This window comes from Antechinus flavipes, chromosome 3 (assembly GCF_016432865.1).
Source record: "Antechinus flavipes isolate AdamAnt ecotype Samford, QLD, Australia chromosome 3, AdamAnt_v2, whole genome shotgun sequence".
In the NCBI taxonomy this organism is placed as follows: Eukaryota; Metazoa; Chordata; class Mammalia; order Dasyuromorphia; family Dasyuridae; genus Antechinus; species Antechinus flavipes.
The window spans coordinates 42,527,488-42,671,666 of record NC_067400.1 but is presented as its reverse complement, the minus strand read 5'-3'; the positions used below and the strand labels follow the sequence as shown (position 1 = coordinate 42,671,666).

Below are 144,179 nucleotides of genomic sequence, written 5' to 3'. Positions count from 1 at the left end.
GAAGAAGAAGAAGAAGAAGCAGAAGCAGAAGCAGAAGAAGAAGAAGAAGAAGAAGAAGAAGAAGAAGAAGAAGAAGAAGAAGAAGAAGAAGAAGAAGAAGAAGAAGAAGAAGAAGAAGAAGAAGAAGAAGAAGAAGAAGAAGAAGAAGAAGAAGAAGATTACTGGTAACCTGGAAAATGTTCAAAGAAAGACAACTGGGTTAGCAAAGAATCTTGAGTTAATATCACATGAGAACCAAAAATGGAGGAATTGGGGATTTTTGATCCCAGAAGAAAAGATCTAAATACATTTTGATAGTTATCTTCAAGATAAAAAAGAGATTAGCCTTTTTTTAGCCCAGGAAGCAGGACAAGGATAAGTGAGTGGATGGAGGTTGTGAAGAGACAAATATAGGCTTGGTATAAAGAAACAACTTTCGAATAATTTGTCATGGTTATTCAGTGATGTCCAACTCTTCATGACTCCATGGGATTTTCTTGGAAAAGATACGGGGGTGATCTGCCATTTCCTTCTCAAACTCATTTGGCAGACAAGGAAACTGAGGCAAACAGGGTTAAGTGACTTGTTCAGGGTCACATAATTATTACATGTCTGAGGCCACATTTGAACTCAGGAAGATGAGTTCCTGACTCCAGGCTGACGTTCTATGCACTATTGCTCCTCGAGCTGCCTTCCCAATTAGAGCTATCTAATGGATATATACTGGAATATACAACATGGAAAAATGGAATAAACTGCCTCAAGAGATAGTGAGTTCTCCCTTGATAGAGGCTTTAAAAAGAGAATGGATGTCCATATATCAGAATTGCTCTAGATTCTTGTTCGGGTGTGGGTTAAAACCCCTACATGGTTCCTTCTAACAATATGATTCTGAAACTTTATGCATACACAAATTCACACAATGAGTTTTTATCTTACATGAAACAGGTACACACACGTGCACAATGCACATGCACACACACACACACACACACACACACGCTCATACACACTATAGAATTCTCCAGAACTTTTATCAAATATTTTTCCTACTCCAATTCCTCATTGTAGGTTGGAAGGGTCTTATGAGATCAGGGAATAAGCTTTGGCAAATCCTATCCACTACCCAGGCTTTAGTAACAGATTAAGATTATTTCCCAAATTCTAGCCTGGATAATAATGGGCTAGCCTATCATCCATAGGCTGGCCACTTGGTGATGAATGTTCCTTTTTTGGCTATGGTGACTTTTGAAAGTCTTCTCCACCTCCACCACTACCACCCCCAGGCAATCGGGGTTAAATGACTTATTCAGGACCATCCAGCTGGTAAGTGTCTGTGGCTCAACTTGAACCCAGGTCCTTATGATCCCAGGGCTGATGTTCTATCCACTGCACCACCCAGCTGCAAATTAGATTCATAGATGAAAGTCTTAAAGAGATTTTGGTCCTACATGATCTCCTTCTTCTTTTGATAATGTTGGGAAAGGGAGCAGAGGATGCTAAGAATTACAAAATTTTCACACCATCAACAAACTTTATTAAATGAGAGATTCTTGTCCAATGATAGAGAAGTAGATGTATTGTTGGAAGAAATGAATCAGCCATGTGCTGGTAAATAATGAACAACCCACTCTCTGGGGAGAAAAAAAATATACACAACACATTTTTAAATTTAATCTGCTTATTTTCCATCACTTTCTTAAGTCCAGACAATCAATAAAACAATAAATCAAGCCTCATTTTGTAGCATTTGCTGATTTTTGAGGTCTAAGGACTCACAGAAAATTTAACAATCCGCTCCCATGAGCTGCTTTGAGCTGGTTTCCAGCACCCCCCTGAACTTAATCATTATTTTTGAAATTCTTTATAGAAATGTAAGTGAAAGAAAAAAAGGAAGTCATAATTAAAGGAAGGAAGGAAGGCTCACAGATACTATTTGAAGAAACAAAGAAAGGAGTTGACAGAATGACTTTTATTGTATGTCCAGAGACAATAAGAAACAGACTTTCATGGAATATTTAGATAACATATATTTCAGTTCTAGTGATAAATATTTCAAAAAAAGACCATCTTGAAAACAACCTCAATTTATATATCTGTACAGTTGCTGGAGATGTTATAGAACTGCTTATTTTATTCCATAAATTAAAATAAAATAATTTTAAAAGGTGTAATCATAAAGAAATTCTATGAATAATTTAACAACAGTATCCAAATCAAATCAAAATTTACTTTGATATTTGTTAAGGTAAAGATGGAGGGGGGGGAGTGTTCAACTGGTAAGAAATATATAGGAAATCTTGATTGAGGAAGAAAGAATTACAGGACAAAGATTTATGGATTACCCAGAAAACTCATACTTCTAAATCACTTTTTGTCATTCAATCAATAAAAATAAATATTTATTAAGCATCTACTATGGGTCAGACATTGTTCTGAACACTGGAGATACAAAGAATAAATAGAAAGAGTACTAGTCCTGGAATCAGAAAGATTTTTTTTTTTTTTCCCTGAGTTCAAATCTAGCCCCAGATACTACCCGTTTATTCTCTGCTGGAAACTTGAACTCAGTTTACCTCATTTTCCTTTCCAGTTAAATGAGCTGGAGAAGGAAATGGCAAATCAAACCCATATATATCTGTCAAGAAAGCATGTAATAGGTTCTCCCTTCAGAGAACTCCGTGCAAAGGCTGAATAACCATTTGTCAAGTGTGCTCTATGTACTACTATTGGAAGATTCCTTTGCATTTGGAGTTGAACTTTGTGACTGCTGAGATCTCTTCCAACTCTTGAATTCTTTGATTCTGTGGCTCAAGTTCCATCTTTTGTCACTTATTATCTTGATCAAATGACTTAATTCTAAGTGTTAATTTATCTATGTCTATATCTCAGTTTCCTTATCTATAAAATAAAGATATTAAATTTAAATAGACATCCTTGTAAGTGCTCTTAATTTTAAATTTCTAATCCAATGATCTCAAGACCCAACACATTCACAAATAGATCATGCATGTTTATAGATAGGCATAGACATTGATAAACAATTAAAAAATATAGACATAGACAGACCCTAATAGATGAATAATTGATAGAAATAGACATATGATAGATACAGATGATAGATGGATAGATAGATAGATAGATGATAGATATTCAACCTTCAGTTATTTTCCCATAAGGTATTATGGGGTCATTTTCTTTTAAAGACTATACCTTCATCATGGAGACAGAATGATGCTTATACAGATTTCCCGGAGTCTCTATGAATAATAAAATAGACATAAGTATTACTTCTAAAAATTTCTTAGGCTATAAATACTACTAAACCAAGCTTCTCTGAACACATTTGTAAAGAGTTGTTTTTAAATAAGCATTCCTGGTTATTTGTCATAAACCAGTATTATACATAAACAAACAGGGATGTGCCAGCATTTCTATTTTCAAGGATTATAGCTTGTCCACAAATATTCAGTTGAGTGCAAAATTGTGTCTGAAATATAGCCTACTCAAGAAGGAACTGCTCATTTTCCACCCCATTTAAAAAAAATAAATATATTTCATAGCTATTTTTAAATGACAACTGGGTATTATTCTTGCAGAAGATTTAATGGCCACATAAACAATTTTCTAGTAATATTAAGACAGATTTCTTTTCATTAATGTGCAGCAAATGAAAGTCAAAGAAATATTTTATGGCAAAGGAAAATGAAAAGCACCATTTTGCTCTAAAGTGCACTAAATATAAATTTTCAAACTGACATTCAGATGTACTCACAATAAGCTTAATGCATTTTAAAAATCAGCCTTCAAACATATTTTATTCTTCTTTTTTTTTTAAAGTAGATCTGCAAGATGGCTTAGTATTGACACAATAGGCTTGAAGTAGGAGGGGGTGAGTTTGAATCCCAACACTTAGTCTCTGGTTCCTCGTTTGTAAAAAGAAATAAACAACAACAACAACAACATACCAGAGTTGTTAGAAGTACTGAGTGAGATAACACAGAGTAAGTGCTTTACATATTTTAAAATACTATATGAATGTTCATTCTTATGATTAGAAATATTCATTATGATACCTGGTTTGAACCTTTGATTTTTCTTGGGGAAGGGAAGATATAAAATCAATATTTATATATTCACTTTAAGATTTTCAAAATTTTTTACATAGATCATTTCTTTTCTAGAACAGTATTTTGTTTTTCTGAATATATGCAAAGATAGTTTTCAAGATTCACCTTTGCAAAACCTTATGTTCCAAATTTTTCTCCTTCTTCCTCCTCCCCAAGACAGAAAGCAATCTGACATGGGTTAAACATGTGCAATTCTTCTAACTATATTTCCATATGCATCATGCTATGCAAGAAAAATAAGATAAAAAAATCCAAAAACATGAGAAAGAAAAAAAAAAAACAAAAACAAAACCCCAAGCAAACAACAAATGATTTGCTTTTTCTAAGTCAGTTGTTTGGAACTCTAAATCTTCTTCCTCTAGCAATAACGCAATAAGTGGTTATATTCCCAGGATATCCCATACACATTATGAATTGAAAAAATTTTATAGACTAGCTTAAGAACATAAACAATAATTACAAAAATTTTCTAATGGCAAAATGTATTCAGGATGAGAATTCAGGAATGATGATCCCTCCTTTCTCTACTACTCCTCCCCCTTTTCTAACCCCTCAACTATAATGACCCTGAGCACGTCATTAGCCAGGGTCTTGGTGAAAACCAAATGCAAAAACTCAGAAATCTCTTACTGTGTGACCATAGTTAATACTGCGTACCTTACTTTTCTAATCCGGAAAATTCATATAATTGTACTTTAGTCCTATAGTTTTGAGGCTTAAGTGAGATAATGTATAAAAAGCCAAGTTATGTCAAACGCCTGAGGTTAAATTTCCCCTATAAATCCATGGCCTACACCATCTTTGCTGAATCCCTTTTGGGTTAGTCCACCATGGCTTTCTGCCTCTTGGTGCCTTTCTTCCCATCCCTTCCCCATGCCTCATTGATGTCTTCCTACTTATCCCATCCCTTTCCCATGCCTCATGGTGTCTAACTATACACTCTCCCAAATCTGTTTCATATTTACCATTTCTGGTGTCTATCCTGGCAAAGAGAATGGTCAGTGTGAATTTGTCATGTGTGTATTTTGAACATCACCTGCTATATTCCAAGCATTATACTAAGAACTTTACAAATATCTCATTTGATCCTCACCTCATTTGAAGTGCTATTATTATCCCCAGATTTTGACAGTTGAAGAAATGGAAGCAGAGGTAAAATGACTAAATATCTGAGGCTAGATTTGAATCCAGGTCTTCTTAACTCCAAACCCAGCTCTCTAGCCACTGACAGTTTGCTCTGGCTTGGCTAAGTAGTTCCTGGTGTGCAGATGTACACCTTGGTACTGAAAATAACTAAAGCCCCTCCAACTGGATAGAATCTGCATACCCTTCAGTGACAGAATCACTGAGATTCCAGGGTCCAGGCCTAATGAGACTTTAGATGCAAACTTTTTTGGGAAAATGAACTTAAAGTATTGTCTGTTTATCAGTTTGAACATACTGGTAATCTAATTATACTACATCTTATCTATAACACTAGAAATCTATATAGATGAACACAATGCAGATAGGAATACATAGATATAGATACAGATAGATACATAGATGAACACAATGCACAAACAATTTGTGGCCTATTCTACAGTATAAGTCATGGACTAACATGTCAAAATGACCTCAGATTGAGTCAGTTTTAGCTAGAGAATGGTCAAAAGACATGGCCTGGCGTGGAATCAACACTACAAAACTCCATTCCCCAGTGGATTGATTTTTAAGATACTTTGCCAGTTTTATAGCTAAAGAATATGGGCCAAGGAGAAAAATTTGTGACTTACCTAAGGGCACTCAACAAGTCAGATGACTAAGTCTCTTGGGAACCATTGAAATCAACAACACCCTATGGGTACTCAAGGATTGTTTACCAAACTAGATTCTCTTCTACCTTCATCAAAAGGGAGATACTTGTATTAAGGGGCAAGATTGACAAAAATAACTAGATCATTGGAAATAAGTACTCAGTGTATTTTTCTTGTTCAATTTCTAGGAAAGCAGAGCTACACTGCTCCATGATATTTTTCCCCCCAAAAAAATCTGAGTATCAACATCATGTTGTAGATCCCACTTTCTTCAGTGTTCAAGATTATAGGGTTTAGAGCTGAAAGTTACCTTAAAGGTCACATGGTCTAATCCACCCATTTTACAGATGAGGAACAGAGATTCAGAGGCATTAAATAATTTGCCCAAGGTCACAGGGTTGTAAAATTGCAGAGGATTCAAACAGACATCCCATCATTCCACATACAGCATTCTCCCCTCTTCTGAATAATATTCTGTAAGGCAGACATAACTTGTCCTTTCCCCTCTGGTGATTTACCGAGGTTACTCCTTTCTACAAAAGTTTCCCTAACTCATTCATCTCTCTCCAACAAAAGTATTTCCCCCTTTTTATTTTTTTTTTACTGAGGCAATTGGGGTTAAGTGACTTGCTTAGGGTCACACAGCTAGGAAGTGTTAAGTGTCTTGAGACCAAATTTGAACTCGGGTCCTCCTGACTTCAAGGCTGGTGCTCTATCGGCTGCACCACCTAGCTATTCCCTATTTCCCCCCTTTTTAAGTATGCAGTATAAATACCGTCTATTCTATGGAAGCCCTCCTCGAGGGGATCATGCTGCTAAGATCATCCAAAGTGATCTTCTTAGGTATCTACTAACTGGGTGACCCTGAAGCTCTCAGACTCAGTTTCCTCATCTGTAAAATGAGAGTAATAATAGCATCTACCTCACAGGGTTATTGTGAAGATCAAAAGACATGAAGCATGTACAGTGCTTTGCAAACCTTGAAGCTTATAATTATCATGATCTCTCCCTTTTCAAATTCTATGACACATTTTCCCCCTCTCGAGGTACTGTCATGCATCCTTACAGTGCAGTTATTCATGCACACATACTCCTCCTGTCATGACACTGTGACATCCTTGTAACCTGATAATGAGAATAGAGTCCATTTTGACACTTAAAAAATTCTACCCATTACCTATCATGGCCTTACCACTCAGTAATTATTTGTTGAGGGGCAGAGAGGGGGTGCAGTGGATAGAGCACCAGCCCTGAAGTCTGCAGGACCCGAATTTCAAATCTGACCTCAGACACTTAACACTTCCTAGCTGTGTGACCCTGAGCAAGTCACTTAACCCCAATTGTTTCAGCAAAAGAAAAAAAAAATCACGTTGAATAACATACATGGACAAATGAACAAATCGGTATCCCTGTTAACAGAATCGGATGTAAAAAGCACGAGGAAAACTCTCCATTCCCTAGGAAATGATGGTGGGCGGTTTTGGTTTTTTTGAATCACAAAAAGAATCTTTTTGGGAGTGTGAATTATGACCGTTTGAGTGATTGCTTTTGTACTTTCACGCTTCATATGTCAAGTTTTCGTAAAGCTAGGGAAACCTGCAAAATGATGGGATTCAGGGATTATGCGTGTGCAACGAAGCTGCCCTTCCCCCCTTAGCAAAATAAAGTTCACTAATCACTTGGATTTCTAAAGCCCTTTGAAAATGTGTGTCATTGCTTATGGGTGGCCACATTCCAAAGAACTGAGTATGTTCTAAAGAGTGGGGGTGGGGAGTTGGGGGGGAGAAGAGGGTGGGCGGTGTGAAACTATAGAAAAGAACTGAGCATGTGCAAGGTTGAGGCTTATTACTAAAGGAGGGCGGGGCACATGAGTAGACTTGGAAAAAGAAGGGGAGGAAGAAGGAAAAGGGGAAGGGGGGGGGGGGGCGCTAAAAGGAGAAACAGATCTTCCTAATATACGTTACCTGGCTTTTCCTAGAGACTCCAAAATGACATTTAAGCCCGCACCTGGGAGATACACATATGCCTCCAGATCTGCCTCCCCACACTCCCAAGATTCCCAATTCTTGGGAGAACTGCCCCCACTCTTAAGTAAACCCTGGCAACTCATGCCAGACATGCCTGGCATCCCTTCGCTAGGGCAGTCCCTGCTCCAAGAAACACAAAATGTTAAATCTGGACTTTAGATACCATCCGATCCCCTCGCCCCCAAACCCTCCCATATTATACGAGGCTCAATAAATAGAAGCTATTTGTCCCGGGTCATAAAGTGAGTGGGCAGAACTGAAACTCAAATCTAGGTCTTCTGACTTGGAGCCCAGTGATCTTTTCCCTACATCAAACAGGATGGTCAGCTGAGGGTGCCACTCTGCTCACCCAGTGAATCCTGTAATACCAGTCCCGGACCAGGATGAGCCGATTCCCGGCATCCTCCTGTCTCCCCTCCTTTTGAATCATGACTTTATAACTTGATTAAAGAATAAGGCTCCCGATATTAATCACCCTCTTGATTATTATAATAAAGCTAGACCACCCATAGTACCAATTTTCAAACATGTCTGTGAAGAAACACTAAGACTTCGTGTTTAGGACTTAAAAAAAAAAAAAATAACCGTAGTAGTTTTATTTCTGAAGTGGATATTTTATACGGTGGTTAACCCAGACGACTATTTCTCTTGGAAAAAAGCCACTTCTCAGCCACATCAGACCTTCAGCTGGCTCCCAGCTGACCTATCTCTTTCTTTGGTGTCTATGCTCAGCAGAGGAAGGAATCATTTAAAAAATATTTTTTTCTCCTTCATGGCAAGTCCTGTAAAAAATGAAATGACTTCACTATGAGAGGCTCCCTTTATATTCATTTTTTTTTCACCCCACACCTCAAAGATTGGCTTTGGCCCTCCTCAAGGAGAAGAGTCGACCGTTCTAACAATTAGGGATGTGAGAGAATCCGAGTCTCCCCCGGAGCTGCCTGCCGGCCTCATCTCGTGCTGTCTGAGGTTTTCAATGTCACCCCAAAAACCCCGACAAGGAGCAGAAACCACGTCAGATAAACGCAGTCTGGCTGTCGCAGAGTCCCGGGACAAGCAGTTTTTCGTTCAGACGCCGGAAAGGCCGATAGTCCGGGAAACTTTTAGGGGGCTGTCTTTTCTTCTCTGGCCAATCACCTCGTAGGTTGGTGATGTCATCTGGCAATTATGCAACATGACTTAACCGTTGGATAGGTGTCAAGAATTCCACTGACACCGAGATCACAATGAAACGGCTTAGCCGCCGGTTAGTCAGAATGTACATTACAGAGGAGTCACTTTTGAACTGGGCACGTGACTAATTGCCAAATCGCCTAATCAAATAGCGTCATTGTCTGACTGGGGAAGTGAGGGCCACATCACCTAGGGATTAAAGGATCATGTCCAGTCTTTCCTCTGCCTGAATAGAAATGAGATGGCTAGAGAACTCTGCAGACTTTGGCAAGCAACTTTTGAAAAAGAAATGAATCATTGGAAAGATCTCTCTTCCTCTCTGTCTCTCTCGTTTCTCTGTCTTTTTTTCTAACTCTGTCCTGTTTCTCCATCTCTAAGTTTGTCTCTCTGTCTCTGATTCTGTCTCTGTCTCTCTGTCTCTCTCTGTTTCTCTGTGTGCCTCTGTCTCTATCTCCACCTCTCTTTGTCTTTCTTTCTATTTCTGTCTCTGACTTTTTCTCTCTCCATCTATCTACCTCAGTCTCTGTCTCTTTCTCTGTTTTCCTCTTTGTAACTGTCTTTGTCTCCATCTCTTTGTCTCTCTGTGTGTCACTGTCTCTATTGCTGTCTCTCTGTGTCTGTCTCTTTATTTGTCCCTGTCTCTCTCCATCTATCCACTTCTGTCTGTCTTGTCTTTTTGACTGTCTCTGTTTCTGTCTCTTTGTGTGTGTGTCTCTATCTCTGTCTCTTTGTCTTTCTTTCTGTTTCTGTCTCTCTCTCCATCTATCTAGGTATGAATCAATCTATATATCTTTCTCTTTGTCACTATCTCTCTGTCTCTCCCCTCTCTGTCTCTTTCAGTCTCTGTCTTTGTCTTTGTGACTTTCTTTGCTTCATCTCTGCCTCATTTTTTGTCTCTGTGTGTCTCTGTGTCACTGCCTCTGTCTCTCTGTGTGTCTGTGTCTATCTCTGTCTCTCTCTCCCCCTTCCCAGTCTATTCACCTTTATCCCAGTCTCCATCTATCTCTGTACTGTATCTCCCTCTCCATCTACCTCTGTCTCAATCTACGTATCTTTCTCTTTGTCCCTATCTGTCTCTCTCCTCTCTGTCTCTCTCAGTCTATTTCTTTGTTTTCCTCTTTATAACTGTTTTTCTGTCTTTGCCTCCATCTCTGCCTCATTGTCCCTCTGTATGTGTCTGTGTCACTGTCTCTGTCTCTGTCTTTCTCCCTCCCAACTATTCACCTCTATCCCAGTCTCATCTCTGTCTCTGTATTTCTCTCTCCATCTATCCACTTCTCTCTCAATCTCTCTGTATCTATCTCTTTGTGACTATCTCTCTGTCTCTTTCATTCTCTTTTTCTTTCTGTCTTCCTCTTTATGACCATCTCTCTGTTTTTGTCTCCATCTATGCTTCATTGTCTCTCTGTCTCTGTTTTTCTTCTTTCTCTATCTCCTTCCCTCCCTCCATTTCCCCTATCTTTCTGAAAACTAAACTCACAAAAATTGGAGCAATAATGTTGATTTTGGAATCAAGGGTCCTGGTTCCCAGATTCTGGCTTTGCTACTTATGTTTGTGACCTTAGAAGAATCACTTAACTACCTGGGAACTCACTTTCTTCATCTGTAAGAGGAAAGACCAGACTGAGCAAACACAAATTGAATTTAAAAGTTAAAGTACTTTGTAAATGTGGTAACAAAATTAATAAAAGTGAATCACTATTATACTGTAGTATATTACAAATAATATCCATAGGCTTAACATATCACATTAAAATATGTATATTAACATGGCATTTTACCATTTTCAAGATGCTTTCTTTTCTCATTTAGGCCTCACAAAATAAGTATTGCCCCTGCCATTTTACCGATGAGAACTGAGGACCAGAAAAGTTGAAGAGGACTTCTGGATTATAATCGACAGAGGCAGGGTCTGGATTGAATTGAATCTGGGTCCATTGACTCCAAAATCTTGTGTCCTTTCCACAACATCATGCTACTACCATAATGTTACCTCTAATCCTATGGGATGGGTAGCTTTTTTATTTTCTTTTTAAGAGACTATATGTGAATCTATTTAGGGAACTGCTCCTCTACATAAGGATAATACAACCATTGGTGCAATTCATCGATAACAGAGGTTAAATGACTTTTCCAGAGTCACAAAGTCAGTTCTGGGGTCAAAAATAGGATTTGAACCTCCTACTTCTGTGTCTAAGATTAGTCTTCTATATACTATCATGTGGTCTCCCATGTAATTGTTTACTGTTATTGATAATAACAATCCTTAGATGATTGGGGTTAAAGCTACAGGTCAGTTTGTCTAACTCTTTAATTTTTACAAATAGGTAAACTGAAGCTCAGAGAGGATAAATGATTTGGTGATTGAACTGGTATTAAGACCCAAGTCCCATGACTGCAGATTCATCTGCTTTCTGCTATAATATCTTATAATATTTAAGACATAGTCTTAAATTATTGGCAATAAATTATTGGCTTAATTCAAAATCTTTAACCAAATTGGCATGCCCTCAGAGAAAGTGGATCAAATTCATGTAGAAAGAAAGGTAATGTGTTTGAAAGGCTTGAACAGAGGCTTTGGAAAGAGAAGACCCCCTCATTTGAATCATAGTTCTGTAACAAATCATGTGACCTTGGATAACTCACAATGATTTTGAACACTTCACGCCCTCATCTGTAAAATGAGAGAATAGGATTAAATGATCCCTCCGGTCCTTTATAGTTTTTGATCTTGGGGCTCCATGACATTCTTACTACAAAAGAAATCAGCAACAATCAAGAGCTTTCAGGTAAATAGAATGATAACTTCTATGTTCTTCTGAGAGACAGAAGAAAAGACTTGGCAGTGCTGGTTTCATCATATGGCCAAAGGCAACAACAAATGCCATTTCCTAGGACTCTTGGCCTTTGCTGAGCCCAGATTAAATAACAAACAAATAAAGAACTATGGTGATAATTGCAGCCAATGTCTTAATATCAGTTGCAGATGTTGAAGGTACATTTTATAAAGCCTTTTTGATAGGACTCTCTAAACAAAATCACCTTATATTTTTATAATCTGTAAGTTCAGTGCAAAAGGGGGTGAGGAGAGAAGGGGGAGAGCAGTGGGTGTGACAGAAATATGACTAAAAACCACTTTGAAAAATATGAACTGTGCTAAGGAAATGAAAGAGGAAAAAGATGTTGAAGGTATTAACTTAAAAAGATGGAATCAGAAGTCTCATACTTATACATTACAAATATGTTCTTCAGAAGATTCTGGATGAGTTGTAAACTAAATATCAAGGTCATTAAAAAAATGAGATGAACTCTAAACAGACAGGAAACTACTGATTACAGACTTATTAGTCATATCAAAATCACCTGTACTTAAAGCCAGATCATCAACTGTTTAGAGCAAAGGTCAAAATTAATATGAAATAAAAAAAAAGATGAACTACTGGCTACTATTTTAGCAATTCCTATCCAACCTGTTTAAACAAACCATGGGTTATGGGAAATGGATAGAAGGAGTGACATTGTTTCAGTCAACCTTCTCTAGAACAGTTTAATCCAGGTAACCAATACAAAAATGAGAACTTTCCAAGACCTCACAACAAAAGATGAAGAAAAAAGCTTCACAAAAAGTGGAAGGAACTTATTCAAAAATGAATCTGTCTTTGAATATTATTCTAATGGTAAAAGCTAACTAAGTGGCAAGAATTCTACAAATATTAACTCACTTGATCCTCAGAACAACCCTAGGAGGTAGATGTTATTATTGTCCCCATTTTTTAGATGAGGAAACCAAGGCAAACAGGGAGTAAGTGATTTGTCCAAACAACAGCAGACAACATTTTCTTCTCCCTGAGCTCCCTCTCCCAAGAAAATCAAAGAGAAATGAAGTTACTTGTACAAGGTCACAGAGTCAATTAGTGGCAGCTACTTACCAATTTACTTCTTGATGCTGAACCTTTATAAAATTAAGGATCAGTAACTTATTTTGAAATGACTAATGATTTCTTTTTTTATCATTTTTCCTGTATGTGAGTCAGAAGTCTGTTTTGCTATATCATCTTTATATGTTAAATTCACCAGTCTTCATTATATAACATTCCAAATACTCCAGTGGGATTTGTTTTTTTAATACTCTTTCATTTACCTATTGGCAGACCTTCAGCCTTGAAATAATTTTGTGATCATCAGTATTTTTAATATGTATTAAGTGCATCTTCCAAAAAGAAATCTTTTTACAATTTGGAAATAAGCAAAAAAAGAGAGACTAAAAAGTTCATACTCTTTGTCCCAGTGATATCACTATAGGACAGTCATACTAAAAAAATGAAAATCAGAAAGAAAAGTATTCTTTGTACTAGAATATTCGTAGCAGCAATGAATTGGAAAGAAAGTGGTACTCATTGATTAGAAAATGGCAGAAGATATTTCAAATAGGATCATAGGATTATATCTTTGAATCCAGAAGAAATCTCAGAGATCATTTAGTTCAAGTTTCTCAACAAGGCCCAAAGAGATTAAGAGATATGCCCCCCAAAACACTCAAGTGGTAAGCAGCAAAGCCAGGATTTAAATAAATTCTTCTGTATTAAGATATTTAATATTGTCACATATAAGAGGAATTCAGAAAAAAATGTGAATATATAAATGACTTATGCATTTTAAAGTCAATGGAATTAAGAGTACCATAGGCATGACTACAATGATATAAAGGAAAAAGACAATAATAGGAAACTGAGCTCTGAGTATTTCTAAGGAACAGTCTTGATCCCAGAGACTGGATAATGAATCATACCTTCCTCAGGAAGAAGGGAGGGTGTAGGATATTATTTACATTGTCCAATATCGTTCTTGGTTAGTTTTGTTAACAGTTTTTCTTTGTTATAGTGAAGAGTTCAATCCAGCGTAGAAGAATTTTTTTTCAGGAAATTACTGTGATTTACAGACCAAAGGCCAGAGGAAGGAGACTGTGAGTATAATACTGTGCCTCTACCATAGCCTTGGCTACTTGGGCTGAACTGTTTTTTATTTCCTTTTCTCTTCATTTACTTTTTTGTTATTGTTGTTACAAGAGATGTTTCACATATAAGGAATTAGGGACAGATATAGTTAGAAATGAAAGTGTTAGGAAGAAAAAGATATTTTAAAATAAATATTTTTAAATTAAAACTTTTTTAAAAAATGAATCTTCATTGGAGAGAGGTTAAAAAACACTATTGTATTTATGATTTCATATATATATATGTTATTATAAAAGGACTGGGTATAACTTTGAAAAATTAAAAAGTGATGTTCTTAATAAAATTCTATGCTATTAGAGGCAGCTAATTGGTAGAGTGCCTGGCCTGACATCAGGAAAATCTAAGTTCAAATAATAGTTCAAACATCTTTAGTAGTGTGTGACTTTGGAAAAGTCACATGACTATTTGTCTGCCTGAGTTTCCTCAACTTTAAACTAGGAGCGATAATAACAGCATCCACCTCACAGAATTATTGTGGTAATCAAATGAAATTTGCAAAGATTGAGTTAAGTCTACAGCAGATGCTTAATAATTGAAAAAATTCCAAAGCAAAATTTATTTTCTGGGTTTATCATATTTTTGTTTAACTGTGAGTGATTTTTGTTCGTTGTATAATAGGTAGCTTGCTCCATTTGCAGTCAGAAGCACACCTGAGTTCAACTCCTGTCTCAGACCCTATGTAGGTCAACACTCCTTAGCTATAAAATACAGATAATAACATCCCTCTCCCAAGTGTTCTGAGAATCAAATAAGGTAATACATGGAAAACTGCTTGTTGATTGACTCTGTGAACCCTAATAAGTACCAGGTATTATTAATATTATTCACATAAAGCCTTTGCCTCTGAATGTTTGGGGATAGTTAAGTCAATGTAAAAAGGCACGATAGAAATAGCTGGAGTGTTAATAAATCTCTTCCTAAAATGGCCCATTTCAGTTAGCCTGGCTTTTACTGTTCCTCCTACTTTCTAGTGCCTTCCTCCTTCATTATCTTATGTTATTTTGTATTTGTATACGTATACAAATATATACACACATATATTTGTATGTTATTTTGTATTTGTATATGTATACAAATACATATTTGTATGTTATTTTGTATTTGTATATGTATACAAATATATATTTGTGTGTTATTTTGTATATGTATATAAATGTATATATTTGTATGTTATTTTGTATTTGTATATGTATACAAATATATATATATATACATATATATATATAAATATACCTATCTATATTTATGTCTGTCTGTCTGTCTACCTATCTCCATCTCTGTCTTTCTTTGTCTTTATCTTTATCTCTGTCTATCTCTACCTCTGTCTCTCTCTGTCTATTTATCTTTGGCCAACTGTCTATTTATCCTGATTATTTTATTCTCTGATTGGATGTAAAGCTCTTAGACAGGAAAAGTTTATTTTCTCTCTGCATTATTAGAATATCATCCTATATATGGCACTTCGGAGGTTCTTGATAAGTACATGTTGATTGATCAGCAGTACAATAATCATTGGGATTTTTGTGCTTGAGTAGAATACTGCCTTGCATTTCATGACCCAAATGGGCCTTTTTTTCTCACTCCTTTAAAGTTCTGCCCTTTCTTCTCATTTGACTCTTACTTGGCATGAAAACCTTGTAATAAGTCTAATGACTAACTAGCTCAAAGAAAGCCCAAATTTTAAATATAATATTAACAATTCCATAAACTGAAACAACATCTATCTCACTTTTCAGACAACTTTGGTTAAAAATAAAAATAAAACCAGTCCCCCCCTCCAAGTCTCAACCAATTGAAAACAAAAACAAAATAAAACAAAACAAACTTTCCTAATATTTATAAGCCAATGCATTTCTTTCCTGTGCATGCATTCCACAGTCGATGTCCTCAGATAACATTTGATCTTTAGCAGAACTATCTTGATCAGGTATCACACAACTGATCTGCTTTTCTCTGTCTTAATTCTAAATATAATGTTGTCACTTAACATATCCTTCCATTAAGTCCTGGTCTTCTGCATTGTATTTCAAATGGCCACTTTCCCTTTACCCTTAATACATTATCTTCTATTCCTATTAGTTAGTAGCTAGTTTCTTCCTTTAGTTGCTTCCTGCTTTGCAAGGGCGCTGTTGTCCTATCAATCCCAGGATCCTCTAGAACCTCTTAAAATGAAGTTTTAGATATTACCTGTGATAATTCCAACCCATTCTTATCCTTATGACTCTTGGTTTTTTTGTTCAATTTAACCCATATTGCCTTACTTGACTTGAAGTTTATTAATCACCCAGCCTCATCTACTATCTGTCTCCTGTTTAGTTTTTTTTTTTTTTTCCCAACTTTGCTTGGCTAAGTAACTCCAATTCTATTTATTGAGATTTCTTTCAGTGTTACAGTGATTTAACTATGCCCAGTAATCATATGGAAAAGAAGGGAAGAGGAAGTCAAGAGAGGGATGATAGGACAGTGAGAAGATGTTTATATTTCTGTTGTCACATGCATTTTTTGTTTGTGATTGTTGTACAAACATGTAGACTACCAGCTCTATCCCCAGGGAAGAGCATCGGCCATGACTCATGATCCTGAGAATAGAGAAGGGAATGGAGCCAAAAGCTGAGGAGAAGGAATGGTATTCAGAAGTCACTCAGTTCTGCCATTGAATGAGAATCTAGGAGCAAGTCCATGTAAAGGAGTAGGCTGAGTATAAGGGAGTGAATCAGTGGCTCCTTATTACCTTCTGGATAAAAAAATAAAGTCCTCTGTTTTGTTTCTAAAGCCCTTGATAACTTGGTCCATCCTTCCTTCCTACTTTCCTTCCTTCCTTCTTCCTTCCTTCCTTCCTCCTTCCTTCCTCCTTCCTTCCTTCCTTCTTCCTTCCTTCCTTCCTTCCTTCCCTTCTTCCTTCTTCATGATATTCCATCTCCTAAATCCATGTCATTGTATGGGTTCTTCCCAGCTTCCCAATAGTGAGCCCATAAATGGAGTGGGCTGCTCTGGGAGGTAGTTGATTACTCTTCATTGGAGGTCTTCAAGGAAAGTCCAGATGACCTGTTAGAGTGTTAAAGAAGTCTTTGTTCTGTGAACAGGTTCTTCTGTGATCCCCTCTATCAGGGACCCCTTTATAGCAGAGGTGTGCTCCTCCCTCAAGATGTCATAACTTAGTTGAATTCTTCCAGGATCCTGGTCTTTTGCTTCTTCCATCCCTATTTGATTCTTCACACACTCCAAAGTAATATTTCTAGAGCACAGGCCTAACCATGCTATTGTCTGGCAGTTTTTTAGACTGACGTTTTTAGGCTGAAATACAAATTCCTCCTCTCAGCATTTAAAGGACTTCACCATCTAGCCTCAAGCCTGTTTTTCAGAGTTTATTGCCTATTACTCACTTTCACATACTCATGTTTCTTACATGGTCCACTTGCTGCTTAATTACAATAATTAGCATTTATATAGAACTTTAAGGTGTGCAAAGCACTTAACAAATATTATGTTGTTTTACTCTCACAACAAACCTGAGAGATAAATGCCATTATAATTCTCATTTTACAGATGGGGAAATTGAGGCAAGCAGAGGTTAATGACTTGCCCAGGATATCACAGGTAGTAAATATCTGGGGCAGGATTACAATTCAGGTCTTTCTCACTCCATGTCCAGTGTTATACTACCTAGCTAACTAACTCCAAGAAAATATTCCATCTCTCATTGTCTTTTACAGGCTATTCCCTATGCCTGTAGTACTACATCTCACCTCAGGCTCTTTGAATCCCTAATTTCCTACAAAGCTCAACTCAAGTACACTTGGCCCTTCCTGATCACCATCACCCCAAGTAGTGGTAGAATGAGGGTGAGGAGGAACAAAACTAGGAAAGAGATGATGTATATAAAAGCTAACCTATGCTTTTTGATGAGAGAAAGCATAGATTCAACAGAATATGCTGTGAGTCTATAGAGTTATAGTGTAAGGGTTGGTAGCACTCCTGGTCTTTGGCTTTTAGATACCCTTAATTTACAGATAAAAGTATTGGTGGATGGCTATACTAGTCAGCTTGTGCCATTTGGAAGCCTTCATACAGCATGTACCAGAATTAGCTAAGTATGGGCTAAGAAAAGCTATGTTTAGGCTGCTGTGCTGAATAATGCCAAATCAAGTTGCCCCTAACGTTCTACCTCTAGAAAAAGGGACTGCAAGAGGAAGTACTGGGTACACAGAACAGAAATACAATGAGTCACTAGTAGTACAGCTATCTAAAAATTCAAAGTATATAGTACAAGATGATTAAATGAGGTTAAATACTCCACACCTTTATCTAGTATTATTTCCTTTCTCACAAACTTTTATTAGTCATATCAGAAGGGGAAGTTATTTGCATGAGAAATATAGAAGGAAATCATCATGACAGAGCTCTACCTTTGACTGAGAATTACATGAAACTCACTGAAGAATATATATAGGTTACAAGTCATAAGGTATTTGGATGAGTTATTTTTATAATCCATTCTTGTTTGCACTTTGTTTTTAACTCTATTAGCTTCTTAATCTCAATACTACATCAAAACTATATATAATCTAGAATTACAAGACTCAATGTTTGAATTCTACTTAAGATATCATATTTTTTCCAACCCTCTCATTTTAAAGAGAAGGAAACAGGAACTTCGAGAAGCTAATAAAACTTGTTTGAGGTCCTATAACTAGTAAGTAGCAGAGCTGAGAATCAAACCTGTCCTGGACCTCTGACTCCATTTCTGTTTCTATACTACCTCACCCTTATGAATCTTTAGGGTAACACATACATACATACCTACACACTCAGCATATTTCTTCATAGATTATGTATTTCTGAGGTGATTAGTAAAAAATTTTACTCTCTTTTTGAAAGAGGAAAAGAAACTTTGTTTAGTAGATAGGAGATTGGCTTTCCAATCAAGAAGACCAGGCTTCCCTCTGGTTGTACAGTGATGGAGGAGGCATTTGATCTCTCAGTACTTCTTTCCCGCTCTCACCCACCCATCTTTTCCCCAGAAAATGTCATAAGACTATAAGATTTTTTTGTTTGTTTGTTTGGAGGCAAAGGAATTAAGCAACTTTCTGACCATTACTCAGCTTGTAAGTATCTGAGTCTAATTTGAATTCAAGTCCTCTTGATTTCAAAGTCAGTGCTCTATCTACTGTACCACTTAGCTGTCCCACTATAAGCTAAACAGAATAATGCAATTGGATAATCGGTATTGAGAGAGCAAGTTTCCTCACTGGAAGTACCCAACATTTACTAAAGGCATTAATAATTCCGTAATTATGCTACTTATTACTGGTTAGGATCTGCCCTGGAAGTGGAGATGAGAGAAGCAAAGCTCAGCTCAAATTGTTCTCCCTAAGATTTTTGTCCTTCCTAGTTGTACCAGGTCTAAAACTATATTATAAAGCATTTTGGTACTGCCTAAGAAATAGACTAGTTGATCAGTGGAATAGGTTAGGCTCACAGGGCAAAATAGTCAATGACTATAGCAATCTAATGTTTGACAAACCCAAAGACCCCAACTTTTGAGATAAGAATTCACTATTTGATAAAAACTGCTAGGAAAATTGGAAGCTAGTATGGCCAGAAACTAGGCTTTGACCCACACTTAATACCATATACCAATATAAGGTCAAAATGATCTAGACAAAAAAAAATGATATTGTAAATAAATTAGAAGAACATAGGATAGTTTATCTCTCAAACCTGTGGAGGAGGAAGGAATTTCTGACCAAAGAAGAACTAGAGGTCATTATTGATCACAAAATAAATAATTCTGATTATATTAAGTTAAAAAGTTTTTGTACAAACAAAACTAATGCAGACAAGATTAAAAGGGAAGCAATAAACTGGGAAAACATTTTTACAGTCAAAGGTTTTGATAAAGGCCTCATTTCCAAAATATATAGAGAATTGACTCAAATATAAAAGAAATCAAACCATTCTCCAATTGATAAGTGGTCAAAGGATATGAACAGACAATTTTGAAATTGAAACTATTTCTAGTCATATGAAAATATGCTCCAAATCACTATTAATCAGAGAAATGCAAATTAAGACAACTCTGAGATACCACTACACACCTGTCAGATTGGCTAAGATGACAGGAAAAGATAATGACAAATGTTGGAGGGGATGTGGGAAAACTGGGACACTGATATATTGTTGGTGGAGTTGTGAACAGATCCAACCATTCTGGAGAGTAATTTGGAACTATGCTCAAAAAAGTTATCAAATTGTGCATACCCTTTGATCCAGCAGTGTTTCTACTGGGCTTATATCCCAGAGAGATCTTAAAGGAGGGAAAGGGGACCCACATGTGCAAAAATATTTGTGGCAGCTCTTTTTGTAGTGGCCAGAAACTTGAAACTGAGTAGATGCCCATCAGCTTGGGAATGGATGAATGACCAGCAGGATGATTTCAGAGAGGCCTGGAGAGACTTACATGAATTGATGCTAAGTGAAATGAGCAGAACCAGGAGATCATTATACATGGCAACAACAATGATGATGATCATTATGATGAAGGTGGTTCTCTTCAACAATGAGATGATTCAAACCAGTTCCAATTGTTCAGTGATGAAGAGAGCCATCTATACCCCAAAAAAGGACTATGGACCACAATATAGCATTTTCACTCTTTCTGTTATTGTTTGCTTGCATTTTCTGTTTTCCTTCTTTTTTCTTCTTTTTAGACCCGATTTTTCTTGTGCGGTAAAATAACTGTATAAATATGTATACATAATATTGGATTTAACATATATTCTAACATATTTAACATGTATTGGACTAGCTGCCATCTAGGGGAGAGGATGGGGGGAAGGAGAGGAAAATTTGGAATAGAAGGTTTTGCAAGGGTCAGTGTTGGAAAAATTTACCCGTGCAAATGTTTTATAAATAAAAAGATATAATAAAAAAAAAAAAAGAATTTTGTTCTTGATGCCTGTCTGATAATCACAACTTCCAGTGTGATGGGTATATTGAACTCCAGTACATGGAACCTCCATGTTAGGAATTTGTAAAGGGGAAGTAAAAAGAGTTATTTCCTCTTCTTGTTTTTCCCCCACCTCAAATGCTGAAGCTAATACCTTTGGCTGCTCCTTCCTGATAATCCAAACACTGGGTCATAGAGCATTAGGGGAAAGGGAAGTGGTGATGCAATACCTATTGATGATGCTACAGAAAAAGAGAGAGAGAGAGAGAGAGAGAGAGAGAGAGAGAATGTTATTGAGGAACAAAGCATCTGGTATTGTGCTGTTGGGGACAGTTGTATTGGACCTATCTCAGGAGGGACCCAAGTTGGAATGCTCCTCCTCACTGGCTAACTGTATAGAAATTGCCTATATGAAAAGATTGCTGTATGGCTGGGTCCATAATTAACAAATTACTTCACTTCTTACAACCTCACTCTACTCAGCTGTAAAATGGCCACAATAGTACCTGTAGTACTTACCTCACAGGGTTGTGATGAGAATTAAATGAAATATTATAGAAAATATTTAGTAAACCTTAAATCTAAACTAATGTATTTTCCTTGTATTTTCTTGGCATGGGGGATTCTGAGGGGGAAATTCCATCTTCTAGCCCTTCTATCAATATCTTCTGGTCTTAGAGACTTGCCTAAAGTTTGAAGTCATGATTAAATGACTTGTTTAGGGTTATGCAACCAAGATATATCAAAGACAGAATCTGAACTCAGATTTTACAAGCTTTCAGTCCAGTGCTCTATCCACAAAACAACACAACCTCAAAAATGCAAGCAGGAAAGAATCACAGACTTAGACAAGTGGTCAGAGCATATTAGAAATCCCCATAAGCCACAAATCGGGATCATGCTTCTACATTCAGATAAGTTGAATATTTATTAGGCTGCTTCTGAATATTGATGGGGAAGTAAAGGCTGAAAGTTTGCTTGTACCAAATCTGCACATATCTCAAAATCCTTCCTATCTCTAGGAAAGACCTAAATTGGCATTCTACCTCTACATTCACCATGTGGTCAGGGGCATATCATTTAACTTCCCTAAAACTCATTCTATTCAGTTGTAAAATGGCCAAGTACTGTTAGTTGTACCAACCTATATGGGACCAGTACCTCCGGTGTGAAGGCTTGCTGAACTCTTTTCAGGACTGCTCATCCACTTTGGGTATCTACCTATTACCCAATTCTTATCTTTGGCTCTAAGAAAATATATCATACACACTGACCACATCCTGGCAAAACTGACTTAGCAGACTATCTATTTCTCAGCTTCAAGTATTTAGTGTTTCTTCCTTTTCTCCTCAAACGAGGTTAAACTAGATTGAAGATAATAGGCCTTAAATCTGTTGGTGACATTGTCCCAAACATGTGAAGACTTTTCTTGACAAAATGGGCAGATGAAAGAAATTTCTTCCAATGGCCATGAAGATGGCTGAAACAAGAATGTGGAGAACTTAGAACTTGTCACTGAAAGCACCAAAGTCACTCATTACATCCTAGGCCATCACCAATCATCCTAAGTTTTGTTCGTCTATTGGACCTCAATGACTCAGGAAGAGAAATATAAGTTGATGACTGCACAATTCTGTCTCACTTAAATCCAACTCATGAGTAAGTCAAGACATCTTGGAACACAAAGGACTTTACAGGATTGAGATAAAAATCATAATTTATAGAAAGTGCTTAGGAAATCTTAAATGCTATAGAAATGGCAATTACTGGTATTTTTTCTTTCCTCTTTTTAGCACTGTGGAATGTCACAGTTGAGTGATTACAGGGAGAGAAACTGGATGCAAACACTCTTCCTGGTTCACAGAGGCTCTGGTGGGAGAGAAAGAGAAGAAAAGGGTTTCTGCTAAAGCCTAAAGATATACCATGATTAGGAAGGAGAGTGGGAGAAAGTATATGGACACAGGCTCAGTTAGAAGGAAATTTGAAGGAGGAAAGAAAAGGAAGAAATGGAGGAATTGTGACAGAAATCTTGATGCTAAAAGATTTTGAGATGGCTCAAGGGAAAAAAAAGAAAGTAGGAAAGAATGGAAGGAATCCCAGCATGAAAATCATTTTCAACATTATCTAAAATCCATAAATGCATTAATTTCTTGGTCCCAAAAACTGTGGATTTTTGCAATTCTTCTGTGCTGAGCTGTGATACTTTTTTTTTTCTCCCACAAGAGATTAAGTAGCATCTATATAATATATGAAATCTCATACTTGGAGTCATGTGAGATCTGGATTCAAATCCTACCACTAGTTCTGTGATCATGAGCAAATTTCTTAATCTTTATGAACCTCAATTTCCTCATCTACAAGATGTAGTACACAATGGCATAGGATTGTTTGGGGAACAAAAGATTTACAAATTAACCTATACAAGGTGTTCTAAAAATCTTAGTGCAGTTTAAATCTTAATATTGTTATTTAATAGATTTAATATTAAGTGGGATTATAATATTACAACTTTAAAGTTAAAAGATCAATAGCTAGAGGCAGTTAGGTGGCAATGGATAGAGCATCAGCCCTGAAATTAGGAGAACCTGAGTTCAAATCTGACCTCAGACACTTAACACTTCCTAGCTTGTGACTCTGGGCAAGTCACTTAATCCCAATTGCCTGGGGGGGGAGAGGGGAAAGAGGGGGAAGAGAGGAGTTCAATAGCTAAATAGCTAAAATGCACTGACTTTAGAGACACTATATTTTAATGTGTTTATTTGAATCTATTTATTTTATGTTTAATTTGATATTTATTATTTAATTTAAAGTTTAGTTTATTATATATACATCACTTATTAAATATTTATATAATAATTCAGTATATAATATTTATATTATGGGTACATAATTAATATTATATATTATTATTATTATTCTATAAAATGTAGGTACAAGGAACCTTAGAGATATTTGTCAGCTCTCTTATTGTACAAATGAGGAAGCTAAGGTCCAGAGATTAAATAACCTACCACTAGCTTACGGGAAAATTTTTAAATTTTGAAAGTGGGACTGAGTAACACTACCTTTCATATTTTATCTCAAAGCATAAACATTTACTATATATGGTGAAGGACTCAAGGTTCATTATTTAGCTTATCATAGGAAAGGCTAATAATTATAGAAGATGATTTTTTTTAATTGAAAAATTTCAGTGAGAAGTCAAAGAAAAAAAAAAAAAAAGGACTCCAGAGAGGCAGAGGGGAATCCTGACAAGAAGTACAACAAAAGAAAGGGAGGGGAATATTACACAAAGGAGAAAAGAAAGAAAGAAACACTAAATACTTGAAGCTAAGAAACAGGTAAAAGGATCTCCCTAGAGGAGGGATGGGTCTATTCTAAAGAGGACTTGGCTCCTATGCCTTTAAAGAAAAAAAAAAAATTGTGACTGCACAGGTATAGTCAGATGAATGATCATCCACTAAAGGTCAGAGGGCCAAGAGAGATATAGTTGATGTCTCCCAGTTGAGAGTGTTGGTACTAAATGTTGCTGCAACGTATCATAACAACAATAGAAAGATCATGAACAGCAGTCCATGATAAATGAGGAAATATGTATAGAAGAATTGCACATGTTTAATATAGACTGAATTGCTTGCCGTTAGGGGAAGAAGAAAAACTTGGAACACAGAGTTTTGCAAGGGTAAATAATGAAAACTATCTTTTCATGTATTTGGAAAATAAGAAGTTATTATTTAATTAAAAAAATAAATTTGCCAGGGAAACAAAAAGGTCTGTTGCTTTCCTTAAGTTTTCCAGTAGTCTTCAAGATCATTTTGTCCCATTGTCCCTTTGCTCTGATTAGTCAGTTCCTCCCAGAAACTCTATTTTAAAAAAAAGTTCCTAAACTAGCCATCTTCACTTCCTTCATTCCTTACTGGGTTCCACTCCTGACCTTTTTCCACCAAGTCTCAACCTTTACTTTCTTTCCCCATCACCCTTCCTTTTCAGCTTCCTTTTATGTGTTGTCATCTCCCAAGGGAATGTAAGCTACTTGAGGGCAGAGATATGCATTCAGTAGATACTGGAGTGGATTTTGCAAAGCTTATCAAGCTCGAAGATGATTGATAGAGGGAACTTAAAAAACATTGTTAAAGTCTTGAAGGAGAAACTGAAGCCGGGGATGTTTGTGCTGTTTTCATTAAGGCTGCTCACTGAAGTGCAATTTCTGAAGATAAAGGCAGATTTGGAAAATAAACAGCTGGCCAAGAGTATAGTGAGAGAAAAGTTCTCAAAATGATATGGGGATATTAGAACATTGCAAACTTAACATATAACAGTGTAATATGGAAACCAAGAACACAAATGGTATATTATCTATTACATTATATCATATCATATTATATGTATATAATATATATTATATTACATTATGTTGTTATTTTATGTCATATATAATGTGTTATCTTGTGTTGTGTGGTACTATATTATACTAATTATATTACATCAAGAGACTATTCATAGTGTTCATTATGTAGAGAGATAATCTAATCCCATATATTCTGCCATGGTCAGAACACTTCTGAAATTGGTTTTCCTCTTCTGTTCCTCAGGGTTTAAGAAGCACATCAATAAACTAGAGAGTACCTACCAATTGAAAGCATCTAGGACAGAGGAGGATCTTTAATTTGTGCCATAGAAGATTGGTTTTAAATTTTTCAAATGCTTATCCCAGGGAAGTGATTGAGAGAGGGAGGATGACATTAGAGGTGTCTTCAAATATTTGAAGGATTATCACATAAAGAAGACTTAGATTGGTTCTATTTGGCCCTAGGAGGCAGCTCCAGAAGAAATGGGTAGATATTACAAAGAGGCAAATTTAAGTTGCTGAAAGAAATAAACCACCCAACAGAGCTGTCCCAAGTGGTATGGGCTTCCTTGGGAGATGGTGGGTCACCTTCACTGGAGGTCTTCAACAGGAACTGAGTAACCATTTGTCAGGAATATCACAAAGGAAATTCCAGTACAGGCCGGACTACATTGGCCCTGAGATACCTTCCAACTCAGGTGCCTTGATTCTGTGACATCTGGAGTCTTAGGAATTTTAATAAAAGCTTTGTTAAGGGAGGGTAATTACAGGTAAAATAATATCTGCAAACCTTAGAATAGTCCAATCTCCTGTACCAGAGATAACTGTCATTCATGGAGGTAAAGGCTCACAGTGAGAGTCAAAAATACCAAATGATTTTGGGATTCTGGAACTCAGAACAGTGCTAACAAACATCATCAGGGACTACTATTCCATCTTTGAGAGTTTTCAGTAGCAGTGGAGTCATTGAGAATATGAAGGGTTTGAGGCACATCCTAATACATTATTCTTTATTGGAACTAGAAATATATTCTCTGATCAAGTCATTGCCCTGGATAGATCCGGATGGGAGAGCAATGAATAGAGCATCTGATAGCCCGGTGTCTCTTTGAAACAGTAAACAGATGTTCAGAAAACTGCCTGTGTACGTGAAGTTTTTGACTCTCACTTGGAAAACATATCAACCCCCAAGCCTACTAAGGAAATGTGTTTTTCACTTCCTAATAAAAAAAAAAAGGCAGGTGGGGGAGGGGAGTGAAACTTTAAAGTAAAATCACTTTTATGGTATGAATGATTGTTAAGTTCTCTGAGGAAAGCCTGAGTTTTCTTTCCCTTTTCATATAAGCAGCTTACCAGTTCCCTGTCTTCCATTTCTTCTGATGTTGTAACAGATAATATTTCCATTCATCCTGAAGACTAATTCCATTAGGCTACAACAAAATAACTCTCCAGAGAATATTTTACCCTGTGATCATGGCTATGATTCCGTGAGTCAAAATCATAAACTATGGTTCTTGAAATTTTTTTTCTTTTTTAAAATCAGAATGGTGATGTGTCCATAAGGGAAACCAACAGATACACTCACCCCTGACCTTTAAAAAAAAATGAAGAAAGAAAAAAAAACTTTCTATCTCTGAGGAACTGACTTCATCAAATTATCCTTGGGGGAGGGGAAGGAAAATGGGGAAATGAATTTAAAAATATGAACTATGGACAGCTGGGAAGGCAAACTCCCTACAATGAATGACACGCCAAATCCTGCAGGGAAATGTGTACTACAATGCAGTTTCCTGTGGTTTCCTGCATGAGGAACTCAGAAAAGCAGAAAAAAAAAATCCTCTTCCACAAATGATTTCCTCAGATGTTGTGGTGAAGATCTTAGTGTAGTTATTCTATTGCAATACTATGAATCTGTGTCAAATCCAGACACATAGGCAAAAGGATTTATGTCTTTAATTAGCTACACAGAGAAAGTGTCACTTGCATTCTTTACATTTAGATTCAGTGAAATGACTTGGATTTTATTTGATCATCATTTCTAAACTATTGAAAATACTAGTGGAAACATCAGAGATTTCATTTAAATATTAAGATAGAAATTCATTCAATTAAGTGGGAAGTCTATAAAATTACAGATATCTAATGTTAGGAAGTAGTTAAATAAGCAAACAGTGGTGGATAAATATTGTAGATGAATAAAATATTATTTTGTCATGAAAGACAAGGAAATATGAAAAGAAATAGTTATGAAAGAAGAAGAAATAAGAATTAAAATATATATCCAGACTACACCTTTGTAAATGATAATGATCATAATTTTTTTTTTAATACCATTCCTGTTATTTCACATTGGTTTAGGGAAACTCCCTTTACCACATCTTCAGAGAGTTAGTTGCTTCAGGAGTTGAGGTTAAGGGATTGACCCATATTCACAGAGAGAGGTAGAAGTGAATATCAGATCTTGAATTTTTTTTTTACCATTTTATAATATTACTTATCTTGTCATTTTTGCTCTTTAATTAAAAAGCTATAATAATAGCAATGAAATTCAGAAAAATACAAGAAGAAAAAGAGTTTGTAAAGAGATGTGTAAACAGACATCAACTACCATTTTGTCAAAATGAATACATCCATTCTAAAAAGCATAAATGATGGAAATTGATATTTGTATATTTTAACGTGGCAAACAGTAAATTCAACAAACATTAAGTTCACAGTATATACAATGAGCATGCTGCTTGCTGAAAAGACAAAGCTAAAAAATGCAGCCAGTGCCTACCTTCAAGGACGTTAGTCTATTGAATGTATACTTTCACTGATGGTTGTCTCAAGCCATATTCTTTACACTCTATCATTTACCAGTTTTATATATTTTATAGTTAATGTAAAAATTCTTGGTCTTCTGAACTAATCCAAATGGGAACAAACTAGACATAGAGAGTTTCTTTTATGGTGATTAAGAAAATTTAAAAGAGGCTTGTTCCACAAATAACCTTAAAAATAAATTCTGGGAAGTCAAGTGCAGATCTCATGATGCTACTGCATACCTATGGTAGGTGATGTTGTAAGTCAAAGAGGTTATGTGACATATTTAGAGAGGTAGTGGAACGTGGTGAATAAGAGATTTGAGATTGAGTCATCCAGGCCAGCTGAATATAAATCAATCACATTTTCATTTATATTCAATTACCAAAAATTCTTTTTTAATGTTTCACAGAATGCTTTAGATTTCTTTTTTATTTCTCTTTCTCTTCTTTAGTGCCTTATATTTTCAAAATGATTTGCAATCTTTGGTCCTATCTTATTATTTCCTCTCCCTAAAAGGCAATTCAGCATTATTGTTCATATTTAAAGATAAGAAAGTGGGGCTTTAGTGAAGATCATTGGTCTAAGACCATAAAACAAGTCCAAGTAAGAACTCAGAGCTCTTTCATCCTCCATTCATGGTAGCAAGGCTCACAGTTAATCTCTGGATTACCAAGTAGAGGGCTGTAGTGACTCATGGGACATGGTGACCTTTGCTCTTGAGTCTTAGAATTACAAGCTGTTAGAGATGAAAGGGATATTAGATACCATCTACCCTAGCCTTCTTGTTTTACAGATAAAGGAACTGAGGCAAGAGGTTTCTTTTCTTAAAATCCTAGGCTTCTTTTCATAGCAGTGACATTCCTAACCTCTTTTAGCAAGAGAATCCTTTTTTCCCCCTTTCCCCTTTAAAAGAAAATACAGATGATCACTATAGTAAATAACAAAGTGGGAGTATAGGTTTAGGCTTGGAATCGTTAGCATCTTCTCCATCTCTTCATCATCTACTCTGCTTATTCTACTCCCATTCTCACAGATAAAGAAACTAAGGTCCATAGAAATTAAATAACTTGACTAAGGTCATATATAGGTAGTAAGTGGGAGGGTTCATACTTAAACCCTGGACCTTTATTGCAAATTTAGTGCTTTTCACTATACCAAAAATACGCAGATACATTCTCCATGTTTAAAAAGTCCATGTCTTTGTACCCAGAGAATTCCAAGGATATCAATAATTTAAAAGTACTACATAAAGCATTTTTTATGATAACAAAAAAAACTAGAAATAAAGAAAGTGTTCATGGATTGGCTGAACAAATATGGTACATAAAAATAGGGAATATTATTGTGTAGTAAGAGAGTATAATATGAAAAAAGAAAGCATGGGAAGATATATAATTTGACTCAAAGAAAAATAAGCAGAAACAGGAAAGCAATATACACAATGACTATAGCAATGTAAGTGGGAAAAAAAAAACTAAAACAAAAAACCTACCCCAAATTGAAATGCAGTGTGATTAAAATTACCAAGGTTATTCTGATAATACATTCTCTCTCTCTTTTTTTTAGAGGTCAAAGTCTACAGGAATGGAACATTTTGTCATTGTGTTGATCAGTTTGCCCAAGGAGGTTTTTATTTTTAAATTTGTCAAAAGGATCTCTGGAAAGTATGGAGAGGATTATATTGAGAAATGATGAGATATGAAAACAAAATTGATCAATAAAAATTAAAATGAGAAAAAGATATATGCTTCAATTCTTTGATGGCTCTATGATTTCATCATAGATGAAATGTTGTGATTATTCCTTTCACAAATGCAGATGGTGAACCAATTATGCTAGCCCAAGCTGTGGTCTTCTTATAGATGTCTTCCCATAAGTCAGTGGGAAGAAATTTACCCCGTCTGTTGGGGTCTTCATGTTCTTTTGAAGTAGTATAAAACTAATGGAGCAAGTAGGCTAACCATGTCATCCTTCTCCTAGCTCAATCAGTTCCAGTGGCTCCCTCCAAAATCAAATATAAAGTCTCCTGCTGGATATTTAAAGTCCCTTACTATTTGTAAGTTGTCTCTCCTAATAGAAAATGTAGAATATACAGGGCAGAAACTGGATTTTTGCTTTTTTTTATATGTGTAGTACTTAACACAGTGCTTGATACATAGTAAGCACTTAATAAATTCTCCTTAATCAAATAGCTGTCTGTTGTTTATCCCTTAATTTTTCTATACAGCTATTTTTGGTCTTAATTTTTCTGTATTTCTTTATGCTACTTCTCCTATATAATAAAACAATTCAGAATGCATTTATTAGGCACCTTTTTGTGCCAAGCATCATGGAGGGGTTAAAAAAACAGTTCCTACCCTCATGGAGCTTATATTCTATTGTTTCTCTCTCTCTCTCTCTCTCTCTCTCTCTCTCTCTCTCTCTCTCTCTCCATATAAAGTACAAAGAAATTACAAAGTAACATCAAAACAGTACAATATTAGTCACTAAGGAGATGAGGAAAGGTCCTATCTAATAGGTGGCATTTGAACTATGCTTAGAAGAAAGCAAAGGATTCTATAAAGCAGAGAGGGAAGGAAGAAAGGCACTGCAGAGATGGGCTACTATGTAGGCAAGAGGTAGGAGATGTTGTCTGTAATGTGTTGTAACCTGCCAGCACCCCTATCTGCCTTCTCATTGCTCTTTCGGTAATCCTTGATCTCAGCTCTTTGGAGACTATGATTTTCCATGAACTATAGTCATACAACATCAATGAATGAATATTGGCATTTTTAAAAGATCCCCCTTTGTTTCAAGAAGAAACTTGGGGCTATCAAAAGAATTTCACTATTTTCCAAAAATAATCCAGGCCATTGTCTTCTTCCTATTCAGTTTTGGATCTAAGTCTTTATTCATTTGTGTCATCTTTTCAAGATATCTTTGATGATAGTTTCTATGGGTCATAGACATCTTTCTATGTGTCAAGAATAATCTACATATGTCCCACTAGAACTCAGAAGGGTTGGTGAGTAAACCTAGAACGAGCTATCGCTGCATATTGCTTCTTCAGTTGAAAACTAGTACAGGAAAAGTGTTACAATCAAGGCTCTTTTAGAGTGACAGAACCCTTTATTCAGTGATTCTCACGAGAAGCAGGTATACTTACAGGGGAGACACATAACAAATACTGAAGTGGGAGCAAGTTTATATTGTTAGTTGAGTTCTTCACCTTTCCTTTCAAGGTTTGGATTAGTCAGATTTACAATTCAAGAACAGGTCGGATTTACAATCCAAGTTACAATTCTCCTTATGCACCCATTCCATATGTCAGAAAATGATGGCTTCCTCTTTTCCTGAGGTGTGTCGGTTAATATGTATGAGGTATTTTCAAAAAGCTTGTGCCCTGTCCTTGACCTTAGCCAGTTTGGGCCAGTTTAGGCTTGGGCCCCTTTATCAGGAACTTTGTTGTTTAGCCGGTTTCTTGACTCAAGTGATTGGTTGGAGATATCTTAACAAGATATTCCACCTCTCCCTTCATCTGTTTTGACAATATCTGTGGAAATCTAATTTTTCATACTCCTCACAAATAGAAACATGAATAGGGGAAAAAAAACATAAACCTAACTCCCATTTTAGCAGTGATAAAAGAAAATATATGCTACAGGTGATCAAATTGACAATAGGGAAAAAACACAGCAATCACTTTCTAGCTGTCTTCTACGGAAAAACAGGGTTCCATGAAACAAGTTTAGTGTGTGGATGTGGTGGACAAGTTTGTCTACTCTGTCACGTCTGAACCAGCCCTGGTTGTCTTTCTAGAAAAAGAAAACAGTACAGGTTTCAAGACCTCTGAAAATTTGGATGTCTTTGATTACAACACTGAAAAAGTCTTTACTTTATGCTAGGTCACATGGGAGACATCAACATAATAGATACCAGAATAACTCTTCAGTTTGGTCAGCTTGATATGTGGTAGAGAGTTGACCAAAATCTATCATCAACCTGAGTCAGTTGGTCCATAAATATTGCTTAATTAATTAATTAAATATGATTATTGGTTACCTGCTATATACTAGACACAATGCTAAATGCTAATAAAAAAAAGGCAAAACACAGTGCCTTTCCTCAAGGAACATATCATCCACTAAAGAAAGAGACAATTAGCAATCAAGTATGAACAAACAGTCTATATAAAGGATAAGTAAGAAAAAATTAATATAGGGAAGACACTAGAACTAAAAGGAGTTGAGAAAGTCCTCTTGTAGAAAGTGGGATTTTACTTGGATTTTAGCCAGACTTAGGTAGAGAAGAGGAAGAAGAGCTTTCTGGGCATGGGAGACAATCAGAGACAATGTCTGGAGCCTAGAGATGGAATAGTTGCAGAAAGTCTGGAAACCAATGTCCAGTGGAAAGTCAGGTGTAAGAAGAGAGGAAAGGTAGGTTACGCCAAACAGAACACTTTATAATTGACCTGAAGAGAAAGCCATGGGAGTCTGTTGAATATGTTGGGGGGTAGGGAGAAGGATCGGAGCTTAGGACATTCAATTTGGTTAGTTTTATGGAGGATAAGTTGAACTGGGAAGGATGGGCAGACCCACTGGCCGGCTATTGCAATAATCCAAACATGAAGTGATGAGGGCTTGCACTAGAGAGGTCATAGGGACTTAGAAGAAAAACATGTCTTGCGTTCTTTATGGGAAAGATGTTGCAAAGGTGACATCAACAGGTCTTGGCAAGCGATTAAATAGATATATGGAGGCGGGAATGTGAGAGAGAATGAAGAGACCAGAAAGACACCTAAATTGAGAACCTGAGGAACTAGGACAATGGTGTTGCCCTATATAGAAATAGGGAAGGTGTATGTGGGGGGGAGGGTTTAGGAGGCACAATAAAGATGTGTTAAGTTTATGATGTCTGAGAATCATCTAATTAGGGATAATAATTAAATTCATAGGAGCTGATGAGATCACTGAGTGAAGTCATAGAGAAAGACAATACTCAGGACCCAGGACAGAATCCAGTGGGATACTTGCGATTAGTAGGTATGACTTGGATGGGGATCCAGCAAAAAAGACTGAGAAAGAATGATTGGATAGATGAGAGTAGTGCTCCAGAGACCTAGAGTATCAAGAAGATGGAGATCAACAGTGTCAAAGAGAGATCAAGGAGAATGAGGACTGAGAAAAGGTCATTGAATTTTGCAATTAAGAGATCGTTGGTATATTCGAACCCATAGAATGATGAGGTCAAGATTGTAAGGGATAAAGAGGAGAGTGAGAGAAAAGTAAGTGGAGGTCCCTATCTTCCTACTCTCTCGCCTCATAAAATCCTTTTGATGAGATTATTGGGCTTTTATCTTTCTCAGAAGGAGCAAGTCCCAAGGGAATCTAGAATCTCTCATCTAGTAGCATTGAAGATCTATCAATTAGTTAGTCAATAGACATTTGCTGCATTCAATCTTTGTCAATTGTACTGACTCTTCGTGACCCCCTTTGGGGTTTTCTTGATAAAAGATACCAGAATGGTTTGCCATTTCCTTCTTCTTCCAGAGGAAGAAAATAAGGCAAACAGTGTTACCTGAGTCACCCAGGGTTACATAGCTAGTAAATGACTAAAACAAGGATTGTACTCAGGAAGATAAGTCTTCCTGACTCCCAAATCCAGCATTCTATCCATTGTAGCACCTAGCAGCTCTTAAATTAGTATTTAGTCAGTGCCTAGGATGTGCTAGACACTGTGCTAACCCTTAGAGTACAAAGAAAGCATATGATAGTCCCAGGCCTTGAGAAGGTCCTATGCCTAATGGGGGAAATGTTTGGAGACTCTCAAGATAAACACCTCCATTAACAGGTAAAAAAAATAACCTTTTAATCTTTGTCTATTCGTTTAAGAGGGAAAGGGAGAACCAGTAGAATTACTTATACAGCACTATGTAAAAGAAAAAAAAACACAATGATTAACTGAATTTACATTCACTTAATTGTTAAGCTATAAAACTTAAAGATAGGGACTGGTCTAATCAAAACTATTTTATCTTCCCCAAAACTTCAAACTGTGCTCAGTTTATGCAAGATACTCTCTGCTTAACTCCTCAAGATAAGCCAGTAGACAACCCTATTACTTTCACTAAGACTTCAAAAGCTCATTCTGCCAAATTTGCCTATTTCAAACATTACCTATCTCAGATTTGTTTGATTACTTTTTTTCCTGCTGATGTATGTCCCTGGTTTCTACTGATTAATGTTAATCTGTCAAGGTCATCATGTATTTCCTTATATTTTTTATAGTACTAGTAACTCTGGCTCTAAAATATTAACTCAAAACTAAAAATCATCCAAATTACTGATGAGTCTATTTTTAAAAACTAGAATTTTTATACCCAATGAAAAATGAAATATCTTTTGAGTTTGATCTATGTTTGCTTCCTTATTATTGCTCTTATTTTTAAGTTATATAAATTGAATTTTTCATGCTATATATATCCTAAGATCCTTACATGTACTACAGCTTTAGAATCTGTAATACTTGTAAAGGAGACTAGAAAGTATCTTCAATATGGAGAAAAAGTGTAGTGTATCCTTAATCCAGCAAATTCTTAATATTTGTTTCCCTCCTTAACCCCTGAAATGAATACAAGAACAATCCATTTCATCCTTGGTCAAGACAGACAGTAGTATACTAGTATATTACCTATTTTTCAAGTTAATGGTCTTCCTTTTTCAAATGTGAAACAGTTTTTGTTAAAAAGGATATACAAATGCAAACTTTTGGTGTTCTCTTCCTCCTCTAATTAAATTATATTCATCCAAATGTATCCTCTATACTGTAACCTATTCAACATGTAAAGGATTGCTTGCCATCTGGGGGAGGGGGTGGAGGGAGGGAGGGGAAAAATCGGAACAGAAGTGAATGCAAGGGATAATGCTGTAAAAAATTACCCTGGCATAAGTTCTATCAATAAAAAGTTATTAAAAATGAAAAAATCAAAATAAAATAAAATAAAATGGACACCTAATAATACAAAAAACCAAAAAAAAAACAAATGTTGTATCCTCCCAAGAGAAAGTAGGCTCCTTGAGGACAGGAACTGTTTTTCTTTCTCTCTCTTTTTAAAAAATTCTTTTCAGATCTTCAGCATTTCACACTGTATCTGGAACATTTGTTTTTTAAAACCAGCCTTGTGAAGATAGGTAGAAAAGTGAGGTCTTCCAGAAGGAATAAGTTTCTAAGATTGCAAGAAGTTCAGTTGTGTCCAACTCTCTGTATTCCCATTTAGTGTTTTCTTGGCAAAGATACTAAGTTCTATGATCTAATGATCCTAAAGACATACCTGAATAGTCACAAAATCTGATTGCTACTTATTTTTTTACTAAGCTTATCCACTGACTCAACACCTCTGCTTTATGTAGTGATGAAGATAGAAAGTTATAATGACTTCATTTTTCCACTTAAGATGGATTCAGAATCAATGGAACCCTCTGTTTAATTGATTCATAAAATGTGATTTTTCAGATCCACTCAACATCCATTATTAGGCCTGCTATGTAGCCAGGCACTATGTTGGACTCTGGGGATATAAAGAAAAAAATGACCCAATCAGAGGTGGGGGATTCACTTAGAGTGGGGAAAAGTGTGTCAGGAGAGAGCCAGGAAAAACATTTAAAAACAAACCCAAACAAAAGACAAAATATTTCAGAGAAATCAAAGAAGCAGGAGAATTTGATAATGCTCAAGTGGGATACAAACAGAATTGACATTTAAGGTTTGCTATCAGGTTTATCTTTGTTTTAAATTTTAGCTCTGTTTTGCATATTATACTTGATAGTTATAAAATTTCACATAATATATGAATAAGCTTCTGAGTCAATGAAATCTGGTGTGTTAATTAGCATACTCCTTTTAAAAAATGCTTTCTCTTCAGATTTGGAATATTTACAGATACTTTATTACAAAAACACCTGAATATGTACCAAAGAAATCAAATTATTTTTCCATCTTCTTAATTTTAAAATGAGACTTTAACATTTTAATTACCTCTTAAATGAATTTAATCTTTTAAGAGCAGCTTAAACAAAGATGCACTGAAATAATTTATAATGAAAATATTAACACAAGTTTCCTCATAATCTATCTGAGAAGGCCTGCATTGAGGCTAATATATTCCTCTCAAATTTTTGGAACAGCCAAATTTACATACCAACCAAAGAGACAATTTGACACAGGTCAGCTTACTCTGAAAAACAGTCAAGGATTTGCTGGATAAAGGGCAAACCGCCCCAACATGCTGAAGTCTCCTTATAGTATTCTAGGAATTTGCTCATTTTGTGGAGGTAGTCATACCTTATAGACCATAATCCCAAATCAGGAGAGCTGAATACTAATTTCTTCAATTGATTAAGTGGATCATGTCTTTATTTTATAGAAAAACATCAATGAAACAAAAATCTTTTTTAAAAGTAAATTTCTTTCCATTATGCTTGTAAATGTCCATATTAAAAATGAATCAAATGAAAATTAATATCAAAGAATCAAACTATCATCAGAACCAAGAGTGAAAGGTTCCCAAATAGTCCATCAGTATCAACTGTTGAATCATGTATGTTTTCAAAGAAAGGCCATTACTGTTAATACTCCTTCCTCATAATCTGATTGGATTTAGAATGAGACTTAGAGATATAGACGCCAACTCATTCATTTCACAAAAGAAGAAATGGTGGCAGCAAGTGCAAGGGACAAGGAAGCTCAGTCAGCTTGAAGGTTAGCAGAGCCAAAATGTTAACCAAGGTCTTCTGCATCTAAATCTTACCCAGAGTTTCTTTCATTGTCCTTCATTGGGCAGCCTTGTCTACAGAGAGATTTATTTTGGGGAATCTCATCTCTCTCTATCTTCTTCACCACTTCCCAACAACGTCAACTCCTTCAAAAATTAGTTCTTACCCCCCAACTTGGAGGAATATTTATTTTGTTTGTATGGCAACCTTTACTTGGCTCAGTAGTTCCAACTAATGTACTTTCCATTAACCATAATAAACACGGGCTCTATTAAAGAAATGCCACTTTGGTCCATTAAAAAAATGCAATAATAACTAAGTTCCTTTGCTATTGTCTATGATGTTTAATAAATATAATTAGCAAAGTCTTCTTAATGCAAAATAAAGGAGAGAATAAGGAGAAAAAACTAGGTGAATGGATTTTGATTGCCTGACTCTTTTCCCCTCCCATTTTCATTAAAGAACAACAAAGAATCTATCTAGACGCTAAAGAATAACAGTTTCTTCAAATGAAGTCCTATTTCAAAATTCCTGATATCAGTTTACAGAATTTCACAGAGATATTAGAAGCATAGAAAAACGAGGATACTAAAGCTTTAACAGCCGAACAGCTTAATGGGAACTACCCAAAGTATCCTGCACCAAGTCTGAAAATCTTTCATTTGTTTGCAGAGATTATGCCCATTCCCCTTTGAGTTTCTTTTAAAATATATCACATAGTAAAAACAGGCAATTGTTCTGGGAGAAAATGGAGTGGACTTTCCAAGAAAAATGACTTGACTATTGTTTGCCTCTTTTAGTAGAAATGTTTACCATTGATTGATGAAATCACATGATTTTGCATATTAATTCAGATCTGTGAAATAGTCACTGAGAATGAATACTAGAGTATAAGTTATAGAAAGTCATATAGCATGACTTAGCAGGAATGTCCTTCCTTTAACAATGGGTTTAACAAAGAACCCAGTGCTTTCTATCTAAACCCTGAAAATTCAACTTGCCACTCTAGTGAGTTTTGGCTCCACGCTTGGGACAAATGCCATTCTCAACTAAGATATAAGTCACTTTATCATCCTAAGTTTCAGTTTCTCAAGCAATGTTAATAATAGTAACATTCTTCTAAATAGTCCATAATGCTTCAGATCTACTGTGTTATTAATTCCTGCAAGATGTCTGTAGAATTAGTAGGGGGAATATATTATTAATGCCATCTTTACAAATTGAGACACATAGTCACAGAGATACTACCCGTAGAATGAAAACCCAGATCTCATCTTTTTAGATGCAATGTTGTGCAGTGGTGAGAGCCTTCAATAGAACTGAAGTAAAAGACCTTGTTTTTGAATCTAAAAGCTGCAGCTTATTATTTGACTTTAGTCAAATCTTTTGAGGGCCTCAATTTTCTCATCATTTTTAAAATGAAGGAAATCCTTTGTAGCTCCATATCTATAATATGAGTCAATAATTTAAATACATTTTTCATATAATTTATAATTCAACATATCTGCATGCTGTTTTGCCTTTGAGATCTGACAAGGATAGTGATAACACCCACCATCAAATTGTATTCTGGAGTGATTCTTTTGAACAAAAGTGAAATTCTGGGGGAAATGATTTGAGTGACTTATGATTTTTTTTGGTGTCTGAATTTCAAAATATATGCCATCCTCTCTAATATCCTTTCTTTAAAACAAAGTTTTGGGTTTTTTTTTTCAAGTGGGGTAGGGACAATCCAACAATGCAAATGAACTCTACTTCTGTCTAGTAACATTGTCAACTATTTGCTGAGTCCAAGATTAGTTGTTATAATCATGCAATGTTTCACTTCAGGTTTTTTTGTTGGCTTGTTCTTTCCACTTTCACTATTGTAATCACTGTGTATATTTTTGTTGTTTTTATTCTAGTTCTGCTTCACTTTATATCACTTCATTTCATTCACATTCATATCTTTCTTCTATAGCTTTTTTTTTTTTAAGAGTGGAGATGTTAAGTATAGATTTCCTGGCAAATTTCAACATAGGGAGTGACCCCTAATATTTCTAAATCCTCCAGCTACTACATTTTCTTCTTGGTTCCAAAATGGTTGTGAAATCTCAGCTCTGCATCATAAACATTTGGTGCCAATTGCCATATTCACTCTTTAGGAATATTTGTAAACCTCCTACATATTCCTTTAACTCAGAGACTTTTAATGAGCTACTTCTAAAGGGCTTTGAGATCTTCAGATGAAAGGTGTTTAAGAAGTTCCAAGTATTATTATGATGGTGAAAATTATCATCCAGTTAGAAACATTAGGTGTTTCCTTCCATAAAGGCAGTGTTTAAACAATGATTCATTTTGGGTCTCTAACTATATGCTTTATTATTCTAAGACCTCATTAATGTGGGGTTGGCCCTAAGGTTGAAATATGTTTTCAAATTTGACTTCTTTAATTTGAAGTTTTCTCTCATGTGCCAAATACTACTACTCTTGCCTTGAAAACCATAAAGCTGCAAGATACAATGGAAAATCAGTATCACATGGGCAGACATTTATTCACATTTCAGAGCCAAGGTTAGATCTAAATTCACACCCCAATGAGGACAAGTATGTAAATGAAAGCAGCAAACTAAACAGATATAAAGCACATAGACACACACGAACACATCCAGAGCTCACACAAACCTTAGGGAACTTAGAAAGCATGTGTGTATGTATATTTGTATATATGTGTATATATGTACTCACCTATACATATACACACAAATTTCATATATATGAAAACAATCCGTTAATTTGTACATTAAGCTGTGCACTTCAGGTCATGGGTTTTTTTTTCATACAACAATTTGATTTATTTTAGAGTTTCTTGTTGGCTTGCTATAAATACTGAATGTGACACTTTGCCCATGCCCAGCACTAATTATGAAATTTTCATGTTTTCTGGTTTATTTTTACTAACTGTATTATATAGTAAATGTTTAAAATATATAAATATTTTTGAGATCATTAATCTTTCAAAAGTAATATATATGTTTGGCCCTACCATCACAAAGGACCTCATGTCCTATCTAGACATTGTTAATCATTGACTAGAAGATGAGTCATGAAATATGTTAGATTTTCAAAGATGATTATAGGAAGTCCAACCTATCTGTGACAAAAGTAGGATGTAACAGAAAGAACAGAGAGCTTTTGGAGTCAGCAGATCTGAGTTCATGTCCCAGCTCTGGCTTTGTATTAGTTATATGAACTTGAACTCTTTAAGCCTCAGTTTTTTGTGAAATTGGGGATAAGAATGCTTGCAGTTAATATTTCACAGGATTATTCTAAGTAAAGTGCTTTGAAATCTGTAATCTATTAGAATGTGAGCAGTTATGCAGAAAGTGCCTAGTTCTCATTTGCTTTTTGAAAGAAGATGACAAAAAGTCAGACTGGAAAAAAGAAGAAGAAAATGTAAGGTATCTTATAGCAAAAACATCTGATGTGGAAAGTAGATTCAGGAGAAAAACAGAATAATCATTGGATTACTTGAAACTCATGTCCAAAACGAGAGTCTAGACATCATATTTCAAGAAATCTTAAAAGAAATTTACCTAGATCTCTTAAAATCAGACAGCAAAATGAAAATAGAAATAGTCCATTAGTCACCTACTGAAAGAAATCTTCAAATGAGATTCCAGGAAGATTATAGCCAAAACATCAAACTTCCAGGTCAAAGAAAAATATCTTGCAAGACATTTGATGGGATACTCTTATGCTATAAAAATGTGGAAAAGGATGACTTCAGGAGAACCTGGGAAGCCTTATATGAATTGATGCAGATTGAAGTGACCAGAACTTGAACAACATATACAATAACAACAGTATTATAAAAACAACTTGGGAAGTCTTTGAAAGTCTTATCAATACAATGATCAAACATGATTCTAGAGAACTCATGATGAAACTTCTCACTTCCTGATTGATAGAGAATGAATGACACAATGTGGAATGAGGTTTTTTTGTTGTTGTTATATCGACAGGAAATTTTTTTTATTTGACTACCTGTGTTTACATAATTATTTTCTTATTCTTTCTCAATGGGAGGGGGAGGGAAGAAGATAAATTTTGTTGTTGTTCATTTAAAAAGTCAATGTTAATATCAAAAGAAAGAGGAATGAAGGAACTATAAGTCAATACTATTGTTACAGGCAGGTTTTGAACCCTCATCTTCCTTGCTTTAAAGCTCTCTACCCACAATGTCATATTGCCTCTTGGGAGAGGGGTGAATCTCAAAGAGATTAAGTGACTTGTGTAAAATCACACAGGTGTGATGGTAGTATTAATGTAACAGTGTATGTGTGAAATGTGTGCATGTGTACATCATGTGCAAGTACATACACATACAACATGTGTGCATGTGGCATCTGTATACATATACACTAGAATTTGAACAATGAACCACGGCCCTTTCAGAATAGATCCCTTAGAATCTATCAACACTGTTGAAGTTATTTTCAGAGTCTCACTTTTAGAACTATATTAAGAGCGTGAGTCCCACTTTTTTAGTATCCTCTGTGACATTGAATAGCAATATGGAAAACCCAGGTTTGGAATCAGAAGCAATGGATTCAAACTCCATCTCTGCCATTTTACTTCTTGTATAAATTCATACAAGTCGCTTACTCTGTCTGGACCTCTGTTCTCTCATCTGTATAATGAGGTGATTGGATAAATAACCTTGAAATGAAATTGAAATAACCTCTTTTCCAACTTCCATTTTTAAAATCTTTGATCCTCATCCTCTGATGCTGGTTTTAATTTTTTTTTTTTTGAAACATCTGCAAGTCATTGAAAACCAAATATAATGAATTAGGTGGGTGATCAAATTAAGCAATCCCATATTTTTTCTTTGCCAAAAACCAAAATATGACTATAAAGTAATGCAGTGCATTTGTTGTTGTGACTCAGACTGACTAAGTCAATTGATAAATCAATCAACAAATGTTTAGTAAGTGGTTGCTATGTGCCAATCACTGCACTAAGCCATAGAGGTACAAAGAAAAAGGCAAACCCTGTCTCTACCTTCAGGGGAGTTGTAATCTAATGAGGAAGCTAAAACATGAATCTATACATATATTCAAGACACATGCAAGAGTGAAAAGGTAACCTTTGAGGAAAAAGCACTCCATGTTGGAGGGACTAGGAAAGGTCTATAAGAAGATGAAACCTGAGCTAAGTCTTAAAGGGAGCAAGGAATTGTCAGAGGTAGAAATGAGAAGGGAAAGTGCTCTATCACCGTCAGGGCAAAGGCACAGTGATGGGAATGACACATGTGAGATATTCACATATCATATGTGAGAATATCACATGTGAGAAATATTGAGTAGGATGGACAGTTTATGCAGCTAGCATGTTGATTCCATCAAGACATTGCCGAGCCTCAAGGAAAAGATCTATAATCTTTAAAATAACTTTGATCTGTCCATTAATCCAGGAAATATCAAATGGATAAAGAGTAAATACAGCCAAGATTTCAACAGGCACTTGAACAGACACCCTCTAGAGCTTAACCAAAAGTGTCTGTTGGTTGGACAAGAGCTGGGTCTGAAATTTTTAAAGAGAAGAGTTTTGGGAAACTATAAAAGACTTTTGCTAATAGCAAAGGCTCATCTTTTCTGGACAAACATTTTACCCTAGCTGCAGTATGGCAGTAAGATATGCTCCTAAAGAACTAAAGATAAGCATTAAAGAAAGGGCAATGGAAAAGCGCACCTAAGCATGGACAGGGATTTTCTCAACAAGGAATTTCAAAGAATAGAAGGAAAGGAGTTATCGAGAATTGTATGACATAAAAGAGGGGAAAGAACCCACATGTGCAGAACTGTTTGTAGCAGCTCTATTTGTGATACCAAAGAATTGGAAAATGAGTGGATGCCCATCGAGTGGGGAATGGCTGAATAAGTTATGGTATATGAAAATAATGGAATGTTATTGTTCTGTAAGAAAGGATGAACAGGATGATTTTAGAAAAGCTTGGAGAGACTTACACGAACTGATTCTAAGTGAAGTGAGTAGAACCAAGAGAATAGTGGACACAGCAACAAGAAGATTATATGATGATCAATTCTGATGGACGTGGCTCTTTTAAACAACAAGGTGATTCAGGCCAGTTATGATGGAGAGAGCCATCTGCACCCAGAGAGAGGACTGTGGTGACCAAGCGTGGATCACAACATAGTGATCCACTTTTGTTTGTTTGTTTTGGTTTGGTTTTTTACTTTTTTTTTTTTTACTTGTATCTTGTTTTATCAGTTTTTTCCTTTTTGATCTGATTTTTCTTATGCATATGGTAATTGTGAAAATATGTATAGAAGAACTGCACATGTTTAACATATTGGATTATTTGCCATCTAGGAGAGGAGGAAGGAGGAAGAGAAGGAAAAAAAATTGGAACAAAAGGTTTTTCAAGGGTGGATATTGAAAATTACCTATGCATGTTTTGAAAATAAATAGCTTTAATTTTAAAAAATTAAAAAAAGACTCCTTTTTGAGTTTTCATGGAGCATAATAATACTATCAACAGAAAAAGGAAAGTTGAGAGAGGCACGTTTGATAGGGCAGTCATTGTTCAATTATGGAAGTTTCCAATATGACATGTTCATAGGGCATACAGAAACAGATAGCTAACAAAAAATTGGCAGTGGAGTTATTGTTCAGTCATTTCAGTCATGTCCAACTCTTTATGACTCCATTTGGTGTTTTCTTTTTTTATGTATACTCTATTTTATTTTTTTACATATTTGCATATGACTCATTTTAGGAGAGAAAAATTAGAACAAAGGGGGAAAATCACAAGAAAGAAAAAAAAAAAACAAAAGGAAAAAAAAAGTGAAAACACTATGCTTCAATCTGCAGCTAGTCTCCATAGTTCTCTCTCTGGATACAGATGGCATTTTCTATCCAAAGTTTATTGGAATTGCCTTGGATCACTGAATTGCTGAGAAGAGCCAAGTCTATCAGAATTAATCATCACACAATCTTGTTATTGCTGTGTACAATGTTTTCCTGATTCTGTTTGTTTCACTCAGGATCAATTCATATAAATCTTTCCAGGCTTTTCTAAAATCATCCTGTTCATCATTTCTTATAGAATAATAATATTGCATTATTTTCATATATCATAACTTATTCAACCATTTCCCCATTGACAGGCATCTATTCATTTTCTAATTCTTTGCCACCACAAAAAGAGCTGCTACATTTTTGCATATGTGGGTCCTTTTCCCTCTTTTTATGATTTCTTTGGGATAGAGATCCAATAGTGACACTGCAGGATCAGAGAATATGCACAGTTTTATAGCCATTGGAGCATAGTTCCAAATTGCTCTCTGAAATGGTTGGATCAGTCCACAACTCTACCAACAATGCATTAGTGTCCCAGTTTTCCCCCATCCCCTCCAAGATTTATCATTATCTTTTCATGTCATCTTAGCCAATCTGATAGATGAGTTGGCTTAGAGTTGTTTTAATTTCATTTTTTATTTTCTTGGCAAAGATATTAGAGTGATTTGCCATTTCCTTCTCCAATTCATTTTACAGATGGGGAAACTAAGGCAAACAGGATTAAGTGACTTGCCTAAGACCACATAGTCACTAAGGTTTGAAGCTGGATTTGAACTTTTTTTTTTCTAAGTCCAGGCCCAGCACTCTATCCATTGTTCTACCAGATTGTCTTGATTATGAGCATTGAAATTCATAAGATTTATTCTCGATATGGGATTTCAGTACTCACCTATATTGAAATAATAATAGAAAATGGGGAGTAGATGGACTTACCAAGGGAGAAAATATAGTGAAGAGAAGACCAAGGGTAGATCTTTCAAAAATACTTCTACTTAGGGGTCAGGAAGAAAAGAGATAGTAAATGAAAGACATGAAAGAATAGTAGACAGGCAAGAGGAAAATCAGGAAGGAACAATGAAATAGAAACTGATATATAATTCTTTTTGGAATGATGATGTTCGTAATTTGCAATCATGTAACATCATTAGGGGAATATTGGTATTAAGAGACTGGATTTTTACTTCAAGGAGTAGCTTTGGGATCATCAAAAGTACCGGACCATGCCTTCAATGTAATTTTTATTACTTAATATTGGGCCCAGCTCATTGTGTATTTGCAGGTCTATCCAAGATATACTTACGGATAAGCTAGTGGAATGGGTTGGCCATCCAGTTTCATTTCATTGTCTAACCAATAAGTGTTTATTATGTTCATTGTTTTTCCTATATGGGTGGTTAGACCTGAGTTTAAGGATACTAAGAAATTTTTTGAAGGGGGTTTTATGGGAGTTTGAGGGCTCAATACTATTAGTGCAAAGAGGAGAATATGGAAAATCTTGTTTATACTCTTCAAAGTACATCTTCAATGACATCCAAACCCCCTATTTTGTATCTCTTATCAAGTCAGTATCAGTGAATCATGGAGCAAAATTATTTTAACAATTATATTTATTTTAGTCCTTTTTAACATGCCACGGTTAATGTTGGAGAGCTGCATTTTGTCCTATCAAGTTAATTACTATAAAGGTCAAAAAACAACAGACACAATAGGATCTTCTCTATACCACTCAGATAATTCGTTTAGAGATAACAGATGTAGTGTCCTTTCAAATGTTACTTATGAAGACCTGTCCTCTTCTATTTTTATCAAGGATATTTTTCAATGTATGTATAAGACCAACATAATATATTATAAATTAGTGATGAAGATCTGAGCTTGAGTTCTGGATCAGATACTTACTATCTGGGTAAACATGCACAAATCATTTAATATCTCCGAGCCTCAATTTCCATCTATAAAATGAAGATCCCAATATTTTCACTACCTTCCAGAGTTATTAGGAGAAAAGGTTCTTTTTAAATCACAAGATGAACATAGGTTTTACAGAGACAAGAATATAATCATATGGATTGGTAATTGCTGATTATTTTGTTGTCTTTTTTATTTAAGCACCATCTGTGATCTTCATTCTTTTGAAATTTTTCCATATTTGAGATATCTGGAAAATTGATCCCTGCTTATCTTCAAAATTGTATTTTCTCTACTACTGATTTCTTCCATCCCAAATTCATCATTTTAAGTATCACTGCAATTTTCTCAAATTGTAAATCTAGTAGTGAGGTGTTAGTATCCAAAAGTTTATCTTAGATGATTACTAATACTGGTGTATCTATTCCATTTGTATCTCTGTGTTGTTCTCCTTCCAATTTCATCTACAAGTACTCTTGGAGGATTTGGCTTAGGTAGATCTCATGCTAAATTCTGCAAGCTGTTTTCTCCTTAACTGTTCTTCAATGTTTTGTGAGGGAATGTTACTTATAGTCTTGTATCTTCATTCTCCATAATGTACTATAAATGACTATATTCTAAAAAGTTCTCCTCTTGGCAAAAAGATTAAGGATTTATTGGCTGAAATTGTTTCTAGGCTTTTTTCAGCTTCCTTCTGGTAGTAACTATTTTGCTTCAGATAAGTTTCTATAAGAAAATAGATGTCTTCATTATTTTGCTGATTTTCCATATTTTAGAGTTGGTCTAGTTGGCTTGAAACTTCTGAAGTCACATACAAGCTATGTTTTCTCATCTGATAACCTGCAAAATGAGAGAAAGGCAAATGTTAACCCAATTTTCAAAAAGAGGAAGAGGATGAATTTTTTTTAAACTACAGAACAATCGACTTGATTTCAGTTCCTGGAAAAACCTAGAACTCTATTGGTAAAAAGATGATTTCAGAGTATTTAGAAAGGGAAGTAGTATTCACTAAAAGCCAATGAGTTCTTCAGTAATAGATCATGACAAATTAACCTTTTTGACAGAGTTAGTAGCATCAGAGTTTCATAAATCAAGGGAATTAATGTTACTGACGCCAAATAATTGGATTTCAGAAGGAGAATGGACAAAATATCATGTGGTATCCATAACATGTGGGTTAAATAAAAATGCAGTTAGATGAATTCAGAACTGGTTAAAGTCTACACATAAGGAATAATAATGAAAGGACCAATATTAATCTGCAGAAAAATCCTTGTTCCGTTCCACATTTTATTTGTGAGTTGGATGAATGTATAGTTTCCTCATCAAATTTCCAGATGATATAAAATTTGATGAGGGTAGTTAATATATTGAACAAATCCAAAAAGATTTAAATAAGCCAGAATGATGGACTATAATTAAGAAAAAATTGAATTTACTACTTTTGATTTCAAAAATTCACCATAGAAATATATAATGGGGCAATGGAACAAAGCTAAACTTCTTCAATCTGAATGAAAAAGATCTGGGTTTTTGCTAGATTATAGCCTCAATAGTCAACAATGTAACATGGCAGCCTCCAAAGTTAACATATTTTTAAGCTGCATTAATAAAATCATAAAATCATAAAATTTAAAGTAACCTTGTGACTTGTATAGACTGGAAAGTCAAATTGGAAATCAGATCTTTTTTTAAGTGTTGCATAAAGAAAACATTTTAGATTTCTTTTTCTTGGCTTTAGCCATAAGAAGTGAAAACAATAAGTAGACATTGCAGATGGGCAAATTTTGGCTTGATAGAGGAATAAAAAGAACCTTCCTGGAAAGGGACCCACATGTGCAAAAATGTGGCAGCCCTTTTTGTATTGGCAAGAAACTGGAAACTGAGTGGATGCCCATCAATTGGAGAATGGCTGAATAAGTTATATTATATGAATGTTATGGTATATTATTGTTCTGTAAGAAACAATCAGCAGGAGGATTTCAGAAAAGCCCGGAAAGACTTACATGAACTGATGCTCAGTGAAATGAGCAGAACCAGGAAATCCTTGTCCACAAGATTATATGATGATCAATTCCAATGGACATGACTCTTTCCAACAATGAGATGATCCGGGCCAGTTCCAATGATCTTATGATGAAGAGAGCCATCTGCACCCAGAGAGAGACTGTAGGAACTGAGTGTGGATCACAACATAACATTCTGTCTCTTTTTGTTGTTGTTTGCTTGCATTTTATTTTCTTATTCATTTTCTTTCCTTTTTGATCTGATTTTTCTTGTGCAGCAAGAGAATTGTATAAACATGTTAACATATATTGGATTTAACATATATTTTAACATGTATAACATATATTGGATTGCTTTGGGGGAAGGAGGGGAAAATCTGAAACACATGACTATGCAAGGGTCAATGTTAAAAAATTATCCATGCATATGTTTTGAACATAAAAAGTTTAATTAAAACAAACAATGGAAAAAACCCTTCCTAATTGTCCAAGTATGGAGTGGGCTGCCTCGGGGATTAGTGGACTTGCTTGAATCTTTAAGAGGAAGCTGAATGAGAATTTATCAGAAATGTGGGAGAGAGGAAGCAGAGGTTCCTATTCAGAGAGATTGACATGAATGATGCCTAATATCCATTTCACTTCTGAGATACTGTATTGGGGGGAGAGGAGGGAAGAGATAGGTTGCAAAGGAAAATGTTTTGGATGTGGAATCGAGACACATACTAATCTTAGCTCTGCTATTTGATCAGCATCTTGGCAGATGGGTTAAATGATTTCTAATCCAACTCTAAATCCTAGGATCTTATTCTGTGATTTTTATCATTTCTTCTAATTGAGAATTTATCTGTCCCTCTGCTGATACCACAATGATTTGAATGCATACCAACAGCTGATTCTCAAGTGATTTATATCTGTAACCATATGTTTCCTGTCTATTAAGACACAGTCCATTTGATCTCTTAGGAAGCTATGTAACACCTTCTCTTTTTCTTGAAAAAACTATCCATTTTGCACAGATGTGAGGCTTCTGAATAGTTTATGAACTTCTTTTCTTGATCCTGAAACAATTTCTAACACAGTTGTCATCTTCCTCCCCAAATCAAGATACGTGTTGATTTCAATTCCAAGGATAATGTCAATTCAACAAATTCAACTTAATTCAATAAACATTTGTTGTCTACTTTTTTTTGGGGGGGGGGGAGAGGGAGCAAGAATATTTAAATACTTGAAATCAGGAAGCTTGGGTTCAAATCTTGGCTTGTACTTTTTAAAACTATTTGTTTTTGTTCAATAATTTTCAGTTGTATCCTACTCTTCATAACCCCATTGCGGGTTTTCTTGGCAAAGATACTAGAGAGGTTGGTTGTTTCCTTCTCCAGCCCAGTTCACAGATGAGGAAACTGAGGTAAACAAGATTAAGTAAATAGCCTGGAGCCATCCAGCTAGTGTCTTGAACATGAGATGAGTATCCCTGACACCAGGGCCAACATTCTTTCCATTGTGTCATCAAGCTGTCTTTTAACTATATAACTGGAGGCAAATAATTTGTCTCTCATTAAACTGCATTTTTCTCACCTACAAAATAGGAATAAAAATCCTTGTACTTTTTGAGATCTGATAAAATGTGAATTAAATTTTTTTTGGCCATAGAAAGTTCCAAATACTATCAAGTTGCAGAAGGGTAGCAACCTGCGTTTGAACCAGTCTTTTCCAAATAGTACCTTCTTGGAAGTAGCTCTTCAGGTGACAAGATGTAGTTTCAGGGTAGGGTGAAGGAGAGTCTTTCACTTACCTGACATTTGAGTCTTTCCTCTTGGAACATAAAATCAACTAATGGAGCTTGTACCTGATTCCCTGGCTGCCTCTTTTGTGTCTTCCTCTAGGAATAATCTGGCTGAGCATTAAAAAGCTTGAAGAAATGACAGCTGCCATCATCCTTTTCCCCAGTATTAAAGGAATCATGGGAAGAGTGCCTTAGCAGTGACAGGAGTGGGTTAGTACCAAAAACTCAATTTGGCTTCAGAGAGCCACCTATGGCAAGATGTAGCTTCGCTGTTAGATCAAACTAACTGCCAAAAGGATGTGAAATGGAACACAGCTAATTATCTGCTTTGCAAAAACTGTTTTACATTAAATATTAACTTTCTAGTTGATGGGTAAGCTTATTAGTACTAGTAATAAGACAGTGAATGCTGTTTAAGTCATTCAGTTAATGTTTCGATTCGTATATATTTATTATTGCTTTATGTGTGAGATTATATGACCTATCCTATGCCCAATTTTTATTGAACATTGGACACTTTTTTACTTTCCCCCTTTTTGGAAAATCCTTTAAGCTTCAAGTTCTAACTCTGTTACCATAATTAGCAACATTCTCCAGAGTAGCCACATTGAGCTAAATCCATGAGTCCATAAATATTAGATTTTCTCAACTGCATAGCTATATTACAGATCAGGGATTGGAGTACATCACCAGGAGTTTGAGTCTCAAAAGACTGATTGTCTTTAGCCTCTATATCAGTTTAGCTCATAGACTAAAATTATTTTTATAGTATTTTATCCATCCCAAGTTAACACAAAAGCATCCCTACAGTGATATTTCGTGTTTATTTTGGGTTCACTTTGTATCCAATATTTCCAAGCCCTTTATTCATCTCTTAGAGAAAGCTTTGTCCAGACCTTTCATCCAGTCAGAATTTCAAGTCTATGCTTTTTGTAAATCCCTGGGGATGCCAAGATGGCTTCTGGAACTTGTGTAGGTTATGGTATTTGATTCCCATCCAGTCCTAACTCCTCCGAGGGTTTATCCCAAACATCATTAGTTCCTTTGCTTGTTTCCTCCATCTTTGACTCTTTCTTCCTTGCCTCCAAAAGTGCCCAGGTCTCTCCATTCTTAAAATACTTTTGACTCTAACATCTTTGCAAGCTTCTCTTCTGAGTCTCTTCTCACTTTCACTGCCAAGTTCCACAAGTCATTTGCTTTTGCTATCTTCAGTTCTCTGGGACCTACTCACTTCTCAGCCCCTAACCATCTAGCTTCTAACTTTAACATGTTTCTAAAAATGACATTTCCAAGACTGCCAGTTTTCTCCTAATTGCCAAATGCAATGTATTTTCCTTAATGTTTATCTTTCTTTACCTTTCTGTAGCAGCAGACTTTCCCTCATCCCCTTTCTTGATACTCTTTCCTCTATCCTCTGGGACATGGATTTCCTGGATTTTCTTCTGCCTGGATACTTCTACTCCTTTGCTGGTTCTAAACAGCTCCACTTCTCCCTAAGGCTCTGACCTGGTCTTTTTTATCTTCTCTCTTTGTTTGATCTCAAACAGAGACCTGTCAAAAACTTGGCTTAAAAAGGCCTGGGTTTTCTACTGTATCAGGGGACGATCTCTCATCCAGATGGCTCTGGAGGGGAAACTGAGGCAGGTGATTTTTTTTTTTTTTTGCACAGCTCTTCCTCACTTAAATCCAATTCACTTGCATGTCATGGTGTCCCCTCCCTGATGTCAGGGTTCTCTTCCAGAACAAAGGACAAATAGTAACAATGCTTGGTTTGCATTTTTGTTTTTCTTCCTGGGTTATTTATACCTTCTGAATCCAATTCTCCCTGTGCAACAAGAGAACTATTCAGTTCTGCACACATATATTGTATCTAGGATATACTGTAACCTATTTAACATGTAAAGGACTGCTTGCCATCTGGGAGAGGGGATGGAGAGAGGGAGGGGGAAAATCGGAACAGAAGTGAATGTAAGGGATAATGCTGTAAAAAATTACCTTGGCATGGGTTCTGTCAATAAAAAGTTATTTTAAAAAATAAATAAATAAAATAGCAATGCTTGGTAATTGCATCAATGCCCATAAGTTTAGCTGCCATCCTAGATGACTTCTAGATCTATATACCCAGCCCTAATTCTCCCAAGGAAAGGGAGATAGTATGTCAGTCTTAGTGTTAGAAAGGCTTGTGTTCAAATCTTGTTGTGTTCTGTTTTTCAGAGCCCCAAGTTGGGGTGATTAAAATATTGAGTCCTGCTTTCTAGAGCCCCCACACCGGGATGATTAAAATATACCTTCCTAGTGGAGAAGTGATGAGGCAGGACTCCTGAGGATGGTGGGAAAATGGAGTCCATTTATTTCAAGGGCTTTCCCCTTTTTATAATGTAACAAAAACAACTCTGAGCACGTAGGATCACATAAACAATTTGCTATTGTAGTTTGCCACCTGGTATCGCTCTTTTCCACCTGGTATCATTCTGCTTCAATCTCAATACAGGTTGTCACTGCTCCTGACTTCTCGGGAAGGCTGAGAGCCCTTGGGGGAGATGGGGAGCAGAACCAGACATTGTTATCAGGTTCCCTCTGGGCTGAAGGGTCTTATATCTTACCCAAAGTTTCCCCACTGACTGTGACCTCTACAAAATCTCACCTCCAATACATATTTTAGATGAGTGTAAGTCACTTAACCATCAGTAAATCTATAAAACTATAAAATACAAAGTAGATCCTTTTTATTGATACAGGGTGTTTCCTCCCTAGGAGTACCTTACTTTTATGAAATCACAGATTGAGATCAAAACTCTTTTTTCAGTTTCAATTTTTTTTTTTGGTAGAGATTTTAAGTACCTTATGCCCCAGGATTTACAAGAGATGAGAGGAGTGTTATAATGTAATGGATAGAATATCAGGCTTGAAATAAAATGTAAGTTCAAATTCTGCCTCAGATACTAGCTATGCAACTCTAGGCAAATCACTTAATTTCTCTCTGCCTTGATTTTTAATCTGTGAAATGGAGATAATAACAGCACCAGCTTCAAATGGGTGCTGTTGAGAACCAAATGAAATAAAATATGTTAAGATGTTATGTAAACTTCAAAGTTCAAGTATGAATTATTAATTTTTTAATGAGGGCTTTTTATTTTCAAAATATATGCAAAGATAGTTTTTAACATTCACCCTTGAAAAACTTTTGTCTTCCAAATCTTTCTCCCTCTTCTCCCCCCACCCTCTGCCCTAGACAGCAAGCAATGCAATATATGTTAAACATATGTATGAATTATTCATTTTTAAGATATATTTTTCTTACTATAGGGATTTATGGAACTTCATTGGTCTTAGGATCTCTATATTCCAGAGTGTTTTTCTTTCAGATAGATTAGACAATTAACACAAGGATCTCCTCACAATAAAAAGATGCTCATGTAATTCTGGTTCAAAAATGGAAAAACACAGAAAACCATAGTCATAAATCCATTTGTAATTGTTTAGACAACTGATATTTATTTCTGTCAAATGCTTCCTGGCACCCCACAATTATTCTCCATTTTATCTTGTTATAACAATCCAGTGATACTCACATAGAAAATAAACAGCGGCTATTTAGGGACTGCCAGGAAAAGGCGCAAGCTGTGGCACAGACTGTCCGATGCCCAATTCGGCACTTCCTACACATGGTGGGTGCTCCCAGGATGTGGAGGGCTGCCTAAAAGCATTAGTTTTTCAAGTTTACTTTTTTTTACTGATGAATTTCTCTTATGAAACCATGCTAAATCTTGAAAATAAGCTTTCCTATTTGCTTTTATCTCTGATCATACTGACTTCTAATTAGTTTATCACCTTTATTTTAAAAGTGCGAAAAAATATAATCTTTAAAAAGCATGCTTTTTTTTTTTTCTGTTTGTCTCTGCAGATCACATTCCAGGATCTCAGGAATGTGGAGCAATCTACCATCTGGTACTGATGCTGCTAGATAATAAACTAACAGAATTTGGGGATAGAATGCCTCCGAATGATGAATGGATGATGATTCAACAGCTTTTTCCATCTCTGGGAATAGTCCTGAGTTGCCATGTGCATTTTTCCCCCCACTACGTCAAGTCTTCATGTTGGAACTTCTTAAATTACAGGCAGTGAGGCTAATGCCAAGCCTTCAAAACGCAGTCCAGCTTAAGGCTGTGGGACTTGAATTTAGGCATTTCCACAATCTCCTCCTGTTGTTTCTGAGTAGAGGTAGGTTTGGGGCTGAGATCTTTCCTAAAGCTAGAGTTAGAACTCTTACCCAGGGCTCCAATTAAAGAGATCTTACAGGATAAGCATTGACTTAGGGACACAACTGTAGATGATTATATATATTTTTTATTATAGCTTTTTATTTACAAGTTATATGCATGGGTAATTTTTCAGCATTAACAATTGCAAGACCTTTTGTTCCAACTTTTCCCCTTCTTTTCCCCACCCCCACCCCCAGATGACAGGTTGACCAATACATGTTAAATATGTTAGAATATAAATTAAATACAATATATGTATACATGTCCATATAGTTATTTTGCTGCACAAAAAGAATTGTATACTTTGAAATAGTGTACAATTAGCCTGTGAAGGAAATCAAAAATTCAGGCGGACAAAAATAGAGGGATTGGGAATTCTATGTAGTGGTTCACACTCATCTCCCAGAGTTCTTTCCCTGGGTGTAGCTGGTTCAATTCATTACTGCTCTATTGGAACTGATTTGCTTCATCTCATTGTTGAAGAGGGCCACGTCCATCAGGATTGATCATCATATAGTATTGTTGTTGAAGTATATAATGATCTCCTGGTCCTGCTCATTTCACTCAGCATGTAGATGATTATATTGCACAATACCTGACACACAATTAAGTGCCCAATAAGTGCTTCTTGATTGATAATTCTATATCAACTCTGAGTACACAGAGCATGCAATCTAGAATTATTCATGGTACTGTTTTTTGTTTTAATTATTATTTTTTCATGATACTATTTTTTAAGAGCAAATTTACACAGGAAGCTAGGAATTTTAAATGATATAAAATATAACTTACATGCAAACTTTTCTTTTTTCTTTTTTTAAAGACAAATAAATGCACTCCCACTTCCCCCAAATCCTGTACCATTCCAATGGGAACAGTAGAGTTACTTTCATTTGATTTTTCCTCCCTTTTTAAAAAACTCTCTAAAACATCTTTAATCAGATCCTTAACAGAAACACCATTTCTTTACCCTAGAGAAGACTCAGGGGGAATATGATAGCCTTCTTTAAGCACATGAAGGTCTGGCATATGGAAAAGAGATTTAATTTGTTCTGTTTTTGCCTCCAAGAACAAAACCAGGAGCCATGTGGGGAAGCTGCAAAGAGACAAATTTCAGCTTTATTTCAGCAAATATTTCCTAATGATTAGAACTTTCCAAACGTGGACATTTCTTCGAAGATAATAGGTGCCTCTTCTTTGCAGGGATTACTACTTGTTGGGAATAATATAGAAAGGACTGTTTCTTTACAGGTAAGGACTGAGCTAGATTGTTCCTGAGGTCTCCTCCAATCTTGAAATTCTGTGGTGCTATGATTTTTTTTGGATCAGTTCTAAGTTGCCTGTTTTTGGAATTATCTTCATCTTTACGTCAACAAAAAATTTTCCCTTTAATGTGAAATCCAGTGTTACTACCAGAAGCCTTATTTTCTTTTACTTTTAGTAATATATCTTTTTCTACTTAAATCATCATGTGATCATAATAACATATAAGACTTTCCTATTAAAAAATGAGCAGCTGGTGGATAGAGCACTTGCCCTGAAGTCAGGAGGACCTGAGTTCAAATTCAACCTCAGACACTTAACACTTCCTAGCTGTGTTTCAGCCAAAAAACCCTAAAAAACTGTATTTATCACTCATGATTAATGAAACTTTATCAGCAAGATAAATTCTAATCAGAACATTCCATATCTGCCTTTAACAAAGCAGTTAACCACCCCAAAATCAGTGAGCTTACAAGGAATATAAAAACAAAATAGAATCAATCCTTACCCTCAGAAAGAGATTATAATAGTAGGGGACATAACCTGTTCATAGGCATGTAAATACAGAATATATACAAAATACAAAGTGATTTTTTTCAGCGAGGATATAAACAACCCGAAGAATCAAGAAAGAATGAGGCAATTAAGCTGAGACTTGAAGGGAAGTAGAAGTTCCAAGAAGAAGAATGGAGGGAAAAGCATTTTAGACATTAGGGATAACTTGGATAAAGACAGAAGTAATACATAGACTGTTATGTATGAGGAGTAGCATGGAGGCCAATTTATCTGGAACAAACAAGAAGATCGTGAAGTTAGAAAGCCTTCTCAAAATTTATCTCAAACTATAGCTACATTAGCAGTATATTCTAAAGTTAGTCCATTTACTTCCCTCCTTCCCCCAACTCTAATGTGATTTTTTGGAAGGGTGCACAGCATTCATGTTTCCTGGTAAAAGCGTAACTAGGAGATGCGCTGAATAGAAAAGACTCATTTTCCTGAATTCAAATCTGACATGAGATACTCACTAGCCACGTATTCCTGAGCAAGTCACAATCTTACTCATAGTTACATGGCTAGGAAGTATCAGGACTACGATTCAAATCCTTGTCTGGTAGCCATAAAGTTGTTAGGAGAGAATTGGATCAAACTCACCAAATATTTCTTAAAGGCCGACAGTGTGCTAGGCACAGTACCAGGCAGTAAGGACGAGAACACAAAAACGAAGTGATCCCTGCTCTCAAGGAGTTTGGGGTACCATACACCTGGACATAAAGAAATGCCTAATAATTTTAGGAGGAAGAGAGTAAGAGGGTGAATGAATTACAAAATCTTAACAAAATCTCAAGAACTTTCATAATGGTCAAGTATTTGTAGAGACCTCAGAGATAATCCTGTCCAAAAGTCAGTGGTCTACTTGTTCATTTTTATTTGTATCTAATTTTTCCATCTAATTTGGAATACTTTAACAGATGACTAAATTTGAATCAGATGTAAAAAATATAGTCCATTGTGCTTTATACTTAGGTAGAATTAAGTGACAGAGGAGTTCCACGAAATGAAAGATAAATGACTGCACCATCCAATAATTGTAATAATCCAATGAACATTTGTTTTTAAGTGCCCACTTAGGTAGGCACGGTGATTTCCTGTTGTAGTTGAGTTGTTTCAGTGTGTCCTATTCTTCTTGAGTCAATATCGTGATTCCATTTTCTAGGCAATGATACTGGAGTGGTTTCTCATTTCCTTCTCCAGATTATTTTACAGATGAAAAAACTGAGTCAAATAGGATAAAATGACTTACCCAGGATCACTGAGTGATTTTGAGTGGATTTGAACTCAGAGAGATGAGTCTCCAGACCCAGAACTCTATTCACTGTACCATATGGATAATTATAACAACTGATTTGAATTCCAAATAATTTGATGATTTGGGGAGTTTAGTTTTGGTTTTTTCCACGTAAAACATTTGTGACATGGTTTGGAACAAGACTAAATAGAACCAACTACAGATTGGAAGAGACTTGACCTCAGACGTAATTAAAGACCCATTCTGAAATTCCTCTTGGTACCACTTTTTAAGGAGATAATCTCCCAATGAGTTTTCATCATAAGATTTTTCAACTCAACCAGGATTAGCTGTATGAAATCTAAATTGGAGACTAGAAGGAACCTTAGAAGGCAGCTAGTCTAATTTATTAGGTCATAATAAGGATTGAAGAGACCTTAGAGTTTGTCTAACTCCAATCCAACCTTCATTTTACAGAGACTTAGATTTAGAGACTAAATACTCTGACTGAAGTAATACTAGGATATCAGCCCTAGAAACCTGGCACTGGATTTCACTGGACTATGTGGCACTTGGCATTCCTAGCTCTGCCAGCAACTCAGATTTCTAGGCCTTACAAATGTACAGTTTTTTTTTTTTTTCCTACACTTCAAAAGACATGTTAATATAGATATCAAAAGGTTAGACAGGTACCTGGAAGCCAGGGCCTCAGTCATTCTGAATAACTAATGCTCCTCCACACTGAGGTTGGACAGGGTCATTTTCTATTATAACTGTGATATTAGGAAAAGACAGATTCAAACCAGCAGCTTTGAAGCTGCCATCCCACTGTCTCTTTTATGTATCACTAAATGAGGAGCTCACAGATGAATGGGGGAGTCATTGTTGTTTGTCCTTCCTTCTGGAAGAAGATCATGACATCAGGAAGATGATGCTATGACATGCTGGATTTAAAACTGGAAGTGGATTTAAATGTGGGAAGGCTGAGAGGGAATAAAGACAAGTAAGTATGATGTAATTTGGTCAGTGAATTTATGGAATTCATAAAGTAACTTTTGATGCTAATTTAAGTAGACTCAAGAAAATGACTAATTCATAAGTGATTATTAAAAGGACCTAGCGATATGGCAGAACCTTTGAAGTTCACCTCAGGAATAGTATGGTCTCCTGTGACAATATACATGTGCCACTTTGAGATTGGATACTGAACTAGCCAGATCCATCAGACTCAATACAGTTTTTCTTATTTTCTAATTAAGTTATAACTTACCTCTTTTAAGTTCCAATTAAAAATCTCATCTCTGACAGAAATTCTTTCTCAGCTCCTCTTAATTCTAGTGCCTTCCCTCAATAATTATTTCCTATTTATATCTATTTGTTTGTATATTGTCTCCCTATTAGAGTATAAGCTCCTTGAAGGCAGGGATTTTCTTTTGTATGTCCTGCATTTTGGCATATGATAGTTATTTAATAATTCTTTTAACCTTTCACTCTAATGTGGCCTTTGTGATTGTTCTTTTTCCCCCACACCATTTGTTCAGATTACTCCACTACCCTTCTTAATCCTCTACAATCTTTTTCCTTCCAAGTTCTCCTTTATATCTCTTGCTACATGGCTAAACTCTATATACAAATCTAATCACATCAATCCTTTGCTCAAAAGCTCTTCAAGGGCTTCCCCTTCATTGCCTTTGGAATTAATCAACTTGAACTCTTTAGCTTGGCCTTTAGGCCGCTCCTGCATTTCTGAGATATTGCCTACTAGAAAGTCATGTTTTATAATTTTTTTTAAAAAAAGAAGAAACCAAAACTAATCAACCCTTTATCTAAATCTGCTATCATATGCAAAGCTTTCCACTCATAGACTTTCCCATCTGCACAGACGAGAAGGAGATTTTCTCCTTTTTCTCCTTCTGGGACAAGCCTAGTCATTCCGCTTATACATTATACTTTTTTGTTGTTCTTTGCATTTACATCTTGTTAATCACAGTGTATACAGTTTTTCTGGTCCTACTTCACTTTGTATCAGTTCCTGGCTTCCCATGCTTCTTTGCCCTCATCAGATCGTCATTTCTTTTTTTTTTTTTTTTCCTACACTTCAAAAGACATGTTAATATAGATATCAAAAGGTTAGACAGGTACCTGGAAGCCAGGGCCTCAGTCATTCTGAATAACTAATGCTCCTCCACACTGAGGTTGGACAGGGTCATTTTCTATTATAACTGTGATATTAGGAAAAGACAGATTCAAACCAGCAGCTTTGAAGCTGCCATCCCACTGTCTCTTTTATGTATCACTAAATGAGGAGCTCACAGATGAATGGGGGAGTCATTGTTGTTTGTCCTTCCTTCTGGAAGAAGATCATGACATCAGGAAGATGATGCTATGACATGCTGGATTTAAAACTGGAAGTGGATTTAAATGTGGGAAGGCTGAGAGGGAATAAAGACAAGTAAGTATGATGTAATTTGGTCAGTGAATTTATGGAATTCATAAAGTAACTTTTGATGCTAATTTAAGTAGACTCAAGAAAATGACTAATTCATAAGTGATTATTAAAAGGACCTAGCGATATGGCAGAACCTTTGAAGTTCACCTCAGGAATAGTATGGTCTCCTGTGACAATATACATGTGCCACTTTGAGATTGGATACTGAACTAGCCAGATCCATCAGACTCAATACAGTTTTTCTTATTTCCTAATTAAGTTATAACTTACCTCTTTTAAGTTCCAATTAAAAATCTCATCTCTGACAGAAATTCTTTCTCAGCTCCTCTTAATTCTAGTGCCTTCCCTCAATAATTATTTCCTATTTATATCTATTTGTTTGTATATTGTCTCCCTATTAGAGTATAAGCTCCTTGAAGGCAGGGATTTTCTTTTGTATGTCCTGCATTTTGGCATATGATAGTTATTTAATAATTCTTTTAACCTTTCACTCTAATGTGGCCTTTGTGATTGTTCTTTTTCCCCCACACCATTTGTTCAGATTACTCCACTATCCTTCTTAATCCTCTACAATCTTTTTCCTTCCAAGTTCTCCTTTATATCTCTTGCTACATGGCTAAACTCTATATACAAATATAATCACATCAATCCTTTGCTCAAAAGCTCTTCAAGGGCTTCCCCTTCATTTCCTTTGGAATTAATCAATTTGAACTCTTTAGCTTGGCCTTTAGGCTGCTCCTGCATTTCTGAGATATTGCCTACTAGAAAGTCATGTTTTATAATTTTTTTTTAAAAAAAGAAGAAACCAAAACTAATCAACCCTTTATCTAAATCTGCTATTATATGCAAAGCTTTCCACTCAAAGACTTTCCCATCTGCACAGAAGAGAAGGAGATTTTCTCCTTTTTCTCCTTCTGGGACAAGCCTAGTCATTCCGCTTATACATTATACTTTTTTGTTGTTTTTCTTTGCATTTACATCTTGTTAATCACAGTGTATACAGTTTTTCTGGTCCTACTTCACTTTGTATCAGTTCCTGGCTTCCCATGCTTCTTTGCCCTCATCAGATCGTCATTTCTTTTTTTTTTTTTTTTTGCCCTGAAAAATTGGGGTTAAGTGACTTGCCCAGTGTCACACAGCTAGGAAGTGTTAAGTAGCTGAGGTCATATTTGAATTTAGGTCCTCCTGACTTCAGGGCTGGTGCTCTATCCACTAGACCGCCTACCTGCCCCCAGATCATCATTTCTTAAGTACAGCATCTTCATGCATTCCAATCTTATATTTCTCCTTTTCACCCAAACCATGTTTTGGCAGAACTCATGCAAATTGGAGAAGGAAATGGCAAACTACTCCAGTATCCCTAACTCAAACCAATCAACATTAAGTGCCCACAAAACTAGTCCTAGCCCTCAAGATACTTATTAAGTGCCCACAAAACTAGTCCTAGCCTTCAAGATACTTACAGTCTATTGGGGGGAAGGGGGTTGGGGGGGAGAATCTGGGAAGTATGTGGAGAAAACTCATAAATATTAGCTGAAAAAAAGGGGGGAAGGGCCACTCGTAAGGCTTGGTGCAAAATTTAGATAAAGTCTCAAAGTAGTACTGCCAGGTAAGAAATGAGAGCACCCTCTTTAAGTAGAGGTTTTGTAGCTCCTGGCTCTTCCTTTTATTCAGGGCACAGAGGATGGGGTAGAGTCCCAAGGCTGATGGGATCTTACCAGGATGAAGATTTCCCAATAATGAGCCTTCTGGGGTATGGCTGACAAGTCCCAAAGTGGTTTTGCTAGATGAGAAATGAAATGTCCTGAGCAGAGCTCTCTTTAAATGGAGGTTTTCTTCCGCAGTAATTTCCTGATTCCATGGCAGTCCCAAATGCTTTTAAAACTAGGTGATTTTTTTTTTTATCCTTTCCTTTTTTTTTTTTTTCTATTTTTCTCCCTTTATTTATTTATTTAATAATGACTTTACATTGACAGAATCCATGCCAGGGTAATTTTTTACAACATTATCCTTTGCACTCATTTCTGTTCTGATTTTTCCCCTCTCTTCCTCCACCCCCTCCCCCAGATGGCAAGCAGTCCTTTACATGTTAAATAGGTTACAAAAACTAGGTGATTTTTAGGGTTCTATAAAAACCTTAGGATTTCCATTCCTCATTTCCAATGTCTACCGGTTACCTTTTTCCTCATCTTTTAAGGTCCCTGAAAATTTTCTTAAGCACAGGTCTAATTATATCCACCCCATCTTAAGAATCTTAAGAGGCTCCCAAGTGCTCTAATTTAAAATTCAAGCTTCTCAGCTTGGCTTTTTCAAAATCTGGCTATAAACTACTTTGCCATCCTTGGGTTAATGACTTAGAACTGGAAAGAATTTTTAATCCACCTCTTTAAATATGAAAATAAAGCTGGGAGAAATTTCGTGAATGCCTGAGGTTATAAAGGTAGTAAATGACAGGATTCATACATAGGTGTTCTCTGTGTTTGGGGAGCAGGAGGGGGAATGGGATGGTCATCCTGCATAGGAGTTAATGGAATGCTCCAGATTGTACATAATTAATTCCCTTTCCTTTAGCTTTTTATTCTCACTGAAGAATAGAAGGTCAGGGGTCTTCATCACTACTACCCTCTTTCTAGACTCATGAGTCACGCCTATGAAGCTTATTAAGAGACATTTGGCGGCAGAAGAAAATAGGGCTGAGAGATGGCTCCAAACAACATCTGGCCCTGAGGTATAGTAACTGGAGCAAAGTGGCCTGCATTGTCCCATTTTATAAGCATTTATTAGGCACCAGCTATGTGTCAGGCGTTGTGCTATGGGGAGAAGAATCAGAGGAGATATTTAGGATTTGTTTTCTGAGGATATAACTCCTACAAAAGGACTGTTTGGGAGGGCTGGTCAGAAGACAATAGTAACTATTTTCGGATCATCCAAGGAAAGGGGACTCAAATGGATTTGTGATCTCATTCATTTGGAAGTTCCCTCTGACAATGCAGATCACAACCTATCCATGCCTGCCCATCCTGTGCTGCTTTCATTCAGGCTCTTTGTTACGTTTGCCTATAAAACAAAGGAAAGGATTCTAGGATTAAATGCCTTTTCCCCATCCAGGCAGTGGAAAAATATTAAGGAATTTTGCTGAGTTTGTTCTCTTTGCTAATCCACAGAGTGGGCTAGCACAGGGAAGGGCAGCTACTGGAAGCTCTCGCCCTAGAAAACTGTAGGGCATGCTTCAGGAGAATTAGGGTTCGGGCTAACCAGCCATGGGGAACACTGAGGTCCTATTCAGCACCATTGAAAGGCCCTCAATAGTCCACACTCATGATCATCTCTTCCTGCTGCAGACCTGCTTTCCCACTCCTCCCTTCTGATGGTGGTAAGAGGCAAACCACTTGGCCTGGTTTATCCTGAGGAGGAGACTCCATCTCTGGTCTGTTTCTTTGCACACCCTGCGCCCCAATCCTGGAAAGCCTTCCTTTTTGCCTCCAACTAGAGGAGCCCTAGCTCCTCCTAAGGGGATTTTTTTTTTCTGATTCACCACCACCACCACTCTCCCAAAGGTCTCAGTGCTTCCTCCCCTACACCACAGTTCCCAAGTTTGTAGGATAGATTTAAAGTGACAAGACACCTGAAAAGCCATCTACTCATACAGAGAGAATAAATTAAGTCCTAGAGAAAAGGACTTTACCCAGGGCACACAGGTAGTAAAATGGTAGCTCCAGGACACAAATACAGATTCCTTTTCATTGAACCAAACTGCCACAAACTACATTTTGTTTATACTGATCTATGTCCCTGTTATCTTTTCCCACAAGACCGTGGGTTGTTTTTTGTCCTTTGTTCTGGAAGAAGACCATGACATTAGGGAGGAGATGCCATGATATACAAGTGAATTGGATTCACTTTCCCCTCCAAAGCCCTCTGGGTCCAGTGGCTAGGCACCCTTGAGGGCAGGTATTGAGGTTTCTTTTACTTCTCCAGCCTCAGTGCTTTGTGCTATGCCAGTTCAAATAATAGGTACTAATGCTCGTTGACTTGAATTTCACTTTTTTTTTTTCCTTTATACATTCATGTTAAAGTCAGCCTGTAGATGAGGTGTGTTTGTGGGGTATTTTTTTTTTTTTTTTGTTTTGTTTTGTTTTTGTGTGTATCACTTCTTAGCACAGTACCTTGCATACTGAAAGCACTTAATAAATGCTGACTTCTGTTACTCCACATAATCCTCTTACAAGGGATCTCTTATGGACTCCCAAATGCTTCCATTTTCCTCTGCCTCTAAGAATTCCAGTCTCTGTTCATAAAAGAGTGTTGGAATCCTTACAAAGTGTTAAGTCATTAGAATTGATAGAGACAATAATTATCTAATTTAGCATGGTTCAGTATGATTGATCTGATCCTACAAGGAAATGTTATGGGCCAGAACTTGAAACAAGGTACTAAGTGGAATTGAGGAGACAATGGTTAAATCTAGTTTAGCATTGATTTAATCCTATAACAAATAAAGGTTTCCCAGTGACATAATGATTGGTGTGTACTCAATGTACAGCATATAAGCAAGAAGCTCTCAGGGACAGGGACAGAAGCTCCCTCTCAGAGGCAGAGACAGATTCATTCCATATTCCACCTTTGTACTGGCTGGAGACATTCAGAGGGAGCTAGGGGCTGAAACTCAAGACTTTGAAGGACACAATAAAGAACTGGATTTTAACTCCTGGCTGTGTTTGGAGTGATTATTACTTGGAACTGAAATTAAGGGTGCCTCCAGAAAACTCCCCAAGAAACCTGCTCTCTGAGAATGATAATATATTAAGGAAAAGAGAAGAACACCACAAAAGGGGGGAATATAAGTTCCTTTAAGACAGGGTTTTTCTTTTTTACACACACACAGTCGTACACATTCAGAACTTTAAAAATGCTTGTTAAAATGAACCTAATTGAATCATCCCAGTTCTAAATCCCCTTTCTTCTCTTTGACCTTAAATAGCATTCTGTAGGCCTTTTTTTGCAATTTTATTATATTCTGGCATCGAGAAGTTTTGAAGATTAATAGCAGATTTACAAAGCCCTTTAAGGTTTTCAAAAAGCTATAAAACTATCAAATAATTGTAAGCAATTCTGAGCATATAATGAGTACTATTAATATGTTGTGGTAATTGCCATTGCTTCATTTGATTTGAAGTATCAGAGAGCTAGGTGGCAGGGTGGATAGAGTATTGGGCCAAGAGTCAAGAGGACCCAAGTTCAAATATGGCCTCATTCACTTACTGGCTGTGTGACCTTGGGCAAGTCACTTTGAGGAAGTCCTGGGTGACTAGATGGGGGTTGGCAGAGAAAGCCTAAAGTGCTGATAAGACTGCCTCCTTAGGCAAGCAGGGAAGGGCACTGATGGGGATCTGCTCAATCTTACAGTCCCACCCCTGCTGGAGGTCTTGGGTAAGGGCAACCTTCCTGTATCCAATCAGAAAGCCAAATGATGTCAGTTTCTCCTACAAATCCATCCCCGGCCTATGCAAGCTTTACTGAATCCCTCTGGGTTAGCCTGCCAAAGCATTCTGCTTCTTGGTGTCTTTTTTCTCCTTCCTCTCCTCCCCTGTGCCTCAGAGTGTTTTTCTCCTTGTCATAGCTAACTAACTCTTTTAGGGTACTAAACTTCTCTATGGATTTGGCCAGTCAGTAGTATTCTGACTTCATGGCATATTCCCTTTCTCCTGATTGTGAGTTCCAGTAGGGAATGTCTTTTCCACTATTGTTAAAATTACTTTCCTTAACTATATGCTCTCCCAAATCTATTTACCACTGCTGGTGATTATTTTACCTCTTCAGTTTGTGTGTAACCTCTTCTCCTAAATAAACCTATCTTTTGCCTAAGAGAAATGCCATTGTGAATTTGTCACATGACTGAACCCTAATATTTGGTGCAAATTGTTCTCAATCTCGTCAACTTCGCCTTAGTTTCCTCATCAGTACAATGAGGTAATACTAGCACCTATCTGCAGGATTGTCATAAGAATCAAATAAAGAATTTAATACTGTGGTTGGCATATATTATAAAATGTGGGATATACCATATATATTATCTACTATTACTATAAAACATTAGTTATTAGCTAACATTGGCTGTGAGCTCCTTAAGGAAAGGGACTCTTGCCTTTTTTGGTAACCCTAGTCTAGCACATAGTAAGCACTTTAATGTTTGATTATTGCTTTTTAGTAGTTATGACTGTACTTCTGAACTTTGCTTTTCCTTCTTCCCAGATACCCCACCCTTAATAATTCACTGTCTTCCTTCCCCACTACACAGACCACTTCAGGTCCTTTACAAGTCTTAGGAAATTGCTTGAGGAATTGAGAAGTCTTGACTCTGCCTGTGGCCACTCAATCAGCCTGGGTCACTAAGACTAGAGCTGGGATCTCCAACTACACCTAGTCCAATGGCCTCTTTTTACAGTTAAAGAAACTGAGGCTTACTGAAGTTAAGGGAGTGGCAGAGGTCAAACAGAAGAAACATTCAGAGATGGAATTTGAAGTGAAATGTTTGGAGGATTCGGCAAAATATGGCCCTGACAAAGCAAGCTTCAGAATGAAGTCCTTGGAAAACTTGGAAGGAAAACAACTTCAGTACTAAAAATTGTAAAAGATAATGCTCCCTCTTCCTTTTTCTACTGAAAAAAAAGCATTAAATAAACTCCATGCTAGGCTTTTTTTTTTTTAATAAACTGTGGGTCTGATTTTGGATTTTGAGGAACTTCAGTGTTAAATTGATTCTGGTCCTCAAACTCCCAGAAAGCTCATTCCCTTTCTACTGAGCTACTTCCTGATTTTCAGTCAATAAGCAATTATTAAGCACCTATTGATCAACCGTTGGTCCTTCCAGATGGCCAAACTTCAGACTGCTCTTTTCTCCGAGTCTCCCACACATTCAAGGTTATCTGGGACTGACTGTGATGCTGGCCTCTGTGCCTCTGCCCTTTTACAACTATCTGCGAATGGGTCCCTGGGCTCTGCACCCATCCCCTCGGGTTGTCCTCTTTACTGCCGTCCGATGACGAGGCAGGGGCAGTGCCGGGGCCCCCTCCCGCGTTGCGCGGGTTGCTCCCTGTCCCCTCCACTTTCATAGTGCCCGACGCCTGTGAATGGGCGCCACTGCGCTCTGCAGCCTGCCCCCTCGGACTGTTCCGGGGCTGCCCCCCGGCCCCTCGAGTTGCTCTCCGCGGACTATAATGTTATCTGGTGACTATTCACAGATGACGCCGAACGCTGCACATGACTCAGAACCCCGGTGCTGGAAGGTGACCTCATAGGTCACACAGTCCAGACAAATCCACGACTTGGACCAGGCGGTCTCTAGGGTCCGTCGAGGCTGCCGGCACCCCTAGTGTTCGCCGCCCTGGGCTCCTCTCGGCTCTAGAAACCCCGGGATCCACGCCCCGTCCCTCCCAGTCCCCCAAGAACACTGACAGCGCGGTCTCCTGCGCTGGAATAGCGCAGCAAGGAGTTTTTCTGCACGCTTCGCCCAGAGAAGCACGGCGAGCGCACACTGAAGGCCAGAACCCCACACGGGCTTACGCATGTGCATACTCATCGTCTTCCCCGCAGGCGCCCGAGGGTCGCGTTAGGGAACCGGACGCAGCAGCGCAGCGCAGCGCAGCCGGGAGAGACCGAGGCAGAGGCCGTTCCCCGCCCCCTTCACCCCTCGCCTCCCCGCCCCGCCTCCTCCCCGGCTGCACGCCGACCCCGCCCACTTCTAGTCTCCAGCGAGGTCCACGCGAAGTCCTTTCCCAGCGCCGGAGGAAGCCGGCCGGGCGAGGGGGCGGGGCAGTGACGTCACGACGCCGGCGCGTCACGGGGCAGCGGCGGCGGCGGCCGGAGTAGCAGCAGCGGCAGCGGTGGTGTCAGCAGCAGCGGCGGCGGCAGGAGCAGCAGCAGCAGCGGCAGCAGCGGCGGCGACGGCAGGAGCAGCAGCAAGAGCGGCGGCATCTTCCTTCTCCTCCTCTGTCCTCCTCCTCCTTCTCCTTCGGCCGCTTCCTTCCTCACAGTCGGCAGTGGCGGCGGGCCCGGCGGCGGTAGAGGCGCCGCTGCTCGTCCTCCCAGCATCCCTGGCGCGGCCGCTCCAGCCCCATCTTGGTCGAGGGGAGGGAGCAGCAGCCGCAGCAGTTTGAATTTCAGTTCCGGCGGAGCTCCGCGCCGCGCCGCGCAGCCCAGCCCGCGGAGTCCGGGGCCCCGAGCGGCCGCCGCCGCCAGAGCAGCCGCCGCCCGGGCCCGCGCCCGCGCCCCGGAGCGGCTCAGTGAGGCGAGGCCCGGCCGCCCCGAGCGCCAGCCAGGCGGGGGCCTCGGCCCGGACAGCCCGCCGCCCGCCCCGGCTGCAGGCCTGCGGGCCGGCATGGTCCTGCGGAGCTCCAGCTAGAGCCGCTCGCGGCCTCCCGACCGCCGAGTCCGGCGCCGCCCCGCCCTCCGCCCTCGCCCCAGGGCCTGCGGAGCGGCCCGGACCCTCGGCGGCGGCGGCGGCGGCACCCGGGAGGCGGGCGGAGCGAGCAGCCCCGGGCGCGCTCGATCCGCCCCGGGGGACAGCGCCGTCCAGGAGGGGATGTGTCCGCCCCCCGGCCCGGCCCGACTGTGCCCCTGACCGCCCCTCCCCCCGGACCCCCGCCCGCGCCGGCCCTCGGCCGTCGGAGCCCCGACCATGTCCAAGATGCCGGCCAAGAAGAAGAGCTGCTTCCAGATCACCAGTGTCACCACGGCGCAGGTGGCGAGCAGTATCACGGAGGACACGGAGAGCCTGGACGACCCAGACGAGTCCCACACCGAAGACGTGTCGTCCGAAATCTTCGACGTCTCTCGAGCCACCGACTACGGCCCGGAGGAGGTGTGTGAGCGCAGCTCGTCCGAGGAGACCCTCAACAACGTGGGCGACGCCGAGACCCCCGGCACCGTTTCGCCCAACCTTCTCCTGGACGGGCAGTTGGCCGCCGCGGCCGCGGCCGGGGGAGGCCCCGCCAGCGGGGGCGCGGCTGTTAATCCCCGGAACGCGGCCGGCCCCCCGCCGGGCGCCCCCCACGCGTCCGCGTCGGCTGCGGGGCTGGTGAGTGGCGCCGGGGCACAGACCCCCGCCACCTGCAGTTCGCGCTTTCGGGTCATCAAGCTGGACCACGGCTCGGGCGAGCCGTACCGCCGCGGCCGGTGGACGTGCATGGAGTACTACGACCGGGACTCGGACGGCGGCGTGCTCACCAGGACCGGAGACTGCATCCGGCACAGCACCTCCGCCTTCGAGCCCGGCGCCGAGCGGGACAGCGGCCTGGGCGCCACGAGCGGCTCGGTGGTGGTCTCGGCCGCGCCGACCACGCAGAGCTCGGACCCTGGCGGGGACGGCTCGGCGGCGCTGCCAGCCGACAAGGGCCACCCCCCGCCCGCGCCCCCTGCGCAGCATTTGGCGTCCCCGAGCCCGGCCCCGCTCTACCCCGCGGCCACCAACGGCAAGGGCTCGCAGCAGGTGCAGCCCCCCGCGGCGGCCGGAACCCCGCCGCAGCCTTTCGCCACCTACGGCCAGCCCGCCGGGCCCCCGCAGCCGGGCCAGCCCGACTACGGGCCGCACGTGGCGGCCCTGCAGCCCCCGGCCTCCGGCAGTGGCCCCGAGGCGGCCGCGCAGCCCCCCAAGGCCGGCACTCCGCTCGCCGCTTCGGTCCCCCTGACCCAACCCCAGGCGAGCGGCGGCCGCGGTGCCGGCGGGCCCCCGGCACAGGGCCCGTCCAGCGGGCCGGCCAGCCTGGCCCAGGCCCTCCCGGGCGCGTTTCAGACTCAGCCCCAGCCTCTGGCCGGACCGGCCGACGAGACCCGAAGGAAATCGGAACCCCTACCTCAACCGCCGCTCTCTCTCCTCGCCGAAAGCAAGCCTCCGGTGAAGGCGCCGCTCCCGGACGCCCTGGCCGGCACCCCGATGAACAGCCTGGCCAGCACCGTCTTCGGGATCTCCATTCCTGTGGATGGCGACGAGGACAGGTATGCCGGCCTTGCTCCCTCTCCCCGAGGGGTGCCGCTGGGGCGGGACGGGGAGCAGCCCCCCCTCCCCCCGAGTGTGGGGCGAGCCGTGGCCATTGCCCGGCTCGGGGGAAGAGCGGGAGCCTCTGTGTGTCCGTTGTAAGGCTTAGTGTTAGTAGGAACGAGAGCAGTGGTGGGCGGCTGGGAGAGACTCGCTGCTGCTGCTGCTGCTGGGCGCCCGCTCCAGGCGGCGGGGCTGGCGGGCTCGGAGAGAGCTTCTAGAACTCATTCCCTAGATTCTGGAAGCAAAACAAGCTTCCCCTGATCTTTCCAATGACATTTTTTATTCTTAAAAGAGAAAGATGCTCAAAAGAGGCTCCCCTTCTTTCCTCTTTTTCTGCTGTGGGGAAAAGGTATGACATGGGCACTGGAGGATTTGGGTTTTTTGTTTTGTTTTTAAAGCTGTGTCTGATTCTGAGTTTCGAGGAACTTAAATGCTAAATTGTAAAGGTGGTTACCTCCCCTTGCCCTTTTTGAGGGAAGCTTTAAAGAGATTCACTGAAAATTAGTGAATACTATCCCATTAATTGTTTAATAGCTGCCGTTTGGTTGAATATTAAACATTTTTAGTAGGTCGAGAGGGAATTCAGCATGAAAATTGGATATGCTATCTATATAAATTACTTTTTAAAAATTGGATTATAGTTACAAACTGTACAAAAATAAGCTGTTAATTCTCCTGGAAAATTGCAGATAATTTAGAGGCTCAGAAAGAGACATTAAAGTACCCATTGATTTTAAGAGGTTAATTTAAGTGTTGTCAGACACTTGAACCATTTCCAAAGGATTTCTCTAGGATATTGTGTGTGTAGAGGAACACGAAATTGAGCTTTATTTTTTTTAAGCTTTCTTTCCCTGTGTTTCCTCTTAGCCCCTTCCCATCCTTCTTTCCACTTCCCTCAATACAGTTAATATGTCTTCAACTTCCTCTGCTAATAGCACAGTTTCATTAAGTATGAAGAGTTTTCCATTTATTTCTAAGGTTACCTTTATATTCCAACTATTTTTGAAAATGACTTGCAATAGCTGTGCAAAATGTCTCAATTTCATTGTTAGGGACTGTTATTATTTGCCCCCAACTTAGCTGTGTTATTTAGCATATTTATCTGTAAAGTTTGAATACAAAGTGGGGGGACTGATTGATTAAGCCCAAAGAATTTCAGTAACCTTTTTTGTAATCACAAGGGTAAGAAATGCAGGTTTGGGCACTAAGTTTCCTGGTAACAATTCTTGGTACTGTGTAACAGGCAGCATTCCTTTGGGGTTACCACTAACCAGTCACCTCTTTGTGAGAGATGCTTGATCATTTTGGCACCTGTTTGCTTCTGCTCACATCCTATTGATCTGTTCAAAAGGAGACAGGTGGATTAAAAAACATTTTTTTTTGTACACAACTGAAAAAAGTAGTTCTCATTTTGCTCTCCTCTACGCCTCCCTCCCCTTCCCCTTTGATTTAGCAGGCTTTATAATGATACTCTAGAATTTAGTTTTCTGAATGAGTCAATAAGCAAAGAAAGACATAAGAGTAAGATAACTCTTGATGTCATTCTTTAATGAAGTCAGTCTTTTTCTCTCACCTATTCTTCCCTTTATCCTCTTAAAACATTTTTTAAAATTTCATAAACATAGATAAATTGAATACTTATAAAACTTTGAAGTATTGCAAAAACTCCTTAGGTATATCTGAATTGTACTTCATAGTTGGCCAAGGTACTGTATTAGTGCCACACACAATCATTTAAATCAATAGAGATGTCTTCTAATACATATGTGTTCACAAGAAGACCCAGTAATTTTGATACATCGGTATAGTTGGCCATTTTTCTTTTTTTTCCACTAAAGATTTTCACTTTAGTATTCCTTGAAACAATGAATTGTGTGCATTCCAAATTTCACTCCTGAGTTTCAAATTCAATGTAGTGGTATAAAAAAAATGAATAAAATTGTAATCTAACACATTTGAATATTTTATCTTTGTATCCACATATTTACCCTGGTGAAGGAATAAATCCATTAAGTAGGTTCAGTACTGACTCCTCCCCTCCCTCAAAGTAGAGGGGAGTGGGGGGTTGGGTTTTAAAATAAAAAGGAGTGTTTTGAAGTTTTAATTTCTGGCAAAAAGTTTTTGAGAAAAATGTGGTTTCCATATGGGGAATTTATAATTTTTAAATTGCATGGAATATAATTTGTAACTTATACATCAAAAATGGGATAAATGTAGGGAAAGGAGAATAAATGTATGGCCTCGTAAATAATTTCAGTAGACAGGTATAGCATCTTAATTTTTTTTTTTTTCTTGTGGCTTCTATAACATTTAAGCTACCTAAAATCTTGAAGGCATATGGGGAACATTTAGTAATAGTAAGAATTTTAAGGGAGGAAGAAATAGGTAAAATGATTTTGAGGGCTGATAGCTGTACCTAAAACAAATTTCATATGAAGTCCCTACTACTAAATGTTTGCATTAAACATATTTTAGTATCATTTCTTATTATTGTGGGTACTCTTGGTGTGGAAACTCCCTCCCCTGTTTGATAGCTCCTCTCCTGTTTACATAATATTGCCTATGGGCACTAAGATTAGTTGATTACCAGTGGTCACATAGCTTAAAAAGGTTGTCCTGAATCCAAGGCCTGATCTTTTTTATTCACTAATATCGCACTACGTCTGAGGAACTTGAATGACTAAACTATTGACACCCAATAGGTACAAGATAATAAAATGGTTGTTTACCAGTATATCTAGAAGGTCTTTTTATGGTTTATCAAATTTAGCATCTTTTACTAAATAGAGTACAAAATCTATTATGTGGATTTTGTAAAGTAGATTCAGCAGGTATACTGCAAAAGAGCTGGTTCTGACAGTTTTAGTAAAAACATGCTACAATTATGATCTGTTTAAAATTTAAGGAGTCTTTTGGTAAGAAAAAAAAAATCTACATTTGGAAATGTACAATGCTATATAATGGTGGCTTGAAAATAATCTCCTAAGAATTCACGAACAGTGTTGGATGAATGTTGGTAGCAAAGTTTGCTCAAACTTTTGAAAGACTCCTTTTTTTTTTTTTCTTTTTTCATTTTTTTTTCTTTCTTTTTTTTTTTTTTTTTGTAAAAGGGGTTGGGGAGATACAAAATCTTAAATTGACCTATTGGAAAAGAGGCAGTGTACAGATCTTTTTCCAGAGATAGCTGACCAATGTGAACTCTTGAAGCTACATTCCAGGAACTCTAATGAATGGCTGCAATTGTGAACTGTCAACTGCAGCAGTAAGACTGTTGAAAACCTGATTGTAAGGATCCCTTTATGGCACGTATCCCTAAGTTCTGTTAAATGATTTTATTTATAGACTGCTAATAACTACTGGCCAGGTATTATGAATTCTAAAACTGAGGATTTGGATCCTGGCACATATCGGGAATGAATTGTGCTTAGAGATGTTAATATTTTGATTAGATTTCCATTGTTTAGTGGCTTATTCTATTCCTTTCATTGAAACATAAAAGCAAAAAGATTCTCCAAATGTTTGTTATAGAATTGAGAGTGTATGGTTATTTTTTGCTTTGAAGTCTGCAGGAATTTCTAAAGCTGAAGTGAACAGAAATCTCAGTGAATACTAATTTGCAAGAAGAGAAACAGCATGTTTAAATCTCTTGGTATTATGGGAGCTTTGCTCTTACATAGTTTGTATTAACTCACATATAACTTTGACCCTGAATTATAACTGATTACTATCAAACAGTAAAGATATCTCCACCCTTTTTCTTCTGAGACTAAAGTTACTGCTCATAAATAACTAGCCAGACATCAGTATGCATAGAATTTCTGATAAGTTTAGCAGCCTCCCCTCTTTAAAAAAAAAAAAAAAGTTCATTCTGCCACTGGTATCAGTAGATGAAATCAGTGATCATAGTTTTTCTAAGGAGCCATGAGTGGTACCTCTCCTGTGATTAATAAAACTTTGTAGAATTAAGATTCAAACAGTACAAGAAAGCTGAAGCAATGGATTATGCTTCCTTTGCTTAATAGAGCCTAAATTCTGTAGAATTTGGGTCCTAAATGGGCAGAACACTAAGAGAAAAAGTTAAAAACTAAAGTTTGTGTGCATCTGTTTATATAAATGGATGGATCTGTAACTCCAGGATCTTTGTAAAGGAGTTTGTTGAATAGTCCTTGTAGCACATCATTTGCATGTATTATCCCAAGATTACAGGTGTTGCTAGTTCTTTCTGAATTCTGGGTAGTCATAATACTAAATAGGAAGAAACTTAATGAGTCAAACTTGTTCCTTTGGAATGAAGCCTCTACCCTATTTTGTCAGTTTTCAGTCACAAAGGGCTACAGATAGGAATGGCTGCCAAGATGAATTACTTTCCTCATAGATTGAATGGTTGATGAATCTTGACTTTTATTTTCCTAAAAGTGAGGCAGGAGAAAAGAAATTGAATTAAAGAAGTATGTTTTGTAGTCACACACACACACAAAAAAGGATGTTTTAATATTTGTCATGCAATACAGTGACCTTGTAGCTTTGGTCATATTTGGTTTAGTCATAGACTTTCCACTGATACTGGTTACTGCTTGCGTTTATTTGGCCAGTAGATCTATTTATGAACTTCTAAATGGAATAATTTTGGCTCCATCCTTTTGTTGCTCCTTTTTTGATGATCGTTCTTCCACTAGGAAGAACATTTTTTTTTATTACTTTGAAGAAATTATATGAAAATAATTATAGGTTTTGTCTAGCTCCTTAGAAGCTTGAATAGTGATACTGTTTTCAAGATTGAGGGGAACTGATGGAAATCTGCCTAGCAAAACTGTATAATTTACCTTTCACATTTTTAAGATTGTATAATTCAGCCAAGGCCAGCCTAAAACAATTAAAATCTTTTAAGTTGCCTCCTTAATAAGGCTATAAGAATTCGAATGAGTTGCACATATTAACATATTCCTTGAATTCACTAATTTCCTATCTCAAGCCTTGTCTAAGGCAAAAATTATCATTGCCCACTCCAATGTATCCAGCTTCTATTCCTTTTTAAGCAACTTTCGCTAAAACTTTTATGATGTGTTTTATTGTGCTTACACACTTCAGATTTGTAATGATTCTTCAGGTGATTAACAGACACTTTGTCCACATCAGCACAGTTGCTCACCAAGGTCATTTTCTCCGAAGCTCCTCCTTAGGTGGCTGAGTTTTTATGTTGTGCCCCTCTGCTGTCCCCAGCTGTCCTCAGGTTAAAATCCTGCCCCTCTCCTGTGGTTGGTCCTATTTTTAAAAGCTTCTCAAAGAGCATGCCTGAACTTTTTAACTTGGCATTTACTGCCAGAGACCACTTTAGTGTTTCTCCTTTTTGTGAAGATATACTCTTGGGCTTTTCCTGTTCTTCTGGAAATTACAATTTACAACTACCTGGTGGTTTAAGTATTGCAGTAATTATTTCTCTGCAATAGCTTTAAGTAGTAATTACATTTTTGTATGGATGTAGAATTGTGAGAGCCTCCCAACCTCTCTGAGAAGTAGGTACCAAAGGTAGGTGCATCGGTAAAGTACCACTCATCTTCCAGATGAGCTTAATGAGGCCTAGAGAAGGCATGTGATCTGCCCTTGGTAACAACACAGCTAGAAAGTGACAGAAGCATAATGTACAGCCTCAGGCTTCCTCTTGATTTCAAGTCCAACGAAAAGTACTGCATTTAACAATCCCTCCTTCCTAAACAAATCTCAGACCTCAATGAGATTAAGACTTGTAGTCGTCTTAAGCTAGATTAAGGCAAAAAAATTTTGCAAATGTCTAATCAGATGTTTTATTAACAGATGATAAAATCTTAATTCATCAATCAAGGCTATTTTAATTATTTTAGGAAAAAATTTAATAGTACAAGTTTATCAGTCTTAAGTAAATAAAACTAAATATTATAGAAAAGTCCTTGAGAACTATTTTCTTTATACATGGAAAAGATTATTTGTAATTTGTCTTAAAAGTATTTTTAAACATCCCCTCAAGTCTAGTTTATGTGTCTTGTGAAGAAAGGAATTTCCTAAGCAATGGTTAATAAGCCAAACAACTTCCTGGATTGGGGGTGTTAATTAACTTACCAAAACACCTATAGAAGGTCCAGCTTCCTTTTGAAATAGTCAGTTGGCTCTCTTAAAATTTGAGGTTTATGAGTTGTTTTTTTAAAACATTTTAATAGCTTTTAATTATCATCAATTCCTTTGTAATCTTAATATATTTTATGCATTTGGAAACATTCTGAGAAATGATCTATACCCAGAGTTGATAACTAACAAAGATTAACAACCTTTGTTTTAAAAAGCATATTGGTTGATGATTATTTTGGTACTTTTAGTTCCTTTTGATGTCAGGGTAACTTTTCAATATTTTTTTCAATTCACCCACTAATTACGGAGTACTTATTTTGTGTCAGGGCTCAGCAGTATACAAAAATGTGCCATACTTCCTGCCCACATGGAGCTTATTTTGTTCAAACAAGAGACACAAAGCAATTAGAGAACAATACAAGATAAAGCAAAAGCCAGAATGTTTTTAGTTATTATCTGGAGCCACAAAATGGAGAGTGACTGAGTTTAAGCAAGGCTTTGTGGAAAACTTGATCTCCTTTTGACTTGTATTGTTCTCCTTTTGACTTGTCATTAGACCATTTCATGATACTGTTGAAATGAAAACTGGTTTATAAATATTCTAGGCTACACTTACTGGAGATGCATTGTAGACGCTTGGCAAGCTCTTGGAAACAAAGAGTTTTTCATCTGTAAGTACATTACAATGCTTCTTGGAGTTTTTAAATCTTACATAGTATCTTGTAATGTTGTAATGTTGACAGTTCTTTATCCAATAATAATTTAATTGACAGTCTCATCATGAACAAGTAGAGATAAGGAGGGACCATAGTGCTTTTCTTTTTTAGACTCATGCAGATTGTTGATATTGATTAAATAAATAAAATTCCTTGCTCTGTACTAATCTAGTAAAATAGTAATGGGGTGGGCCAGCAGAGAATGAGTTACTCTTTGTTATACAAAAGGATTTGCCACAGGCACTCTTTAGACTTCAGTCTAAAGTATCATAATTTTTGCACATAATGTATTACTTCAGAGAAGTACAGTTACACAGAAACAGTGCATTTTATTCTAAGTGAATTCAGGAATGACAAAATTTGTGTTGGTGTTTTAACCACTATATATATAATCTTTCAATTGGACTTGGACCTAGGAGCTTTTTATGGTGGGTTCTTTTTTTGTTTACTCATTTTTCCAGTCGCCTTCCTGACTTTGGACTTTATGGTAATATTGGACCCTGCTTACTTGGGGTTTGGGGAGAAAGGCCAGGTTGTCTGGCCTGCCCTTCCTGTCTTTTGTGTCTTGCTATTTTTCATAGCTCAGTCTGGACCTCTTTTTTCAGTTCTTAAACTTAAAGATGTGCTGATGTAAGGAGAGGCCTGTCCACTGCCCTACTGACCCAAATTTGGGTCTCTTAACTGTGTGTGCTTGAGTTTCCATAGACTTTATAGTCCGTTAGTGTTAGCCTTCTGGGATTTTTCTGCTGTAATTCCTCAAATTAAAAAATAGAAATAAACTTGATTGGTGGGTTAAACCCTGCTTACTTTTACCACCCCAAGTGAGCTGCTTTGGGGAAATGGAAGAAAAAGTGAAGTCAATAACTTCTTTTAGGTATAAAGACCAGCCCTTTTGGAAGAGGGCAAATTAAGAAATTATCAGGTGCATGTTGGCAGTAGTATTTGCCTCAGGTGTTCAGAAATGCATTTATTTTCTTAGTTTGTAATCCAGGGAGGAACTTTGTAAAGTAGTAAGGAGACAGACATAAACTTTTGGGTGATGAAATTGTGTGAATAGTTTCTTACCAATACCTTTGTTTGATTCACACTTCCTTTATCTCACTTTAAGCTTCCAGTGTTGTGTTTTTGTTTTTGTTTTTTTTTTAATGCAGTTGAGGTTTTTTTTTCTCCCTTTATCACAGCTACTTTTACAACAAAGATTCTTTTGCTAAAGAAAAAGATGATGTTATCTGGACTTTGAGTCACTTCCTGCTGTGCCACTTTTGGGGGCCTTGGAAATGGCATGGATCCAGTATTTGGCATGTGCAAAGGGAGTAGTAAACTGGTACAGATGAATGTTTTACAGACTGATCTTCAAAAATAATCTCCAAATGGTCTTTAGGAAAAGAACTATTTTTTGATCAGATGCCAATAAATGTAGATAATAAAAATAAACAATACTTTGGTTTTCTGAAGAGTCTTTTTTTAACTGCATATTTAACAGCTTTTATTGACACTTTGAAGAAAGTTGAACAGAAGCTTTCGATGGTAAAGCTGATATAGGTTGTTGCAAAACTGGTTTCAAACCCTCTTTTAGGAGAGGAAGGGAATTTGAACAAAGCTACACCAAATCCAGAATTCCTTTCAGATTGTTTGTTTTCTTAATAGGTCACCTGTTACTGTCTTTATTAGGCTGTTTATGGCCTTGAAGTGCTTGCTGGTAATGCCATTTTCCCCCACTTTAATTTTTTTAAACTTTGCCATTCTGAAGCAAAATAGTCTTTGATGTTCAGACCTTTCAGCATTTATAAATAACTTTCATTTCCCCTTTTTCCTTGTAATTCTTGTTTAGCTAGGCTTCAGAGATAACTCCTTTAATCTCTTTATATAAATCAATTTTTGAGACAATTGTTTCTATTTTTATCCCTATAAGGAATGTAAGCCTTTCAACTTAGGTGTTATTCTATTGAAGGTTCAAAAAAGAAGTATCACATAGGTTTCTCCATGTGTCACAATGAGACTGACTTAGGTTTATGATGCTTCTTTTTCTGTTTTTTTTCCTATTAAATCTGCCATAACACATAGAAGTTTTCACACCCACATAGCTAGTATCATGGCTTGGTTTTCTTCATTATGACTATAACATTTCCCCACACTCAATGTGCTTGTGTTCTGAGGTTTGTATGTAGTAGTTAATGTAGCAAGTGTTTACTCAACTTGTTAAAGTACAGTTTTAATTGAGTATCTCTTTACTTTTTTCAGATATTTTAAATTGTATGGAAATCCATATAAGCTGAACTTTTGAAATGTCATGATTTGAATCCAGCATATTTGATGTGATTTCATTTCTCAACTTAAATTCTTTTAATTATAAATTTTTAAGTTTTTCTAAGAGAAAATAGCGTTTTGGGGACTTTTTCTTCCAGTTGAATTGAAAGAGTCCACTTAATGTGTGAAGTTACAGGGATGTTAGAAATAAAACAAAGAATTTCCTACCCTCAAGGAGATCACATCCTCTTTCTCAAGTACATTCTTTAGCCACTCCATTTTTGTACATTTTGGCTTTGAGATTTAAGAAGTTCTGGGTTGAGTTTAGTGTTTTTGTGTTTTTATATATAGGTTTTTGTTTTTTTGTTTTTTTAACTTATCATTATAGACCTTTTTCAGAGAGTCTTTTAAGATCAAAAACTGATGCTTCCATGAATCTGAGAAGTCTAGGAATAATACATTCCTTAAAACCAAATAAGAGGCTTCCTTCCTAGCAATGATTTTTAAAAGTTCTGTTAGAAAATTCATTTGAGAAGACTAGAGTAAGTTTTTAATACCATGAGTAGCTGCTAATGTTACATCTGGCAAATCAGGGATTCCTTCAGTCTTTTGTCTCAATCAGGGTTAAGTAGCTTCTTTTCCCTGGAGTGCTATTAACGTTAGTACAAGAAATCACCTCTTTTCTTGGTGCAGCTATGGCAGGGAGATTATTCTGTACTCTGGGCTGCTACCAGCCTTCAGGCCTAGCTCTAAGGTTTGAAAATTACTCTTGTGACTTTATTTACTGTCAGGATGCCTCACTGCTATAGTGATAACTATCAGCAAAGACTCAAGCTTTTCAGTCAGCTAGTTTGATTAGAAGGGGCAATTTTTTTTTTTGGTGTTTTTTTTTTGTTTGTTTGTTTTTAATAACTTTTTATTGACAGAACCCATGCCAGGGTAATTTTTTACATTATCCCTTGCACTCACTTCTGTTCCGATTTTTCTCCTCCCTCCCTCCACTATGGTCAGCAGTCCTATACATGTTAAATATGTCACAGTATAGATACAATATATGTGTGCAGAACCAAACAGTTCTCTAGGGGCAATATTTTTTATAAAATGACTTGGTATGGCAGTATGGAGGTGGTATAGGAGATGGTATAGGAGGCAATAGGGAACTCCTTAGTATTAAACTTTAGATAGAATCAGAACTTCATGTTCTGAGTGTGTTTCTACTTGCCAGTGCCCCTCATAATTCTTTCTTGCAGAGCAAGCTTCAATTAATTTACTATGGTAAGGAAGTTTCCTCATCAACAGTGCCCTATATGGAGGAAAAAACCCCAAACTTCAACACACCATGACTTCATAATTAATGTTTTGTATCTAAACCAAATTTTATTCAAACCTGGGGATCAACAGGTTTATTGAAATGTCAACTTTTCATTTATTTCCCATGTGAGGAAAAGATGGCAGTATTTCTTATAGTGGGCATCAGTTAGTATAGAAAATACTTGGGGGATAGTCTTATGAGATGCTATTTTGGACTTCTTTAAAGGGGTACAATACTTAGAGCTGTAAGGTGGACCCCACACATGAATCTATGAAATTAAACAAAAGAGGATACTTCAGATTGCCACCCACGCCTACTTTGTGCGTTTGTACACTTTCTGTCTAAAAGAATCATTTTGACCTACATGTCGGGTTGTTGCTGAATCTGATGCTATACTAAACACAAAGAATCTGCTGTTTATCTTCTTTATATAGATAAAGCGAATGTTTATAAACATTTGTAACAAATGGAAAGGGTAAGTGATGAAAAAAATGTCTTAGCAGTTGGTTTTGGTGCCCAAAGAAGTGTCTTAATTGTAATCCTTTTATGTACCATATTCAGTGTTCATTATAATATGACTATTTGGGATACAAGGTGTTATTAATCAAATCTAGCATGGTTCTCAGGGGCACTCTTTTGGACAGGGAGAGATTGGGGAGAAGGAGAGAGGGAGAGGGAGAGAGAGAGGGAGAGGGAGAGGGAGAGTGTGTGTGTGTGTGTGTGTGTGTGTGTGGTGTGTGTGTGTGTGTGTGTGTGTGTGTGTGTGTGTGTGTGTTTCCTAACGGTGGACCATTCTCAGACCTGATTTCATTGTATTTAAGATGATAGTGACCTAGGGTAGAATGGGGGGGAAAAGACAACAGTGGTAAGTGAATACTAAATTGTCCTGAGAGGGCTTCTTTCAGGGACCCAGGTACTTGAATAGATTCTGAAAATAAGAATTTTATCATAATCACCAGCTTGCACATTAACAATCAAGAAATATTTTCAACAAAAAAACCAAACCAGTTATTTTGAAATATCAGATATTACTTAGAATGTTTAGCATGCATATTTAGATATATAGACTATATTAAAACATTCATCAGTCTGCCAAATGGCCATGGATTTGGGAAATACCCCTGATATTTATGTCTTTGTTTTTTCAATCCAGTTTTCTTTAAATCAGAGTGAGTAATGTTAATATGTAGAGTGTTGACTAAATTTGTGAATTGGTTTCTATAATAATTATCAGTCAGAATTCTATCTTAGTTGTTCATTGGTGAAATAATGATCATGCAGAGCTATTAATAGTGAAAAGTCAGGTTAAAATTTTATACCCAGTTTTCAAGCAAGCAACTTTGATTTAAAAAAAAAAAAGTGAAAGCAATTACATGCCTAAATTCCTTCATCTTTATGTTTTAAAAATGATTTGTGTACATTCTCAACATCATTTACATTTGATTCTTGGATCTCACAGGAATCCTTCAACTGCTTTCTACCAAGCGTTCCATTTGAACAAGTTACAGGAATCAAAGACCCTCTGGGATAGGTATGAATGCTTAAGTATGGAATGCATACATGCAAAATTGTATGCATGAACTGCTTTGCACTCTGCTAGTTTCTCGTCATTACACGTGGTCTTAATTGTGTAATTTATTTGAACTGGGAGGGGAACTTAATTACTCACATGGTGATTAGAATGGCATAGAGGGCATCAAAACAAAATTAAATCATCTAAATAAAATTTGATTTTTTTTTAACTGTCAAATTATATACCGTGTAAATTCCATTTGTGCTCAGGAATTTTCTCTTCCACTGCATTAAGTGAATTTGCAAAATTAATCTATTAATTCATGTCTTGGGAAATCGACACATTTTAATGTTATTTTCGTAAAGGTATCCTACACCAGAGTTAATCTAAAAGTTTGTTTCTCTTTTGTATCAGTTTATTGCACTAAAAAGTCTTGTCATAAGACTATCATAAGGTAGCTTACTGCAAAACATTTCAAATTGAGAAATTTGAGATGTAATAAGTCAAAAGTATCAAAAGTAGTCAGCTATTTATGGCGAGAAACTCTAACCTTAATTATCGAATGTGATGCTGAAAATTCACTAGAAATGCATTACTAATTTGTAACCTGCAGCCAACTGCTTTCTCACAGGAATGTGATAGGTTTTGGATTTCTTTTCAAATTTTTTCTTCTTAATGTGGAATGAAGTAGTGAATTCCTTTTATGGCAAAAGATGCTTATCTTTATCTCTGCTTTAACACACTGGGTGTGTGGGGAGGGAGATCTGCTGTGTTTGTTGCTGAATATTGACTAGCTTCACATGTTTAATTACAAGAGGTTGAGGGCAAATGATCTTTTCAAAACTTGCACAAAGCTTTAATGAATTCTTTTAAGGTGTGCCTGGCAACAAGCACATTTGTGTGAATTCTGATATAATTTGGATTCAGAACTATCTCTTTCATGAGAGAATACCTTAGATATGAATATGTGCCCATCACATTAAGATATGCTATATGCTGCCTACAAAATAATGACAATAGCATTTTGTCATCTTGGTTTTAATTATTTGGCTTGATTTGCTTGTATGTGTTTCTCATGTTTTGCTTTTTTTAAAAGCTGTCCAGTATTTTTCCAGTATTATGTATGTAAAACTGGTAAATCAATTAATAGTGTTCAGACTGGAAAGACCATTATTCTTAAAGCTGTAAGAGATGATCTCATAACTCAATATTACATAGAATTCTTTTAGTGATTTAATTTTTATAGCATGTATGTATGAAATGTAAATTAGGAAGTTCTCTATTTAAATTATACAGCATTTTTTGCCAAGGTTTTCATCTTTTAAGTCTTAGATTAAAAAAATATTAAGCATGGCTCAAATTGGGAGGGGTTATGCTAATCTTTAAAGATTTTATTTTTAAAATTTAAGTACGCTTTTTAGAAGTAGATATGTAATAGATATGTAATGCTTCTGATAGATGTGGCATGAATGAAACCTGGGTTCTAGTCACTCTTCTGGTAGCCATGTGACCTTTGGCAAGTTGGTTGGGCCTCATTTCCTCAGTTCTATAATGAAAATCTAGATTAGATTTTCTGAGGTCCCCATCCTGCTCTAAATCTTGATAAAACAGTGATTTTAAAAATTCTACTCATAAAAAAGTTAGTGTGTCTCATTTTAAAAAAAAAATGAACTTTACATCTAATAACAAAGACTTGATTTCTTTATAAGGTTATAGGTCATGTTCCTGACCTGCCTGTCATTTCTGGGTTCTTTTCCCTATGTCACTTTGTTCCTCCATAACTTTGATTTTTATCACATTTTAAATATTTGAATTCTTAAGTGAACTATTAGAATATTCCGTGCCATCAGGAAAAAGTATTCTATTAGATACAGATCGACAGAAGTTTGATTGTTCTCTTTCTCCTGTATTGACCTGTAGTAAATTTGAGAAATGAATTGTCTTCTCAGATTCTCTTCTGTCAGTTTTTCATATTAATATTGAGATAGGATTATGATCTTGTAAAATGATTCATAGTCTAAGCAATCAAACCCTGCTCATGCTGGGTGGATGGGAGCATCTTTTTAAAACCAGACTTTGCTCCATTGGCATGTCATTTTTAATAACTCAAGCAAGTTACCAGAATTCAAACCCCACGCTACCCACCAGGATGCACCTTTTTTGACATCTTCTGATGGCTTCCTATGTTTCTTCTGTATTAAAAGCATACCTAAAAAGCCCAAGTTAAGACTTCTTGTGATCTGCTGTCAACTACTTCTTATACCTCTATCTACTGCTCTTCCAGCAGCCTTTCAGAGCTTTGCCCTTATCCCATTTCTAAGGGTTCCAAGAAAGCAGCTTTTAAAAACAATTGTACCTTTCTCTTTTTGTTGAGCCTCTCACTTTCATGTTAAATCTGTTGTTTTTGATTCAAATCCTTGGAAAGTCCTTTCCTCTGAAAAGAGATTAGGTGAGGCTATTACTTTTCTAATCAAACAAAAACTGCTCAATTGCTTGTTGTCCAGTCATTTTTCGGTCCTGGCCTACTCTTTTGACTGCATTTGGGCAGAAAAACTACCAAGAATTTGCCATTTCCTTCTCCAGCTCCTTTTATAGATGAGTTAAGTGGCTTGCCTAGGGTCACATAGCTAGTAAGAGTCTAAGGCTAGGCTTGAATTCAGGAAGATAAGTCTTTCTGACTTCAGGTCTGACTGAGACTGTGCATTACAGAGGTTCTAGGTCATCTGTTAATAGTAAATAACTAGTAGGGTTGCCCACTTTCTAGGAGATTATCGTCCTTGGAAAAGTTAAATCTTAGTGATACATAAGCCTATTAATTTCTTAGCAATATTTTATTGGATTTTCTATGTCTGCCCTTTAAGTTATATGAAAGATATTCAAGATGCAACCTTAGTCTTGCTTTATGTTCCAGAATTAATTTAAACTTCTAATATCACAAGGGAACAAAACCCCATTTACTTTAGCAGATAAAACCCAATGTAAGCCTGTACTGTGAATAAGAAGAAACTTGTTTTTTTCTAAACCATCAGATGGGCAGCTTAAATTAAAGGCACAGAAGATCATAATTAAATTGTAAGAATACTTCAGGAAAATTAGAATTATTTGACCTTATTAACAAAGGGTTGTTGATGCTTCTCTTGAGGAAATTCAGAAATAACAGGTAGTAGGTTGCATGTTTCACCATTCCCTGGAGTATATATTTAAAAAGTAGCATAGATAGGGATAATAGTAATCTTAAACTTTAATGCTTCTGCCTGTGGTTATATTGTGCTTCCTTATTGACAGATCACAACTTTGTCAAAGTGAGTTTCTGTGTCTGAAAAATTTGTTGCTTTTTTTTAAACATTAAGTTATGTCAACTGATATAGGATACTTATATCAAAATGAAGCATCAAAACAAGACTTCAATGGGTATATTACAAATTTTGTATTAAAAATCTTAAGCAAAACTTAAATTTTATAAAATTCAATACTATCCAATGGTGTTAATGATGGGTTTTGATTCATTTGCATTTATCATTTTAGATGTTATTACATAAATGTAGTCTAGATAAATTGAAACATGTTATTAAATATTCTTTTAAGTGTTCTTTCAACATTAGCCATGAATTAATCTACTGGCTAGTCTCCATATGTTGGAATACCTGATTTTTCAACATCAAGAAGGAATAGGCAATTTGTCTTATGAGTACCAGCTGCTTGAACTTGCCTTTGGCATTAGCACATATTAAACCCCTGGTGTAGTAATCAAGTGGTTAGTCATCTGTTGTACATATGCATGTGCATTATATATCTCAGTTGAACCAAATGATATTAGAAAGAAATAATACCTTTAATAGAGATTATTGGTAATGGCTAAAGGGGCCAAAATATTAGGTAGTTTTTTACTAAAAGTGAGAACTAACTAAACCTTGGATGTTAAAATATTTATCTAATTTTTCAAAATATTTAAATACTCTTAAATACTTATAAAGAATACTTGCTTACATACTAAATTTTACCCACAGTGCTCAGTGCCTTGCACCATGTAGGCAATTAAACACTATCTAATCATTTTTGCCATTGTTGAAATTAAGGGAAAGAAAGATGACAGTCCACATTAAGCCAAATGCTGGACTAGTCACATAGGATGCCAACTTTTAGAACATTTTCTTAACACTGTTTTTCACTGTTATTCAAGATACCATTATTGGTGGTAGTTTTGGTGACAAAAACCAGTCTCTTAAGACCTGGAGATAGATGAAGCTTACTGAAAGTGGTACTATTATTTGGCATTGTTTCATGTTCTTGGCATTTTTAACAGCCGAAGTTGCATTCAGTTAGTGTCTCACCTTCTCAATACTAAAAGTTAAACTAGAAAGCTTATATCAAGTCAAGTACTTTCCTTAAGTATCTCTGGAAAGTAGCAAAGTTGAAAAATAAATTTTAAAAATTTATTTTTGCATCATAAGTTCCCTTCTAGCTCTTAACAGACCGTTGGTCTGACATGTGAGAGAGAAATCTCTTTTTAAGAGATGTCTTTAAATCACTTGAGTGTATTTTTTAATTCAATAGTTAAATGCCTACCCAGCAAAGCATGTGAGGAAGCTTAAATAAGAATCCCTGACCTCAAGGAGCTTGCATCCTTATAGAGTGATAATAGCGAGCAAAACATACATACACAGCAGCATTGTAAAAAGGTCTGGAGCAAAAGTTGGAAGGGGAGAAATCTGCAAGCAAATTATTTATTTATTTATTTATTTGGTAAGTGGGGAATGAAACTGGATTTTAAAGGAAGAGTACTAATTCACCAGCAATACGGGGGCAGGAATATTTTAGGAACATAGTGAACAGTTTGAACAAAGGAAGGAAATTGGAGTATATTTGAGGAATCATAGATGTTGGATCTTGAAACTCATCTAGTCCAAAACTAATGAGGCTCAGAGAAGTTGTGACAGTACTTGAATTCTCTCTGTGTCTGTCTGTCTCTGTCTCTTTGTCTAGTAGCATGTGTTGAGGCAGCAAAGATAAAGTGAAGAGCTTTGATCCCCATTACAGAATTTTATAAAGATTAACCTGTCACCTGAAGGAATTTTTTTTTTAAGGCTTGATATTGGAAAAAATCATTTTAGATCTTTCAGATTTTTTTTAATCTAAAAGGTCTTGCCACTATTCTAATTTAAAAAAAAAAGTAGTAGTTTGATAGCCATGACTTTAACCACAGTCACAGTATTTGAAACTCCAAATAGGCTAAGAAAGGTCACTGAGAATTAGTAAACCAGAATTAAAAACTTCTCCCTTAAAACACTCATCTAACATCCTAATAAGATGTTTGATGAAAAACCAAAATTATTTTATATTTTAACTATACATCCATTTTAATAATATCCCATTTCCCAATTCTGTGACTTTGATTATTGGAGACTGGCTCTCAATTAAAAGAATAGAAAACTTCGAATTTGCAATCAGCTAATCAGATTGCAATCCTGGAATCCTTTTTTCCTCGATGTATATCAAGCACTAGTTGAGCTGTTTTAAAATGCAGTTCTATTTCTTCAGTTTTGAATTTTCTTTCCTCCTCCCCACCTGTGGAGAAGGCTAGGAAAAATTAATGCAGTCACACAAACTGCATTAACTAAATTAACCTGTCTTCCACCTCCTGTGAAATTTTCTATTTTCTATCTGTAGGTGGGTAGCACCTTTTATCATGCATTTTCATCGTGGAATTTGGTCATTGTATTGAATAAAATTGTCAAGTCATTCAGTATTTATGTTTAAAATACTGCTGTAATTATATAAAATTTTTTCTTGGTTCTGTTCATTTTTCATTTTGCATAAGTTCAAACAAGTCTTCCCAGGTTTGTCTGAAATCAATCCCATTCAGCTTTTCTGTCAATCATAAACATTCCCCAGTTAATGGGCATCCTCTTAGTTTTTAATTTTTTACTATCAGAAAAAGAGATGCTATAGTTTTGTAATATGGGGTCTTCTTAGTAATAGTATTGCTGGGTCAAAGGGTATGGCATGACTTTTTTAGTTTTTTGGGGGAGGGGAGGATAGTTTTAAGTTGATTTCCAGATTGGTTGAACTAGTTCATACTCCATCCAAAAACACTTTTGAGGTTCACTAAGGTAATGCGGTGTAGAATGAGTAACCTGGAACAAAAGAGGGTGTCCACCAGTATTGACCTGATCAATAGTTGGTTGTTTTAAGATCCTGAATTTCTAAAAGTAGTAATAAGGCAATTTAAGATAATAAAGATTTGGGAATGGGAAAAATGATAAGATTCTGAAATCTGGAGACTCTTTTCTAAACACGTAACTTCAGGCAAATAACTTACTCTGCTTCTACCTATTTATCTGTAAATAAGGACTATGGACCTCAGTGGTCTGAGAAGTTCCTTCTAGGGAATGCTGCTGAATCTTAGGCTCAGGCAGATTGATAGGCTATATGATAAAACATATGTGACTCTTCCTTTCCTCCCCCATAATTCATCTTCTTTTCAATCAAATGAGTACTACCCTAACCCAGACCTCAATTTAGCTTCACTACTGCTGGGACCTCAAGACTTGATCACCTTTCCTCCCCCCTCAGTCCCCCTGGTAATTGCTTGATTACTCCACTTCCTTTCCACAGTGTCTTAATTTGTTCACCACCTGAGGGGGTGGAGGGAGGGGAGGGGGGGACGACAGCTTTGCATCTATCCACATAATTCCAAATCAGACAACTACTCTTATGTAGCACCTAATATTTTTGTGGAACTAGTAATATTAAGCAAAGGTATCCTTATATTTAATGGTGTTTTGCATAGTAATTACCATCTGGTTGTGACTAAAGATTTATGGATGCCTTTGAGTAGATTTGCTGTAACACTCAGTCATTCTTTTGCTTTGAGGATCCTAGGAAGGACTGTTTCAGATTACTTTTAAAACCAGAATATCATAGATAACCACACCACACTTAAATTAGGCTTTTTAACATCCTTAAATCTTTATAATCTGCATCCTTGAGGTAGTGGTACAGTGGATAAATTTCTGGGCCTGAACTTTAGAAGACCTGAATTCAAATCTGTTCCTCAGACACCTTTACAAGCTGTGTGACCCTGGGCCTATCACTTTACCTCTGTTTGCCTCAGTTTCCTCATGTGTAAAATCAGTTTATCACCCCCGTCCCATAGTTGTGAGGAACAAATAAGATTATTTTCAAACACTTAACACAGTTCCAGTAATAGGGACTTATTCTCCCCCTCCTCCACAATCCTCTCTGTCTTAAGAATTAGCATTGTGATGACCCTGTTGACAATTGCCAGCCAGGCAGGAAGACTTGGATATGTTCTATGTGAGACATAAACTGGCTAATGGTGACTCTAAACATCTTGAATGACCAACAGTGATCCTTGGATTGTGGGTTAGAATCAGAAACTACTCTATTTATCCATTATATACATGGGGGGGAAGAGGAGATGACAACTGGTAGGTGTGTTTTCTGGTGAGCATAGTTTCTCCAATAATAAAGATTCTTCCTCAGAGCTGAAAAACTAGGGGGATCAGTTACAAATAGTCTTAAAACAAGAATTGACCAAATATAAACAGCACTCTCCCTGTCCCACAATGTTAAATTTCAGGGATATTGAATGTTTTTAAACTAACATTGGAATGAAACCCAACCTTATGTTCAGGTTTAAGAATATTTAATATGCGGGGTAGTAAGGTGGCCCAGTGGATAAAGCACCAGCCCTGAAGTCAGGAGGACCTGCATTCAAATCTAGACTCAGATACTTAACATCTCCTAACTGTGTGACTGACCCTAGGCAAGTCACTTAACCCCAATTGCCTCAGGAAAAAAAAAAAAAAAAGAAGAATATTTAATATGGACCGGGAAGCAGAAACCAAAATGAACCTGAACCTAAAACAAAAAGCAAAACCCAAATCGGTCACAAGTCAGTTTGAGATTGGGGCCAGATTTGTATTTTCTAAAACCAGCCTGAATGAACTGAAACATCACAAATATTCTTAACATCGTGTTCCAATCCTATAATTTAAACATCACACTTCTTCAGCTGTTCTCAGTTCAAGACCACTGCTGCTAAAAATTAGTAACCAAAAAAAACAATATTTAGAAAGGAAAGAAGTCCATGCCTCATTTTCAGGGAGGGGGAGAAAGTTTGGGGAGCAAGAGTGGGAATTGAATATTTAAAATGGTAAATATTGACTTATAGTGATTCAAGTTCTTAACATTCTCATTTTCTGAATATTTATCCAATCCTTAGAATCCTGCAAATCAAGTTGCAATTCATTTTTGAATCAGTGCAGGACTTAAAATGATGCAAACTCTATGGCTTAGTTTTTAAATTATCTGTTGGCTAAATGCTTGAAACAGGTAAACAGAAATCGGTAATTGTGGAATATAATCTCAAGAAACGAGCAGTTTATGTCAAACAAGTTTAATTCCCAACTACTCAAAGTTTTCAGCACTTAGAAGTTCTTTGTAATTAATTGACTACTATGTTTCTTAAAAGACAACTGTCTCCAGAAACTCCAGTGGGTTTCTATTTTATTTTTGCCACAGGTTAAATGGTTATTGAAATTCATAATAAAGGACTAAAAGGCATGAGTCTAAATTATTTAAAGACAGGGAGTGATTTTGTTGTGTCCACAAATGGTAAGGGAAGCTATGTCCCTGGTAAGGCCTCAAAGTGACTTTTCTTTCATCTTAAATATATGTGCTAATACCAGGGCTTCAAACCCTGGTGAATGAGTGAAATACACTCACACTCATCACTTAAGCATTTCCTTTTACAAGAATCGTCTTTACTCAGCAACAGAGTCCAAATATATCGATAGGCATTCCTAAAATCATGACAGAATTTAAATCTTTTAAAGTCCGATTGTGTCTTTTGTTAGACCAAGCATTTCTCAGTTATCTTTTGTGAAAGTAGTTATATAAGTAAAGTTTATTTAAAAAAAAAATTGGGGGGGGGGGTGAAGGGAGAGGTAATAGTCCTCCAGCAAGTGTTAAGATAATTATGTGGTAAAATCTATCTTATTTTACCTGAATGCCATCTTAAAAGCAATCATAGTTCTCACTTGGATGTGTGAGAATTTCTTTTTGCTTGTCCCTATTAATATTTTGTGTGCATTTCAACTGAAAACATGTCTTTACATAAATTGAACCCTTAAGTGTTTCAATTTTTCCAGTGACCTGCCTGGAGAAAAAAAAAAAAAGTTCATTATCAAAAGTTTGTTCGGGAGTTTGGGAATTCTTTCTCATTTTTATCTATATATTAGAGATCATTTTGGATAAACATGAAGGGGGAGAAAGTAGCAATCCTTTTCCCTTTCCAGTACAGTAAACTTCACTACTTTAGACTAATTGAATAAAAGACAAGTTATAGAATTTATATGGAAAATTTTAAACTATAAAAAAATTAAAACACTTGCATTTGATGATAAATTATTAGTTTCTCTTAAAAAGTACCCAAGCAGCCAGAATTTAATCAGAGGGGACATATTTGTTATGTGGGAAGAGGACAGCTGTGTGACTCACTGGATAGAATGCTAGCCTAAGAGTCCAGAAGACTTATCTTTTGGGATCCAAATCTGGCCTCAGATATTAAGTAGCTTTGTGACCCTGGGCAAGTCACTATACCCTGCTTCAGTTTTCTCATCTATAAAATGAGCCATTAAAGGAAATGGCAGACAGTATCTTTGATGAGGAAACCCTGAATTAAGTTTGCTAAGAGTCAGACATAACTGAAAAACTATTGAACAACAATATTGTTTTATTTTAATGGTAGCTGAAAATTTCTTAGATCAATTTTAAATCTTTTTCTGAAATCCTTAAGTTAATTTATATTGATCACCATTTTTATTAACTATGAAGAAATTAAGGTAAACTCAGCCCTCTTTATTGTGAAATCTTGGTTAATAGAACTCCAGCTGGAACAAATAATAATCAAGAAACAATCTTACCTACCCTACTTGATATTCACTAAACTTTGACAAGGTCCCTCCCCACCTCTTTTTTTTTAAATATACTAGTGAAATTGTAGCTTGAAATCTTTCTGATGGATGTGAAAAGATATGCCAGTAAAATTAATTTCTGGGATATATTCTGATAATGACTTTACAGAGCTGCAATATCCTGATCTCAGTGTTAGAGTCAGAAAATTGTTAGTAGAAATTTTTGTAAACTGAGGATTGAACTTAATTCGTTAATTTTCAGTTCATTATAATGCATCATTCTCAAACATTTAGTTTCACTCTCAACTTGCAAACAATTGAGGACTTACTATATGTTTAAAAGAAGTTTAAAATTGTTGTCAAAAAATAATATTAAATATATACCTATATATTAAAAAGTAATTTCAAAGCATCCACCAGGAAAGTAATATTTTCAAATAATCTTATATTTAATTTTTAATTTATCTAGACATACATAGGGCCCATTGTACTGGTGTACTAGAATCACACCCTTCCTCTCCTCCCCCCCAATACACAGAATCACTGAATTTGCTTTACAAGGCTATTCTGTTCTGTTTGCCTTCCATAGGCTTCCTAAGCATTTACAAAACAATGCTTTTCTTTGTTGAGGGGCCTTTTAGCAAAGGGTCAGCCAGTCTGCCCTTTTTAGATGACCGGTTCATCAAAGCCCTGCTGACAAGCAAATTATCAGCATTAAACATATTTCAGGATGTGTGAGATCACCTTTGTGAATGTGGCTGGGTTCTGTACCACATAGGACTTGTTCCACATATGAATATATTAAAATAAGCTTTTTTTCTCTAGGACATAATTTGGGTTTGTAGCAAACAGACTTTGAGCTAGTCTCTCTTCAGGCATATGGGAGATTGTTGGTACCACAACACAGAACACAGCTTAGAATTATATCCACATCAGGTTATGGATTTTTGCCTTCACCAGGTGACCACATTACTTGACTTTGCTTTGTTAGAGGGCAGAGTAAAATTGTATACTTGTTTAAATTTATTCATTGAACTCAGATGTGTTATGAGATTACATTGAGAAAATCTATTTTTGGGTGGTAAAGTAAATAGACTCCTAAGTATTGTTCTGGGAGATTTCTGCTTGTCAGAGCCATCTTTGAGGACAGATATGTAATAGAAGAATCCAGTTCCCAGTTCAAATCTACATAATACAAGCCCAGATCACTCCCAGTATTTGAGATCTCTGACGTGACTACAAAGTCCCTTTTTTTTTTTTTTACAGTAGTTAAGTAGTTATTACTTTATATCCAAATTCAGTAATTCTTGTATTAAATTTTAAAAGTGCTTTCTCTTTAACTGCCCCTATCCTCCATGTCATTACATTCTAATCTATTATTGAAGTTGAATCTTAGTATCATTGACTGCCGTCTTTTTCAACCTAAATTATACAAGCCTGCAAATTTTAATGGGTTTTCTATACACATACATTATTTGCAATCAAAATTAAATGTGACTTGATGGGAAACTTATTATTGGATCCTTCAAGAATTGTAGAGAAAAATGTCCTGTTGAAGATGCTGTTTTTAAAAATAACTTTTTGAAAAAGATATTTCACTTAAATTACTTTCCCTTATTAAAGCATCTCTAAAATACCTCACTTGGTAATGACACTACCTAATACACAGTGTAAACGCGTGCCTATAGCTATGAGATTTTAAATTATGTAAATGATGAAGATATGCATTAAAGCATTTAATGTTTGTTTGTTTGTTTCATATTCTTCATATAAAGACCCCTCTCCTAAAGGCCTCCTGTAATTCATCATAGCCTGGAGGTGACTGCAATCTTCAAGGCTATCTATGCTAATGGAAGAGTGCAAGCTCTGGCAGGTCCTACCAGCACAGAGAATGGCGTCAGGTACAAGTCCATCAATGGTCTGGCCTGAACATAGAAGGAATCGCTTTATTGATTTTAGCCAGGTTTATCACTAGAAGATTGGCCAATGAAGTGATTGGATTTTACCTAATACATGCTTCAACAGGACCGTTTAAAGCAAAGAAGGCTTGTGAAGCTATCTTAGTGGAGTGTACCTACACTATAGAAATCAGTTTGAAATCAAAATCAAAATATCAGAACTAGAGATCTATTTTCTTTGTCTCACCATTAAGCTTTCTCTTTTAAAAAGGTAGCTATGGTGTGCTCATATAATATATAGTTCACATAGTACTCAATTTGCCTATCTTACTGATCAATGTGAATCGAAAACAAGTTGTTTGTGCTATTGTCCAGTTCACCCATTATAGAACTCATATGCCTTTTTTACTGGGCTGTAGAGCTGGCTATGGCCAATTAACCGCATTGCATCTAATAAATAATATCAAGATTATGAACCTAGAACTTTTGGAATAGTTTGGTTTCTACTTGCATATCTACTAACTAATGTTCTAGGTCCATGTTGAAATTCTGAATTGTTTTCAGGTCAAATATGAAATTATTTTTACATTTTAAAAAATAAGTTTAAAAATGTCAGTTGTGTAATCATGTTAAAAACATAAAAGCATTGCTATATAAAATATTTTAAAGCTATTTGATGAAAACATTTATTTACTTAAACTCTTTGCTAGAATTTTTTTTAGAGTTCAGCATCGGAGGAGGAATGTGACATAATAATGATCGAAAGCCGAAAGTTTAAAAGTTGTGATGCCCTCACATGGTTGGAGGGTTATTCTAGCTTCTAAGGACTGAAATGTTGTCCACAAGAGTGTCTCATCAGGTCATAAAATTGGTAAGACATAATGGATTAGATTTTATGTATTATACCTGATGTTATTGTATTGAGATGACTTTTAATGAACAAACTGAACCTACGGTATAACTAAGAATATAGTGCTAGATTTACAGTAATAAAAAAATATGGAAAATAATTTAAGTACTTGGTATATATATGATCCTTTGTTTTATGGAACTAAACACAGTGTTTTTGTTATGCTAATGTGCATCAAAGAAGTAAAAATAAGTGAAACCTTGTATTGGCAACTGGTTTTTTTTTTAATGTCATCACATTCACTGTTTATAGGGATTTTCTATCCACAGTACATCCTTAGGCATTACTTAAAACACATTGAAACCTCCTTATACAATCCACTTAATTCTAGGAAATCTATTTATAAAAATATTTTTAAAAGCAAAGCTTTTTAAAAACCACTTTGCTTATGACTCATTTTCTTCATTAGGAACTTTAAGTTCCTTTTATTATATGATCTCAAGTTATTGGGTGTTTTGCTGCCCCCACCCCCAATGGATAGGTATTTATAGTCTGAAATGAAGAAAACCCAGTGGATTTTCCTAAATTGAAAACCCCTGAGGTGCTTCATATTTCTTCTTTGATATAAAATGACAACCATTAATAAGGACTTAAAGAATCTTGGTTATCTTATTTTCTCGCCCTAGTTTATGAAATCTTTTGTGTAATGTTTCAGAAATAAATTTAGAAATCCCTCAGAATAATAAGTATTTTTTGTTTCCCCAAAAGATAATTTTGTCTTAGAAAAATAGCATTTCATCTTGCTTGTATTGTGTAGTGAAACTCACAAGTTCTAAAATATTTCTGTGGAACATGGATACTAGATTTTAGTATTTTTGTGATAATTCTTCTGAAATATTGAATATCAAATTATGTATCAAGTATATTATTACCTGTAGCAGTTTTCAATATGAAAATATGGTTGTCTATTTTGCAAGAAAATTTCTTTAACTTAATTTTATTCTGGAAATATTCTGTACCCCACAGATTCCCGCCCCTCCACCCCCACCCCCCCTCAAACTCTATCCAGGGATATTTTTAATGTATATGACCAGATCAATTTAGAAACTCTTTTTGTTGGGATTTGTACAGAAAGTGGCTCTAGGGTCACATAATTAGAAGTGACAATAGGAATCAAGAGTAAATTTTCTTTGATTTCTAGTACTTTGATGTTTCTTTGAGATCCTGCGGTCCCTATCATAAATAGTCAAAATCTTTTAAAATGAAATGAAACTTTCTTTTTTTTTTTTTTTTGAAATGAAACTTTCTAAGGTGCACTAATTATTTTTCTGTAGGAAAAAATGTCAAAAGGATGAGACAATTTTCAGTAAACATTTAATCATTTAGTAGCAATTGAACTAATACAACAATTGTTTTTACTTGAGGATGTTGACTCTTTCCAGCCTTTTGAATAATCCAGATTTCTCTTTGTGTTATTCCAAGGCTTTGTACTTTAAAGGCTAATTTCAGTGGGCTTCTTTAACAAGATATAATACTGTGCTTACTTTTCACTAATATTTTTCATCCTTAGTGTTTGAAAAATATATTTTTTTAAAAATCTCAGTAGTTACCAATAAAAATTGAACATTTACAATTACAATTAGGACTTAGAGATTTTGCCCTCAAAATGTGGTTAACAGCAATAAGTTTTAACATACTTTTCTGCCATCATTCATATACCTAGTGGTATAAACAGGATGTTCCTTTATAAATTGTAGGTTTTTAAAAAGTAAATGGATTCCTAAATTTCTATTGTACTTTTACTACTACATCCTTTCTCTTTCACTCTCCTCTTTCTCCCAAATATATGGTTGAAGCTTACCTTTATAGGGTAGTCTGTCTAAAAATTATGTTGCAAATCTTGAAAAATTAGGGCTTTTCTGATAGTTGATTATTTTGAGGAAAACTACATTTGTGAATTGAAATAGTGTCTATATGAATGTAATCTTAAATGGAAGAATTCCATTCATACATAGTGTTTTTAAATTCTGATAGCTTCAATTTACTGGCATAAATTTTTTTTTATATACTCATACTGAATATCCATCATGGAATTTAGTACTTTGAGAAAGGTATTTACAGATGTTAGCTCCAAAGCATAGAAAAGGCAGTTAAATAATTTTGAAGCCTAGAACATGCTGGATAGGCCTATTGAGTATAAGAGGCCTCTATTTACAAGATTTATTCATATATTTTCTTACATACTTTAAAAAAAAAAAGACTGGAAAGTCTTCTCTAAAAAGGTACTCTTTTAACATTATCAAAATACTTTATTATTTGGGTACCTGCTGTGTATAAGGGTCCTTATGGACTCAGAATCCTTACAACTAATTGCACCGTAAAATAAATAGTTCTTTAGTTAGAGCATTGTCATGTATTGTGTGATTTCATTAAACTTGTATATCAACAATACTAATCCAAAAAAAATTTTGAGAGCTCTTTACCTCCCCGACATGGGGAATGATAAAAACCCATGAAATATAAAAATTAAGCTTCATTGAAAGATTCATTATTGTATTAACTCAGTTAATATGTGAAGTAGTTCAAAATTGAATCTGCTCAGAATTCCTATTTTACTAAATAGTACTTGATCTTTTTCAGTTAAGTTAATTTTTTAACCTTGCAAAATTTAGTTTTCATATCACAGATCATTTTAAACTTATTTAAAGCCACCATATAGCAGGTGCTATTTTCTTTATTAAGTTGTCTTTTTTCACCGTTCCTATATACACTATATGATAGTAAGTAGGACTATGAATATATAGCTAACAAAAGGATGCTAGAAGACAGATAAAATCAGAGACACAGAAAATTTTAAAGTCCTTGTTTTTTCCATTAAGTTGATGGTTATATAGAAGGCATGGATTAAAAAAAGAGATTATTAAGCACATGGTATTTTTTTTTTTTCCAAGATTGGTAGAGGTAGTTCAGAGATCTTCAGAAGGATCCCATATTAGACCATAAAAGTTAAAGCACTCTTCTCACAGCATTGCTGTAAAGTAGTGTAATTGCTCACATTTCATAGCTGAGTAAAGTAGAAACTAGAAAGGTGATATGCAAATAGCAAATTGTAGAACTGGGGTTCTAGTCTGTATCTCCTGATAGCTATATTTCAGCTTCAGAGTTCATCAGCTGCTACAGCTCTTATAAAGGCAGACTTCCTTCTGATCTAAATCAGTCCTCCATCAATAGTGGAGTCATCATTGAAGATAAAAATCGATCTTTAAGTTGATATAATTATGTACAAGTGATATTTGACCTGTCCTACATATCTAAATCATACTACTGCCATCTTTAAGAATATTCAAAGATTTGAAATCATCTAATAATAATAATAATAATAGCAACTAGCCAAAATTCCCTTCATTTTTGCAGAAGAGGGACCTGAGGCACACATCTAGGCCATGTCAGGAGTCAAATTTATACTCCAGTTGCAGAATTCTATGTAGGCATCTGGCTGCTTCTAATTTAAATGTTTTGTCATTGTTAGATATAGAAAAGTTTCCCAACTGTCTTTGTCACTGAAACTAGCTTACTTCTTTTTTTATACAATACTAGTGGAAGGAAATTAACCTATTAATTCCTAATTAATTCCTCACAATTATGGTTCTGTAGTATTCTTGATATCTTAGCTTTTCTTCCCCTCTTTTCCCCTGAAATCAAATAGAGCCCTATTAAAAATTTTTAGAAATAATCTCACTATATCGAACTCAGTTTTTGGTAACTAGTTTTTGTCTTGCTGAACTTTGCTCAAAGGGATACAAATTTAAAACTGTAAATTGAAGATCCTCTTACTGTTCCCTTAGGATACTCTAAATGTGAAGTCATTGTGTTTTCTGTTTTACTTATGTTAGCATGTGTATTTATAACTATTTGTATTCTTAAGAGAAATTTGTCAGCCTTAAATATTCTTACAAAGTACAACAAATCAAATGGTTTTTTATGGCTTAGCTGTAATAACAAAATAAAAGGAATTTAGCTTTATAATGAGTCAGAAGTAGTTTAAATGGCATTTGTCAATTTAAATACTAAAGCATTAATATGTATTGCCTAAAAATGTGATTTAGAAAACAAACAGAAATGAATTAAGAACGAATGCCTCTTTGCTCAGGATAGGCCTAAGACATATTGTGTGTCCCTACCATGAAAATAAGGGTCAGAAGTTGAGGGGATAGGATTGAAAGGGCAGGTTAGACAACTTTCCAAATCTTCAAGAAGCTAGTCAGATTTTTGGTATGACTTGAAACATTATTTGAAACAATAATAAAAAGAGCAATTTAATTACAAAGACTCTGCACCTTATTTGACCCTTATAACTGATTTCCCTTCATTAGATACATAAATGCAAAAATACATACCTAAAGCTAAGTATAAGTGATTTTAGACTAAACATTGTGTTTTCTATTTTCACTGTTACTAGTCAAAAATTGAGGTCGTTGCTCTTTTCTTTAAAAAAAGAAGAAATTCTGTACTGAGAAATAAGAGACCCAGGTTGAAACTCGGCTTATTTATACAATTATAAATATTATTTACTGTGTGAATTGTAGATAATTCTTAGTATCTAGGAAAGTGTAAAAGACTTTATGAAATCACAGTTGTGGTTTCAGTAGGAGAAACCTCAGGAGTCATTCTAGGTCAGGATTTGCTGAAGGGTAGAGATCCTTTGATTCTAAATCTGATGCTTTTCCCTTTAACTATACCATTGTGTTTTTAAGCAGAGTGTTTCTACATGTTATCTTTTTAGAGCATCATATAAGTATAGTCTCCATTTTAAAGATGAGGGGAAAAGTGGCTTATGCACAGTGTCCAGAGGTGACATTGGAGCCTACTTCTTGCCAATTAAGCCCAGCTTGCTGCTTCCTTTGCTATCCTTGAGATAGCACCATCAGTTGTTTTCTTCCTCTAGGACAGGCCCCGGTCTTTGTCATTGTGTTTTAAGGAACCAGATCCAATAAAGAATTGAGGGTAGTAAGAGTTAGAATAATCAGTCCCCTCCCAGTCCCTTTGGATAGATCATAAGTAAAGGTGAATATAAGATGTCACACCCCCAACCCCTGTTCTCCAGACTTTACAAAAAACAGCCCCAGAAACCCAAGAAGATACTGGGGTTGAGGCTGTATGGTTTTGTATAAAATACTCAAAGGAGGAGAACAAGTAGAAAGTGATCAAGTCTCCACAGAGCAAGAGGTCCTCACTCAGAGAGGCAAGTGTGATTTCATTAGGAGTCACTGAAGATGTATAGTTGCATATGGGTACACCTGTCCAAAAGCAACAAGATGCATAAATATGTGGAGAGAAGTGCCATCTTATTAAGAAGGCATGCTCACTTAAAGAAATTTAGGAACCAAAGCTAGAGTAAGCATGGTTAAAAAACAATTGGGTTGGTGACCAGTAAAGGGAGAAACAGTATAGTTTTATCAGGGGTCTTGCAAACCCCCTCAAGAAAAAGGAAATAGAGAATGAATGAATTCTATGTTCTTAAGTCTAGCAGAAGCATGATTTAGTCCGGGAACCTACTCTCTTTCAAGAGCAGAACAATTTAATAACTTCTTGACTTAATCTTTTACAAAGTAGGGAAATACAAGGGGAGTATTCTCTCTGGGATCTCAGGTGGAAATGATGATGCCTTCATGTCACCCCCTCTAGAGTTTGAAAGAGAAGGAAAGACACCTGGTCTGAGACAGGGATGTGAAGATTGATCAGAAGATGGATCTGAAAAATTAAATAAGGAAGACACAGAAGAACAATTCTGACCACTCCAAGCAAAGCATATGAGGGCGGTGCCATCTCATACAGGGTCAAAAGGCCCAAGGCTTCTGCTTGGGTTAACAAGACATTATTGCTGCTTCCTGGGCTTAGTGCCCTTCATGATCACAACAATGACTTAACGGGAGTTGATATCCCAGAAAAATAAATGGCAACCATTTGCTCTTGAACTGAGTTCAAGTTAACTCCATGCTCAGATACAGAAAGGAAGGAACAAGAATATGTAGCAGTTGTCACATAATTTTGTTGTTCTTTGGAGAATCATGGAAAATGTAGCATCTCAAGACTTGATGGGTAAATGATGACTCTTTTCTCATTGTGGGCAAGTGAGCTTGAGTTAGATTCCTTAGAAAATTAAAGATAATCCTGAGTTTGGAAAAAGAAATGGTGATTTGTAGAGCTTTCAGGATGGCTTCATCAAGAACCACTCCTGCCAGACTAGCCTTAATTTTTTTGACAAGGTTATTATTATTTATAATTTTATTAAGTAGACCCAAAGGTGTAGGTTATAAGATTAGATAGCTCCCGAAATTGTGAGTGGCCAAACTCAAAGTTATTGTTTATCATTCAAATTGTTAGAAGAACTTTTTCTAAGCTACCTCTCAGGTAATTATGTTTAGTCTCCTTATACTATGTTACATTGTGTCTTCAAACCTGCAGGCTTTCTAGAAGATAAAAGTTTCACATACGGATTATAGGAAGGGTCTGAATGGACTAGAATATTGAGATGAATCTGACAAATTGAAAATCAATATGGGAGAAGAATGTAAATCTTAAATTCAGTGTCACAAGTCTGAGATTAAGGAAGCTTAGCCACATTGTATTTTGCCTGAAAAATAATCTGGTCCTCTTATTGAATCCAAATATAAATCAGTATAAATCAGCAATATGAGGTTGAGTAGCACAAAACCCCCAGTGTCATCTTGGCCTGGTGGTTGTTTCCAGGCATGGCCTGCTCTTTGGGATTTTTTTGGGGTCTTCTTGGCAAAGACACTGCTGTGATTTGCCAATTCCTTCCCCAACTCATTTTGCCTCCAGCCAAGGCAAAGAACGTGAAGGAACTGGCTCAGGATCACACTGCCAGGAAGCATCTGAGGTTGGATGTGTTGCAGACTTGGCCCTTTCTGCCCAGTGTGCCCCCACACATGCGTGTCCCTCTGGTTCTCAGTAGTGGTCTGTTGTCATCAGCTCCCATCTGAGCCATCATATTTGGTTCTGGCCATAATGATGAAGAGCATCAATAACCAATGTAACATTCGGGCTAGCTTTCTGGAGGACCTCGAGACCAGCCTTGATATTAGTGGAGGAATGCAGGAGGCAGGAGAGCGACTAGGAGGATGATCAAAGATGGAATGTCCCATTTCCAGTCCTTAGCCCTTAAATACCTTGGTATGATTACATCATTACAGCACACTATGTATGTGTGAACTAGAGAACCATTCTATAAATCCCCTATACTAACTACTAAGTATATATGTGAACTAGAGAACCATCATCTCATCAATTCCACTGAGTTAACACCTTGTTGTAAGTATCCTTGTTTCAAGTATACTTCTCCAGAGTTCCGTCTCTCTACAAACCTAGAGAAGATCCAGAGGAGGGAGGACCCCTTTACTTTGACCTTGCAATGAAGATTGGTTGGAGGATTTGGAAATGGTTAGCCTGGTGAAGGAGAATAATAGGGCCTCCTGTTTTCACTGTGCGAGATCTGGATTTGTTTGTGAATTCGATTTAAGTGAAACAGTTGCACAAAGTCCGAAGTTTGTGGAAAGACAGAGGTTCAGGATGCGATGAATGACCTTGGCATCTTCACTATTTGAGCTCTAAGCATTCCACAGCGCCTGCCCCCAGAGGAAGTCTTCAAATGCTTGGGAGTAGATTACACCTTCTTCTGCCAACTCACCTGAAGCCTGATGGGTGTTCTCAGCCTTGTTGAGTCCATCTGGAGAAATGATTTACTGTGGTGTGGCTGCTGTACGTGCTAGTATTTCTTGGAGCCAAAGCTGAGAGTTGAGTGTCAGATGAATACAAAGGTGCATGAGCAGCCCTGAAAAGAACTTGGCTAGCCCTCTCTGGATATTGCTTCTATACACTGTCCAAAACAGAGAAGCAAATGTGTCAATGAAGATGCATTTCGTGTCAGGAGATGAGTTCAGTGGTTTCTTCCATTTTTCAATTTCTATGACTCTAAACCTATTTGTAAAATCTTAAACATTATTCAAGTACACACACACACACACATATATATGTATATGTATATAAATTTAAAGTCTTAGTAAAATGGTTACTCAGTATTATTTTTGGGAACTTTTATTAAGAGCTTTTAATATATAGGTATAATAATTTGTTTTGTCCTGCCAGATGAAATCTCATTCTCTTAATTTGTTTTTACCATAGAATCATCTATTGGTAGTTTTTCTGGTTTTGTTTTCAAATTTTGTATTCTTCATCATCCTACTTTTTTTATTCTTTAAATTAAAATTTTTATTGATATATTTTCTTACATCACTTTCATTTATGAATATATTCCTCTATCCTCCATACCAGCAATCTATCCTTTGCAACAAATTTTTCATCCTACTTTTTTTTAAAGAGGCATTTTAAAAAATGTGTGAGATTAATTCTGCATAGACCTTTGGAAGGAAATTTCCCCAAAAACTTTAAATAAATTGATCTCGATTATAGAAACTGTTAAATTCCTTCTTTAAAATTGTTGTGGTTTTTTTTTTTTTTTAATCTCCTATTTTTTTCCTTGCTGAAGTAATTTGAACTTATTTTGTTAGGTGTTTTTAAAATCTCTTGCTTTAAGAACTATCCTATTTTGCCTCTCACTTTTCATTTAAAATAAAACTTTCTACATACTTGATTATGATAGCCTATCACTGAAAAAAATTAAGCCTCCTTTAACCTGTTACATAATCATAAGTAAGTTTATAGTTGAATGATAACTTTTGTGATTAAAAAGGTGACTATAGGATATGGTTCTTCCACCCCTCCAAATCCAGGATTTTAAATTTTCTGATCTGTTGAGGAAATGTGCCCCTTAAAGAAAAAATAATAAAATTACTCAAATAATTAAAATTACTAAATGATTGAAGAGAGTAAATGTAATATGCTATAATTGCTTTAACAAAGTTTTTTTTTTGAGATACAGCAGCATAATATGTTTAAAATCTCTGTAAAAATCAAATGTGCCACTTTTTTTGATAGAAGCAATTACAATTCAAATTAGCTAATGCTAATACCTAGAAGTTACTGAAGCCACATTCCCATATCACTATATTATTCTGACAAGGATTTTTAAAATGTTCTTGGCAAGTCAGGGTTTACATTGCACTTTATGTGCTTTCTTGAATCTATGGATTCACACCATTCCACTGGGACATTTTTCAGATAAAGAAATGGCAAAAAATAATTTAACTTAATTAAGGTTTCCTACAGTTTTTTTCATTTTCTTTTTCATTATATCCCAGCTATGTTCAGACAAACTAACCAACCATGAGGCAATCCTATGCAACAGTATGCCTTCAAATTAAGGTTTGGAAACCACATACCGAAAAATGTTCTTATCCCTAACTTCCTGAAGTAGGATTGTTTTAGGGATGCTATAAATACAATCATTGCCTTCTAGTATTGCTTCTTTGGGAGAGTTCACGAAGGATCAGTAGCTAAGGTTTTCTGGCCTGATTCTTTGAGCCCACTCACTGTTCAGATATTCCATGTGATAGAGTAGTTGGATCTCAGACAGATCCTCATGTGATCATAGGCAAGCACTTTCACGTTTCGTATTTGTTCCTCTGTAAGTTGCAGGACAAAAAAATTATGTATAAATTCCCCCTGGCCTTCTTTATAGACCACGTGCCATTGTCTAGATTGGATTTTGAATAATTTCATAGCTGATTTAGCACTACTATCTATCCAGAACATTACTGTTTCAGAACTAGAATCCAAAATTTTATGCCCTGCTTGGTTGGTTGATATGATATAGTGTAAAATGACTATACTGGAAGTATTTGGAGTTTCCTTGTCAGAGATAGAGATATTGGAGGAGTTTGCCATTTCCTTTTCCAGCTCATTTTATAGGAAACTGAGGCAAACAGGGTTCAGTGACATCTATAGTTACACAATTAGTGTCTGAGGCTAGATTTGAACTGAAGAAGGTAAGTTTTCCTTAAAAAAAAAAATGAAATAAATGCTATGTATAAATCACCTCACATGGGAATTGGTATAGCAATTACACTTTAAACTATATTACTAATATTGAAGTAAAAACTCCTCAATAGTAGTAATAAAATGCTTCCCTCCTACTCCTTTCTCACATTCTAGTTAAATGTTTCAATTTGACTTGGGAAGGAAATATTTATTCATCCTGTCAAACCTCATTCAATCTATGTTAGGTTACTAACATTCTCAAAAAACAACTGACAAATTGTATGCTTAAACTGATTGATTTGATATAGGTACATTTATTTCCTTGTAATTCATAACTAGCAGCAGATTTTATTAACTCAAATAGCAGAAAAAGTTATAATTGATAACATTGTTTTTGGTTTTAGTAGAATATTGGCATTGTACTGATTTCACAGCTCAGTGCCATAATTTTCCTAATCTGCTAAAATAATAACTTAATTTTCTGTTAATATTGGGGGGGGGTTTGTTTGTTTTTGTTGTTCTTCTGGATACTAAGTTATCAAATTTCCTTGTTTCCCAGCATAAAATCTATTTATTAAAAAATCTTGACTGCCAAGCACATTAATGTCAAAGTCATCCTCCTTTAGGAAGTTGAGGATAGCTGGCTCCTAGTGAAGAAACAGTGCTGGAGCAGGAAGATCCTAAAAATGTTTGTGTCCCACACTATATGTCATGAAACTAAATTTTAACTGGTAGCAAAAGATAATAAAGATCATCTAATCAATTCCCTCCTTTTTCGGATGAGCACATTGGAGCCCAGGTTGGAAAGGTTCCTGGCTTTAGCTTCAAATTCATCCAGTATTTTTCTATCTATATTATGCTGGCTAAAGAGATAGAATTACTTGGAGAAAGTTGTTACATTTTAATGTGAAATGACTATACTAGAAGCATAACTAGTACTGTAAGGGGAGGAGTGAAAGTTGTTGGTCCCATAATTATATTTCAACATAGGAGAAATTTTTTTCCTGACTTTTCCCTCCTATAATTTTCTTTGTTAGTTCCATTTTGCTAGCCTTTTTTAGGAAATTCACTTGAGTTATGTAGGAAGAATATTTAGAGCTCATGTTTATTAGAATCCTTGTACGGATGAAGAAAATGAGATTCAGATATAGTCTGAGAACCTTGGTCTACATAATAAAGACACTAACTTTGTTAGTGTCATCTTAATTTTTGGAATTCAGTGTTTTCTGTTCAGATAGTCTAATATTTGAGTTTCTAACACAAAACTTCATCATAACTAAATGCATGTAATATGTCTTAATAAATGAATTGCTCTTCTTGTGATATCATCTTAAAGTGATCATTGTCAACAATGATCTATGTGATTTTGATTATACTTCTTATTTGACTCTTACTTTCTAGAAGCTCGAGAATGAGTGGGGATGATATTAGCAGAATATTTACATCATCCTTTGCGGGTCATCCTTATAGGCAGTATATTATCTGTGTGCAATTATATTCATAATTATTTTTGTTAAATATTTCCTAATTATATTTTAATCTGGTTCAGGCCTGCACTGAAATGGAGGCAGTGTGTGCTGTATAGCACACAGAGTAGCAGGCTTGAATGGGAAAGGTCTGGTTTCAGATCTTGCCTTTGACAGTAACCATATTTGGACAAGGCACTAAAAGAAAAGTGTTGAATACTTAGCTCACAGGGCTGTTGTGAAGCTGAAATGAAGTCCTGTATGTTAAATGCTTTGCAGATGTTAAAGATAGTGAAAGATCATCAGTACTCCTAATGTAATACAATAGTATTACTGCAATGTTAGAATTGTCAATGCTCATATAATCATAGAACAGGAAGGAGTAACTTTACAAGTAGCCATTCTGTCTTGTTGCTCAGGAAGAAAATGATTCTAGACAATTAGAAAGGAAATTAAAAGGCTATTTATTTCATACCACTATTAAAAATATTGTAGATATCTATCAAAGAACTTAACAAGTTATACAAGGTTGATGTGAAACGTGTCCTTTGTAAGAAACAAAGCACTGTAATACATTTTTTTAAAACAGTTAGTGGATTATTATCAATTATCATTCTAAGCTTGCTTTCTTGACCAGTCACATGGAAGATAAGAGTTTTATGTTATTAATCCAATTATGTGATATTGATGATAATTTACTTGAGCTTCCTAATTATACAGTTAGTATTGGCCAAGCTTTAATCTATTGCTCTGTAGTGCTACTTGAAATTATGGGACCTAATCCTATCCACATAAGCATGTGGTGAGTAATGGTTTCTTATTCAGATAAAGTGGTCCAATGAAATAGGGGGAGGAGGAGCAAGGAAATAACTTAATACTATTATAAGTTGAATCAAATACTTGGTGTTAATCATTGAATTTTTTTTATGATGCATGCTTGATGAATTATAGTTCAAATTTCCCTGTCTGTAGTTGTCTTAAATATTTTCCTTTTTAATTGTCTGGGACACAAAATCATTAAGTTGCTTGACCATTTAGTCAAGTTCAGATTTGTCAATTTCTTTAATTTTGAGATAATTAGCCTAGTCGACTTTAGAACCTTAAGCATCAGAAAGGATGTTAAATCTTGTTCAGATTGAAGAGAAAATTTCACCCCCCACAAAGTTGGAATTCATAGCCAGGATACAACCCTTTATCTCTTTCCACAGTCCAAATGTGAATCAAGCAAGGTAATTTGGTAAAATTTTTCAGTGTAAAAATCCTTACTTTAGAGGATTATGATTTTAAAAACCATTTGATCTATACATAATTTTATTAAATGTTGATTAGGTAAAAACATTTTAAAGACTTCTTCGTGTAGGCTTATGTTGTCTTCAACTTTCTAACCTGTGTCATAGAGATGAACATTTCTGTTAGACACCTAAAAGATCATTTGAGTAAAAAGGCGGCCCTTCCAGGAAATGGCCTCTCTTATTCTCAGAGCTGAGCTTTCTGGGAATGTGCAAGATAAGATAAATTAAGTTACATGTGCATTTGAATCCTTGCCCTGGTGAAACCCCATGCATGTAGTACTTAATTGGTGCTAACAAAGCATTCTCCCCACTACTGTCAACTCCTGATGATTGTTCTGGCTTTGCTTAGTTCTGACTCACACACTGTTCTTAGACCTATTACTTGTTCGTTGTCATTTACAGTAGTTAGGCAGCCCTGTGAGAGGTTTGATGAATAAAAGATTGATTTGGTTTAAAACTACACACAGCTTTTATTTAACCATGCTCTCCTTTAAGTCTGAGTGCCATTGAACATGAAGACAGTGTAGCGAAGAAGCGAGGTCTAGGGTTCAGTAGAGTATTGCTTTTTGTGACCCAAGGAGGACCTCACTAGCCAAATTGTACACTTCTGATTATTGAGAGGTAAACCTTGGGGAAAAGAACATAAAAACAAGTCAGTGTGCTGAAGGAGCCTAGAAGAAACTTTGGGAAAGGAAGAGGTCACTGAGAGTATGGTGGTCTGGGTCTTGCCGGACGAACAGGATTTAGACAGATGAGAAAGCACAGAGAATTGCCTTCTTCACTAGTAACTTGAGGGGAGGAGCATAAGACAAGACTGGTGAATGAGTGTAATCCTCCTATCTGTCTGAGATTTAGAATGCATGGAGGGAGGGTCTAAAAGACACAGCAAGATTTGCTCAGCCAGAGTGTGGCCCATCTTAAATGCTAGGCTGGAAGCTTTGTATTTTTTTCCCATAAGCAGTTCTGGGAGACAGATCCATGCCTAGGAAGCTTATTTTGGATCTGTATAAAGTATGGCTAGGAGAAGAGAGAAACAGGAGGAGGACTAGTCAGAAGGGATTATGGTGGCCTCTGTAAGAAATCACAGATCCCTGACCTAGAGTGATGAGGGTAGAATTGCTGATTCTTGACAATGATACTATTCATGAAGGAGAAGCAGCAAATGTGCTTTCTCAGGCTTTGTGTGTGTGTGAAGATTGTAGTGGTGATTATAAAGGAAACACAGGTCGGAAATGGGAAAGATCATTTTTGGAATGTGAGTGGCTGATAGAAATAGGTAGGAAATAGCAGAAACTTCGGGAAAGGTAAGATCGATAAATATGTAGCTGTGAGAGTCACCTCATAATAGCTAAAAGTGAATGAATGACATGTTGAGAGACGTTGAGGATGAAGGAGTGAAGAGAAAGAATAATGAATGAAGTTCAGGGAAAGAATGGGGAAAATACTCAAATGAGGAGGAAGTAGCCAGCAAAGTTGGATTAATCATAAATTCAGGTGTTTCTAACAACTTGAGCTGAACAGAAATCATTGAATTTGGTTTTCAGGGATCATTGGTGACATGAGATGGATTTCAGAAGAATAGGGTCAAAAGCTGATGGCAAGAGAAAGGTAGCTAGTGTGGATAGTTACCAAGAAAGAAGAATTTCAGGATTGGAGATGACAGATAAAGAACAGGATTTTAAGAATGGAGACAGTAATTATTGGGATCTTAACCATAAGGGAACTAATGTTGTAAATGATTATGCAGGAGCAAGGATAATTGAGAATTGGTGGTCTGAATCTGCCGCTTGTTATCTGGGTCTTAGAGAATGGACCTAAGTGATGAATGTCTTATGTTCTCAAGGCTTAACATTGCTTTCCCATCTGTGCTCTCCATTTGACCTGCAGAGTAGTTAAAGAGGGAAAATGTTTTGTAGTCCTTATAAATGAATGGAACCCAAGATAATCTATATCTTACCTCTCCCATCATCCACTCCAGATGATTGTTTGGAAAGGCAGCAGACCAGGAGCAAGCTTGGAGTCAAAAAGAGTTGAGTTAGAGTAGCTGTATCAAATGGACTAGGGCCCTGATTTCTGGTATCCATTTCTGCAAAAGAGCTCCTTTTTCATGCTAATAGTCCCCTAGACCAATGAAATCACAAGGCCAGACCCCAAACACATTATATTACTCACCTCATTTTTGACTTTGTGTCCCATGGTAGATGCTTGGCTGTGGATTCTGGATTGACTTCTTCCAGATCTCCAGGTTTTTTTCCTGGTCTCTACCACACTTTGCAATACTTCCCCCCTCGCCTCTCCCCCATCCTCCCTCCCCCCCCCAAAAAAAAAAATCTGTAGAATGTTATCTTTGAGTCTTTAATGCCCTGGCACTATTCCTGGCAGTTAGAAGATAACACATTCATGGATTGGCTGTAACCCTTTACTGTTAAATGTAATACTTTTCATTGCTATTGCATTGTAGCCTTTTAACAGCTTTGTAAGGCCATTCATTTTACAGATGAAGAAATTGAAGTCTAGAAGGATTAATCAAGTTGATTAAATTTATTCTCTAGAAAGAACTTCTGGCCCATACTTTCTATTCAAGCTTTAGGTTTTTAATGCGTTGGTTAAAATGGAAAGGATTATAGAACACAATCACTAATTTATCAGAAAGTTCAATTAACCAGAACTTTCCCAGTTTCTGGGAATCCTATTTCCCCAGGTTTAACAATGAACAGGGATTTGCTTTTATTTATAGTGTGTGTGTGTGTGTGTGTGTGTGTGTGTGTATGCCCATGTGTGCACAGGAAATACCATTAAAAGAAATACCATTTGACTCTTAATGTTGATGTAAGAGAGAATTGCAGTGTGTGGTGAAAGTTGCAAATTCAGAACTGAGGTTCAGCTTGAAGGGCCAAATGAATTGGTTTTTGGTTGTAGTTTGGACAAATGGGTTTTTAAAGACACTATGAGATTTGATTGGATTGGATGTAAAGGGTGCGACAGCCACATAATAAGTAACAAGTAGATCTCTTGTAGCCAGTAGGTATACTTGGAGAGAATAATTCTCTTATGGATCAGTAGCTGTTTTTTGTAAACTATAGGAAATTTGTCTATAAAAATAAAGGCTTCTCTAAAAATTTAGGGAGGAACTGGGCTTGCCAAAATTTTTCCCTAGTATGAGAAATAGCCTTACCACATATTCAAAATTCAAAGTTTGATTCTTTAATTTAGTAACCAAAGGGGTTTTGTAGGGTACAATTTTTATTATCAAGAGGCTAACCCTGTCACAACCTTATCATTTTAGCAAATATTAAGTATGTATTATATGCCAGACATTTAGGCTGGTGATACAAAGCCAATGAAACTGTTTCTGCCATGTATGAGCTTATAGTCTGCTAAGAAAATGCAACCTGCATACGTAAGTGTAGTGAAAGAAAATTTCAGGGCTAGAGCACTTAAGAAAGGGATCAGGATGTGCTTTGTAAGGGAAGGGAAAAACTGAAATTGAGTGGTGCCTAAGAGATGCAGAAATTAGACATGTGGAACATAATGGCAGTCAGAGATGGGGTGCAGCCAGAATTCTGTGCTTCGACAGAATTATAGAATGATTTTTAGCTTATTTTTCATGATAAATTCAAGTTCATTTCCCCCCTTTTCTCCCTTTGGGAACTTGCCTTAGGCATGAATAAAAGAAGATTCTACTGTGTAGAAGTTAATACAGAGTATCACAGAAATTAGTACAGTTTAACTTTGGAATTTTAGGACCTAAAATCGTTGATTATATAAATACTTGATTTTTCCTTTAAAATGGATAGAAGGTATTGTGAAGCCCTTCTTTTTTTTTTTTTTTTCCCAACTATCTTTGTCAGTTCCGCATGGTTTTATAGTGAGAGATATAAAACAGGTGGGTTTGAATTCTTTTCCTCAATTAGACAGCTCTCTTGATTGGGAATGCAGGTTGAGACCTAGGATTAAGCCTTCCTTTTAACAATGTTAAATGTGTCACTGTGGCCAAATCATTCAACCTCTCAGTAAATTGGGAAGTCATCTTTATACAATTAATCTTCACAATTACAGAAGTAGATTTTTGACCAAGTGGGGGAGTTGGTCAAATGTTGAATATGCTTTTCAAGAAAATAGGTGAGTTTCCCAACATTATTCCTCTTTGAGGTTTTTCTGTAGAGAGACACACTGATGGCATGGATTGGAGGAGATAAACCTTGGATGAACCTTCCAACTTTTTGTGAAGAAAATTCTCAAGAAAGAATGAAGAGTGGGGGGCAGCAGTGGGAAAACAAGTTGTATCTATGATAAGTAAAGTTGAGGGCAGGAGACCCTGGGGACTGAAGGATCGGGGATACAAAAACCTCCTGGCCACTTGTCTGGGACAAAACCTGATTTCAGGCAGTGGAAAAGATTCTTATTTGACTTGAGTTGTGGTATTTGAGGGGGGAGAGGGGGGTTGTGGTAATGCACAAAAACTCAGTCCTGTAAAATGGGGCTTCAGGTGTATGCTACAAATGTCAGAGCAGAGTTAGGCAGTATATGTCAGGTGCCTTCAAGATCCATTTTGCAGGGTCCTCCTCTAAACACCTGCATTAACTTCCTCACTGCCCTTCACCCTGTCATCTCAATCCCAGATCTGAGGGTACTGGCCTCTTTTACAAGTCATTCCAGCCCCAGACTCTTGGCAAATTTTATTCCTTCTTCCATTTTGGGTATCATACCCCCATTTCTACCTCCTGACTTCCTTCAGGTCTCAGCTAAAAAACCCACCTTTTCCAAGAACCCTTTTCTAGTCCCCTGAATGAAAAATGTCTCATTGGAACCTCAGTATTTTCACATTGTTTCCCCTATTAGATATGAACTCCTGAGATCAGGGACTGTTTTTGCCTTTTTCCATTTCCCTCAAATGTAGCTTTGTGCCTGGCACATAATAGAATGGTTGACTGCATTGTAATAAAGTTATTATTTGATCCAAAGTCAAACTTTGCCTTTTTAAAAAATGTTACTTGTTCAAATTCATACTAATAGTCATTTTAAAATAATATATTAACATAAATGTTTGGCTGATTGGGAATTAACTGGACTTTCAAGTCATAAAATTGCTTAGAAATGCTTTCAATCTTGACATGGAAATTTAAAAAATAGAAAAAATATGGAAAGTACTCTGAGGAAAAAGGCAGCATGCTATAATGGCTAGATAACTGGAGTGGGCTCCAGCCCCACTTCTTCCACATGCCATGTGACTGGTCCTCTCAAGTGCCTTTGGCATATATCAAGAATTCAGTGTTATAAGAGTGCCCATTTACATAGAAAGTTTAAATTTTTCCCTCTGTAATTAAGTGATGGCTAGGAGTAATGAGTGTTTTGCAGCTTGCACATTTTAATTTCGAGCAGTGATAGGTGATTTATTTGTTACATAAGTTGTGTGCTTATATATGCTAAGTGTTTTTAAACAGTTCAAGGAAAAACCAACCTAATAAGTCAACTTGTTGAGCATTTTGACCAAAAGTAACTCAGAAGCCTTGACTTGCAGGCTGCAGAGTGCGTGGCTCACTGTGGAATATTCTGAGTCATTCTGATGGTTTGAGAAGCAAGTATTAAAATAAGAGAACTATATGCTGGTGCAGAAAAGGCCAGTTTTTAGCAAAATTAGTAGAGAAGTAATGAAGAGTATGGAAGGAAGGAAGTATGTTGATATTTGAGACTGGAAATCACTTCATAGCTGGAACATGTCTTTGTATATAAGAAAGGGAATTGTGCAATGTTAAGAGAGACCTTCACTGTCTAATCCTTTTATCTTGCAGATGAGGAAAACTGTCTACCCACTGTTATAAAAATCTCCAAAATGGAATAAATGTGATAATTTTAAATAACTAGTATAACATTTGAAGTAAACATGAAAAGAATTTCTTAATAACAATTTATCATATTGTTTTAGAGGCTAGAAAAGGGAGGGCTAAATTCATTGCTTGAATTCAATGCCTCGGACATAGTAGGCACTTTAAAAATGTTGAATTGAATGGCCATTTGATAAAATCTTTAATGTTTCTTTTTCCTTCCAGTGCATCTGGGGCAAGCGTTGTAGCCATTGACAACAAAATAGAGCAGGCGATGGTAAGTAGAATTTGAATGTTACATAAAAATTACCCCACATGTTGTGATTCTATTGGTAAGTGGATATTTTTTTTCCCAAAAATTTCTCATTAAAAACATCCTTGATTGCTTATTTGTTATAGGGACTGTTTTATTCAGTCTTTACAACTAAATAGGCAGCTAAGTGCTCAGTGTTAGCACTGGGCTTGGAATCAGGAAGACTCGGCTTCAAATCTGCCCTCAAGTGACTGGCTGTTTGCCTCTGGGCAAGTCACTTAACCCTCTTGCCTCAGTTTCCTCATCTCTAAATTGGCAAACCATTCGTCTGTGCTAAGAAAACCCCTAACTGGGGTCATGAAGTCGGACGTGCCCAAGACATTCACCAGACTGATGGTTCTGATTTCCACTTCTCACTCACAGGATCATATAAAGGTAGAGCCGGCAGGGAGGACACCCGGGCGCTGAGAGTCTCCGATGCCTAGATGGAGCGCTTGCGGGGCCTGCCCTGCCCCTGCTCCTACAAGTGTAAACAAGCTGAGTCTGCTCGGCCCTCCCACCTGCAGAGCCAGGCTCACTGAGATACATTCTTTTAAAGTTAGTTTCACTAAAGAGTCTTGTGGGTTGTTGGGATTTTTGTTGTGTGGAATGGTGGTGGTGGGAAGGTGGATCAACTGGTCAGAAGTGATGTTAAATAGAATTCTTCATTAGATGCCTTTTCAATGTACCCTTTGGCTTCCATATCTTACAGCTTAGGAAAAGGCTGTATTTAACCCTTTAGTACAGGGGTTCTCAAACTACGGCCGTAGGCCAGATGCGGCAGCTGAGGATGTTTATCCCCCTCACCCAGGGCTATGAAATTTCTTTATTTAAAGGCCCACAAAACAAAGTTTTTGTTTTTACTATAGTCCGGCCCTCCAATAGTCTGAGGGACAGTGAACTGGCCCCCTATTTAAAAAGTTTGAGGAACCCTGCTATAGTACCAGAGAAATACACAGACCTTCTCTAATTGTCACAAAAGAAGCAATTCTATTGTAATAAATGTTATCAGTGAACCCTTGGTTCTGGGGACTTTAACTTAACTAATATTCCCAGCTTTTGATATACAGCTAGGTAAAATACACATGCTCTAGTAATCTGCAGATGAGTATTTTGTTCAAAATAGCATGAAAAAAAGTTTTAGAGCATTAATAGAATTTTAGAGCTTGTTACTACTTGAGTGGGGTTAGAATTACATAGCAAATACCTCTTCCACACTCCAGCATTTCCTCTGCAGGCATCCACCTTTAATTCTGTCATTCCCTCTCCAGTATTAGATGGTGAGAGGAAACAAGATCTTGTCATTGTGGGATTAAATAGCAGTTGCAGGTTTTACCCCAAGGATAGTTAACAGAAAACATTTTTCTTCCTTTTCTAAAGGGTGTCTCTCATTCTATTGGAGGTCAATTTGAATACCTCTTTGAGTTATTCTTATGTTTGCACCACACCATCTCCCTCCTTCAGAAACCAAAAAACGTTTCCGTGTGGTTGTCATCCATCAGGACTAGAATTTGCTACGTTTGTGAAAAAAACTTCTGGTCTGCATATGCTACAAAACAAGGATTGATAGCTAGTTGGCAGGAGTCATTTAAAAAAAAATTTCTATAGAATTTCTTTGCTGAAGTGTCTTAATTCTTTATTTCACAGGAATTGATTGTCTTTGACATTGCTAATTGTGTTTACAGGATCTGGTGAAAAGCCATCTGATGTATGCAGTAAGAGAAGAAGTGGAAGTTCTGAAGGAACAAATAAAAGAATTAGTTGAAAGAAACTCTTTACTTGAACGGGAGAACGCACTGTTAAAATCTCTTTCAAACAACGATCAATTATCCCAACTCTCAACCCAACAGGCCAACCCTAGTAGCACTTCTCAGCAGCAAACAGTGATAGCACAGCCTCCGCAGCCAACGCAACCTCCTCAGCAGCCGAATGTGTCCTCAGCGTAACGCTTCCTCGCCTCACGAAGACGGCCTTGACAGCAGTCTGTCCTTGTGTGCCACTGGTGTTCTCTCCACTCTGTACGAGCAAGTAGCCACGCTTGGGGGGGGTGTTTGGCCTTTTCAGTATTAGACAATCATTCTCCAAGAGCTAGTCCTCGCTTTGAGACGTCATGCCGCACAGTCAGGGTCCACTTGTCTGTCACCGGACACGAGGAAACTCCCGAAGGAGGAGAGGAGGGTTAGTGAGGCCGGGGTTGGCCTGGGGTCTGGTGCGCATGAGCGGGCGGGGTCTGTCCGAGCTGTGGGGGCGCTCAGTCTCATTGTCCATGGATTACCTTGAGCCTTCCTATCTTGTTATAAGTAACCATTCATCGAAAGAGCCACCATTCTTTCAATATAAGTAACATTTGCCTACATTAGTTTTCATTTCTTTGTGTTTTATTTATTACAGGGCTGCTATTTTCATAATGTACATGAACAATGTCACAGAACTTTTTCTTAATTTTTTAAAAAAAATAAATGTAAGTATCAGTAAAGGAATTGATAGACGGGATTGCATTTACTAGATAAAACGTTTAGGCAATAATTGAACAAAAGAATCCTGGCATATTTCTAACACTAATGGCAATTTATCTTTGGTATTTATTTTCAGTAGTAAAGACCCAGCTTGAATGTAAATTTTTGTATAGTGTAAGTATGAAGACCATAGTGCATCTGTACAGGTAGTCACCAGTTATTGTGATATAATAAATAATTGATGGGCTATTTTGATGAAGAAAACTTTGCTCATTTCTTGTTTCTACTTTCTCTAGAGAAATTGCCATGATTCCTCTGCTTTTCAACATTTCGTATGACTTTTTTTTTTTTTTTTTTTTTTTTTTGGGTGGGAATAAAAAGCTGTGAAATTGTTCAACCTACTTTGTAACCAAAGAAGCAAAGCTGTGTAATGGAGTTTTTTTTTTTTTTTTATAATGCACATTCTTTATGTATTTTTATTTAGTGTTTTCTCATTCACAATTTTCTTTGCTGTCTAGCATGATCTGCATGACCTGTAATCTTTGAACCACTTTCGTACCTCATGTTTTTATCCAGCACTCTTATTGTAATATGTATTAGTCTGTGAACAATGTCAAATAAAAAGAACGAACAGCTGGTGTGGGTGGAGCTGAGCTAGTGTACTATGCACTAGGAGAAAATGAAGTGAGCCATCTTTTGTTCATTTAAAATGGTGTTTTGAATTTCGTATGCAGAAAACGTTTTGTTACATTGCAGATTTTAATGTATTTAATAAATGCAACATGCAGATTAAGTGCAGTGTATACTGAGTATTTAAATTAAAAATGTACATTTCATAAAATACAGTTTCGAGAGAAAGCATCATTTTGTGTATACTAACACATTAAGTCTATGTCAGAAATTGATGTATAAATATATATATATATTTTAACACTTTTTCTGAAATTAAACTGCAGTTTTGTTGAAATACTTGACTCTACATGTGTTCAAAGTTTAATTGAGCTTACATTTCACAAAATTCAAACCTCTCCCCAATGAGGCAATAAAAATGAAGTTAATGGCAATTTAAAAACCTTTTTTTATGTATAAAAGTGACTTGCAGATTATTTCAAGGACTGAAAAATATTTGATCTAGTCTTCCTTTTAATATTTACTTTGAATGGAGGATTCCTTTGTCTGCTTTGACTCCAATTAACTCCATCTTGAATCTGGGAAGACCAGCCACATATAAAAACAAGGAAATGGGTACTATATGATTAAAATCCATGATAAAAATTTGTCCATTGTCCTGGAATGGGACTAATGAAATCTTTACTAGGGTCAGAAATGTAGAAATTGGAAGATCACTCGACTCAGACCACTTTTCTTACTTTTGAGGAAACTAAGGCTTTGGAAAAGGAGGTCATATAGGAATCATTGCATTTATGGCCATATCTTCCCAGAAGACTGGGTCTTAGGCTTAGGAAGATTTGAATGGAAGGCCCAAGGGAAGTAATCATGATTTTTGTTTATGAAGCAGTGGGTGTTGTTTTTGTGCTATATGAAAAAGACAGTCCTTTAAAATGAGAGAGTGTCATGGTTTTTTATTTAATATTTGGTACAACTGTCCATCCAGCACAATCTCTTCCATGTAGTAATGATTGCCTGTCTGTGGATTTGCCAAGTGGGTTTATAAATAACAAGAGAGACGTGGATTCTTTTAGAAAAGTTAAAAGGAATGAGATTGGTTGGGAAAGACCTCCTTGTGAGGATATGAACAGAGGTTATCAATGAACTCAGTGAAAAGGTACTTAAAACATGTACTACACTCTTGGTGCATCACTGAGCTACTTATACTTGTATATTCTTTAAAGGAAAAAAGAAAGCCAGTAGATCCCACATTGTCAGCTTCTTGGAAAATGACTCAATTGGTGTCCATGAAGTAGTTTAATTAATCTCTACATTGCAACACCATGTACATTTTCATGCGAAATGACTAAGCACCCTAAAAGCAAAAAAGATACTTATTTGGGTTGATCCATCTAGGTAAGTATTTAGAATGTGGCTAAGGACAATAGAATTAACTAATGAACAAGCTACGTAGGAAAAGTGATACTTGGGGTTTCACAGATATTGCTCTGGAATAAATCACATAATAGTAATAAAAGTGAGGGGGAAATTCCCCAGTAGACTTCACAAAGTGTATAGATCAATGACATCTTTATTGGTGCCTAAATTTGGGAGAAGCCCCGCAGTCTCTAGGAAATTAGAGCATTAAGTTGAATTTGTATTGTTTAAAAAGTTAGATGGGTGTAATAGAATTTTTACCCATGAAATAACACAGAATTTCAGGTATTCTCTAAGTGCTCCAGTTCAAGCATAATTTATATGGCACTGTACTCTAGGTCCTGGAGATACAAAGTCATGAAGGAACTTACTATTTATAGACTTTTTGCTTGAGTGTGCAAAGGTCTCTTGGATGAATAGAGTCTTGTGATCACTCTTTCCTCAAATGAAAATGTACTTAAAAACTGCTGCCTGTATAAAAGAAATGTTTAAAGTGCTATACCAAAGTCAGCTATTAGGTTTACCATGTACATAACCAACATCATTTGGTTGGGCCTTTTTTTCTACGTATCTGTAGTCTGTTGGTAATAGCTCTCATCATTATTCTGTAATAGGTTTGTGCAGTGCTGAATATATATATAATATATATATGTATATATATATATATATATCGGAGGGTGCCAACTTAGTACTTTGTGAGACAAAAGTAGTCTTTATGCCTCCCTTTTTCTATTTTCACAATAGAAGTTTAATACTGCTTAATCTGAAGGAACTGGCAAGCTTTCAAATCAATGATAATTTGTAAGTGAATTCTTTTTAGGTTTTGGGCTAATCAAAATGTGACCAAAAATACTTGAGAAAAGTGGATTTCAGGACCTTTTGTCAAAATGGTATATTGTATTGCAATAAAAATAACTTTAGTTGAGATGAAGTTTTATTATAAAGCTTTTGTTTACGTCATCAAAATTTCTCCCTATCTGTTTCCCCCTCTCAGAGAGTCATCCCAGATAATAAATATTTTAATGACAAAAGTTTGAAAGGCAGCATAACTGTTCAATACATTGAAAAAAGTCAAACTCTGTGTCATGAAATATTTAACACTTATGTACCCCAACCATGAAGGAGTGGCCTGGGAATATTTTCTCAACTCTTTATTCTGTTCCATTCTTAATCTGTGTAATTTCACATGAGTGAATTTGTGTGTATTTTGCCCCATTTTGTCCTTGCCGGACTAAAAAAGCATCACTGAAGATAATTTTTGTTACATCATCTCTACCCCCAATTTTTAAAAAATCCATTTTAAATTATACAAATTTGGAGATTTGTTGGGGAGAGACTAGAGAATTGAATAGAATTGGTTTGTGTTAGATAATTTGCATAGCTCTGCAATGCATTTAAAAGTTAAGACTGGCTTATCTGGCTTGGAAAAAAAATCAGTTTTAAAATGTTCTTGAGAAGTTGTATAAATATAGCAACATCTTCTCAATATTACTTTAACTACCTTTTATAGGCTTAAAAACACTACCAGAAAATCTGTCTCGTAACCACTTTGTTGGAATCTAATTAATGTAGAATTTAGTTGTCAAAACCAGTCTTTTGAAACAAAGCTGAGACTCATAACCTCAGCATTTTACCCATTGCCTGACATCCAGGAGGAACAAATGCCTCTTTATACCCCTGGACTAGTGAAGTCAGGACTATCTGCTTGGTCTTTCACCCAGTACTCATTTCTTTCCCCTTCCTTATTCAGCCCATTGCCAAAATAGATATAGCTCTCGATTTCTTTGCAAGAGACTAGGATGCTTCAGTGTGAATGAGTTTGGGCCAAGCATTTGAAAGGATTCGCTGTGAGATGAAAAGCTGTGTCCTTCTGAAGAGTCCCCAAACCAATTGGGGCAAATAGGAGGAAATGAGAACAAGAGATTTATCTATACTGCTTTAAATTGACAGCTATGCTCACAACAAGCTAGGTTATGTATAGTATACAGTATACAGTTTATTTCCATCTTTTGATGGGAATTTTTAGGGAAAATAACTTAGCCACTGTGTGGGTGAAAGACTTTAAGTCAGGAACTCATCCCCCTCCCTCCCCCCCACCCCCCCAACTGTTCTAACCACCCTGCCACCTGATTATACCCTTATAAGAAAGAAATGATTTGCCTGGTGGAGTAAGGGACCACCCAAAGCCATCCTAACCCCCAGCCCTTTCCGAGAGGATGAGCTGGACACTAGAACATGAAGGTCTACGAGCACAGGAACAGTTTTTACATTCCTTATCTTCCTAAGGGATGTCGTGACTCGTTCCACAGAATGTCTGTCTGCCAAACACGTACTACAACCTTAACCAAGCCTGTTGCTCTTGTTGCCCCCACTTCCTGCCTCAAGCAAACGTGTGCTTATTTGATTTTCTGATCCATTTTTGGTTGTGACTTACATATTCCTAGTTTCTTTTCACAAAGGTTTTCATTTGAACCACTTAACTCATGTATGAAAACTGGATTGGAAAGGGAGAAGTTCGGAGATTCAGGCAGTAAAGAATAAGTGCTGGGACAGTGCCGAACATCACAGTCTATAAAGGGTGTGACAACCTGGACATAATGGTAAATAATCTTTCCAGAGAATAATCAATAGAGGGGAAGCACTGGAGGGATTAGGATGTTCATCCTTTAGAAAGTTGGGGTTTTAGCTGGAATTTGGAGGAGATGGAGGAAGCCGGGAGGCAGATGAACATCCAGGCATGAGGAACAGCCTGATGGGACTGTGATGTTTCTGAAGATGTCTTGAGGCAAGCAGAAGACTAGAATGGGGGGGAGGGAGGAGAGAAGGACTAGAGTATGGGCCTTTAAAAGTAGTTGATAATTGATCCTGGAGGTGAGTGGGAGTAATAAAGTCACTTCGACTGCTTGGAGGAGAAGAACTAGCCAAACTCATCAGCAGGCTGTATCACTGGACTGATGCTAGTCCAGTGGTGAGGTGACATGGACCAGCACCAGTGGCACGGAGACGGACATGGGCGAAAGGCTATGAAAGGGTAAATTAGCCTTGGTGACAGGTTGGCTAAGGTTGAAGCCTCCCTTATGAGCCTGGGGAATTGGGAGGTGGTGGGGCAAGGTTTAAGTGGAGATAAAATTATTTCAGATTTGAGATTTTGAGATTTAGCATGTCTATAAGACTTCTAACTTAAGATGTCTGATAAGCAGCTGAATTAAGACTTAAGATCAGTGGAACTGGATAGTTTGAGAATCTACATAGAGCTGATGATTGAATTCATGGGAACTGATAAGCTCATCAAGTGAAGTAAGACTGATGTAGATGATTGAGGGATAGAGCGGTCTGCTCTGGAACATAAAGCAAGGAAAGGGATGTTGGAGACAAGATAACAGTATATGATTGCAGTTCTCTATGTATATATACAAATGTGTGATTGAATCAGTGGTTATAGACCCAGAATGCTGGGCAAACAGGCTTGAACTGTTCTGCAGGTGATAAAGTAACCGCTGAAGATTTTTGCTATACATTAAGCCTTCAAGGACATGATGATACTTGAGCTGAATCTTAAAAGGCAACAGTGAATTCAAAGAGGAATAGTTAAGGAAGGAGTGCAATTCAGGCTTGGGAGAGCCAGAGCAATGATACAGGATAATGGGAAATCATTTTTTTTTTTTAAAAAGCCAGTTTGGCTACATTGTAGAGTAGTTCCAAAATTGGAACCAGGTTGTAAAAAGCTTGTAATGACAAATAGGAGTTTGTCTTTGTTCCTAAGAGCAATTAAAAGTCAGTGGAATTGAATTAAGGAAATGATATGGTAAGACCTGTGCTTAAAAAAAAAAAAAATCACTAGGGGCTGTGTAAGGATGGCTTGGAATGAGAAATGAGTCAAAGCGGACAGACCAGTAAAGAGTATTGCAGTAATCCGAGCTGGAGGTGAGGGTCTGAACTATGCTGAAGAGCAGAGAAATGAGTCAGATGAAAGGTTATGGAGGTGAAAACAGCAATATTTGGCCATTGGATAGGTATGTGGGATTACTAGGCAGGAAGAACTTCCTTCTGATTGTAGATAAGTGTATAGAAAGGAAGACTGAATTGGAAGGGAGAAAGGGAAGAGGCAGAGACTGGTTAAGGAGGTAAAAATGAGGTCCTGTACTGTGGTAGTGACAGGAGGAAGAAAGAGAGGGAAACGGCTCCAAGTAGCTTTGTGGAAGTTGACTCAAACAAGACTTGGCAACTAAATACGTGTGTGAAGGAGAGGGAAGGATCAGATGGCACTGAGGAACATAGCACCATGTGGGTAAATGATGGAGTCAGAAAGATGAGTTAATTTTGGTGAAAAGTAATTAGTTCAGAATCTCAGGGAGTGCACAGATGTCATCCAATCCATCCCAGCAGAATCTTCTCTGGGAGGTGCCCACCAAATGATTGTATAGGGGAACTCGCTGCTTCCTGAGGAGAGCCATACTAGTTTAGAACAACTCAATTACCATATAAATGGTTGTCCCTTTATCAGAACTGAGTAGGCTTAGGAAAAAAAAGAATGGTCCTGAAGATTTTCAAAAAATAATCTTCTCTGATTCTTATTCCATCTTTTCCCCCATTATAGTGTCTAAATCTAACTTCTGAATTTAGCTCAGTTCTAGGGTATTCAAGTATATCAATTGGATTTGATCTCATTAATTGGAGTCTTCCCTCTTGCAATCCAGATCTACCCCTACCCATCTACCCTGATCATCCTGTCTTCTTGTTTATATTCTCCATTTTCCATTAGGGATTCAACTTGGTTTCAAGTCCAGGAATATCAGGTTCCCATTCCATATACCTCTCCTCTCCACTTAGCCTTATTCAACTTTCTTTTGTGTACTGTTTCCCCCCAATCTATTACAAGTTCCTTGAGGGTAAGGACTGTCTTTTCCTTCTTTGCTTCCCCCCCCACACACACACACATGTAGCATAGTGCCTAGCAGATCATAAGTGCTGAATGAATGTTTATCTAATTGAATTATGTTCTCCAATGGTAATGTCTGCCATGAAAGGACTGGCAGGTGTAATTACTAAATTGCTTTTGTTGATCTTTGGAAGCTCTTCAGAGGATGAGTTGTACAAAAAAGACCAAGAGTTGTTCCACTTAAAAAAAAAAAAAAAGTCCACAGGGGTGCAGTCTGAAAAGTACCTGGCTAATGAACTTGATCTTTATTCTTGCCAAAATTCTGGAACAAATCATTAAAGGGATAGTTTATATGTGACCGACAGAATGTATGATAAGACATTTCCTCTGATACAAAAACTCAGCTCTCTGAAATAGAAAGTATGTACCCAAAATAAAACTATTTCAGCTGTCTGCACCATCTCAGACAGCAAGAACCCAAATAAGGCCAAAATGTGAGCCAGAGATAAGGCCAGTAATCTCTGACTCCCAGCATATGCGCCCGATACCTCAGTCCGAAATACTTCTGAGAATAAGACTACGTAAGCAGACCCGGGCACTTGTCACAGAACGTAACTCTTCACCCCAAACCGCCCTGTCCAGCCTCCCAGTGCTGCAGACATCCAGAGGGCAGTGACAGTAGGATGGTACCCTGCCACTGCTGTGCCCGTTCTGAGGACAGGGAAAGGGACAGGATGGCTGTCTGCCCTTGTAACAGAACTCTGCTCCATACCTGAACCGTCCACCTCGTCCCAGGGCCTCAGATCCACACTCCAAAGGGCAAACTGCTCTATGGGAGACCACTAGATACCATGGGCCAGAAAACTGAGGCGTAAGGGGGATGGGGAGAGGAAACACGTGGGAGACTGTGGCACTCCACTAAACCAGTTAGTACCAGTCCTGTCCTCCCAGAAGTCATTTGAGGCGGGCACCAACCTAGGGAATCATGAGTTAACCAGTGTGGGAAGAGGGTAAGACTCATAAATTTCACCATCAAAGGGAAGGGACAGTAGGGCAAATTAAGGAAAAGAAAAAAGCTAAAGTTACTAGAGATCTCAGAAAGAAAACTGCTTATATTCAAGCCTTAAGCATAACATAAATAAGAAGGTAGAGCATTGCCTCTAAATCAAACAAAGGTTCTATCAAGGATTCTATGAATAAGTATTGCAAAATGAAGAAAACTGGTGCTGCAAATTCCAAGATATTTGTAGTTAAATTTAATAATTCCACTGCCAACAAATTCTTCTAGCAATGGGGAGAAAGACCTTTAAATATAAAGGAAAGGAAATTCGAATAAGACAGGATTCTCCCTACTCCATTCGAAGCCACAGGAGGGAACTGGATAACTAGTACCAAATATCCTGCAAATCTGAGCCTCATCATAAATGAAAATAAATATTCAGTATAAAAAATGGGTGTTCAAACTATTCCTAGAAAGAAAAACAGACTTTATAAGATTATGTTTCTCAAACACCCCAGAGAAAAGAAATACAAATATAGCAACTGAGGACAACAATAATAAATAGACCATTAATAGGTTTCTAAGCACACATGAGGAGACGAGAGCAATCAGAAGTCAAATAAATAGCGACCATGTTGGAGAAACATCTCTGAAACACTATGTACTAAACCTCACAATTCATCCAAAGGGCATTAGTGTTGGGGGTAGAGGGATGTGTGTGACTAAATTACAGAATGGGAGAGTTCATAAAAGGGGAGGAAGAAGAAAGAATATGTAATATACTCTTAAGGCAAAAAAACTAAATTCTCATGTCTCGTGAAGAAAGCAGTTTGAGTAGGCAGAAAGATTGAAAGGGAGGAAAACAGTGGAAAAAATAATAAATTTTCCCATTTTAATAAATGGTGAAGGCTTTTTTCATTGGTAAGAGGAGGTTCCTCTGCTGAATGTTCCTACAGGAGAAGAGAGAGAGATGGTTTATAAAAGAAGATGGGAACTCTGTAATGGTATTAGTTGGTATTGGCAATGTTATTCATCCAGTCTCAGGATCAGGAGAATCAGTTTCTCAAGGCAACTATCACTCGAAATAGAGAAGGCATTGAATCAGGGGAAAGATTTCAAGGAAAATTGGGAAAGAGGGAGATTCCCAAGGGGAAGCTGGTGAGTTACATCTTTGATGAGTTGCATAATAAAGGATTTAGGAGGATTCCTACCTTAAAGCTATAACTTCTGTATCTCATGATGGAATTTGGTATATCATACTTGGAGACCTTGATAGGGACCTCACTGGCTCCTGAAAAGGATACAACAGGGGGGAAAAAAAGGAGCTGGGGGGGACAGTGAAAAATTTCTAAGACTATATAACAAAGAAGAAACCTAATACTATACTATTTTAATTCCATGAAAACTATAGAGAATAAAGATTAAGTATAGGGGGCATGAGTCAAAGAAAAGTCTAAAATAGAAAGGGATGATAAACAAAGAAGAAATTGAAGGGAAATAAATTCTTTTCCAGGAAAGAAATTAAAAAAAAAAAAAAAAAAACTATCGAGCAAAATAAGTTGAAAGGGAGAAGAGGATTCGAGGGAATGAAACTGGTAAAACAGAAGAACATGAGTATATCTAGACTAGACGGTGTTTTCTTGGAGAAAATCCAAAGAGGAGCTAGAAATGAATCAATGAAAACTTGGAAGGAATTCTGTGGTAGAACCCCTAGATCTTTCTTTGACCATGGACTGTTTGAAACTTATCAATGGAAAATGAAACCTCAGAAGTCATACTTCTCAAATTTGTCACAAAGTTAAGGAATAACTAATACTGAATACCAGTATTCTAAGATCTTAACAAGATGAAATAATACAATGAAATTTGATAGAAATAAGTCTAGAGTTTTATGCTTATGTTAAACTTTACAAATGTGGGATGAAGTGAGGGGTTTAGGCGTGGTTGCAAGTTCTGGTTAAGAAGGCAATAATAATACATGAGAGCTCAGCTATTACAAGGATGCCACATCAAATGATGTTCAATTCCAAAAGAAACAGCTATAACCTTCTCAGGACAGTTAGAAGCTGTGAGTGCCAGAAGAGCCAACTCTCTTCCAGAAAAGCCAGACTATAGAATAGTTGGGCAACTACCCAACTACCCCAGGAGAAGTAGAAACCATGGAAGAAGGCCAAGACCATTTCCCAAATAAGAAACTGAAGCTGGAGATAGGAGTAAACTGAAGAGAAATTTTAAAACTAGAACCAAAAGACACCCAAGAAATCAACACAGAAATAATAATTCCACAAGTCAATCAATGGCCTGGGTGAGAGCATAATTTGGGGAAATGTCATGATCACAAAGGCTCTAAAAATAACTGAAATAAATGAAGCAAGAGATTTTTTTTTAAAGTGAAATTTCATGTGAAAAAAAATTCTAGAATTGGTGAGATAATAAATAACTTAGGATTTAGGATAGTGCTTATCCATGCAGTAGATGCTCTTAAAATCAGAATGACAAAGAAAACTCAATAATTTTTTAAAAACCAGGACTATTAGAATAAAAATCAAAAGATTTGTTAAAGGAATAAAATGTAAAATACCTGCTATGAATGTATCCCATCCCCCTACCCTGAAAAAAAAATCTCAAAAAAGGTCAAAGACAATTATTGAATCCTCTAAAAACAATGAGCAAACAAAAGACCTAGACACCATATTTTGAGAAATCATTAAACAAAAAATAAAAGCAAATAACGGTAACAAAGAAGCTCAGACCTATTAGAACTGGTAAAGTGACATCATGAAGCTGTAAAAAATTACCCTGGCATGGGTTCTATCAATAAAAAATTATTTAAAAAAAATTAAAATTAAAAAAAAGTGACATCATGAAGACCAATCATCTGAAAGAAACTCCAAAATGAAAACATTTAGAAATGTCATAGCCAAAGCCTAGAGCTTCCAAGTCAAATCGAAAAATACTTCAAATAGAATGAAAGCACTCAAGTACTAAGATACCATAATCAGGATCATACAAAACTTGACAGCCAAAAAAATGGGAATCTTCAATAATTTTTAAGAGTATTAAAAGGTTTTGAAAAGTTTGAGAAGTGTTAATCTAATGGATACTGCCATTCTGAAGATTCAGTTCAGAATTCTGGGGTGTCTCTTGTTATCTAACTAAAGGATTTTGCCTCTCTCTCAAGGTGACTCTGATTCATTGCTTCATCTGGAAAATGAAAATTAGAGAATAAGATTGGGGCTTATTGAAAAACAAAAAAGGGGGAGGGGCAAAGGAGCAGCAACAGACCAATTAGATATTGCTTGCATTTATCAGATTCCTTCTCTTTTTTCACCTCCTTTCTTATAAGAAAGAGTATAGAAGAAAAGAGGGAACTGAATCATGTTGTGATGAAAGGAAATGTACAATTAATAATTCTATCAGTGAACACCAGCGAAATGAATTCATGTATAAACTATTTAGAGGATGGGTAAGAGAAGTAGCAAAGTGGATTAGAAAGCAGAATCCAATAGTATGTTCTTTATAAGATTAAACAAAGTTAAAATGAGAAGTCTAAGTAGAATTTATTATGCTTCAAGCAAATTTTAAAAGAACAGTAATTTAAAAGGCAGTAATTTTGATATCAGAGAAGGCAATTATTAAAAAGAATATGGTTAAGAAAGATAAGGGAAATATTTATTATATATAAAGGTATTGCAGATAATTAAATTATGTTTTATACCTAACATATGTGTATATATACATATGCACGTGTGTGTATACATATATCAAAATATACACATATGTATGCATATACATACATACATTTATATATACCTATACATACACCAGATTATTTGGCACCTAAGTACTTGAAGAAAAAGTTTATTAAATTCCAGGGAGAAATAGACAGCAAAATTGTAATAACTAGAATCTTAGTGTGCCCTTTTTAAATTCGAACAAAATTAACAAATAACAAATAAGGACTGAATAGCAGTTTATAAAAGTTAGATATGATAAGTCTCTGGTGACTCCTGAATGGGGATGGAAAGGAATATACTTGTTTCCTATGGCACTTTTGTAAAAACTGACCATCTAAAAGGGCATCAAGGCTTCATAAATTGCAGTCAGAAAAATATTAAACATATCTTTTATATATATGTTTATATATATAAAATTATACATCTACATATAGACATGCATGCATACATATACATATGGTCATAAAAGAAACTTTAAGGAAATTCAGATTTAAATGAAGACTAAATAACCAAATTCTAAAAAATTGGTAATCCAAAGAAGAAATCATAGAAAAAAATGATAAAGTTATTGAAGACAGCTACAACAAAGAAAAAGCATATTGAAAATTTGGGGTACAGAGTATTACCTAGAAGAAAATTTATATCTCTAAATGTTTTACTCTACATAAAAAATAAAAAATGGTTGAACATTTAGAGCCGTTCCAAAGAATAGACTACCTAAAGAGATAGTAGTTCTCTCTTCTCTGAAAGTCTTCAAGAGAAGTCTGGATAATCATATGTTTTTTAGAGTGATTTCTGATATAGTTATATGTGGGACTAGAAAGTCACTCCCATCTTTCTTCTACTACTCACCTTTGCCCTTTCACGAGATTGAGATCGGTATTTTTGTCAATAAATACCCGATCCCACCCCCAAGCGTATCCTGTCCTCTTTGGAATCCATATCATCTCCTATGCCTTAAATGTACTTCACTCCTCTGTACCTGCTCTAGTTTATCTGGACTATTGATGGGTCTTCTCTTAATGAGTCTCCTTTACCCAAGTAACAAAATAACCTTAATGCACAAGACTGAACACTGTGAGCCCCACTCAGAAACCTTTGGGCTTTTCTTTTGTCTCTACGATAAATTGCAAACTTTTTAGCCAGACATGTATGACCCTGCACAATCCAGATTGACCTTACTTTTTCAGTCTTATTTCACATTATTTCCCTTTAAATGTTCCACATCCCAATCATGTGATTTTATTTGTCATTGTTTCCTAAACTTGAAATGCATTCCTTATCTGGATGTTTTTGCAAAGATGCCCCCTCTCCTCCCTCTCCCCATGGCCACAGTGAACTCTTATCATCTCCTTTTGGATTCTTTATGAGCTTTTAAAGTTCACCTCTGGGGCTGTGACGCCTTCCCTAATCTTCCTCAGTTGTTAGTGCTCTTTGAAGACATTCTTAGAGCACATTGATCTCTCTGTTTTCTCCTTTCTCTTCACTTTCTATTGCATTTCTCTTTTACTTGCCATAAATCTCCAGTAGAATGTAAGCTCCTTGAAGGCAAGAATTTTTTTATTTTCTTTTTGTACATCCAGTTTCTAAGATACTACCTTGTTATATTATTTTGATGGAATACTATTGGGCTATGAAAGGAATGGTCTTATATGCACAAAAATTTCATATTGATAGCAGTTCTTTTTTTCATTAACAAAGAACTGGAAACTAAGGGAATCCCCATCAATTGGGGAACGATTGAACAAATTATTGTGTGCAAAATATAATGAAATATTGTGCTACAATAAGGAAGAAAGAGACAATTTCAGAGAAACCTGGGAAGACTTTATGAACTGATGCAGAGTGAAATGAGCAGCAACAAGAGAACAATATATAGTATGATATCAATATTTTAAAAATGAACAATTAAGAAAGACTTAAGAACTCTGCTCAATGAAATTATCTAACCTGATTCCAAATAACCAATGGTGAAGAGTAGTGGTGATAGAAATGGTGGGCTAATGTACAGAATGAGATGCTGACTTTTAAACATGACCAATATGTACATTTGTCTTGCTTTATTATTCTTCTTAGTTACAAGGATTTTGTATTCTCCCTCCCACCCCCAGTCCACCCCAGTATGAGAGAGGAGGGGATGAAGGAAAAAAAATCTTGATAATTGAAAAAAAATTAGTTGAATGATTAGGGCCAAAAAGTCGTCTTGTTTTCCTCTTTTTCCTCACCAACTACCTTTCCCTTTTAGAGAAATCTTTACCCTGAGACCCATTTTTTAATTTCACAAATTGACTGAACTCTGCAGATTTCTCTACTTCTTCACTAACCATTTTTCCCCCATGGATCCTTCCTTTCCCCCTCCTACTTGTCCCACCCCACCCTCCAAGGCAATTGGGGTTTAAATGACTTGCCCAGGCTCACACATCTAGGAAGTATTAAGTGTCTGAATACAAATTTGAACTCAGGTCCTCCTGACTTCAGGACTGGTGCTCTATTCAATGAGCTAGCTGCTCTATCCAACCTAGCTGCCTCTCATCTTGTCTTTATGTATCTTCCTGATCTCTCGGTTTTTATCTTGTCAAAGATACTGGAGTGATCTGTCATTTCCTTCTCCAGTTCATTTTACAGCTCAGGAAATTGAGACAAACAAAATTAAGCACATGGTCTTACAGCTAGTAAGTGTCTGAGACTCGATTTGAACTCATTTAGATCTCAGGAAGGAGCACTTGGTTCACAGAGCCAACTATCACATCTATTCATGAGTTAATATTAACTTTGGAGGAAGATCTTAAGCAAAGTTTCCCTGGGATTTATTATGTCTTTGTGTTGTCCAAAATGTTTATCAATGACATGCTGAAGACTGAAGAGACATGCTTGACAAATTTGTGGATGACATTGACTTGGGAAGAATATCTAATGTGTTGGATGACAGAATCTAAAACAGATTGAATGATTGATTAGAACAAGTTCAGACTGAACGAAATGAAAATTTAATAGAGGTAAACATAAAGTTTGTCATTTAGGGGTTAAAAAAATCAACTTTGTAAATGCAAGATGAGGTGGCGGGGACTATGCAATGGCTCTCATGAAAGAAGATGCCAGCAGGAGAGAGTTGGTAAATTGTAGCTTCAAAGTTATCAAACTGTGCACACCCTTTGACCCAGCAGTGTTACTACTGGGATTCTATCCCAAAGAGAGCTTAAAGAAGGGAAAGGGACCTGTATGTGCAAGAATGTTTGTGGCAGCCCTCTTTGTAGTGGCCAGAAACTGGAAACTGAGTGACTGCCCATCAATTGGAGAATGGCTGAATAAGTTGTGGTATATGAATGTTATGGAATATTATTGTTCGGTAAGAAATGACCAACAGGATGATTTCAGAAAGGCCTGAAGAGACTTACACGAACTGATGCTGAGTGAAATGAGCAGGGCCAGGAGATCATTATATACTCCAGCAACAATACTATATGATGATCAATTCTAATGGACCTGTCCATCTTCAGCAATGAGATGAACCAAATCAGTTCTAATGGAGCAGTAATGAACTGAATCAGCTATACCCAGCGAAAGAACTCTGGGAGATGACTAAGAACCATTACATTGAATTCCCAATCCCTATATTTTTGCCCACCTGCATTTTGGATTTCCTTCACAGGCTAATTGTACAATATTTCAGAGTCTGATTCTTTTTGTACAGCAAAATAACGGTTAGGACATGTATACTTATTTTGTATTTAATTTATACTCTAATATATTTAACATGTATTGCTCATCCTGCCATCTAGGGGAGGGGATGGGGAACGGAGGGGAAAAATTGGAATAAAAGGTTTGGCCATCGTCAATGCTACAAAATTACCCATGCATAACTTGTAAATGAAAAGCTATTAAAATTTTAAAAATAATAAAATAAATTGTAGCTTCAAAATGAGTCAACAGTATGAGAGTGACGCTACACTGACACCTCACAACTACCTTAGGCTGCTTTAAGGGAGACATAATGTTAAGGGCTGGAGCAATCATAATCTGCCTGTGAAGAGTTACCATAAAAGGGCAAATAAAATAGAGAGAAGATGGGAGAATAGGACATAGGCAAATCAGTTGAAGGAAGTTTGACCTAGAGAAGAAAAGATGGTCTAAAATGGGGGTGGTGAGGGGCCATCAGAACTAGCTGTTTTTTAAGTATTTGAAGGGCATCATGTAAAAGGACAAATTACATTTGCAGTGCTGGATCCAAGAAGATAGAAATAGAGTAATGGATGGAAGCTACTAGAAGCTTATTTCAGCCAGTAAGGAAAATTTCTTAACAATTAGAGTTGTCCAAAAGTGTAATGGCTGACTCTTGAGGTAATAGTTATGTCTCAATGGCAATCTTTGAGCAAAGATTGGGTAACTATATATCAGTTATTCCGCAAAAGGGATTCCTGATCATATATGGATTGGACTTCACTCAAGTTCTTATTCCCAGGGTCCATGAACTTTAAAAAAAATTTTGATAGCTGTATTCTAATAAAATTGCTTTTCTTTTTATTCCTGTGGGGTTTATGCATCTAAAAACCTTATTTAAAGAAGAGGTCCAGAGGCTTTGCCAGGCTTCCCAAAAGGACCATGACATAAAAAAGTTGCAGACCCCTGGATTCTAAGGTATCTTTCTATTCATGATCTGTGAGGTACCTTCCAATTCTTAAATTTTGGAAGTCTACAATTTATTCTGAAATTCATTAATCTTAAGTTACCTAAAACAAACAAAAAGCATCCCATAAAAAGGCCTGAAATAAACATTTACTACTCTGTTTTGTAACAAAATTGGGCAATCTATAAGTGCCAGTGGGGTGACAATAAAGGCTATATGACTTTAGAGAAAGGAGTTCACTATGGACTGAATTGGGGCACAATGGCCATCATAGAAAGTGTCAAAAGTGTCAATGGGATTTGGAGAAGGCAAAGAGCAGCAGACTGAACATTTCTGACAAAAAGCAAAAGGAGGAACAAAAACTGAGGAAAAGATATGCAAATTACATTCAGCAGATAGTGATTAGATCTTCTGGCCTGGAATTAGGAGGCAGAAAAAAATCTCTGGATCCTTCCAGGCCAGGATGAAAACAGAAGAATCCATTTGTGGTAAAGGAAGCTTATCTTGAAAAAAAATAAGACTTGATGAGAGAGGAAGAAATCACAAAGAGAGAGGGAAAGATATTACTAAGGAAAAATTGGTAAGAGGAATGAGGGAAGGCTATGGTTTGGTAAAATCTGTCTTACCCCACCCCACCCCAAGGACTCTGAGATCACATAAATCTAATCTAGTTTGATATGTCTGACTCCAAATGGGTCCATTGTCTTTTTTGGTATGTTGTCCCTATCTAGAAATGACTCAAGAAAATATATTAATATATATGTGTGTATGTACATATGTATCACATATACATATATATGCACAGTATATAGAATTATATCTACTCAATAAATGTTTATTAAGTGCCAATTATTCCAGGCACTGCAATTAGCTCTGAGGATGCAAAAAACAAAACAAAAAAACCCAGTCCCTGCCTTCAAAGAGCTTACAACATAATAGGGTGGAAAATAAGTAGGCAAATATACAGAATAAAGAGGAAATAATTAATAGACGAAAGGCACTGGATTTGAGTAGAGTTGAGGAAGGCTTTCTGTGGAAGGTGAGATTTTGAGTCAAAGAGGAGGAGGCCTGGGAGATAGCCAGAGAAAATTTCCTGGAGCCTGAGATGGAAGAGTCTATCACACACACACACACACACACACACACACACACACACACACACACACTATAAAAAAAGAAATTTACATGATATTATATATTTTATATTATATTATATATTACATATTATATATTTAAAATAACAAGATTTGCAGATAGATTTGTAGTTTCATGTGCAATCATCTTTTTTATATTATTAAAATATTTGTTTTATTCCCTAAATTACAAATAAAATAAATTTACTTTTTAAAAAAGAACTGCAATATAGCATTCAAATAGGTTTTTATCTCCAAGATGAGAAATGGCCTCAGGATGGCATCAGGATGATCTCTTATGATTCACCCATAGGGTCGTGGACTCCCTTTTCCGATGCATAGCGCCACCCTGTGGTTTTGATTACCCCTGTAATATAAAAAACTATTTTAGGGCTCCTGAACCAGTTATCCCTTTCCCATTAAATCTACACTTTCTCCTAACTTCCTGGTTTGGTTATCTCAATAAGATACTGTGCAAGAATTATCTTTTTTCTTAAGAATTTGTTTCTTCAAGAAAAATCCTTCTCTCTAGAATAAGAGTTCTTAACTTTTTTTTGGGGGGGGGGGGTCATGGTGGGCAATTTATGAAACCTATTTATGGATGGACTCTTTTTCAGAATAATATTGGGTGTTTTTTTTTTTTAATTTAAATAGAGGTTAGTAAAAATTAATTTGTTTTCCTCATTCAAGTTCATAAACTCTTGAAATTTTCCCAGACCTCTTCGGGGAATCCCCCACTCTAAAAGGCCCAAGGCTTGAACTTTCAAATTTAGGAGCACTTGAACTTGGTGTTATCTAATAAGTAATTGCTAAGGGCTGGGACTCCCTGCCTCTCTTTTCCTTCCTTCTCCTTCTCCTTCTTTTTATTCATTCATTTATTTTATTTTGCTTTCAGTTAACGAAAATCCTTTCCCCTCTCTTCTACCTCCCTACCGAAAAAAAAAAAAAAAAACAAAACCGAAAAGTAAAATCCCTTTTACAAACATACAAAGTCAAGCAAAACAAATTCCCTCATTAGCTAAGCCATATGCTTTTTTCAAGAGTCATCGTTATCTGCTTCTGAGGAAGTAAGCAATGGAGGGCCTCAGCTTTACTCTCAGACCAACAGGTCATGTCCACATTCTGTCCTGTCCTTCTGCTATGAGTTATCAATGGCTTCTATGGGGAGGAAGCCGCACACGGCTTTGTCTGACCTTAGAGTGAAAGTGCATACCAGGGCAGTCCAATGTGTCTTGAAGCAGTTCTTTAATACAAGAACAAGAATCAACAACCTCATTTTAATTTGTCTTGATGGAGAAAAGCATCAGAGTCTCAGACAGCAAATTAGCAGGTGTCAATCTCAGTTTCTCAAAACCAATCAATATGAAAATGGTGAGCATGTTCATACTCCACTGGGAAGTGCCCCTTAGATACCTTCAAACTCAGATCAACATTATGTAATTATCTTAAATTGATTGGGGCACTCCCATAGAAGTAAGAAATGAAGGGAACACGTAAGAAAAGAAAGAAAGAAAGAAAGAAAGAAAGAAAGAAAGAAAGAAAGAAAGAAAGAAAGAAAGAAAGAAAGAAAGAAAGAAAGAAAAAGAAAGAAAGAAAGAGAAAGAAAGAAAGAAGAAAGAAAGAAGAAAGAAAGAAAAAGAAAGAAAGAAAGAGAAAGAAAAAGAAAAAAGAGAGAGGGAGGGAGAGAGCGAAGGAGGAAGGAGGAAGGAAGGAAGGAAGGAAGGAAGGAAGGAAGGAAGGAAGGAAGGAAGGAAGGAAGGAAGGAAGGAAGGAAGGAAGGAAGGAAGAATGAAAAGAGGAGGAGGGAGGAAGAAAGAAAAGAAGGAGGAAGAAGGAAGGAGGGAGGAAGAGAAAGAAGGAAGGAGGGAGGGAGGAAAAAAGAACACTAGACAGAGGGAAGGAGAGAGGGAGGAAAGAAAGAAGGAAGGAAGAATAGAAAAAGGGAAGGAGAGAAAAAGAAACAATAGAAAGGAAGAAGGAAGGAAAGAAAGAAGGAAGAAGGAAGAAAAAAGGAAAGAGGGAGGGAAGGAAAGAGGAAGAAAGGGAAGGAGGGAGGAAGGAAAGGAAAGAGGGAATGAGGGAGGGAGGAAAGGAAGAAGAGAAAGAGAGAGGGAGGAAGAAGGAAAGAACAATAGAAAGAGAAGGGGAGGAAGGAAAGAAGGAAGGAAGAATAGAAAAAGGGAAGGAGAGAAAAAGAAACAATAGAAAGGAAGAAGGAAGAAAGAAAGAATACCAAGGAAGGAAGACTTCAAAGAGCTTATATTGTATTATTGAAGACATAAAAATACACAAAATTAATACAAAATAAAGGGCAATAGCAGCTAAGGAGGACCAGGAAAATCTTGTAGAAAATGGTATCTGAGCAAAGTTTTCAACAATTTAAGAATTCTGAGAGACAAAAAAAAAAAAAATTAAGTGGGAATACATTTCAAATAGAGAGGACACCCAAAGTAGAGGGATAGAGATAGGTGAGATAAAGTGGGTTTGCATGGTGAATAATAAGTGCACCGAGTTTGGCCAGACAGCGGAGTGAGGGAAGGGAGAGGGACATAAAGTTGAACAAGTTACTTCATCATTGTGGGCCTCAGTTCCCTCATCTGGTAAATAGAGGGGGTGGGCTTGTGATCTTTTAAGACTTTTAAGGTTCTTTCCAACTCTATATCTATGACTTTATAATTTGCATGAGGTCTTATGGTGAGGGAGAAGTAGCAGACAGAGGATTCAAACTCATGGACTTTAGGGTCCAAAGCCAGAGTTCCTTCCACTACACACCCTTGCTTCTTGATTAAAAAAAAAAAAAAAGAAAAGAAAAGAAAAGAAAAAAAGACAGTCCACATGCTTATTGCCCAAATTTACATCCAAAATCTTCAAGATGAAAAATGAGTATTTTGAATGTGATTTCTGAATAAGAATATTTTGCAACAAGCCTGCAAACAGGCAGACTTGTTTTATTTTGTTTGGTTCTTAAACAAGTTGGACAGAAGTTATACCCAGTTATCCCCAAAGACAATTTATAAGCTAATTTCGAACAAGTATTTTGCAATGTCTGTTCTCATCTAATTGTGAAAATAATTTCTAAAAAACATTTGACCTAAAAACTTTGCCTTGGCCTTAGCCACACACATGCAGACTCTCCACGCCGGCTTTTGCATCTATCATTAGATTCAATAATTGCAAAGAGCTCTGTTATTAAATTTCCTGAAAATATATCCTGAAGAGAATTAAATGGAAACCATATTTGGCAATTTTAAGACCAAAGACCCAATCTCCATGATGTTCACACTCTGACTTCTTTCAGTTTCTAGTTTGCATCAAACTAGAATATTTTTTTGTTTTACATCATTGTTATACATAAATACTTTACTGTCAATTACTTATTTTTTTTTACATGCGTATAATCTGGATGAGTAGCTAGGTGGTGCCATAGTGCACTGAGTCAAGAAAACTCAAATTTCTAAGTTCAAATCCAGCCTCAGACTTACTAACTATGTGATCCTGGGCCAGGCACTTAACCCTGTTTGCTTCAGTTTCCCCAACTATACTAAAAGCTGGAGAAGGAAGTAGCTAAACTACTCCAATATCCTTGCCAAGAAAACCCCAAATGGGGTCATGAAGGGCTGGACACAACTGAAATAACTGAACAAAAAGAAGAAATCTGGGTTGCCAGTTTTGGATTAGTAAGATATTATTACACAACCTAGTATTTTAGAATTTTTAGGATTGGGAAAGGTCCTTGGTCTAATCACTTTTGGCATCATGTATTCCCATAGCAACATCCTTGAATGGCTCTCTAGTTTCTCATCAAATGCCTCTAGTGAAAGAGAACTGACGACTTCCATAGACTATTCAACTTATTTATGGATAGTCCTGATTATTAGAAAATTCTGTTCCTTTTTTAAAGTCAAAAATCAGTCTGTCCAGAAATCAATATAGGTTTTGTTCTTTTTTCCTTTCAAGTGCTGCACAGTAGAGAAAGTATTGGGTTTTTTATCCAAAAGAAAATCGACCCTGAGTTCAAATCTTGCATATGATTCTGGTTAAGTTAACCTTTCTCAGCCTCAGTTTCCTTATTTGTAAAATTTAATTTATCCCACAGATTTGTTGTGACGGCCAAATGAGATAATGGATATAAAGTATCATGTGAATGTTATATCTCCCATTTTTTTGGACCTCAAAGATCACTCTGTTTTATACCTCCAGATGAATTTCTTATGTGATATTTCTATTGTAGCAAAATTTCCCAAATTTGGGGGGTTCATTGTGCCTTTAGTGGTTTAGCAATTTTTTTCACAGTGCTCCTAGATCAAGAGAAATACCCACAGCTCTGTTTATTAAGAAGTTAGGTCAGAACAAATTAATAAATACTTATATCCTAATAACTTGATGTTTTATGAAATAATACTGTACATAAGTTAAAAGAAAAAATGGAATTTTCATTTAATTTCTAAATAACCACAAGTTACTTATTATTAATAGGATACATGTGTCAAGTAGTCACTAAACAACTCCTCAAATGTTGGCATCAGATTAGACCTTATCATCCACTTTTCCTGCTCCACACTGATTTTTACCTAGCCTGGGTTTGATTTTTGTTTTGTTTTTTTGATCACAGCAATTCCCCCAAATCTAGCTTTGCAAAAATATGATGTCAGCACTGGAGTTGAATTTGCTGGACTTTAGCGTTTCAAAAAATATATTTTTTGCATTTTTTTCCTTTTAAACTTTTGAGACCCAGATTTTTTCTCTCCTTCCCACTCACTGAAAAGGCAAATAATATGTCAATTATACATGTGAAATTATGAAAAACCTATCTGCACATTAGCTATAATGCAAAACAAAGGAAAGAAAGTAAAGAAAGAGAGTAAAATTATACTTCAATTTGTACTCAGAGTTCACCAGTTCTCTCTTTCTGCAGATGTATAGTGGGTAGTAGATAGTTTTGTTTTGTTTTGTTTTGTCTTGTTTATCATGGTTTTTTGTTTTGTTTTTTTTAATTTTCTTAGATCATTGTCTTGATCAAAATATTCAAGTGTTTCACAGATGATTCTTATCACAACATTGCTGTTATTGTGACAATAATCTTTCAGTTCTTCCTGTTTTATTTTGTATCAGTTCACATGGTCTTGCTATATTTTTTGAAACCATCTCCCTCACTGTTTCTCATAGCACAATAGTATTATTTCACAATCATATGCTATAACTTGTTCAGCCATTCCCTAAATGTTAAATAAATATACCCTCAATTTCCAATTTTTTGCCACCACAAAAAAGCTGCTATAGACATTTTTGTACTTATAGGTCCTTTTTCATTTTTCTTTCATTAATTGAGGGTACAGACCTAGTATAATATCAAAGAGTATGCACAGTTTACAATTCCAGATTGTTCTCCAGTTCACCATTCCACCAACAATTCATTGATGTACCTATTTTCCCTCATTCCCTCCAGCATTTGTCATTTCAAGTGTAAGGTAGAACCTCAAAGTTGTTTTAATTTGTACTTCTCTCATCAATAGGACTTAGAGTATTTTTTTATATGATTATAGATAATTTTGATTTCTTCATCTGCAAATTGCCTATTCCTATCCTTTGACCATTTATCAAAAGGACAATGTCTCTTATTTTTTATTGTTGATTCAGTTCTTTATATATTTGAGAAGTAAGGCCTTTATCAAAGAAAATTGCTGTTAACTTTTTTTTTTTACATTACTTCATTATTTTTGATACCTATTAACAAAATGTAGTCTCTATGATTTAACTTTTTTTTTAATTTTTAAAATTAGGTGCATTTTTGCTTTTGCTTTGTCAGAGATGATGATTGCTACCCCTGGCCTTTTTACTTCAGTTTAAGTATATTAGATCCTGCTCTAGCCCCTTATTTTAACTCTGTGTGTGTCCTTCATTTCATGTGTTGGATTCTGGTTTCTAATCCAATTTACTACCTACTTCCATTTTATGGGTGACTTCATCCCATTTATATTCAAAGTTATGATTGCTGTGTATTTCCCCTCATCTTATTTTCCATTTATCTTTCTCTCTTTTTATCTTGTCCTTTCTCAAAAGCCTATTTCACTCCTGACTACTGCCTCCCTTAATTCACTCTCTGTTGTGTCATCTTCTGTATTTCCTTCAAAAAGGTAAAATGTTCCTCGATGCCCCTGTAAGTGCCCTCTGGCATTTGGAAACAGCTCACACCATTTGGGGATCTCAGCATTATAATTATATGGTTTTGTGCAAAGGCACAAAATCTTACTAGACTATAAGGATGGGATGGTGTCTTATACCTCATGTTATTCATTGTCTTTAAACAAAAGGAGAGGTACACAATTGAGATCTGGAGAAAGAGCTGAGTAAAATAGGACTCTTGGTTCACTATTCCCAGTGGCTGTGTCCAAGATCACATTAGCTTATGGATTCTGCATCACACTGATGCTCACACTGAGTTTTCAGTTCACTAAAACTCACAAATTGAGTCTCAGAGCGTCTGGCACTTGCCCATAGTAATAAGGATGGAAACTTTAGAACCTGAATTTAATCCCAGGTTTCCTGACTTGTAACTGGCCCCTACTCACAAACCAGTTTGATTAGAAAACTATACCCATGAAACAAGCTACAACTACATTATAATTTTTAAGTGTTAGGGAATGAGGAAGCCTAATTCCTCAATACAGAAAAGACATTCTGAAGAGTTTTAAATAACAGAGATCCTCTACAAATCTTGGATTCCAAAACAAATATCTAACAATAGTAATAACTGATATTAATCTAACACTTTAAGGTTGACAAGTCATGTGCCACACATTTTTTTTTGGAGTCTTATAATTAACCCTATGAAGCAGGTGCTCAAGTATTACAAATCACTTTTAATAGAGAAGATAAATGGCTTACCCAGGGTCAGATAGATAACATGTCAGGAGGCAGTATCCAAACCCAGGTGTCCAAATTCATTCAATACTCTATTCCAGGGATCCTCAAACTATGGCCGCCGGCCAGATGCAGCAGTTGAGGATGATTATCTCCCTCACCCAGGGCTATGAAGTTTCTTTATTTAAAGGCCCACAAAACAAAGTTTTTGTTTTTACCATAGTCTGGCCCTCCAACAATCTGAAGGACAGTGAATTGGCCCCCTATTTAAAAAGTTTGAAGACCCCCTGCTATACTCTATAGTCATGATGATTATTCTTCATTTGATTTCTTTATCTCTTTATTACTTATTATTTATTTATTATATTATATTATATATTTATTATAATATTATATAAATATTATTTATTATTATTAATTTAAATGATTATTCATCATTTTCAGTGATGTCTGATTCTTTGTGACCACATTTTTGTAGTTTTCTTGGAAAAGAAACTGGCTACTTTGCCATTTCCTTCTTTTTTTTACTTTTACTTATTTTACAAACAAGGAAACTGAGGCAAACAGGGTTTATCCAGGGTTACACAGCTATTAAGTGTCTGGGGCTGGATCTGATCTCAGAGCTTCCTGATTCCAGGCTCTATGCTCTGTCCACAGTGCCCTAAACTGTACACACATACATACACACACACATTTTATACATATATATATGCACATACATATATATACATACACATATAGACATCATGCGTACATACATTCATATATAACATACATGTACACACATTAATATATACACTTATACATATACATATGTATGTACATATACACTTATAAATATATATGTACATACATACACACATATGCACACATTTATACATATACATTCATATGTACATATGAATGTATATATATATATCCATAATACCTTTCTAAAAATTCAAACCATTTATTCATTTGTTCATTAATGCATGAATAGAATCCTTAGAATTCCATGGTTGAAAATTAATCTTTATTTCAAAAATAAAATCATATTTATTTAGAGCCTTGTTTTGCAAAGTGCTTCATTTGAGCCTTACAACATCCCATGAAGTAGGCAATATTATTTCCCCATTTTACAGGGAAATAATAATTTTTACAGATTTTTTTTTAACAAATGAGAACACCAAGTAATATTTGTTTTACAGATGAGAAGACCAAATTTCATCTTTTTAGTAGCAATATTAATCCTTTATTCAGCCATTTGATGGAGCTGCTGGCTATAAAACACTGATATATCCTAACTGAAACTGAAAATCAACCATAGGATAAAAGAGAGCTGCATATAGGTGTGAGCACCTTCCTAACACATTACAAGCAAGAATTATGAATTATGAATATCGTAATTTTAATCACATAAGAAAAAAATACCACCAAACAAATATATGGCTGAGAAAAAAAGATGAGCTTATAACATGGCAAAAAAAAAAAAGGCTAACCAATGGGCATCCATGTGTCCCACTGGCATCTTCCCAATATCAAGAGTAATTGAAAAAGGCACTAGCATGTTGAGCAGACCCCTTGGGACCTAGAGGAGGATGTGCACAAGCGTTTCATTGGATAGACAAGCAAAGATGGTTATGACTTGAGTGGCTGGAAGAATACCTAAGTCAATGAACTCACAAATTCAATTGAGCTTCTACATATAAATGAGGAAAGTGGGACTTGGAAACGTAGTGTTTGCCATGATCAAATAGCAGTCAGGTCTGAGGTCAGATTTGAATACAGGTTTTTCTGATAATTTTCCTTCTCTTTGCAATCCCTTTTTAAAAGCTCCATTCTTAAGAAGGAGGGGCAGCCAGGTGGTGCAGTGGATAGAGCACCAGCCCTGAAATCAGGAGGACCTGAGTTCAAATCTGCTCTCAGATATTTAACACTTTCGAGCTGGGTGACCCTGGGCAATTGCCTCAGCAAAAAAAGGGGGGGGGTTTCCTACATGAAACTTTTCTTGGTCCCCTCCAGCTGCTAGAGTCTCCCACCCCCAAACTATCACATTTCTTAAATATATATATGTATATTTGTTTATGTACATGCTTTCTTTTCTGATAGAACATAAATAAGATCCTTGAGAGCAGGAGCTGTTTCTTTCTTTCTTTGCATGGTCAGAATCTATCAAACCTCCTGACAAAATGTGCATTTTGTAAATGTGGATTGATTGACTGACATCTCTCCTTTTCTGGCTTCCTTTTCTCTTGACTCATTCTTTTCCCCGGCTCCATTGTACTCATCATCTCCATTTTTTTCATTCTACGTATATCTGTGTCTATATTTTTATGCTTCATTCTGTATAGACGCCCATCTCCCTGTCTCCTGGTCTATTCTTGTGTGTGTCAACTCTATTTTATTTGCATTTTTCTCCTCCCTCGCCCTACTTCTATGTACTATAATAAAGCAAGCACTAGGTTCTGTGTATTCTTAGTATATTTATTTCATAGTTTGATATGCCTTATTCTTAATTTTTAAAGATCACTAAGTGGAAAAATTTTGTCTAAAAAAATGAATTCTAGTTTCTTTCTATTTGTATATGGTCTTCAGTATCTATTTTTTTTTCATCTTGTGGTTTAGTGGCAAAAGTTCTGCAACCCTAATTAAGGATGTGGGCATTCTCCCAAGCTAGCTTGAACTGAAAGGGATGACTAGTGCTTTAATTAGCTTTCTTTGGTTTCCACCTGGTGGTGAGAAATCAGAAGACAAGCAGGTTAATAGAAGAGGCTGCAGAGGAAAAGTCCCAGTTATAGCTGAGGTCATCTTGAGCTAATTTGTGTTTTATGTGGAGAATGATTCACTGCGAGAGGGTGAAATAATTTGCACTTATAATTAGCAAAGGCTGATTATGTGACTTTCTTTGCTCTTCTTGTTTTTCTCTCCAGATTTGGGAATGGAGGCTTGGAATAAAACCCAGAAAGGAGGGCTATGAAATTTTTTCAGTTCCTAAATTTCTTTAATGAGTTCAAAGGCCAGTTCAAAATATTACACCCCACTCCAGATCACTACCTTCCTCCATCCTCTTCTCATCATGGCAAAAAGGATCCTTTTCTTTTTAAAATAGTTTCAACTTGGAAGTAAAATATACATGCTACAAAACTAAATTTTTGGTGAGTTGTGTAACAGTTGAATGGGCCTTTACAGACAATGATCATGCACTCAACTCTTTTGGAAACTTCTGAGGACTCCAAGATCATGGTGACTCAATGCTGGGACTTTTGGGGGATGATGAAATTTTGGCTGCTCTGGCCATTTGGTGACTCAGCATTTTAAGGATTTAGCATTTTAGAAAGAGTGGCAGCTTCTGAATGGTCTCTGCATCATATTCCTGTCTAGTGATGGTTGTAAGGCAGTGGAGTACTGGAGCCCTTAAAGGAAGGTAAGGTTTCTGTCTCAGTCCTTTTGGGTTGCAAAAATGGCAGGTGACATTACATGAATCTATGGAAGAATGAGGAAGGACAGATCCTAAATCATGGTGATCCCCATGGCTCAATAAGTGAGCTTGTACCAGAGGCCCTAAATGCCTTCTCTCCTTTTGTGTTTGTTCTTTCCTGATCTTTAGGAAACAAGTAGATCTTTAGGTCTACTAGACCGATGAAGGATTAGAGGCAATGTTATACATTTGACAGAGGTCTTGGGTTGGAGCTGACCATTGGCAGAAAAGCTTCTGCCCCGGAGAAGATGGCCACTGACAAGAGGATTGGACCACACAGGAGATAAATACTCAGTTATTTGGACACTACTTGATTGAGGTAAATTTTAAGATGCTTAATTAGCAGTTCTGTGAACCAATATATATTCTAAAGAAGTTCCAATATTAATCTCCTAATAGATTGTAACAAAAGCCAACTTAAATTTGTGCATCTTATTCTAGTTATTCTGTTTTTCCAAGCTGTCATTCTTTTATGTTTAACATTCCTTTGAGTATAGGAATAAATTACTTATACTGTTTTCTGGTTCATATTATACATTTAGTATCTTTTTTTACTCCCTTCCCACCTTTTGAAGAATCACTGGACTTGTGAGCCATAATCTGATTTACTATAATTAAAATCATCCCCATTAACCAGGATGGAAGACTTAACAAACCAACAATTGTGATAAAAGGGATCTCCCTTTCACTAGAGGCAGACTCTCCAAAACTGAATGTGGTCCACTTATCATGGCTAGATACAGGGTAGAAAGGGGCAAGTGTACTTAAATGATCCTACTCCCTTAGAATTAGCTGGCAGATTCCTCGATGTTAGATTTGCTTTTGGGAAAAAAACATAGACTACCTGAAGAGCTAATGAATTTTCAGGGTCAATGGACAGCAGTAGTAGGTGCACACATGGTAATAATAGCTCCCCAAATGATTTCATACACATGATGTCATGAGCTCCTATCCCATAACCACCCTCTGAGATAGATATTATTCATTCCCATTTTGCAGATGAAGATATTGAGGTAAAGAAAAGTTATATGACTTGCCACACAACTATGGTATCAAAAGTAGAATTTAAACTACAATACCTTTATGGATAGAATGACCTAAAAAACTCAAAACTTTCTTGTTCTGTTTTTCCCAATCCCAATCCTTTTAAGTTTCTTTAACTTGCTTCTCACTTTTTTTAGTCCATTTTTTAAACTCAAATCTCTTTTTAAAAATAGCTTTTTATTCCCCCCTCCCACAA

The 144,179-nt window shown here is 36.6% G+C and overlaps 1 protein-coding gene and 2 long non-coding RNA genes across 4 annotated transcripts; 1 reads left to right on the top strand and 2 right to left on the bottom strand.

Moving 5' to 3' along the window:
- Positions 1–1,522: 1,522 nt before the first annotated feature.
- Positions 1,523–12,048, bottom strand: LOC127557734 (uncharacterized). Its single transcript, XR_007952606.1, has 3 exons — positions 8,782–12,048; positions 3,193–3,239; positions 1,523–1,613 (listed from the first exon to the last, which is right to left on the bottom strand). It is a non-coding gene; the product is annotated as an uncharacterized LOC127557734 (long non-coding RNA).
- A 33,383-nt stretch (positions 12,049–45,431) lies between these two features.
- Positions 45,432–69,243, bottom strand: LOC127552949 (uncharacterized). The gene is made up of 2 exons (XR_007951632.1): positions 69,154–69,243; positions 45,432–46,590 (listed from the first exon to the last, which is right to left on the bottom strand). It is a non-coding gene; the product is annotated as an uncharacterized LOC127552949 (long non-coding RNA).
- On the top strand, positions 67,880–116,169 carry TSC22D2 (TSC22 domain family member 2). 2 transcript variants are annotated; one of them, XM_051983281.1, is made up of 4 exons: positions 67,880–69,295; positions 81,172–81,243; positions 112,680–112,731; positions 114,432–116,169. In XM_051983281.1, the coding sequence occupies exons 1-4, from the start codon at positions 67,980–67,982 to the stop codon at positions 114,690–114,692; spliced, it is 1,701 nt and encodes a 566-aa protein (XP_051839241.1). In that variant the 5' UTR covers positions 67,880–67,979; the 3' UTR covers positions 114,693–116,169. The 2 variants fall into 2 exon arrangements, with proteins under 2 accessions (XP_051839241.1, XP_051839243.1); XM_051983283.1 differs by lacking the exon at positions 81,172–81,243.
- The last annotated feature ends 28,010 nt before the right edge of the window (positions 116,170–144,179 follow it).

Bases quoted from the DNA above. Each gene is read 5' to 3' on its own strand.
- TSC22D2 (XM_051983281.1), top strand. From the start codon at position 67,980: ATGTCCAAGATGCCGGCCAAGAAGAAGAGCTGCTTCCAGATCACCAGT. The intron at 69,296-81,171 runs GTATGCCGGCCT...TGGATCTCACAG, and splicing joins GTGGATGGCGACGAGGACAG to GAATCCTTCAACTGCTTTCT. The intron at 81,244-112,679 runs GTATGAATGCTT...TTTTCCTTCCAG, and splicing joins TCAAAGACCCTCTGGGATAG to TGCATCTGGGGCAAGCGTTG.